The sequence below is a fragment of the Lemur catta genome, chromosome 15, assembly GCF_020740605.2.
Source record: "Lemur catta isolate mLemCat1 chromosome 15, mLemCat1.pri, whole genome shotgun sequence".
NCBI classification, from domain to species: Eukaryota; Metazoa; Chordata; class Mammalia; order Primates; family Lemuridae; genus Lemur; species Lemur catta.
Genome location: NC_059142.1, coordinates 13,946,961 through 14,075,738, shown reverse-complemented (window position 1 = coordinate 14,075,738; position 128,778 = coordinate 13,946,961). Strand labels below are relative to the sequence as shown.

Here is a 128,778-nt window from a genome sequence, read left to right as displayed (position 1 = left end):
GAAGGCTTTTGTTAAGCTTTACTTTCCATCTCTTGAAATAGAGTGTCAAGAAATAGAACTCTGAAAAATCGTAGTTGTTCTTATTTCCCAAATATGAAATACTGCTATGTTGAAACGTTTCAAACCACACAGCCTGCGGCAGCCCCAACAGAAGAGCACGGCTGGAGGACAGGCAGCCGCCTCCTTCAGGCTGTGGTTGATCAGGGAGCCCCCAGCCCCTTCCCTGCAGGAAACTGCAGGATACGCACGAGGGTCCTCACGCAGGGACGAGTACCAATCATGGGTGACTGAGAAGTGCATTGCCCGGGAACCCCTGAACAATAGGCAGCTGCACCTTCCTGAAGGTTTCTGGAACCCTTAACTTTGTCAGGGCGCTAGGGGTGAGCTTTGGGGGGATTCCTAGGTCCGCGTGATGACACAGCCCTCACAGTTTAAGTAATTTGAGATTCATGATGCAGCCCCTCATGGAAATTGACCCTTAAAGTGTATCATACTCTCAATGCCCTTAGAATATGGTCAAGCGGGTGTAGGACACCCCCTTCCACGACTGGATTCTTGGGTCTCCCTCTCCCACACCCGGATTACTGTTTATTTGGAACCGGTTCAGTGGTCGGGTGTCTACGGTGAAGACAGCAGCCTTTGGGCCTAAGTCTTTCTGCTGAAAGATGGCTATCGTGCCTTATGGCTCCTGTCTGCTTTCCAACCCCTCCTTGCAGCCTCCTTTGATTCTCTGAGACCCGGAGAGCTTGCCAGTAAAGAGCCTTTTTGCTTCAGAGAGCCTGAGCCTGTGTCTGTCCCTGACAAGGAGAAGCCTCCGTGTTGCACACACATCACCCAGACTTTGGTGACTCCTGCCAGTCTAAATGCAGCCTGTGCCCCGGCAACACATGGCTCTTCTCCTTGCAGTGAGGGGTGGAAGGGAAAGATTCGCTTGGTGACACACAGAGAGAGGAGAGACTCCTGGACACAAGCAGTGACAGCCCCCTACATCTCCCCAGGAGGGTCGGAGGAGGGAGCCCCGAGCTAGGAGCCTGGAGATCCTCTTTCAGCCCCAGCTGAGCCCCCAGCGCCCTGTCTTAACCACCTCCCCGCCCCCCATTACCTGGGGCTCTGGTTCCCCAGCCGCACAGCCGGGTGCTGGGGTGGGATCAGGCGGGCAGGGTTCCCAGGGCCTTCCGGCTCTGACAGGCTCTAAGTCCAAGATGACCATCTAGCCGTTCAACTTCCTCATCTGCATAAAGGAAGCCCCCACCCACTTGGGTCAGTCCCCAGGTGCTCCGAACCTGAGCTCAAAGACCAGTCGTGGCGCCCCTCCCCGTCCGCCCCATTCTCCGGCTCTCCGCCTCCCTCCCCCTCTCCCCCTTAAACGTTGCGTGACTGAAAGTCAAGGCTTTTCGCAGAATACTTCCTTCTAGCCTTTGCCTTCCTGCCTTTAGAAACGGATTTACATAAAATAACCAGAGGGCATTTCTAGAACTGCCTGTCTATTCACCAGCGGCCCTTCTGGGCCAAGATGTTTCCTTGATGGACTGCAGTCCTTCCGCTGGTAATTTAATTGGCTTGGTTTCACCTCCTTGGCGAAACGTCTCCCACCGTGGTTTACTGGGAACGGGCTTGGAAAGGGATGTTTCCATCTTCATGAAAGGCTGCGATGCCTGGAGTCCCTGGAGTGTCCTTTCGCTCAGCGTGTAATCTAGTATATCTTTAATAAGTGGAGTCAATTCACTTTCAAAACCCTTGTAAAATTCAGCCTTTTAGTCATTCTGACCAGAAGCATTCAGATTGCAATGCGCACAGATAGCTCCGGCAGCCCGGGGGGACCTGCCCCAGGAGGTCCTGCCCAGACAAAGGCTACCGCTCGCTCAGCTCATCCACCTGCCAGGAACTGGGAAAACCGCTGGGATCACTGCGGAGCTGCAAAGGCTCTGGGACACCCGCGTGGACAAGGAGGGGCTTGCCTTGGTGAATGGCTCGAGGTTGCACCAGGAGTTCCTGGCAGAGGCTGAGCCTCTTGGTTTCCTGTGTCTTGTTTTTTTTGTCCTATTTTTTCTTCCCTCTGGTGGTTAAGGCAGGAGCATGGACTTGGGTGTGAATACTTGCTCTACCACTTATGAGCTGTGTGACCTAAAGAAAGATACCTAGCCTCTCTGAGCCTCAGTTTCCTTATCTGTGAAATGGGACTGGTCATGATAACGCCTCCCTCATTATGTTGCTATAAGGATTAAAAGAGGCAACACGTGAAAAGCACTTAGAACGCTTCCAGGCATATAATAGTCACTCAGCTAATATCTGTTATTGTTGTTCTTGTTGTTGTTATTTTTATTAGCATGCTGTTGTTATAGTGAGAGAGAAACAGAGCAAACATGAGGAAGAGCTTCCCAGGGTAGCCTTAAAGAACTGGAATGGCCTCCTTAATAAGTGAAGAGATTTCTTCCCTACAAGCTCTAATAAGCCCAGGAGAGGTCTGAAGGTTTTTGCAGAGTTGAGCGGGGAGGGGGCAGAGAAGGAGAGATGAACAGAATGCCCCCTCTCTGAGGGGCTCCCTACCCACAATGACTCTGCCTCTGCTTTTACTCAGCAGCTGCCTGGGTCCCCAGCAGTGTGGGGTCCTCTCTGGGAGTCAAGACCAATGCATTTCAAGATCTGTATCAACAAGGACAGATTTTGCTTCTCCAGAGAGTGGCAGGCACCACCAAGCTTGTTTCTGTTGCTGCCAAGACACCTTTCTATGCTGACTTCATCTCAGACACCCAACCGTTCTCCTCGGCCTCCCGTGAAGGTGGGTACCACTGTGTCCGGACATGGAGGAGAGAGATGAAATTTCTATCACAGGGCAAGACGTTAAAACTCATGGGCTGTAAAACCAGAGCTCACCTCCCCTCTGTGGGCCTCAGTGTTACCATCTATCAAATGAAGGCGCTAGCAGATCAACCTCTCTAGAGGGTAATGTGGCAACGAGTTATTTAGGGAAATGGAATGTGCATGTTCCTTATGGCCCAACAATTCCAGTGCTGTGTATGAGCCCCAGAGAATCTGTCCCACGGAAACACAAGAAGTGCAAGGGGATGTTTGTCGCAGCGTCATTTGTAACAGCGAGGAGCTACGAGACCTAAGCGGCTGTTTAGAGGGGATTAGAAAAATAAAATCAGTATATCTCACACTAAAATAGTCTGCAGCAGTTAAAAGGAGCAAGGCAAATATCTACAGATACCCATGTGGATTGATCTCAAAAACAATATGAAGGGGGAAAGTAAGAAGCAGAACATGCTGTTCCCCACAGTGGCACTATGTAATCTTTTAAATGCAACGCACAGGTATGTAGTTTTTGTGCATACACATCTATGGGAAAAGGCTTTAGAAGGCAGATTGGAAAACTGCAAATTTGGAGTGGATCTCTGGAGGAGTGGGATGGTATGGGCTTCGGTGCCCAGACTGGTGGGAGATGCCATGGACCGAGGAGTAGCACTGTAGCACCAATCCTATTATATCCTATTATGTGCGTCTCAGGTTAAAACAAAATAATGAAAGACAGTTTGTAACCAGACGATCCTTCGGCATCTTCCGACACTGCCATTTCTGTGGAACCGGCCGGCACAGCCAGAGCTGAAAGCAACTGTGGGTTCCAGAGCGGGGACCCCGCGGAGCAGCGGAGCCTGGGAGGAAATCCGTAGCTGAGGCAAGGTGCACGAGAGCCGTAATGAGTGCAGATAGCACGGCAGATGCAGATAGAGCCACCGTCTATTACATAATCTGTTTACACAATCTGATTGTGATTTCCTGCCCTTGTCCCATCAGTAATCAGGCAATTTTTTCCCAGTAGATCTATTGCTTCTGTGGTGCCTTGTCATCTATGGCTGTGTTTGATTTTCTGAGTTCTGGCATCTGTCATAAAGAGACAACGTCGTGCGTGGGGCTGGGGCAGGGGAGCGGCGTGGCTGAGGTCAGAGCATCTGTATTTGCCTGTTCCTGTGCTCCGCCCCCCCCCACTGCCCGGTGCCCACGGGTGTGCAGACACAATGAGCAGACCTTGCGGTGAGCTTTAGATTTGCACCCTGTTTCTATTTTTATTTGGTCTAAGTGTAACTTGAAGACAACTGGGCTTGCTCGGGGCCAATCTCAACAGTTGTGACATGAAACAAATGTAAAACACAGATCCAGCTGCAAAAGCTGCATGAGTGAGATAAATCCTTGCTGACATTTCCACGGACAGGGAGGAGGGGGCCCCACTATATGTTGCCCGGCAGAACCTACTGGACAGCCTGGTTAAGCTCATTCCCCACAGTTCCTCTCCTTACAGCAGCTGCCACATCCCGCCCTGCCTCCACCCAACCACCCCTTTCCTTGAGAAACCTACCTCTCAGCCTCTCCAGACTCTCTCTCCAAAATCCCTCTGCCGGCACATTCCACCCTGTAAGGCAAAAGCAAGTGAAACAGCAACTGAAATCTGTACTTGAGGCTCAATTTGTCTCAGCATCTCAACTGAAGATCTGAGGAGGTCTAGTTCAACAGATTCTGCAAGATCTTTTGGAAACACCGCGGATACGTGCACATGCGTGTTGCCTAGATTTTGCAGCCCACCCTTTTGAGAATCCAGCAGGAATGTACTCTGATGTAAAGACAGAGCACTCGGCTTAGTCTACTGGGTGGGGGTCTGTCTTGGGTGGCGGTCCTTACACATGGGGGTCTAAAGTTCACCTACGTGGTCGTTTGTTGACCTTAGGGAATCATCTAGTCTCTGCAGCAGATCACAAATGACCCCCTTGGCGACCCAGTGCCCTCGTTAGAGCATCTGCCTTGAGGGTAGCAGGCTATGGTTGTCAACCCTGGAGGGGATGAAGACAGGCAGAGTCCTAAGCCGTCTCAGGGTGGAAAGTAGAAGCACGGACTAGATAAGCCGCAGCCACCAGTAAGAAGACGGTGACACGTTCCACCCGGTGTCCCGGATTCTGGGCAGCATTAGAGGCAGCCTGGGGCAGGAGGGAGATGGAGACAGCAAAGCAGCTACTCTCAGAGCTATTTTAGAAGGCTCCAAAGAAGGGCAACTGTGTCTGGGGCTGCTTTTGTGAGGACAGGTGGTCCCCATGGTAGTGGACAGCAGCCATGAGACTTTAAAGTACGGGGACCAGGAGGAAGAGGGTGCAGAAGGGTGTGGAGTCAGACACCTCAGGAAGGAAAGGTGCTTCCAGTGGCTTAGGTGGGACGTGAGATGTGCTACTGGCAGGGCAGCGGCACTCGGGGAGGAAGGGGCTCTGGAAATTTAGAAGTGGGAGTGAACACTGGGAGCTGGGATGTTGGGAGAGACTTCTGGAGAAAGGTGTTTGTGCCGGGCCTCGAAGGATGGATATGCTTGTTTGTCCACGTTCATCTCATGGCCCATGGTCCTAGCTTGCCACGGCCACCGTAAATGGCCATGCTTCTGGCCAGATGAGTCCCTGTCCAGTCTGCACGAGCTGCATCCTTTTCCTGCTGCCTGTTCTCTGTCGTGAGCACCTTTGCTGAAATGTTTGCCGTGGCCCAAGTCCTGCTGGAGTCTCCTTCTGCTGGAGGCCATCGGGAGTGAACGAGGATAAGTCGCTGGACCAGGCCACCGTCTCGCTCTTGACTGTCTCTGTTCACAAAGTTAGCGTCAGAGAGGTGGGCAGCAGCTGTGCCTGCACCCAGCCCCAGAAGGCTGTGCAGCCAGCTCCCACTCCCCACCTGCCTGGAGCTCTGCAGTCCGTCCACATCTGTGCACACGTCCTCCAGGGTCGTGGACAGGTCTGGCCCCTGCTCGTTTTCCCGAGTTCTCTGGGTTTTAATGTCTGCTTGGGCCTGGGAGGAGCTGGCCACGGTGGAGGCAGAAGCAGGATGAACTGTGGTCAGAGGAAAGGGCCTGGGGACCAGGCCTCAGAGAAAGGATTGGGTCTAGAGCCCTGACACAGTAACTCATGTCGCCGAGAGCTTGGAGGCCCCGCCGGCTGGCTCCTGCTCTTCTCTCTGGGCAGCCAAGGTCAGCATCTCTAAATTGCTAGTTATTCCTTTCTTCAATTAAGGACAATTCTTCTGACGCAGGAAGTTAACTCCCACCAGTTAATCTAATGGCCTTGAGTCCGGATGTGTTTGCTCTGTCTGAAGGCAGGGCCGGAACTTCCTTGGCAGCTGGTAACAGTCGGCGCCTTTGGGAGCTGCCCAGGGCCAGGGTCCCACACTCTGTGCTGGGCTCCAGATCCACCTAACAGTGCTGGTCTCCGGATGGGGCGGGGCCCTGGTGCAGGTGTAAAGAGGGAAAGCCATGGATCGAGCCCAGAAGTCTCTGTTCTCACAGGGCAGGGCTGGGCCACTGTCTTCCCACCTGAGAAATGGGCTGGGAGTGTGGTCCCGAGGGATGATTTCTGAAATTCCTATCAACATGACACCTCCCTGTAACTGCTCCGCCCACCCTATCCCAAGGTGACTAGTTTGGGGTTTGTGGTGATGGGACTGAGTTGGGGCAAAGGGGGTCTCGTTGCGCACCTGGGGAACACCTTCTGTCAGCAGGCGGGATGTTTGCCTGTGTCTATGTGTGTGTGAATATGCACACACACACACACACACACACACCCAGGCATGCATGCCTACACAGGCATGTATACACACACACAGGCATGCACACACACGCATGAGCACACACACACACACACACACACACACACACACACACACGGCCCTGGGGCCCTGACAATGGCCTGTGGTCCCTGTTCAGCTGTGAGCCAAGGGCTGGCCAGGTGCTCAGGCCCAGATGTGTCCCCTCTGGGGCAGGATTACTGCTTCTCCCGCAGTCAGTGGTCTATCTCCTCTGTCACCACTCACACACCCACAGAGGAGGTGGCCAAACCTGGACCTTATCCAGGTGGTCAGGCCTCTGACGCTCCCCCACTGCAGGGGAGGGTGAGGACGGGGGGCACAGTGGGCAGCACATAGGCTTGAAATCTACTCCTGCGTGACCCTGGGCACCGTCTTTCTCAGCCCCCCTTGCTGCCCCACCCCATTCCCTTACATTGAACTGGGGATGGTACAATATGCCTCGGGGAGTCCCCGGGGGTTAAATGACAGGAGGCACATTACAGAAAGCCCTGAGAATACTGATCGTCCAGTCCATATCCTCTGCTCTCCCATCCCCACCCCCTTCCCATTACTGGGGGAGGGCTGCGGGGGTCCGTTCCCACTCCCCCAGCTGGTGACAATGGCATGCACTGGGGAACAGCTCTGGATTTATGACCTTGGAGCTTCTGAAATTCCATGTCTACTGGAGTCAGTGCTGTTGCCTGGCTCTGGGGTCCAGAGCTCCGGGGACTGAGTAGTTTCCTGGGAGGTGAGACTTTCGGTGCTAAGACTAGACAGTCCCTGGTAAACCAGGATGGTTGATCTCCCTAGGGGAAGCCGCAGTAGGGAGTTTGGACAGAGGGCCCTGGGAAGCCTTGGTTTTGTTGGGCAAGGCATCGGAAGGCAGGGCAGGACGCATGGGTGGGTCGTAAGTGATGCAGATGTCAGCTCAAGTGAGGAAGAACATTCTCACGGCCAGCACTGTCCAGAGACGGAAGAACTCCCGCTGGAGGTGCTGAGCTCCCTGACCGTGGATGTGACCAGCCAGGAGCTGAGGGCTGCTTAGCAGGGACCTATGGATGGGGTCAAAGCCCCAGAGGGGATGCTGGCCTAAATGTCCGTTGAGGCATCCTCCAGCCCTGTGTGTGCCCCATATTCATAGAGGAGCATATGGGACCCTTGGAGTCAGGACCATCGTTAGCCCAGGGGCAGAATTCTCTGGTGGACCTTTTACCTGGCAGGTGGGTTGGGACAGGGCAGGTGGATGCCTGGCTCCAGATTGTACTGGGCTTTAGCCTTAGCAATTCCTGGGAGGGAAGCAGGGCATCTTCCCCATGGAGGGCTCAGCGGAGGTTGAAAAGTCAGCTGAGGAACAGCCACCCCCTACCCCTATCCAGTGGCAGGGAGCCAGGCAGCTGGTTTGAGGGCATGTTGGGAGCTGCAGAAGGCTGGTCAGACATGTAGGGGCCCACAGACCTGGCCCCACCTGAGTTTGGGAGAGGCCAGTGGTGCCCCGGGGCCTCCCACCAGGGTCCTTACCTCCCAGGCACCACCAAAAAACCCGACTATCTCCTGCCCTGTGTTGGAGCTGCACTGTGGATCCCCGGCTGCCACTAGGAAGAAGTCCTAACCCAAATCTCCCCAGCACCCCGAGGCCTGCTCATAGAATGTCTGCACCCCAGGCGTGGGAAGTGGAGGCATGTACTGCTCAGGGCCAGGCCATGGGCTCCGCAAACCCTGCTGCAGCCCGAATCTCAGGTGGGATTTGCATGTGATTTCCGTGTTCCTTTAAAGTCGCAGGAATCCCTTCTCTTCCGAGGCTGGGTCAGATCCTAGAAATGACCCAGATCCCTTGGAGTGGGGAGTGATGGGGGGTTCCTCTCCTGTCTCTGATCCCAGAGCGACTTCTCTCTAGGCTTCGCGGGAGCCTCCCTGTGTCCCTGTCTTTCTTCCTCTCCCCGCTTGCTCTGTCACTCTCTCCCGGGCCCCCGTCTCCGGGTCTCTAGTCTCCTCTGAATCTCAGAATTTGTCTCTCCCCGTTGGTGTTTCGGCTCTCGGAGTGTCTCTCTCTAGCGCCGCGTCTCTGCGCCCCTGTCTCCCCCTCCACGTCCCCATCTCTGGACCGCAGTGTCTCTGGCTCTGTCTCTGCTCCGCGTCTCGGCGCCGGTCCGGGTCTCTGTCGCCGTCGCCCCTCGGCTGCCGCCCCCCGCGCGCCGCGGTGGCCGCGCGGGCCGGAGCGGAGCGGGCTGGGGCGCGGCGGCCGCGGCCCCGGGCGGGGGTGCGGGCCCGCGGGGGCGGCGTTGGGCGCCTTCCTTCGTCAGTCCCTCCCCGGCGGCGCGGGGGGGCGGCGCGGCCGCCGCTCGGCGCCTTTAAGGGAGCGGGAGGGAGCGGCGAGGCGGCGGCGGCTGCGGTGGCGGCAGCCGAGGCGAGCGGGGCGGGGGCGCGGGGCGCGGCGCTCGGAGTCCGCTCGGGCCGGAGGCGCCGCAGCGGCCGGGGCCGGGCCCGGGAGCCGCGAGGAGCGCGGGCAGCGCAGCCGGAGCCCGCCGCCCGGGACATGGCCAAGGCGGGCCGTGCAGGTGAGGGCGGGCGCCGGGAGGGCAGGGCCGCTGGCCGAGGGGAGGGACCTGCGCGTCCCGAGGAGGGGCCGCCGGCCCAGGTGAGCCCCTCGCGCGGGCGGGCGGAGGTTCCGGGAGGCTGGGAGGGGGCGGTGGCGGGGCCGGCCCCCGGCGCCTGGAGAGGGGGCTTCGCGCGTCCCCGTCCTTCCTGCCAGCCCGGTCACCTCGTGGGACACCGCGTCCCCCTTCCTATGGCCCCGCTGGAGAGGGCTAGGTCTGCGGTGCCCCAGTCCTGTCCCGCTGTTGGGAGCTATTCCCACCCTCCGCAGGCCCCGGGCAGACCCGGGCTCGGGGACCGAAGGGGATGTCCCGCGGCCGCCGCTTCGTCCCACGCCCCCCAACGCAAACCAGGACGCGCCCCCTTGTCCTGCCACTCGCTCTATCCAGGACGCGACAACCGCGCCGCCCCCGCCCCCAGCTCAGTCAGGAGACCCAGATTCCTTCTGAGGAAGGAGGGTGCTCCGCGCTGCGCCCGCTACTGAGCCACCCGCCCCCACCCCCCACCTGACCCTGCGAGGCCGAGCCTCAGGTGCGGAGGTCTGGAGTTGGGGTCCGTGGGCCCTGCCCTCCCCCAGGCGCAGACGGTGTAGCCCGTGGATTGAGGGAGTGGGCATTAGTCATTCGTTCATTCATCCAGCCAGACGTTCATTCATCAGCATCTGCGCTGGGCCCGGCCCGCAGCTGGGCGCTGGGGTCAGGGGGACTCAGGCCCTGTTTGCCACAGGGCCGGTGGTGCCTGGGGAGGCCGGGTGGAAGAGCTGTCCCCACAGGGCTGGCGTACAGTAGGCGGCAGCAAGCCTGGTCTCAGCGGTGCCCCTTGTGAGGCTGGTTTGTGAGAATCCCAACCTGTGACGTTGGCAGGTGCCATGCCAGCCCCCCAGGACCAGGCATGACAGTGGTGGAATGAGCGTGAATTCACCCGCACACACCCTGGGCGTGAATACCACCCCCATGCCCGAAAGCTGCCTGGAACCCTGGGCCGGGTCCCAGTCTCCCAGTGCAGGCAGCGAGCGTGTGATTTAGGTGCCTGAGAAGGTACTCCCGCTCTGTCCCTGAGGAGTCCTGCCAGGGGGGTGCCGGCTGTGTGAGACACAGCAAGTATTCAACACATCTAAACACCCCCTGTCTCACTCCCCTCCCTTCTCCCCTCCTGAGGGAGGCACCAGGAGATGACACCTAGGAGGCTGGAAGAGGCTCCTTGCCTCCCTCCCCCATCCCTCCTGCTGGGGTCCTTACCCACCTCTACTCTGCACAACGGGCTCATAGCAGGGTGTGTGTCGTGTGCACATGCTGTGCTGTGTGTGTGTGCACCTGGACAGCGTGAACACAGGCCACCTCCAGGGCACTGTCATCACGACAGCAGTTAACAGTTAGCAATCGCTGCTCGTCTGGTACCATGTCCTAGGCAGTGTGCTAAGCACTCCACTGTGCAGTGATCCTGGAAGGAAGGAAATGTTACTTTCCCCGTTTTAAAACATCTGGAAACAGATACCCAGAGAAATAGTCCCCTCAAGGTGGCCAAGTGGTTCTTCTGAGCAAAGCCTGGACTCAGAGCCAGGTCTGCTGGACTCTAATGATTTTCTCCATTGCTGTCCTGGTAGGTCATCCCCCTCACCTAATGCAAGTGCCCGTCCCAGCCTGTGGGGCCTTCGATCCCTAGACTGAGAGTCTGCGGGAGCTTGTTCCAGTGACAGGTGGAAAAACGGCCCTGCTCGGAGCATCGATGCCTCGTGCTGTTCTAACATTTTGTTTCTCCTGCTGCAATTTCATGCTTGGCCCTTTCCCTCCAGGCAACACAGATTCCCCTCCTCGGCTGGTCTAACTGTCCAGGCTCCTCTCCCATAATCAGCTGCCACCCCAAGGAGTCTTTTGGGACTGACCCTGCAAGATCTGATTATGCCTCCCTTTCTCAGCTCCTCAGGCTCCTTCGCATTTTGTAAATGTCCTTTCTCTTCTTTAGGCTCCGGAACCTATTGAATTGAAAAGGGCCACACAGTAATGTGTACATGGGAATCACATTTCCCTCACTGGCAAAATCTGTGGGGAATAAATTGGTGAGCTTTAGAAAATAGGGAGCCCTTGGAGATCAGGAGCCCAAGTCTCTCTCTTTACAGCTGGGGAAACTGAGGCCCAAGGAGGGGATGTAACACAGAGGGGTGGCTATTCAGTGCCATCTACCCTGGATGGCAGCAGATGGGCAGGAGTGATCAGGCCTTCACTCTGCGGGCTGACACTGGAATGAAAAGAGGCCGAAGGCCAGGAGTGGAGGCTGTAGGAACCTGGCCTGTGAGTTAGAGGTCTGTTCTAACCCTCTGAGGTGTTCCCTCTAAAAACTGGCCAGTAGATCACCTACTAAGGGAAGAGTTAGAGGATTGGGCCCCAGGGCTGCCATGAAACTTGACTGCAGGTCATTACATTGTGATCTAGTGAATGGCTCCCCTGGAGTTGTGCAGTGTACAGCCTGAGCATGTAGCCATGGCTGTGCCAGCTGTGTCAGACAGGAGCTGAAAGGAGGCAGTGATAGGATTTTCATGCTGCCAGGAAAATCCAGGTATGAGAGAAAATGTAATTAGGTCCCAGAAAGCATGAGATAAATGTGCAGAGGGTGGATCCAAATGGGTTACTACCAGTTCCCAGTCACTGGGGAGATTTCATTCACACAGACAGGAACCATTATGGTCTCCCAATCTAGCCAGTGACAGGAAGGTGGGGACAAGTGGGACAAGGGGAGGATTTAGGAGCTCTACGTAGGAAGTGATAATTTACAGTGCAGAGCTACCCATGGGGCAGAGGAAGCCAGTGAGTGGCTTGAAATAGATGGGCCTTAGAGGCCAGCATAGGTCGAGTAGAAAGGTGGCACAGGGCAGGCTTCTAGGGGAGGGTAATGGCTTGAACAAAGGCGAGGAGGTTGGAAAGGAAGAGGTGTATGTGTAAATGTGGGGGTCTGCTAGGGGCGAGGGTGAGGGTGGGCAGCAGGTGCCCAGGGGTGAAGAAATCTGTTTGGCTGGGGTGGAGGTTCCTAGAGGAGAGCAAAGGGCTAAAAGGTGCTCTGGAGAGCACCGAAATGGGAGTGGCGTGGGGAGATTTGGGTGTTTCGACAGATCCCTCCGGTTGCAATGGTTGCAATGAGGGCTCCTGGGAAGCTGGAGAGAGGCCAGCCCGGCAGAGCTGCCTTTGTAGGGAAGGGTGTGTTCTTGTTCCTGCCAGCCACGCTGCCCCTCCCTTCCTTAGCACTTCCCTGCGGCCCTCCCTCTGCACCCCAGCAGGCGGGCTACCCTGGCACAGTGCAAGGGGGAGGCCCCGGGTCCCCAGGCAGGACAGGAGCAGAGCGGGCAGCCAGGGGGCCTTGGAGCCTCTGAGGCTGAGTTAGGAATGTTTGGTGAGACAGAGCTGAGGCCACAGGGCTGGGTCTTCCAGGCTGGAGGAACCAGTTTATTGCACTCCCAGGTGTTGGCGTCCGCTCAGGGAGCTGGCGTGTATCAAACCTAGTAATTTGAGTCAGTAAAATACTGATCCTACAGTGTCAGATTGGGAGGGGACGCTTCCAGATACTCACCTTCAAAACCCTCATTAACGAGGGGACACTGAGGCCCGAGGAGGGATAGGTATTTGCCCAGCATCACAGAAAAACGAGATGGCAGAGCCTGGGTTTCCAGAGCCCTGGTTTGGACCTTGCTCTGCTGAGTCGGCCTCCTTCTGGGGTCCTCCTGGAGGTGCACGTGTGCCCTCACAGCGTCCCAGAGGCAGCCCTGCTCCTGGACCCTTGCTCTGTGCCTCTCAGGGGCGGGGGCCAGTGGCTGGATCTCTCAGAGGAGGGAACATTTGGAAGCTTGGAAAAGGGACCAGAGCTGGGATTCTTAAGACTTTGGGGGGGTGCCAGGGGATTTGAGGCACGAGTCTGAGAAACTCACAGGCCCAGGGTACCAGGATTGCTTTGCTATCTATCTTGGGAAGGACATTGCATTCTGCAAGGAGATTGTAAACTCACCTTCTCTGGTCCCCAGCAGGAAGGCTAGGGGCAAATTAGACACCGGTGTCCAGACTCCAGGCTTCCTAAATGCTTTCCTGGACTTCTCTGCAGTCTCTGCCGTGCTGGAGCTTGGGCATGTCTCATGTTCCCATGCAAATACGCCAGCCCCTGTGGAATTACCTGTCACGGCAGCAGACCCAGTAGGCCCCAGCTTGAGACCCTTTGCTGCCTCATAGTTCTGGCTGTGGTGTCATTGCATGAGCCAAGGGTGGTGCAGCTCAGAGATCCTACCTCAAGGCATGTGACCTTGCCTGGAACCCCTTATTCCTCATTGGAGGCCCCTGTGACTTGGCCTGTGTTTGGGAGCCCAGTGGTGGGACACAGAATGTGAGGACATGGCTAGACCCTCCCCACCTTCCCTTGCCTGGGCCATGACTGCATCATGCTGGCCAGAAGGTGTGACATTTTCTCACCTGCATCTTACTGTGTTGTGATGTTTTGAGGCTGGAAGAGGCTTGGCGATTTTCCATTCCCACCTGTTCATAATGAAGGTTGGAAGACTGAGACCAGAAAGGCAAAGGGTCCTTCTCCAAGGTCTGGCATAGTTTCTCCTTCAAGGACAAAGACTGTGAACTTCTGGACTTTGGGGATTGAGGACTTCCTGGTAGGACCCAGCTGCCTTCCAGGAATTCTCTGAGATTCTAGGCTTGGTTGAGGGATGACAAGATCAGGGGTTAGGCTGGGCGTAGTGGCTCACACCTATAATTCTAGCACTCTGGGAGGCCGAGGTGGGAGGATCACTTGAGGTCAGGAGTTCAAGACCAGCCTGAGCAAGAGTGAGACCCCATCTCTACTAAAAATAGAAAAAATTAACCAGGTGTGGTGGCACGTGTCTGTAGTCCCAGCTACTCAGGAGGCTGAGGCAGGAGGATTGCTTAAGCCTAGGAGTTTGAGGTTAGGCTGATGGCTTTGCACTCTAGCCTGGCAACACAGAGAGACTCTGTCTCAAAAAGAAGAAGAAAAAAAAAAAAAAGATCAGGGGTTGGCATCCTGGGAACAATCTGGTTTTTCTTACAGCAGCCTTCAACGTGCTTTCCTATCCAATGGCTTGACAGCATCTCCTTGAGGTAGGGCCAATGTTATTCCCATTTTATAGATGAGAAAACTGAGGCACAGAAGGGTTACGTGGCTAGTTCTAGAATCACATGTAAAGTTAGAAGCAAAGCTGGAATTAGAAATTAGGTCTCTTCTGCTCTTGGAGTCAACATTCCTAGGAGTTAAACTGTCTAACAAAGCAGTGCCCTCGCTGTGGCACTGGTTGACTTTGCACTGCCCCCTCTGGGCCTCAATTTCCTCATCTGTAAAAGGGAAAGGGAGGAAGAGTCTGGGGGTCAGAACGAGCTTCAACTTCTTTCCAGCTACAACACTCTCTTTCTTCTTTCCTGGCCTCCCTCCCTGCAGGCTTTACTGTGCCCTCATGGGGCCTCGCCTGCTCCCAACTCTCACCTTGCACTGATCCTCCCAGATGGTGGCTGAGGACAGGGAAATATCTGGGGAGCTGAGGACTTGGATGTAGAGAGCATTTGTCTCCTTGGGGGTCCGGAGCCCCAGCCCATCAGCAGATCTGCAGGCAGGAGCCCCGTGGAAGGGGGGCGGCCGGGGTGGGAGGGGGAGGAGAGAACGCATAACAAACGAGTTTGGAAATCAAATGGGATCTGAGCTCCCCACCCACTCCCTTAAATCTCTCTGTCTTTTAAAATTCTTGTTTTCTAAAGAGAAAGAAAATGCTAAATTGCACCCCCTTTTGCAAACGGAATGGGAGCCTTAGTGAGTCACTCCGGAGGTAAATGCCACCTCCAGGGTCCCACGTGAGCCTGTGGAGGCCTGCACAGCTGTGTGGCCACCAGCCCCCACCGGGTACTTGTGTGGGGAGGGTGGACAGGGGGCGGGAGTCTCCTGCCTGTCCCAGGCTCAGCCTCCAGCCCGTCCCCGGGTTGCACCTGTGAGGCTCACACATACGTGGGGCCACTGCTCCGGCGGAGGCCAGGCTGGGGGCCTGTGTGGCTGAGGTCGGGGCTCAGTCTGAGGCTGGGGATGGGTGCAGGGTGTGGCACGTTGGGTCTCTGTCCGTGGCTGGAGTCAGCATAGTGTGGGTGAACTCCGAGCTCCAAGGGGGTGTATTCTGTGTGGCCGGGGCTGGCGGGGGCAGGTGGGGGTTGCCTCTGCCTCTGGAAACCAGAGTTCTCAGCTGCCAGGCCGCTCTCTCCAGGCGTGTTGGTGAGGCTCTTCTCCAGGGCTGGGAGTGGTGGGAGTCTCCGCTCTGTTTGGGAGGGTCGGCCTGTCTGTTATCAGACCCGGAGCACGAGAGGCCGGAGAGGAGGTGCCCCTCTTCCCAGATGACCCGTTATTCTGGAAGGAGGGGAAGTAGCCGTCTGTTAGCCGGGATGCCAAACAAGGGTTGGAGGCAAAAATAGAAACGCGCTGGGCTCTGTCTGGGAGGGGCCCTGAGTTCTGGTGGATCTGAGAGGCTTCTTCTGAGCCGTCTGCTGCTGACGCTGTGTTTGCTCGGCTCTGGGTATTTGCAGAGCACGTCACGTCCTGCACTCCTGCCCTCCTCGGGGAGAGACCTAGGTGTGCGGGATGCGGGACCGTGCGCTCGCAGGGCTGCCGCTGGAAGGCTTGTTCTAGGAGTCTCTTTCAGAAATTCTGAGTATCTGTGGCTGCTTGTCGCCCATGCACCTTTGACCTTTTCTGGATTGTTCTGGATTGGTGCAGATCACCACCCTCCTTGCTCAAAGCTGCCTTTGGCCCTGCTGTAGCCCCTGTGGCTTCCTCCTCTTCCCCTTTCTCCTACTCTTGCTCCTTGTCCCAGCTGAGCAACTCCGGAATCATCCCTTGTGGTAAAAAGAGCTATTTTCAGCCTCCCCATTACTGCCCAGCGTGTGGGGGGTGTTTATCCCCTGCCACCGGTTTTGTTTCCTTCTTGTATAGTAGAATCTGGAGCTGGAGTGAGAGCATTATCCAGCCCTGCCTCCGGGGCTCTGGCTGGAAATTCCTGGCACTGTGATTTGGCACCAAAGGGAGGGGCCTGGGGGCAGAGGCAGCCCCGGGCCACATCCTTGCTCAATAGCAATCCCGGAGTGGCAGGTGGTACAAATGCAATTGCCTGTGTGGGGTGACACTGGCCCTTGCTGGTGGGGGCTTTGGAGCTGCCCCCCTCCTACTGTTTGCTTTAGGATGATGGTAGCCTTTGATGCGCTTACCAAAAAGCTGTCCCTGTCCGTGAGGCAGTGGTCTTTGAAGAGCCCCCAGCATCCTCTGAGGAGTCTGTGATTCCAAACTGGCCTCACGGTCACCTGGTTTGGTGCCTAGATCTTGAGCTTCTGTTCTCAGCTCCCTGCAAGGGGGTCCTGGGAGGCTTGGAAGGAATGCCTTCCTCTGTCCCGTCATCTGGACTGTTCCCGTCCTTCCCCAGCCCTGCCGCCCTCCTGAGGAGCCTGCAGGTGGCAGAGCCTGTCAGTGGCACGGTGGCAGGTGCCATGGAAGCTCCTCTCAGAGGGAGGAGAGAGCCTCCTCCTTATGGAGCAAGAGTCTGGCGGGACATGGGGGGACATCTGGGCCTTCAGAGAATTGTTCCAAATAACTCCGAACTGTTGGGAGCCTAATTGGCAGAGCAAACGAAAGTACAATAGATAGCCAAAGCTATTAATCACTAATTATCTCCTAAATAAGGTAATTAATGGGTATTTAAATGGCATATTTATGACATACCAGCAGGTCTTCAAAAAGCACATCTTTTCCAAAGCAACTGGTTTGGCCAATTGTGCCCTGCTTGCAGACTGGGGCTCTAACCCCCACCCCCGCCCCTCCCCCAGAAACAGGCGGGGTGGCGGCAGGCAAGTCGTTCACTTCTCTGAGCTGCAGTTTTCCCATCTGTCAGCAGGGATCGGAAGCCTTTCCTTCCTAACCTCCCTGGACTGTCGTGAAGATGACAGGCAGGGAGGGCCATGGAAGTCCTAGGCGGCAGAATGCGACGCTGTACAGAATTTGGAGTGTTAGCTGTAAGAATATCCTTAAAGTTATTCGATATAGCCCCTTGCTTGTGCCGGGTACCATCTGTGGCCAGGATCGGGGGCCGGTCTGTGACAGACCGTGTTGCTTGGTCCGTGACTGGGTCAAAGCTCCGTTTGTAGCTGGCTCTGTGGTCAGATTCACGGTGTGGTTTGTGACTGGGGTTGTGGCCTGGTCTGTGGCCAGGGCTGTGACTCAATCTGCGGCCAAGCGTCAAGGGCTGTGGTTGAGGAGAAGGTCTGGGCCGTGGCTAGTCTCGGGACCTGAGTGGTCTCAGGATGGCCCTGTCGCCTGAAGTCTCAGCCGCGATCCTGGAGTGCGCGGCTCACGGGACTGACTGACCTGCCTGCAGGCGGGTTCCTTCCCGGGCCTTCCAGATGCTGTGTACCCCAGCACATAGGCCCTTCCAGGCTCCTGGTGTGTCCCCTGAAACAGCCCAGCACACAAGCTCATCAGTGGCACATATAGCAGTTTGGGAGATAGTTAGGACATGTTTCTATAGCAACCAACCCCCAACCAGCACCGGTTTCTTTCAATAATGCCTTTTTCTGGAAGCAGCTTCTCCTGGCCTTGCCCCTCCCTGGGTGGCTCCACAGCCCCTTCAAGGCTGGGTAGGGGCTGGCTGGCCCCGGACTGGTCTGGTCCCCAAACTCACCCTGACCCAGAGGAAGCCTAAGGACATGCCCTTTGAGAGGGTGCCTTCCTGAGATCTCCCCTGTGCTGGGCTGCACTAAGCACAGCAAGAGCCTTCTCTGTGCCCTGCCCTTTGCTGGGAGAGGCTACAGATCTGGGTTCCTACCAGGCATCTGCCCAGGGGAACCCACACCCCGGCAGGGCAGGCAGATGTCAGCCCAGCCTGCACAAGGGTGTTCTGATGGCCGCAGACACTGGATTTATGGGAGCACAGAGGAGGCATCCAGCCCAGCCTCGGGGGTCAAGGAAGGCTTCCAGCTGATTCTTCAGGAGTGAATGGGAATTGGGGGTGGGGCGGGGGGATGGAGGACAGTCCAGGTGTCAGGACCTGCAGGAGCAAAGGCCTGGAGAGGAAGAACGTGGTGTGGAAGGCTTCCCAGTGGACGAGCTGCTGGAGCCCACGCTGGTGGGAGGAGAGGCTAGAAGGAGAGCGGCCCTGGCCCGAGGGAGCTCAGGTGTGGAGGCAGATGAGGCACAGCTCAGGGAGCAGAGGAGAGAGGGGTCTGCCACTTGAGCGTGGGTGGGGCCAGGCACCTCCTGCCTTCAGGTGGAGGAGAAGGGCCTGCCCTTGGACGCTTCCACTTGTGAAAGAACTAAAGAAAAGTCCTTGGATAATCACGATTTATTATTTTATTTAGCCCTTTTATAGCACAGATGGAGTGCCAGTAACTGTGCTAAACCTTTTTCAAATATTCATTCATTTAATCCTCATTGCAACACTGTGTAAGTATGATTATTACCCCCATTTTACAGAGGAGGAAACTGAGGCACAGATGGTTTAGTACCATTTACTAAGATCACTGTTTGGTAAGTGGCAGGACTGGGATTGGAACCAGCCCAAATGGGAGTGGGACAGTGGTTCCCTCAAGGGAGGAGGAGGCAGGAGGAGGTGGCTTTCAGAGTCACCGCCTGTGTGTGAGAGACTCTCTGAAGTCTGCACTCCACACTCTGCATTAGGACCCCAGGGCCCCCAGGGCAGAGTGTGAGTCTAAGAGTGTGTGTGTGTGGCCACGTGAGCCATGTGTGTGCTCGGGCTTCACATGTCCCAGGGGGCTCTCACTGCCCACGGGAGGTCCCAGGGCTGATTCGTTCAGCCACGTTGATTGCCAGGAGTGAGACCCCAGGTGCTCATGGCTTGAGCCCGACGGGCATTGCCAGGCCGTGGTTTCAGACGCAGCCGTGGGCAGGGCTGGGCATGGACTCTGAGGCACAGACAGGGGCCAGCAGGCCAGGAGGTGCAGGGGCCGGCCCAGCGCTTTGCATCTACCACGGCCACACTCGGAGGCACTTGTTCCTCCCTGGAGGTCTAGAAATTGCATGTGTTATTCACACAGCCCCAGAGCCATGGCTGCCAGCAGATGCCCATATCCCCTCCTTTGCCCTGATGAGCCGGGCTCCTTACTCTTGAGGAGCAAGTTCTAGATCCAGCTTCTCCTGGAAATGGCTTGATTGTTTTGGCCTGCCTCTCTCCCTCCCTCCTGCCCTGTCTCAGCCTGGCCAACCCTGCCCACCCTCCCTTTAAGGCTCAGCTGGGGTCTCCCTGCCCCAGGAAGCCTCCGGGCCCCTCCAGCCTTCAGGGGTCTCTGCCTCTGGGAGGTGGGGTCTGCACTTGCCGGGGGCTGCCCATGGACACAGGTGAGGCGGTGCAGGCCTGTGCGATCCCAAGGGCGGGGGCTGTTCCGGTTCATCTCTGTCCCCCACTCCTTCCTCCTGGCCCAGGAAGAGTAGGCCAACGCCTTCATCCCTCACCTCGCTGCGCCAGGGCTTTCCTGGCCGTGGAACGTCTTTCTCTTCAGACAGGCTCCTGCGCGCAGGGCTGCGTCTCCCTTCAGGTGGGGATTTTGCCCTCAGGCTGGGGCTGCCCTGGGGGCCCCGGCATAGGGCAGGACACTCACAGAAGGCTCCTGTCTGTCTGCCTGTCTGCATGTCCCTGTGTCCCTGGGAGCCAGGGCTGAGATGGGGAACGTGGGGGGTGGAGCTGATGATCTGCACCCATGCTGGGGACACCCAGGCTGGTGACCAGGCCTAGAAGACCATGTGTACCCGAGGTGCGTAGACAGGCCCAGAGAGGGAGGGGTGGCTCCCAGCAGCCCTTCCCATGGCAGGGCCCAGCTTGGAGCTGTGCCGGCATTGCTGGGGCGAAGGGTCATTTGCTTCTCTCTGGATTGCTAGGGGAAGGTTTGGGACATCCTTCTCTTTAATCCTGATTTGGGGTTTTAAGTAAATATGGAGGACACAGAAGGACTTCCTTGGGGAGGGCTCCTGGCAGCTGTCTCGAAGCCCCCCAGGTGGGCTTTCCCTGCCTCAATCCTTGCTCCTGTAGCTGTCAAGGGTCACCTCTCCCAAGTGCCAGGCCATGGGCCGGACACTTTGGTGGCTGATATCATTTAAATCTCCTGACTGTGAGGGAAGGGTTATGATACCCATTTTACAGTTGAGAAAAGCGAGGCTCAGAGAAGTTAACTTGCCTCATGTCATAGGCTAGTTAGCGGTGGCCCTGAACCAAGGCTTGCGCTGCTCCAAGGCCCATGGTGCTCTAACCTGTCTGCTAAATTTGCACCCATGGCTGGAGCTAGTCTGCATTCACCTGTGAAGGAGGGAGGGAGAGAGAGGGAGTGAAAGAGAACGAGAGAGTGAGAGAATATCTGAGGTCACACTGCATGAATATGTCTTAGGAAGAGTCTTAGCCGGGGGAGTGGTGGGTTGGGAAGCTCACGCTGTCCAAGGAATGCAGACACACACGCACACGCACGGCCATGCAGACACAGCGACAGATGCCTGGCTAATACTAGACACCTCTATATAGGAATGTAGACACCCATTTAGATTTTCCCACAGACACGAGGGTACCCAGACACTGCTTTGTAGACCTGGTGGGCAGATGGTTCTAGAACTGGGACAGCTGAACCCCCACGGCTGAGGCCCCCGTGAGGAGTGGGGGGCAGGCCTCTGGCCCCTTGCCCAGCTAGCCAGCTGCATGTGGAAGGGTTGTTGTTGGCCAAGAGAGCAGGCGGTGGAGAGAGGGGAAGAGTGGGCCCCCGTCCCGAGCTCTTCTGCAGAGCAGCCCGGCCTGGTGGTCCTGAGCTCAAATGCTGCAGTTGGATCTGGTTCAAATCCTGCCTCCATCGCTTACCAACGTTATGCCCTGGAGCAAACGCTTTCACATCTCTGAGCCTCTGTTTCCTCAGCTGTAAGGGGGATTCATTACACCCACTCCGCTGGGAAGGCTTTAGATAAGACCTGGATATGTAGATGGTGTCTGGCAAGCAGCTAGCAGATTGTGTGGCACGTGTGCGCACTTAGCAGATCATTTGTATTCATTCACTTGTTTGTCACACACTTCCTGGCCCCTTTCCACGTACTGGACCCAGAAAATGCAGAGAAATGTAGCAGGGACCCGCCTCAAGGAGGCTGTGCTGCTGGGCCTTTGCCCTGAACATTCTGGGGTCATCATGCCCACCTGCTCTGACTCTCAGGCACCTGTGTGGCCTCGGCACACCTGACCCACAGCCCTCTCCCCCGGGAGACTTTCTGAGCCTCTTGGGCATCTGCACTCCTCTCTTCTTGAAGTTTGCAGGTGATAGACACTGGGTGGTGGGAGGAAACTTATAACCCACTTGTTGCAAGCTTCCCTCCATGACAGGTGTGGCTCCATTTCCTCTGTCACTTCCTCTCATTCCTGTCTCCTTCCGTCATTGGCTCCAGCCACGTAGGTTTCTTTCTGACCCTCGGATATACCAAGCTCATGTGCAGATTTGCCCATGCACTTCCTGCATCCAAGAAGGCTCTTACCCGCACATTCTGCCCTGTCCATAGCACATGTATGTGCATGAGCTCTCATGCATGTGTGCCAACACACACACACACACACACACACACACACACACACACACACACACACACACACACACACTTAGCACCGCTGGCTCTTTCTCATCATTCACACCTCAGCTCACCTGATACCTTTTCAGAAAAGTCTTCCCCTCTGACCCCTCCTGAGACACTCTGTCCATTGCTCAATTCCTTCTTTGAAATGTTGCTGTTTGCTAAAAAATCTGCATGCTGGGGGAGAGATGAAGGGAGCAACTCCCATCAGATGTCAGCTGATGGCTGCTGCTTAACATATTCATTTTATAGGTTCTTTTTAAAATACAGGTGTGTGTGACTGAGGTTTCTTCCACCCCAACACCTTTCCAGAAGTTGTTTTGGGCAGGCCCTGCCTGAAGGGAGGGAAGACCTTGTATCACCTTTAAACAAACTTAACAGTATACATTTAAAAACCAATGTAGGCTGGCACGGTGGTGCATGCCGGTAGTCCCTGCTACTCGGGAGGCTGAAGCAGGAGGATCGCTGGAGCCCAGGAGTTGGAGGCTACTGTGAGCTACAATGATGCCACTGTACCGTAGCCTGGGTGACAGAGTAAGACCTTGTCTCAAAAATAAAATAAAATAAAATATCCAATGCAGGTGTGCATTTTGAAAGCAAGGAGAATGCTAGCAAATAAGATAAAACGTACATTTGAAAAGAAATTCAAATATATATTCTGACCACAAAGGAAAGTCACAGTGATAAGATAAAGGATTCATCTGAAAGGAGCGTCACCTATGAATTTGAGGAGAAAGAGATGCCGAGTTGGTCCAGTATTTGCAGCTGGAATAGCTGACAAAGTTCTTTTGATAACTGAGGCTGGTTCCCTCCTCCTGCTCCCTCTGTGGACTTACGGATCCACATGCTCAAGCCGTCTGTTCTTTAGGCCGCAGTTACACTGTAAGAGACAGAGGAAGGAGGACGTGGTGGGGTAGGAGGGAAGAGGTTTTACGCTGCAATTGTCTTTGTTGTTTGCCTGATCTGGGTCGGCATTCCCTCTCCACCTGCACAATGAGAGCTTTGTGAGAGCCCCAGCACCCAGCACCTGGGGAACGGGAAGCCCCCTTTGATGCCCTCCAGTCCCCTCCTTTCCTGCCCAGCCCTGGCTGGGAGAACTTGCTTCCTCAGAGGGAGAGAACTGGCCTTCCTGCAGCCTTCCCCTCTGCCTGGTCCTGCCCCCGGACTCCCACACGTGAGTTACCAGAGGGACTGTCCCTGCCTGTGCACTTGGAATGTGTATGGTACATGCATGAGGCCACCACACACGGGGGCCTCTTGCTGAGCCCTTGCAAGAAGTTCAGGCTCAGGAACCAAATAGATCCAGATAAATCTTCAGACGACTCCATTGTTAGGCAAACTTGCTGCTGACTTACCAAAACTCAGGAGCCGAATAGATGAGGATGATATGACTTTCCTGACTAGTCAAATTCTAGCATCTTAGGAGTGGAGTAGATCTGGATAGCAAGGGATATTTGTATGTTAATATAGTATGTTAATATAGCCTAGGCTAACACAGTTTTTAGACCTTTAGTATCTGTTGATCGAGAAAAGATAGAAAGTTAATGTAATTCAGGAAGAATTTTAAGGAATTGTATGTTTTGAATCACAGAAAGCTCCACATACATTTGATTTATACCTCAGTATTCTTTTGTGCAATTGGAAACAGTATTGTTTTTGCATTTTGAAGTCTCAGTTGCTCACTGTTAGCATATGGGAATACAACTGACTTCTGCATGTTGACTCATGTCCTGCTATCTTACTATATTGAGTTATTAGTTCCAGTAGATTTTTAAAAATAGATTTTATAGAGTTTTTATTTTCTACATGGACAATCATGTCTTTGTCTGAGAATAAAGACAGTTTTATTTCTTCCTTTTCCATCTGTATATCTTTCATTTCTTTTTCTTATCTTATTGCGCTAGCTGGAACTTCCTCCACATGCATTTAGAAAATTGTCCCATATCCACGTTAGAAATACACAGCTATGAGGCCGGGCGCGGTGGCTCACGCCTGTAATCCTAGGACTCTGGGAGGCCAAGGCGGGAGGACCACTTGAGGTCAGGAGTTCAAGACCAGCCTGAGCAAGAGCGAGACCCCGTCTCTACTAAAAATAGAAAGAAATTATATGGACAACTAAAAATATATATACAAAAAATTAGCCAGGCATGGTGGTGCATGCCTGTAGTCCCAGCTACTTGGGAGGCTGAGGCAGGAGGATTACTTGAGCCCAGGAGTTTGAGGTTGCTGTGAGCTAGGCTGATGCCATGGCACTCTAGCCCGGGCAACAGAGTGAGACTCTGTCTCAAAAAAAGAAAAAAAAAAGAGAAATACACAGCTATGGTGTATCTGGGTTCTTGACCCTCTTGCAATAAATCAGGGCCCAAGAGTGGGACATTACTGAGCCAGCCTGTCATGCCGGTGGTGGGGGGACAGGGGATCAGCAGCTTAGAGGACCCCCATGGGGAGAGGGGGGCAGACCGAGCTTTGCACGTAGAGGTGACTATCGGGTTGGTGCTCCCTGCAGCCTCTGTCCTTTCTGAGTTTCAGAGCGTGCTTCTTGCTGAGTTCCAAGCTGTGGAGCACAAGCTGGGTGTTTCTTTGGGAGTGTGCGGTGGGTGAGGCCAGAGCCGGCAACAGGCAGGAGGGCTGCATCCCTGGGGACCTGGGCTGGCCTCTGCCTTCAGGAACGGTTTATGCTCTGGGACCTGGGCAAGGGACAGTGCCAGCATGCTGCAGGGTGGCAGGGTGTGGCAAACTGGGGCTGCCCCAGGTTCTCTAAGGATTGCATCCCCAGGTTTCCCTGGCGTAGCTGGGAGGATGTCCCCTTCTTGCTTATTGACAGGTACCGTGTGCCACGTGGGCTCCTCAAATAGCTGTCGAGTTGAAGAGTTTCAAGGGACAATCTCTGCCAGGTTTCTCATTCAACAGATGGAGAAACTGAGGCAGGGCCATTGCTGATACAAGAACCCAGGTCTCTCTGTGGACAGGACATGTGTGCCTGGTGGCCAGGGCCAGTGCAATGTGCCCAGAAGTGTGTCATTTCTGGGCAGAAGTGTTTAAGACTGGGTGTGATTTTCTGTGCTTTTCTCCCTCTGCTTGGGCAGACCTTGAAGTTTCATTTTGAGATGGTGACATCATAAGGTGGTGGTGCCTTTGTGTGACTGTGATGAACAGATCCCCCTTCCAAACTGTGTGTGAGCGAGAAATAAACCATTGCCATTTTAAGCAGCTGAGATCATTTGTTAACACAGCAAATCTTACACTGTGCTGACTGATGCACTGCTTGGCGGAGTCTCTTGGCAAAGCCACCTTGGCAAAGTCTCTTAGCTACATCCAACCTCAGTTTCAGTATGTGCACAATGGGCACACTCAAGCCTGCCCTGCTGAGCTTTCTCAGAGAGGTTTTTGGGGCTTAACCAAAGCTCAGGGGAGGGAGGGCTCTGTGAAGTCTGAGGCTTTGAAGGGAGAGGGCACACACGTGCAGGGTCTGGGGTCACCTCCCTCATACTGGAACGTCGTCTCAGGCTTGGCTAACGGATGTGTTCCCTTTGGCAGGTGGCCCTCCCCCGGGCGGCGGTGCCCCCTGGCACCTTCGAAATGTCCTCAGCGACTCAGTGGAGAGCTCAGATGATGAATTCTTTGATGCTAGAGGTGAGTCACATCCCTGGCTCGGCGCCCTTCCTAGAAGCCCCACTAGCATCCCTCCCTCTCTGTAGTCCTACACTCCACACATGCCCCTCCTGGGAGTGTCCTGAGAGCAGGGGCTCAGCACTCAGCGTTCACTCTTTGAAATAGTTGCTGCACCCCTAACACGTGCCAGGCACTACGCTAGACGCCGGGGGTGCGGCAGAGAGAGACAGACAGCAAACAGTGACCTGGGAAAATACAATTGCAAGTGGGGAATGGTGCCTTCAAGTAGAAAGTACCAGATGTTACAAGGAGAACGGTGAGGGGCACCTGATGTAGCGTGGGCAGGGATGTCGTTAGCATCCTCTCTGCAGAGCTGAGAGGTAGGAGCTGGAGGTGAAGAGAGACAGCAGGTGTGATGGCCCCGAAGCAAGAAAGACTGGGGGACATTCCAGGAATGTTCCAGGAAGGCCCACGTGTTAGAGGGGTGAGCTGGGGGGAGGGGAGTGAGAGATGAGGCTGCAGGGGCTGCACCTGTGACTCCGTACCTGACTTCAGATCAGCCTCACAGATGCAAGGAGTGTGGGAAAGCTGATTGCCGATGTCTGGGTGGGAGACTAGGGAGCGGAGGGAATCACCCCTGCATCGCGGCGTGGCTAGCCTGCGAGGCATAGCAAGGGGCGCCATTCAAGCTGGGATTGAAGAAAGGGGCAGCAAGTGGGGTGGGCATTCCAGGCGGAGAGATCAGCCCGAGCAAAGGCTCAGGGGCATGAGTACGCAGGCAGGTGTGGGGCACCGGAAGGGGGAGTCCATCTGCAGCCAGGGAGAGAAGATCCTTACCAGCCATGCTCAGCTGGGTGGGCGGGGTCGGGGAGAAGCACCGATGGCCCGTTCCCCAGCCCAGGAGGGTCCCCCGTGCCCACCCAGCCTGCTTGGCCCCACTCTGGGAAGTCACCACATTTAGGGTGTTAACTTACTCCTGAGACTGGGCTGGCTTTGAAATGCCTGGCACGTCACCACATTTAGGGTGTTAACTTACTCCTGAGACTGGGCTGGCTTTGAAATGCCTGGCACATGGGGTCTTCAAAGAGAAACAGACTATGTGCCGGGGAGACATCTGGCAGGACACTTGGGATGTGGTCTCAGCCACACCATTGACTTGTTCTGTGACCTTGGCAGGTCGTTCACTTTCTCTGGGCCTTAGTTTCTCCACCCCATCAGCCCTGTGCCTTCAAAAATGGAGATACCCAGTTCGGGTGACTTTCAGGGCTGGGAGCTGGGGAGCTGTCCTGGCTCTGGGTGGAGAACCCCCTTCCCGGTGCCAGCCCTGAACCAGCCCATGAGGGACCTGTCTCCCACTGGCGTCTGATTGGCGTGGCTGCCGGGGCCAAGTTTCTCCATGGCAACGAACTCACAGTGTGACAACAGCGGCTTGAGCATTTTGATGCTTAGACTTTTATTTAAAATGATTTTGCAGTTCATCAGGGCTCAGTGTTCTCACCTGATGATGGCAGCTTGCTTTGGGAGATGTCTGTGAGTGGCACGAGGGTCAGCTCTGTCCCTCGGGGCCCTGCTCACCGGCTTTTCCTGCAAGGAGCTGTGGATACTTCCCGCTCCCCTCCCTGCTGGCTGCTGCTCCCTCAGCCCCACTCAGCCGCCTCTGTCCTCTCCTCCCTGACCTCCCCTCTCTTTCTGCAGTAACTGGAGCCTCCCGCTCCCCCTCGTTGGTGGCCTTGCTTTGTCTTCCCTTCTTTTTTTTCCTCATCGCCGCCTTTTCTTCTCTCTGCTCTCCCAGGCTGTCCCCTTCTTCCCTGCCTTCCACCTCTCTGCACCCCAGAGGACCTCTTGTCTCCGCAGTCTCCCTCCATCCCACCTCTCCCAGAGCCTCTCTACCCCTAAGCACACGATCACCCCAGCAGCGGCCGTGGCCACTTTAGTTCTGGTTTGCCAACCCCTGACCTCTCCTCTACTCCACGTAGCCGCCCTGGACAAGGGGCCCTGCGTGTGTCCTTGGCTCGAGGCAGTAGGAAGCGAAGCCATCCTTTTTCTCTCTCTCAGGAACCGGCTCGACCCAGCCGGCACTCTGTGTCCGGGGCCAGGCCATGGGCGTCCGGGTTCTTGAGCATCCCTCGAAGGGCCACTTCCCTGCCCTCTGTTCTCTGGCCCAGGCTGAGCCCCAACCTGGCCTTGGGTGTGGTTTCCGTCCTCTGCTCAGGCAGGGCCCTGCCCGCTGTTGCTCCCACAGTTCCAACTCTAGTGTTGTGGAGCCAACGCCAACTCTGGCCCCACTGGGTTTCCCCGAGAGCCCCTCGGATAACTCCTTGGCTACCATGAACGTCCGGTCCAGTGGTTGCTCCGCGTGTGGTGTCCACAGGTGACCCTGTCTGCGTGTCCCTACAGAGACCAGCTGAGCGCTGGCAGCCCACTCTGGGCTTCATGCTGCCTGGGTGTGGCATAGCCTCGTGGCCGCCTGGGCGTCCTTCTGTCCCTGAGAGCTCCCGGGAATGTGCCTCCTCTTCTGCCTGTAACTCCCGTTATAACCCCCACACCCCTGCCCACCCAACCGATAGAGAAACGACCAGAGGAACAAGAAACCAATGGGCATTTAGCCTGGAAGGCTCCGCATTGCTGGGTGTCAGCACTGAACAGGCCCTGGGAACATTATGCCCTCCTCCTCCTCAATGCACTGATGGGGAAACTGAGGCCACAGCATGGAAAGGACCTCCCAAGATCACACATCAAGGTGGGAGTGGAGGGGCTGGAACCCAGGAGTTTAGTGTTCAGGTAGTTCCTTTTCCTTTGAATTGTCACTGACATTGGGGTCTTCCTGCCTCCCTTGTGGCCATCAGTGCCAGCCCATCGGCCCAGCACCAGGTGTATCTGGAGGGATGAGAGGTCCTCAGAGCTTATGGTCAGAGAACAAGAGGGGAGACTGTTAGGGTCTGGGGGCTCTGGTTGTATATGTAAGGCATGGGCAGAGCTAGGGAACAGTCCAGCAGGAGTATGGTGCTCTTGGGGTCTGTAACAACTCCTGGGCAGGACGCCAGCTCCCTGGGCAGAGGCAGCCGGCCTGTGCCCTGGGGCGCCTGGTGCCTCTGAATGGATGCTGCAGGGTGGGCTCTGGGGTCCAGGCTCCCAGATTCGAGAGAAGTGCTACTCCCTCTCCTGTCCATGGGGCCCCCTCCCAGCTCCGCTGAGGTTGGAAGCTGCAGAGTGAGGGAGAACCCCGGGTGGCCAAGAGGAGATGAGGCCTCAAACCCAGACCAAGCCAGAGCTGGAAGGGCCCTCAAAGACTTTGAGTCAAATACCCCTCGCCCATTTTACAAACTGGGAAACTGAGTCCAGGGAAACTTATTCAGGGCCACACAAAGAGGCAGAGCAGGAGTTAGAGTTCAGCCTCAGTGGTTCCCTCTTTCAACAAGTATTCATTGAGCGTCTGCCCATTAAGTGCCAGGCACTATTCCAGGTGTAGGGAGCCCAGAGGAGCAAGCAGGCTCTGTCTCAGCCTCACGGAGCTTCCAGCTTAGTGGCGGTGGGTGGGGAGTGGGAAGACGAGCAAATACAATCATGTGCAAACAAATAAATTATACTGAGAATTACTGTAAGCAAAATAACAAAATTACCATAAACAAAATAAAGGAACAGACACTTCACCTAGGAAGATATACGAATAGCAAATAAGCACATGAAAAGATGCCCTGCATCATTAGTCATTAGAGAAATGCAAATTAAAGCTGCAATAACATACCCCTACATACTATTAGCATGGCTAATTAGAATGGCCAGTTAAAACTACTGCCTAGGATGTGGAGAAATTGGGACTTTCAAACTCTGCTGCTGGGAACGTACACTGGTCCAACCATTTTGGAAAATAGGTTGCAGCTGCTTAGAAAGTTCATCCTGCTTGACACCATGTGACCCAGCCCTCCTGCTGCTGGACATCGCCCCGAGAAACAGAAAGCACATGTCTGTCTACAGATTTGCCCAGGAAGGTTCCTAATGGCTTTATTTATCATAGCCCCAATCTGAAAATAGCCTAGATGTCCATCGGTGGGCACACGTTCAGCGTCTCCATTGTGGTGATGGTGTTATGGGCATGTACGTGTGTCAGAACGTATCCAACTGTGCATTTTAAATATGTGTAGTTGATAAATGTCAATTATACCTCAGTAATGCTGTTTAAAAAATGGAGACTCCTTCCTATAACGTAAGGGGATGTGAGAAAGTACTCGGTGTCTGGAGGAGGGTCCCAGAGGGTGTGGCCCTGAGCTGAGAGCTGGATATTGACAAAGGAGCCACATGCTGGTCTGGGGGAAGAGCATTCTGGACAGTGGGAACAGCCACTGCAAAGCGTTTATGGGAGGCACGAGCTTGGCGTCTTTGAGCGACAGCAGGAAGACCCGCGTGGCCAGGGTGTGGCAGGGAGGTGCCGGCTCAGTGCTGCTGGTCCACGGCCCCCACAGGCAGAGGGAGGAGACTCGACCCAGTCGCCTGTGTAGTGGGAGGCAGTTGACGTCCTCTGCACCTGCTTTCCTGTCCAGGCTTGGTGTTGGCTACTCCTGCTCCTGTCCCAGAGGAGGCCAGAGACACAGATCTCAGGATCTCTAGTGTGGGATGGACCCTCAGAATGGAGCCATGCCTGGACCTGGAGTGACTGAGCCCCTTGTTGTGGAGGATGAAGATTGCTGGGTGACAGGTGGTCTGGCCAGTAGCTGTGGGTAACAAGGTCTTGGTGGGCCAAGGAGGGAAGGCTGACCTGTTAGGACAGCCCAGATTTCATGGCGTTCCTGGCCATGAAATGCTAAGTTCTAGAGGGAAATGAAAATGTCTTTTGGAGTCTCCATCCATGAAAGGATGCAAAGTTGGGGCAAGAGCGGCCCTTGTGGTCTCAGATGAGTTTATCTGGGGTGTCGTTGGATATGGCAAGCCTAGATCACTTTATGGTCTGTTTCTTTTCTTTTCTTTCTTTCATTCTTTTTTTTTTTTTTTTTTGAGACAGAGTTTGGCTCTGTCGCCCTGGGTAGAGTGCAATGGTATCATCACAGCTCACTGCAACCTCAAACTCCTGGGCTCAAGTGATCCTCCTGCCTCAGCCTCCCAAGTAGCTGGGACTACAGGTGCATGCTACCACGCCAGGCTAAGTTTTTCTATTTTTGGTAGAGACAGGTTCTCGATCTTGCTCAGGCTGGTCTTGAACTCCTGAGCTCAAGCAATCCTTGGCCTTGGCCTCCTGGAGTGCTGGGATTACAGGCCTGAGCCACTGTGCCCGGCTGATGGTCTGTTTCTATAGCAAATCTATGTTTTCATTGAGAAAATATCAGCTGCATCTTACCTTTAACATTCTACTTAGGTGCAAAGAACATCCAATTAGAGCAGTCTTGAAAGTCGCCGGACATCAAGGTGCAGACCAAGGTGCTTACAGGCACTGACCTGCGAGGAGGTGGTCTGATTGCAAGTGCCTTGGACTAGCAGGCAGGAGATCCGAATTCTTGGCCCAGCCTCCCCCTGAGGTTCTGCGTGACTGTGGCCAGGTGCACAGCTCTCTGTCTGTGAAATGAGGATGTGGGATTTCACTTTGAAGGCTCTTTTAGTGTCCAGGCCATTCCGTCACTTTGATGGGAAATACTTGATTTCTTTTGGTTTTCCTCCTGGCATCTAAATAGCAAGCCCCCTCCACGAATGCGCACAAGCAGGATAGGCCCTGGCAGCCGCAGGGAGGAAGATGTTGGCAGGGCCGGGGGTGGGGTGAGGGTGAGTGTGGGGGTGGTGGTGGAGCCAGGGTTTGCTTTCAGGGCACATCTGGCCCTGGGTAGCTTGACCGAGAGCAGAGCATGGGACTGTCTCCCTCAGCAGGGACAGGGGGCCCTCGGGGCTGGAGGGTGGAGGTGTGCACCTTTCTGCCTTTGCCCCTGTCTGCTGTGTCCTGGGTTTCTTGCCCTTCCAGTGCCCAGCCCGGCTGGTCCACCGTGGGAGGCTGGGGCCTGAGCAGCTGGGCTCTAACTCCCTGGTCTCCTGGAGCAACCAGGACAGGAAGGTAGTGCAGGGCCACATAACCCCGTTTTACGGACAAAGGCTCTGCTGGAGGGCCGGGTCTTGCAGAGAATGAGGGATGGGGGGACATGTGCCGGGTCTTTTCCTCTGTAGCTGGGCTTTTGCTGTGATCACGCAGCCTCCCTGGGCCTTTCCAGCCCTGAGGAGAGAGATGAGCAAATAGGAGAAAGCGATGTGAGTCCTCTGGGATCGGAGGACTCAGGTTTTCCTCAAGTTCATGCCACTGACTGGCTGCCGTCTGATCTCAGGCAAGTCTTGAGTCCCTGAACCTCCCGTTCCTCATCTGTAGCATGGTAGGGGGAGCATTGCTTGTCTCCTGGATGGAGTGGAGGATGTCACTATGGGGATGTGGGTGGTTATTCCTGGGCACAGGAGCCATCACAGAAGCAAACCACAGGGTGTCAGGGTCCCCCACCCCCCTCCTCTGTCTTTCCCCCATTGGGGGAGGGGAAGTGGAGAAGAGAATGCCGTGGAGCCAGCTCCAAAGGTTCTGGGGACAGGCTGAGTGGGGACTGCCACCTGTGGTGAAGAGAAGTGGCAGTGATGGCCGGGGGTGGGGCATGGGGGGCACGTGATAAGCAGAGCAAGGTGAGGATTAGCAATCTGAATCCCAGAGGCTCCAGCAATGCGCATCTAGGTCCTTGGCAAGAAGGACGTCACGGGACTGCCAATGGATGGTGTTGCAGGGGCCGTCTGGAGAGGGTGACCAAGCCCTGGGCTCCAGAGCTGGAGGCAAAGCCTTGCTGGCATGGGACAAGGAGACTCCCTGCTCCAGAGTCCTGTAGATCCAGCAGAAATAGAGGCCCCAGGGGAGGAAGACTTTCCTATGGCATCGGAGGTTGTGCTTAAAGGGAGTATCCAGGCTTTGGCCAAGGGCAGAGTCAGTCTGGGGTTGAGCCCAGGGTTGTGGTGACAGTGGGAGAGGCTCAGCCTGGCGCTTAGTCTGGGCTGCGTCAGGGCTCAGTGAGGGTGAAGTAGATGCTAGAACCGTGTCTGCACCGGAGGTCACCAGGGAGGAGAATTAGCATGCTGGGGACAGTCACCAGAAGATGAAAAGCAAAATCAATAACCAGGACATTTATCCAAACGAAGCCCTTTGTGGTCTCCGTGGGTCCCGTTGGGAGGACCACGTGCTGCGGGAGAGGACGCAGGGCAGAGACATGGAGCCGACATGCAGCGCCACTGTCTACCTGAATGACCCCAGATGGAGCTATTTCAGCTGCTGCTTCCGTGTGTGTGTGTGTGTGTGTGTGTGTGTGTGTGTGCATCTGCGTGTACGTGTGTGTGTGTGCATGCGTGTGTTTTCTCCCAGGGGGCAAGCCCATTGTTGCCAGAGTGCAGACGTGAAGGCTGAGTGTGGAGAGCAGGGGTGGGGGGAGGCCCCGAGAGGGAGAGAAATCGTGTCAGGGAGATGCGGGCAGAGCAGCCGCAGAGACAGGGAAGGTACGAGAAGGCAGAGAAGGAGAGGGGTCCACGCATGCACACACACGCACACACACACACACACACATGCACAGAGCAAGAGAGAGGGAGACGGTGGGAGAGACACGGTGACTCAGGGGAGGGAGGACACTAGGGGAGCAGGGAGGACCTGCCAGGGGCAGGGGGTGCATGTGGAGAGGTCATGAGGAGCCGAGAGCCAGTGGGGGGGGGGGGGAGGAAGAGAAGCCCACAGACAGTGAGAGAGGTTGAGAAAGAGGCACATCCAGCCAGAGAAAATGAGACACAGAGAGAGAGGAGAGAGCAAGAGATATCGGGATGAAGAGGGAGAGTGGGACAGATGGGGCAGAAAGAGGCAGAGACCCCTAGAAAGGGACCCGGAGACGGCAGATCCAGGCAGGACAGGGCCAGACGCAAAGTGTGAGAGGTGCACGGTGAGTCTGTGAAGGACATATTTGATAGAAAAACAGACAAAAGACCCAGAGCCAAAGATGGAGCAGGGTCAACCCATAATTGGGAGAAGAGGAAAGAGGCCGGGTGCACAGTGGTTAGGCAGGCGCGGCCCTGCAGAGCCCCGGGTTCAGATAGCCTCCCACACCCGTGGGAGAGGACCCACCCAGGGCAGAGAAAATGAGAGCTGGGATGTGCTCAGCACCCGCGCATACCTGGCACCGGACCAGAGCCCCAGCTCTCTCCTCTCACGTCAGAGTTATTCCTAGTGTGTTTTCCACAAAACCAGATTCCTGCAGGGAGGAGGTCACATCTTATACTGCACACAGTAGGTACTCAGGAATCCACTCACTGCAGAATCAATGTTAGAATGAACAAATGGATAACTGCACGCTTGGGTAACTCAGCCAGGAGCCAAAGAACTCAAGGTGGCTACAGGCTGATCCTGACCATCCTACTCTCTTCTCTTTTCTTTTCTTTTCTTTTCTTTTCTTTTCTTTTCTTTTCTTTTCTTTTCTTTTCTTTTCTTTTCTCTTCTCTTCTCTTCTCTTCTCTTCTCTTCTTTTCTTTTCTTTTCTTTCTTTTTTTAAGACAGAGTCTCCCTCTGCCACCTGAGGTAGAGTGCAGTGGCATCATCATAGCTCACTGCAACCTCCAACTCCTGGGCTCAAGCAATCCTCCTTCCTTAGCTTGGTGCATGCCACGATGCCCAGCTAATTTTTCTATTTTGTGTAGAGACGGGGTCTTGCTCTTGCTTGGGCTGGTCTCAAACTCCTGAGTTCAAATGATCCTCACGCCTCAGCCTCCCAGAGTGCTAGGATTACAGGCAGGAGCCACTGCGCCCAGCCATCCACCCTACTCTGGAGCTGAGTAGAATGTCATAGAGGCAAACAATGGCGCGACTGGACCGAGAGTGCGTATGAGGGCACAGCAAATGCCACCACCATTTGATAGTATCTCAGTCTGTGCTCTTACTGTGTGCCAGGCACTATTGTAGCCCGTGTCATCTTATTTAACCCTCACAGCAATCCTGTGACATAGGCACTGAGGTGATATCATTTCATAGAGGAGAAGACTGAAGCTCATAAAGATGAAGCTCCTTGTCCAAGGTCATAGGGCAGGTGGTGGGTTCAGGATCAAAAATAGTCAACCTAACATCAGAATTGAGCTCTTAACCTCTTTACGATTCAGCTTCCCCAAGAATAGTACCACCTATATTTGTCTATAGCATCTTGGCTTGTGTAGTTTTTAAAAAATTTACTGTGTATTTGTTCCCATAGCAGCTTGCTAGAAAAATCTATAGAGCCAGAGTTGTTACCAACATTTAAGAGATAAAAAAACAGGCACAGTGTTTGAGAGATGTGTCTAAAAGCACAAAGTTCACATGTAGCAGAATCTGCACTGGAACTTGGTCAGAGCCCTGTCCAATACATAATGCTGCTTATGGGTATAAACCTTTCCCCAGATGGAACATGCCGGGCTCAGGAAATTGTCTGGGTGTGTGTGGTGCCTGGCTGCAGTGTTGGGCAGCCAGCCAATACAGGATGTCCAGGGTAGGCTATCCGGGTGGCAGGATTTCAGGACTCTTGAAATCATATAACTGGGTTTGAATCCTGGCTTTAGTGAGTGACCTGGGGCAAGGATTATTCAGTTATTCTGTGACTCAGTTTCTCTGTTTATAAAATGGAGATAATAATAATTGTACCTTTTTAGTATTGTTATGAGAATTAAGTGAGTTAATATTTATAAAGCACTTATAACAATCTCAGTGTGTAGCAAGGATTTGATAAGTGTTATTAAATAAATCAAATAGATAAATAAAATAAGGCAGGAGAAGGTGTCCTAGCCAGAAATGGGGTCTGGATAACTGAGCACCAGAGTGAATCAGAACTCTGGACAGCTCCCAGAGCTTCAGAGCCGCCATATTGGTTCCACCTGCTAGGTAAGTTTCTTTGGTGGTAAAATAGGTCTTAACCCTTTATTCTTAATTATCATGAGGTTAGGGAGTCTCCTCCATACCCTCAGGTGTCTGTCCTGTGAGGAAGGGCACAAAGCTCATCACCAGGAGGGCCCATGTCTTTGGGGTGGGGTGTGGGGAAGAGACCAAGCATCCTTGTGGGTTTGTTCTTGAAGAAATGTCCCTTTGCAGGATGAAGGACTGTACCAGATGTACTGGATGTGTGGAGCCCAGGGGCTTGCGTTCAGTGTGGTTAGGGAGTGGGGCCCCACTGATTTCTCCCAGAGTAATCACTAAGCTTACACAGGGGAAGGGCAAAGATGGAGACAGGGTTGAGGGGAGGAGTAGGGGAGAATGGAGGCCTTGAGAACTTCATAAGGTTGAGATGTGGGCTGAGGGTTGCATATAGCTCAAGCTTGCTTAGAACTAGACAGCTTCTGCTCTCCCAGTTACTCCAGAGCTGCTTCCACCCCACTTAAATCCTGATCCACTCAAATCCTGATGGTGAGTTACTTCTCATGTGAAGAAATAATTATAACGGCTCTCACCTATGAGCCACTCCTATGCACCAAGACTTTTCACACATTGTCTCATTTAATCCTCACAACTCTGTGAGTTGGACATTGCCAGTCCTATTTTGCTGATGGGAAAACTGAGGCTCAGAGGAGTCAATAACTTACCCAAAGAAAAACTGCTAGCAAGTGACAAGGTTTTGCTCTTTCTACCCAAACACCCTGCCTCTCAAGAGATACTGCTGTCAGTGCTAGGAATGGAGCCTTCGGGGGGGGGGGGTTGCAGCCCCCTTGTTACTTTCTTTTGCTGTAATAAGTGGGGGCCCCATAGGGTACAACCAGTGTCTTTTTGCAATGGCAAATTGCTGATGCTCAAACCTGTCTATGATGGCAGACACCTTCAATAGCTAGAGTCTACCTCAACCCAGGAAGAAATAAGTACTCCCTCAGACACAGCTCCTGTCAGGGCTACCGACCCCAAGACCCACCTGCTCACGCCTGTCTCTGCTTCTTCCACAGAGGATGTGGCTGAAGGGAAGAATGCCATCCTCATTGGGATGAGCCAGTGGAACTCAAACGACCTGGTGGAGCAGATGGAGACCATGGGGAAGCTGGAGGAGCACCCAGGTGAGGTTCTGCTTCTGTCCTGGCCGGGGGGTGCATGGATGTGTGTGGCAGGGTGGGCTGTAGGGCTGGCAACTGGGGCTGGAGCTTAGGTCTTCTGTGAAGAGTCCCTCTGTCTGGGTACCTCCCTCACAGCATCCCTGAGTCCTGTGACCTCAGGAGCTCTCTTGGGGACTTCTGAGGGGTCTTGTGTGGCAGAACAACTCCAGGGTACTTCGGCAGATCTTCCCCTGTCTGTAGAGTGGCTACCCTTGTGGCATGGATGATTAATGGCAGGTAGCTGGGGCCAAGCTCCTTGGACTGTCAGGCCTGTGGGGTTGGGATCTGCTGGATACGAAGAGTGGCAGCTGGAAGAGCCTTTGAACAGGGGCAGGAGCTGATGTCTAAAGGGAGAAGGACAGCAGTGAGTGCCAGGACTTCCTTTGCCTGAGTTGTTGAAAAAGGAATATATGACGGAGACTAATCCAGGAGGCTTTTTATGGGGGCGGGGGGAGTCTAGACCAGGAGCTTGAACAGCAGACAAAGCAAGCTGAGCCTTTTTGGCACCCATCCGTCTAGATGTTTGACCATTTTTCATGACCAACAGGAAGTTTATGAGCACCTACTGTGTGTAAGTGCTTTGCAGGAGGGACCAGAGGTGATTCACGGAGGCCTCTGCCTTGTGATGGGTGAGACGGTATAAGTCAAGACACAGGGCATCAGGCTTAAGCTGAGGGTTGTCAGCCTGGAGGGGGGAGGTAGGACGTGTAGACGGAGGCAGGGGAGGGGGTGCAGGATGGGCTTCTGACAGTGAAGTGATGGGGCTGGGCTTTGAAAGGCAAGTGGATGATATAGTTGAGGAAGTCATAAAAGCTGAGCTGACATATAGGGAAAATGAGGCTCAGAGAGCCTCAGCTGAAGGCTGTGCCTGATTAATGTCACATTGGAGTCAGAAGCAGAGGCAGGGCTGGATCCCCATCCAGGATGCCGGGTGTTGACCTCTATGCCTGTCATCCTCAGGTCAGCTCCTTCCACCCCTCCTCCCCCACCCCGCATGCTACTCCTCCACTTCATTTCTTCCTCCTCTCCTCTCCTCTGTCCTCTCTCGGTCCTGTCATTCAGAGTCTTGATCTGGGCCAGAGTTGCTGAGTGCGCAAGGCCACCCTGTCAGGAGGTACTCAGTGAGATGGCCCTGGCCCAGGCCAAGAGGATGGCCACCTTGGTGGCAGCTCTCTGGGCGACAGCTGTCTTGACGTTGGTTGTCTTGCCCCGGCATCTGCTCCTCACATCCCCCACCCTTGCCTCCTTGGTTCAGAGCCCTCTCCCTGCCAAAGCACCTGTTCTGAGAAACAGACAAGCCTGGGATGGTTGTTCTATGTCACAAATGAAGAACCTGAGCTCAGAGAAGCAGCATCTTGCCCAAGGTCCTACAAGTTAGTGGTGGCATCAGTCAGACCCAGGTCCCTGGTCTCCTGATTCCCAGTCCAGGGCATCACCTCCCAGATTGGACTGGGGCTTGGCACCATTCTGGGCCCCCACAAAGTCAGGCCCAAGAAAGTCAGAGTCTTAAAGGAAAGGCACCCTGGGTCCCTGTCCCATCCACAAGAAGATCAGGCTCTGAGTCTGGTCCCCAAGGCTAGTCCAGGGGCAATTTCCCAGTCTTCACAGCTGTATTTGCAGAGGAGTCTTTGGTCTGCTTTTTCTTTCACCCCAAGAATCGCAGAAGGGGCTCAGAGGGGTCATGGATTCTAGGTCCTGCCCCACAACAGTGCATGTTACTGTGAAAAGATAAACCCGGATTTATACTCACCACCCATCTGGCCACCCCTTCCCACCCCCTATTCCCACTTGTCTGCCAAAGAATGTGTGACTCAGACACAGTGTGAGCTAAGGAGAGGGTGCGCAAGAGGCAGTGTGAGCTGGGAGGACAGAGGAGGGCAGGGAGAAGGAGCTGTGCATATGTGAGTCCATGCGAGAGGCAGAAACTCCAGCTCTGGAGTCAGAAAGGTCTTGGTTGGAACCTCAGCCCTGCCACTCCATGGCTTTGTGGCCAGGGGAAGTCACGTCCCTTTCTGAGCCTCACTTTCTTCATCTGCAGAGTGGGGGACTACTACAAAAGCTGTGAGGATTAAATGAGATAATACTTGCAAAGTGCATTCCATGGCAGGTAATTTTTATAATGATGGGAGAAGGGGAGAAGAGTGAAGGATCTCGCGCAACCGCAGCCCCAACACAAGCTTCCTGCTGCTCACACGCGATTGGATTAGGGGCAGCGCTTGCCTGAGTCTGAGAGTCGATGCTGTTTCCTCCCAGTGCAGAATGAGGGGCAAGAAGGCAAGAGAGAGAGAGAGAGAGAGAGAGAGAGAGAGAGAGAGAGAGTGGGAGAGGAAGAGGAAGCCAGCCAGATTTCCAGCAACTCCGAGTTCCATTCTCCTGCGCACTCACTGTGTAAATTCCCACAACGTGGCAGAACACACACATCCATTTCATTCATTTCAACAGTCATTTATGGAGCCACCACAGGGGTCCAACCCTGTGCTCGATGTGGGGGAAACAAAGAGCAGCGGGATGGCACTGTCACCCATAGGAGTGGGAGAGGCAGATCAGAGCTGCGGATCACTGTGCAGTAAGACAGGCTCAGGAAGGGGCTCTGAGAGGCCCTGGGAGTACCTTGGGGAGAGGAGGCTCTGAGCGCATTTCCTGGAAAAGGCTGCAGTCAGAATTGGCGGTGTAGATAGAGTGTATATCCCTGCCTCCTTCGAGTTCCCTGCCCTTAAACACAGAGCTCACTCCAGGGCCCCCTCTCGTGGTTGACACCCTGGCTCATCACACCTCCCCCAGGGGCGCTTCAGCCACCCTCGGTGACAACCGTCCGCAGCCAAGACCTTTCTCTTAGGCTCCAGATCCATGTTTCTGGCAGCCTCTTACTAACCGGTACCTAAATGTCCTGGAGACTCCTTATGCTCCACAAATTCCCCCTGGAGCTGACCTTCTTCCTCTTAAACCTGAATTCTGTTTTGTGTTCCATCTTTTCTCTCCTTAGCCTTTTACATCCTGTGTTGCACTGGTATTCTCAGGCTACTCTCCCATCTCCAGTTCTTGAGGTGATGCGTGTGTGTGTGTGTGCGCACATGCTAGCCATCCTTCATGGATTTCGTTTCTCCATTTTTTATTGTGAACTCATCTTGGTCCCATCACCACCCCGCCCACCCCGCTTTTCATTTCTGTGGGAGCCTTGCGTGCCCTGAGCTGTGAAACTGTCCTTATAGGGACTGGTTTTGTGTTCCTTTCTGCTGGGCCTGAGTGTTTCACTCATCCTGAATATTTTATATGCTAAATTTATAGTTCCGAGTTTCCTTTCTACATGGGTGGTGTAAATTTAGACCCTACACCCAAAAGTGGCACAGGCTTAGGGTTTTAATTACTCATGTGTGACTTTCCTTTCTCACTGCCTGTGAATGGTTTCTTTGCTGCTTCCCCAATGGGGTTTTTTTTTTTAAAGTTCCTTTATGGATAGAATAGCCCTTCGGGGATCCCCACTATAAACGGGGCTCCACTTTAGCCTTCACCGTCCACGGTGGAGGTCAGGTCGGTGGCGTTCACAGTGCGGAGCCCGTGTCCTGCTGATTTCATGGGATCCAAGTCTGCTGTGTCTCAGCTTCCGCTTCCGTCTCTGGATTGCAGTTCCCTCTTTATCTCTGGCACTTGTGTATTACACATGCTTTATTTTAAGTTTGGTTATACAGTTTCCTTTTTTGGTAATATATTGCCCGGCATATACGTATTTTAGTGGAAAAGAACCTTTCAGCATCAGCTCAGTGCACTATAATCATGATTATTGTCATTCATATTTTACAATCGTTTGTCTTATTTTTTTTATTTAACATTTTTCATTGTGGTAAAATATGCATAACATACAATTTTCCATTTTAAGCATTTTAAAATATACAGTTTAGTGACATTAAGTCCATTCACACTGCTTTGCAACTGTCACCAACATCTGTCTCTAGAACTTTGTCATCTTTCCCCAACTGAAACTCTGTACCCATTAAACACGAATTCCCCATCCTCCTCCCCCCAGCCCCTGGCAGCCGCCATGCTACTTTCTATTGACGTGACTTCTCTAGGTAGCTCATGTAAGAGGCATTATGTGGTAGTTGTCCTTTTGTGTCTGGCTTATTTCACTTAGCATAATGTCTGCAAGATTCATCCATGTTGTAGCATGAATCACTACTTCATTTCATTTTCTGGCTGAATAACTTTCCACGGTACATACGTACCACATTTTGTTTATCCATTCAACTGTTGATGGACATTCGGGTTGCTTCCACCTTTTAGCTATTGTGAGTAATGCCGCTGTGAATATTAGTGTGCAGATATCCACCTTATTTCTTGAATTAATTCTTGGAAGAAAACATCAACAATACAAATAAAACCAAAGTCTCCCTTAGTTATTCTTTCAATTGCAGGCCTCACTGCAGAGTTTGTCAATGCGCAAGGTATCTCTCTAGAGATAGATCATATTAGACATTAGTGCTGCAACTTATTCCCCCCCTCCCCCACTTGACAGTAGATCTTGCAGAGCTTTTCACATGAGTATATATAGATTTTACCTCATTCTTTCCACTTGTATTACTGAAGTCCCCACCTTTTTGGCACCTGGGACTGGTTTCATAGAAGACAATTTTTCCATGGACTGGGGGTGGCGGGATGATGTCAGGATGATTCAAGTGCATTACATTTATTGTGCACTTTATTTCCATTATTACTACCTTGTAATATATAATGAAATAACTATACAACTCACCATAACGCAGATCAGTGGGAGCCCTGAGCTTGTTTTCCTGCAACTAGACGGTTCCATCTGGAGGTGACGGGAGACAGTGACACCCGAAGTATGTTGCTTATGTTCGGTCTACTCTGTAATCTCGTTTGGGTTGCTATCACTGCAGAAAACCTTTCCTCACAAAGATAGGATGTTGAAAATGGAAGCAGGCCTTTCAGTGGCCATCTTAGGATATTCCATCTTGACTTTAATCCAGAATGTATGGAGATTTTAAGTTGTCTCAAACATACTTTTATTAAGGCCAACTGTCATTTACGATCTCAAGCAGATGATCCTCTTCTAGTATGGACAAAGTTGGTTCACCTGGCTAACTCACAAATGGATCGTGGATCCATACCTTCCCATTTTGGGGGTCTTTTGTGGTTGGGAAGTAATGCTGAAACTCTTTTGAACACTGAGATAGGTGATCGTGTACCAGCTGGGAGAAAGGCGGCCCTGGCTCAGTCTCTTTCAAAATCTCTGCCAATGTTTGAAACATGTCAAAAATCCTAATGTTCACTCTTCACCCCCATAATTCCAGTTTGGCTTTGAATGCAGCCACTTTATCTGCTGCCTGGAACACAGTTGTCATACTCCCCTGAAGTGACAGGTTGAGTTCATTGAGCAGGTTGACTACGTCACGCAAGTACACAAATTTTGCGACCCATTCTGTGTCACTGAAATGTGCTGCCAGTGGTGACTGCTTTTCTAAAAGAAATCTCTGGAGTGGTGAGTGGCTCTTATGACTCAGACACTCTGGCCAGTGACCTCCCTGTAGAAAGCCATCTCATTGCTGTGTATAAGAGAAGATGTACATGCTCTGTGTCCCTCTCCTCACAGAGCTGTGTGAACAGATGTGAGTTAAGGGCATGGACTTTAACGTGGTTGATAATTTTAGTCTCATCCTGCAAAACACTTAGTTCAGGTGACATTTTTCAGCTAGGTAGCATTTCTGTATAGATGACACAGTGACATAGATGACTCATATTCAAAAGTGACCTCCTTGGCCCGAGTAGTGAAACCAGAAAGCCATCCAGTCATGGCAGCCGCTCCATCCGTGTATATACTGATACACAACGACCAATTCAATTTTCCTGATATGTAGTCATTCAAAGACTTGAACAGTTCTGCAGCAGTGGTGTTGGTTGGCAACAAAAATGCACATAACATATCCTCACGCACATCCTCCTGAAAAATATAGTGCACAAAAACAAGCATTGTTGCCTTGTTGTCAATATCGGTAGATTCGTCAATGATACCACGGTGACTCATTAATCCTCTCTAACAATTGTTCCTCAATATCCTCTGCTATTTCATCAATTTTTCTATTTATGGTTCTAGCTGAAAGAGAATCATGTGATACCTTTTGAACTGCAGCCTCTCCTAAAAGTTCACGGCAAATGTCCTTAGCAGCAGGCAGGATCAACTCTTCACCAATAGCAAAGGGCTTCTCAGCTTTAGCAACGTGGTCAGCCACTAAGAATGATGCTCTCAGTGCAGACACATTTAACGAAGTGGTGGCCTTCAATAATTTCTTCTGGTTTTTGTGGTCACATTTTTTTCTTTTGGAAAAACTCCAAAGGCTTGTCTGTTAATGCAGGGTGCTTGGTCTGCATGTGGCGAAGCAGTTTTGAAGCCTTCATGGCTTCGTTGGATAGCCAGTTGCCACACTTTATACAAAGCGGGCTTGGAGAATGTGAATTACCTGTTGCGATGAACCTGTAATTTAAGTAGGACTCCTGGTATTTTCTTTTAAATGCAACTTTCATTTTTTTGGCAGTCTTAGAGTCTTCTGCTGTCTCATCATTGGGTCTTTCCCCCTTTTCAAAGAAGCTTTCCAGCGACATATGTTTTTTGACTCATTTTTGCTGGGGTCAGCTTGTGGGCTTACCAACACTGTGACTGAGACAAGTGCGCAATGTGGGGAAGAGGCGTGGACAGAAGTGGTAAATAAAATAATGGGCGGGCCACGTGCAGACTAAAATAAGTGTCAGATTCTGACTTAAAGCCTGCCACCAGATACAGCTTAATTGTCACTTGCCACTCACTGATAGGGTGTTGATACGAGTCCGCAAGTATTTGATTTATTATGGTCTCTGTGCAGTCAAACCTCTCTGCTAATGATAATCTGTATTTGCAGCCGCTCCCCAGTGCTAGCATCACAACCTCAGCTTCACCTCAGATCATCAGACATTAGGTTCTCATAAGGAGCTGCAAAGCAGATCCCTCGCATGCGCAGTTTACAGTAGGGTTCTCACTCCCATGAGAATCTAATGCCCCTGCTGATCTGACAGGGGGCGGAGCTCAGGCAGAGATGTGAGCAATGGGGAGAGACTGTAAATACAGATGAAGCCTCACTTGCTGGCCCAGGGGTTGGGGACCGCAGCTTGGGGACCACAGCTGTGCTATGGTGTTCTCTACAATAGATGTACCTTGATTTATGTAACCATTCTGCAGTAATAGACATTGGAATTTTTCATTTTTAACAGAATGTTACATGAGTTAAAAGTATAAGCATGAAAAATTTTAATAGATACTGCCAAATGATTTTCCAAAAAGACTGTGCAAATGTAAATTTGCACAGCAACCGTGGATTAGGTTAGCCATTTCTCCACAGTGTTACCAGACTTGATATTATCAAACTTTAAATTTTTACCTGAGGGATGGGGGAAAATATTTGCTCATTGTCTTGGTTTGTCTTGATCTGATTTCTAGTGAGATTAAGCATCTTTTCATAAATGTGTTGACCGATCCTATTTTCTTTTTTCTGAATCTCTTAAACATAATTTTTGCCCATCTTGCTATTGGATTATTTATCTTTTTAAACTGGTTTTTAGGAAGTCTTTATATATATATGTAAATTATTCATCTGCTATGTATTTGAAATATTGCCACTTTGCTGAAATTTCTTATTAGTTCTAATATAATGTTTGTCAGTTGATTCTCTTGGGTTTTCTAGTTAGAGTGTCATATCATTTACAAATCTTCACAGTTACACTCTTGCCAATATTTATACTACTTATTTTTCTTTTAAATTGCATTACATAGGATCTCCAGATCTGTGCCGAGTAGCAGGAGTGATACCAGGTTTTCCTGTTTGATCCTGACTGTAGCGCCGTCATGGAAATATGCTAATGTCTCACCAATAACCATAACCCTTGCCCTAGGAGTCCAGAAATATCCTTCATCAAGTTGAAAACAATGTTCTTTTTTCAGACATAACATTCTGTTATGTTTTCTTTCTCATTCTTCCCATTGTTTGTATCCATTCCCCGGTCCCTACATTTCTCTCTCTCTCTCATTCTTAATAAGCTTTGCCAAAGGTTTCCTTATTTTGATGGTCTTTTCAAAGAAATAGCTCTTACTTTTATTAACCAACTCTTCTTAAATTTTTCTATTTAATGTATATAAATTAATATTGCTGTTATTTTTTATTTCATTCATTCTTTCCTACTACTTTCTTTGGGTTTATGTTATTTATACCTTTCCAAATTCTAGAGAGAAAAGCTCTTTAATCTTGTTTTCTAGTTCACACATGCACGGGTCCTTCCCAAGGCCTTGGAGGGGCCTAAGCAAGGTGTTCACCTATTACCTTTTGGTGGTAAAATTTGTAAAAGTAAGATTTTTTGATAATCTTTTTCTTAAAGGGGACCCTAAAATTGTATAAGCTTCAGTCCCCACAAAACCTGGATCCAGCCTCTTTGGAAACATTCCACAGGATTTGAATAAGTAGCCCTTGTACTGTCTGTCGTTTCTAAGTTGTGCAAAACCTTCGTATTTCTCCTCTTTACCCAAAGAGTTATTTAGAACCATTTACAAGAATCCTGGCAAATAGATGGTTTTCTTGCTAACTTATAATTTTATTCCATTGTGCAGAATGTGATGTGCTATCTTTTTGAAATTCTTTCTTGTCTAAAACACTGTCTCTGTGTGTGCGTGTGTGTATGTGTGTGTATGCTCCTTATAAGTTAAAGTATCCGTATATTTTGGGTTCTAAGTTCTCTATTTATTAAATCAACTATATTATCAATACAGTTTTCTCCTGTATTTCTAAAAAGGTACATTTTTAACACACATGTAAACACTGGTATTTTCTATCGAGGTCTGGATTAAGTCATTATCTATATCCTAATACTGGATAGGAAAGGACCTGGAAACCCTTTTCTCTTCCTTCTCTTTCCAACTCCCCGAGCTCGCACATCCCCTGCCCACTTGGTTCCAGGTTGTTGTCAGTTCTTATTTCAACTCAATGGTAAGTTTTACTATTCTACTTTTGGGGAGGGTTTCTTTTTTTTTCTCATCATGGTGTCTGTATCAGTGATAACTCCTCCTCCTTCTCCTTCTCATTCCTCAGTTAAGTATATTGAAGTATATTTACATTCAGTAAAATTCACCCTTTATAGTCCTCACTGCTACCACTTCTTAAATTCCATGAATTCTTCTTGGATTTACTTTCTCTTTTCCCTAGAATATCTCCTCAAGTAATTCTTTCAGGTAGGGACTGTGGATTGTAACTTTCCAGTCTTTGTATTTCTAAACATGTCTCTATTTTGCCTTCTCATTTGAATGCAAGTTTACCTACGTCCACAGTCGTGTTCCCAACTATCTTTGAAGATATTCCGACGGGGCTTTCTTTCATTTAGTGTTGCTGGTGAGAAGACTGAGATACATTTGATTCTCATTCCTTTACGGCTAATCTGTTTTTTAAAATTCTTCTTGAAGCTTTAAGTTTTTAAATCATGATTCCTTGCATTCTGAAATCACAAACGTTTCTGGGTGAGATTTTTGTTGTTGTGCTTGCTTGTCATGCCTGCACCAGGTTGTGCCGTTTCATTACTGTGAAGTTTTATTTTCATTGTTTCTTCAAGTATTTCTTTCTCTGTTGTGTCCTTCCAAAGCTTCTATCAGACAGATGCTAGAACTTTTCTAACCATGTCTCAAGTTGTCCTTATTCTTATCTCTTGGTCCTTGGTGGGTTCTGCAAGTATTCCTGGGTTCTAACCAACAGCTCACCCATTCTCTCTTCATCAGCTGTTTTCCATTCTGCTGGTCAGCTCTTCCCTGGAGTTTTTTGTTTTTATTTTTCAAACAATCACCTTTTCATTTTCATGTTCTCTGATTGGTTCTTTTAACAGTCTGACATTGATTCACGGAAGCCGTGGGCTCATTCTATGTGTTTTAGAGTCTCCTTCTGCCTGTTCTATTAAGTCTCAGAGTTTTCCGGTAGGTTACAGATGAGAGGGAATGGCCGCACTTATGACTGATTCATCAGCCAAAGATCCTAAGTGAGATTACAACATGCAGCAGCAGTCATCTTGATTCTAATTAACTAAGGAAGCACGCAGCTGTCATTCACACTGTTCAAGCCAGCTAGGCTCTTGCCAGACTCATTTTTTAAAATTGAGATATAATTCACATACATAAAACCCACCCTTCTTAAAAGTGTACAATTCAGTGGTTTTAACATATTCATGAAGCCATGCAACCATCACCATTACCTAGTTCAAGAACATCTTCATTATCTCCAAAAGAAACCCTGCACCCATTAGCAGTCAGTCTCCACACTCCTTTCTCCGTCCCCTTTATTTCATATAAATGGAATCAAACAGTATGTGGCCTTTTGTGTCTGGCTTCTTCCCCTTAGCGTAATTTCTTTGAGAGTCATCCAGGTTGTGGCATGACTCTATACTTCATTCTATCTTATGGCTAAATATTATTTCATTGTATGGATATGTCACATTTTACCCATTTGTCATTGGAAGGGCATATGAGTTTTTTCTACTTTTTGGCTATTATGAATAATGCTGGTGTAAGTGTTCATATGCAAGTTTTTGTGTGGATATGTTTGCAATTATCTTGGGTATATATCTAGGAATAGAATTGTTGTATCATATGGTAATTCTGTTTAACTTTTTGAAGAACTGCCAAATTCTTTTCCAAAGTAGCTGCACAGTAATGTAAAAGTGTTCCAAATTCTCCATTTCCTTGCCAACACTTGTTATCATCTGTCTTTTTGGTTATAGCCATCCTAGTAGGTGTGAAGTAATATCTCATTGCAGTTTTGATTTTCATTTCCCTCATCACTAATGATGTTAAACATCTTTTCATGAGTTTATGGGTCATTTGTTTATCTTCTTTGGGGACATGTCTATTCAAACCCTTTGCCTATTTTTAATTTAGGTTATTTGTCTTACTGTTGTTGAGTTGTAGGAGTTCTTTATATATTTGGGACACTAGACCCTTATCAGATATATGATTTGCAAATGTTTCTCCCATTTTATAGGTTATCATATCACTTTCTTGATAACATCTTTTGAAGCACAAAATTTTTAAAAATTTTGATGAAGTCCAATGTATATATTTTTTCTTTTATTGTCTGTACTTTTGGTGCCATCTCTAAGAAACCATTGCCCAGTCCAAGGTCATGAAGATTTACTCCCATGTTTTCTTTGAAAGTTTTATAATTTTATTTCTTATATTTAGGTCTTTGATCCACTTTGAGTTAATTTTTGTGTATGGCATGAGGTAAGGGTTCTTTTGCACATGGGTAACCAGTTTTCCCAGCACCACTTATTGAAAAGACTAATCTTTCTTTCATTGAATTATTTTTGGCATCTTTATCAGAAATCAATCATAGACATATGGGTTTATTTCTGGACTCTCAATTCTATTCCACTCACATTTATGTGCCAGTATGCCACACATTGTTGATTACTGCACACCTGCAGGAAGTTTGAAATCAGAAAGTGGGAACCCACCAACTTTGTTCTTCTTTTGCAAGATTGTTTTGGCTATTCTGTGTCCATGCATTTCCATAGGAATTTTAGGGTCAGCTGGTCAATTTCTGCAGAAAAGCCAACGGGGATTTTGATAGGGATTGTGTTGAATCTCTAGATCAATTAGGGGATATTGCCATCATAACAATATTAGTTCCAATCTGTGAACATGAGATGTCTTTACATTTATTTAGGTCTTTAATTTCTTTCAGAGCTGTTTTGTAGTTTTCAGTGTACATGCCTTGCACTTGTTTTGTTAAATTTATTCCTAGATGTTTTATTCTTTTTGATCCTATTGTAACTGGAATTGTTTTTTTAATTTCATTTTTGGATTGTACATTGCAAGTGTATGGAAATACAATTGATTTTTGCATATTGATCTTGTGTCCTGCAACCTTGCCGAACTTATTTATTAGTTTTATTTTGGGGGATTTTCTATGCATCGATCATGTCATCTCCAAAGAGAGGTAGTTTAGCTTATTCCTTTCCAATCTGGGTGCATTTTATTTCCTTTTATTATCTATTTTCCCTGACTAGATTGTCCAGGATGATATTGAATAGAAATAGTGACAGCAGACATCTTGTCCTGTTCCTGATCTTAGGAAGAAAGTTTTCAGTCTTTCACTGTTGGATATGATGTTAACTGTGGATTTTTCTAGTTGTCCTTCATCACGTTGAGGAAGTTCCCTCCTATTCCTAGTTTGTTGAATGTTTTTGCCATGAAAGGGTGTTGGATTTTGCCAAATGCTTTTTCTTCATGTCTATTGCTATGCATATATTGTTTTTGTCTTTATTATGTCAATATATTGGTATTGACTGATTTTCATGTGTTGAATAACCTTGCGTTCCTGTGATAAATTTTACTTGGTCCTTGACAAATTTTGCCATGTCTCTGATCTTTTATGCTCAGGGTTTACGTATCTCTTCCAGAATAGTTTATACTAACAATCTATAAGCTGTCACTTAAGGAACTATTTGCAACCTGGGCTCTTCTTGTTCTTGAAACAACCTTCGTGTCAGCAAGGCCACATTCTCATTGATGGGAAGGAAGCAGTCACTGCCTCGGCATCCCTGATCAATTTCTCTGCCTCCAGCTTTCTAGAGAGCTGTATTTCCCTACCACTCACCCCCCAACTCTGGTTTATGCCCTTGTATCTAGGCATATGTTTCTCAAAGAGTGGCCCCTGGACCAACACCATTACCATCCCTCGGGGACTAGTTAGCAGGGTGAGTTTGGGGTGCTACCTAGACCTACTGAATTAGTCAAACTCTGGGAGCAGGGCTCAGAACCTGTGTTTTAACTAGTCCTGGGATTCTGATGCTAACATTTGAGAGCCACTAACGATTATGACACTCATTTGGCCCAAGCAATCCTTGGTCCATTTCCCTGTAGTTTCTTTCAGTCATTGACTTTGATCTTTCTTCCACATCGCTGGCTTTCGTCTAATATTATATTTAGTAATATTTGTCTGTATTCTACTTCATATCTGCAGTTCCCTGTTAGCCTAACTGTGAGGGATATGATATATCCATTGGCTGAAACCTGTTGTCCTGTGATTATTGAGGAGGGTAGAACATGCTGCTGGGTGAGTTGAGCCAGTAGCTTCTTTTTTTTTTTTTTTTGAGACAGAGTCTCACTCTGTTGCCCGGGCTAGAGTGCCGTGGCATCAGCCTAGCTCACAGCAACCTCCAACTCCTGGGCTCAAGTGATCCTCCTGCCTTAGCCTCCTGAGTAGCTGGGACTACAGGCATGCGCCACCATGCCCGGGTAATTTTTTCTATATAGATTTTTAGTTGTCCATATAATTTCTTTCTATTTTTAGTAGAAACAGGGTCTCGCTCTTGCTCAGGCTGGTCTCGAACTCCTGAGCTCAAGCCATCCTCCCACCTCGGCCTCCCAGAGTGCTAGGATTACAGGCATGAGCCACCATGCCCGGCCTGAGCCAGTAGCTTGTGATTTATAACTCTTGGGTATTTTAAGCCTCCCAGGGTGTCCTGTCCCTCAAGCATTCATCCTTTCTCACACTTGGGGTCTGACGCCTTTGCTTGGCATGAGTAGGGGTCAGCAAAGGACCAGAGCCCCTGGCTCCTTTACTGTGGAAGAGCCAGACAATTGCAAAAGCTCTCTTTGCTCATGTGTTTTCCACCCGTGCATCCGCTGTTCCGTCTGAGCTGCCTCCCCATTGGCTACAGACCTTCCTTTGCAGGATTGAGGTCATAATTTTCTCTCCCCTGGGCTGGCTTTATGGGCAATTGTCCTTTGCAGTCACACCAGGCTCTGTACTTAGGAAGATAACATACTTGATTTTTTGCTCTGCTGTTGCCACCTTGAAGCTCTTAATTCTTTTGCACAAAGGGCTCCACATTTTCATTTTATTAATATATTGGGCTCTGAAAATTATGTAGCCAGGCCAGCCTCCCTCCATCACATCTCTCTTCCTTTTACCTTTTGGGGGTGCCTCACAGTTTCTGGTCTAAGCACACCCCCTCTTATTTTATAGTTCTACTAAATATTGATTCATGTAAAAATAATTGACATCATTTTTTAGGGATTTGGGGCAGGAGAAAAAGACAAGATCATGTAGTCAGTTTACCGTCTTTATCCCGTTATACTATGATGCTTCTAAAATATAAATCCAGTAATATTCTATGGATTGGCAACTAGGTTTTCATTGCCTGCAGAATGAAGTATTAATACAAATCCCCCAGCCTGGCATACAAGGCCATCCACAATTTGATTCTGGCCTTTCTTCTAACAATTATAGATTTCCAGGGTTAGTAAGTTTCCTGTCACTCCAGGAATCAAATAGCCCCAGAATAGCTACTGCATGGAACATTATAAAGGGGCTGTCAAATCACTGGCAAACCCTATGATCCCAAGGTTATCTCTGACTCTGATAGTCTTGACTTCTGGGCCTGCCCTCCCCTCCTCTTCCTTTCACTCCATGTTCTTGTCAAGTGGAGAGGGGGCTGCTTGCGGATCCTGAGCCCACTGTAGGTTTTCCACCTCCTGACTCCGCCCCTGCTCCTCCCCTGATTTCATCTCCAGTTCTCATAGTCCTGTGCACCTCCTCCAGGAAGCCACCCTGATGCCCCAGCCCCTCCTAGACCACCGCCCTCGTGCCCAGCACAGCTCAGCGGGCCCCTCACCTGCAGCCCTTACGATGCGCCTTTCCAGGCTGTGCCTTACCTCCCCATCTGAGCCCAGTGTGGCCAGGGGCTCACGTATACACTCGGTGCACACAGACCGTACTTACTCTGTGTCAGACCCCGTGCTGGTCAGTGCTGGGGACACATGGACGACTCAGATGTGGACTCAGAATTGACCAGACTGGGGGTGGGGGGGTGGCAGTTCAGTGGGCGAATTGCCCGAGCGAGAGTGGGAACACAGTGCAGAGGGATCCCAGAGTCAGAGGGGCTGAGGGGGCTTTGCCCGGGTCAGGGAAGAGCAGTGAGGGTGCAACAGGCCGAGGGAATGGCAGGGGCGAAGGTGTGGAGGGAGGTGAGAGACATCAGGGGACTTGGGGAACCGCAGAGCTTGTCTTGATTGAGGCTGGGCATTGGGCTGGAGGTGGGAGGTCGTGGAGAAGAGGCAGGGGCAGAAAACCTGGAGACGAAGGCCTTGAATGCCAGGCTGAGGAGTTGGGGCCTTTAGAAAGATTATTCTGGAATCAGTGTGGAGGATAACAGAAGGGGCCGGGGAATGAGTGTAGGGGTCACAATGGGTCAGGTGGGAGGTAAGGAGTCTGAACCTTGACCTGCAGCTCAGCAGAGAATCGGGTGCTGGGGCACAGCCCGGGCAGGCAGAGAGTGTGCGGGTCTTTCCTTCTGGGCCACGCTTCAGGGGCCAACCCACCTGGCTGGCCCAGGGCCCAGCAAAGGCAGAGCGCAGTGCAAGTCCTGGCTTCAGCTGCTCCTGCCCTGCTCCGGGGGGTCTGCCCAGACACTTCCTGGCATATGGGGAGGAGGAGTCCCAGTTTTCCTTCCCCAAGGCCCCGTCTGTCTGAATTGCTCCCCCAGCAGCACCCGGCTCCCCCCTCCAATGCAGGAAGACTGTCCTGTTTCAGAGGTGTGTTGGACGTGCTTCTGTTCTTGGCTACACCTCTGGTCTGGCTTCTCTTGCTCTCGGGGAGCTCGCAGTTTGTTGGAAGGGGATCGGGAAGAGGAGTTACCGAACCACTCAGGAAGCCATCAGTGGGCCGTGGAAGCATCTTCTTGGAGGAGGTGGTGTGGCTCAGACTGCCGGGGCTGTGAGATTGGGACAGGCTGGGTCAGTGGGGCCCCAGCGCTGTCTGTGCAGCCGTCCTGTCTGCAGGCGTCTCTGGCAGCTCCTGCTCTCACGCCGGCTCCAGCAGAGGCGAGGCTGTCGGGCCCAGGGGCCCTGGGACGCTCCAGGCTAAGTGGGGTCTCATTTAGGCGGCCGCTGCACCAGCTGCAGAGTTGGTTAATTTCCTGCATCCTGGGAGCCCGTTAATCAGGAAGCCGGTTCACACCGACTCCTCCTTGCTTCCAGGGAAGAGGGAGCTGGCCCGGGCTTCCAGCTGGGCGGGCCCCACACTTACCTTGTCAAACAGCAGGCTCGTTCCTGCCCAGGCTGGTGGCCTGGCCAGCCCCAGGACCCCTGGGTGCCTGGCCCAGGCCTCACTGCAGAGGAGATGACCCCGAGGAAACCTGTGGTCAGACCCGGAGCATCCGGATGCATCTCCTCAGCACCCCGCAAACACCCCCTTCTCCGCTCCCATCTCCCCGTTCCTTATCCCCTCTTGTCACATTTTCCTGGTGCCTCCCCACCCGGAAGTGCTGCTCAGGCGGGAGCCGTCCCAGGAAGCCCCTGATCCAGCAAGTCCCCTACGAACTGGGGGCTGGGGAGGTAGTGGGAAGAGCCCTCACCAGAGTTGGAGTGTCCCAGGGACCAGATCTATACACTGGGTTAGCGACTACATCCTGCTGAGCCTCAGTTTCCTTATCTGCTAAGGAGGCCTTCTGCACACAGCTGTGAAATCTCAGTGATTTCAGGTGTGGGAAAGCACCTGCCTGCCCAGGTACAGGCCTCACAGTTCACACAACTGAGGCCGCACTCCTGCTTGGCTTTGCGGCGTCCCCAGCGCTTGGCTGTGACCTCCTCCCCTGACGTTCCCCTTCTGCTTACCCATGTGGATCCTACACGCGTGTTTCAAGGACGCTCACCTCCTGGCCTCTTCCCACCTCTGCACTCCGCGTCCCTGGCAACCCCAGCTCTTGTGGCTGCGCCCACTTGCCTACCATGCATTCTTGCCTCTGGAAAGCCTGCCCAGGCTCGAGTCATGTTTACTTTCTGGGAATGAAGGTATTGAATGGCACCGATACCTCCTGAACGGTCTCAGGGAGTAGCTCCCATGGGGCTGGCGGGAGAACATGGAGGGGGTGACTCCCCCCTGCCCCACCAAGGCCTGGCACATAGCAGGTGCCAAGACATGCCAGAGGTGTTTGCATCGTAGTCAGGGTTTGTGGCCAGTGCTCCAAAGGGCCCGGGGGGTGGGGTTTACTATTCTGAACTCTGAATAATGTCTTGAAGTTTGTGTTTTGTAAACGAACTCTGATGGGACAGTGGACAGTGTTGGGGCTTGGAGCTTGCTTATGGGTGGTCCTGGCCCCGCCCAGCTTCCCCGTCCCTGCCCTGCCCTTGGGCAGCTGTTGTCCTCCGTCCCAGCAGGGGCCTGGGTATGGGCAGGGTTGGGATCAGGTGTTCATATCCCACCCTGGGCTGGCAGCGCCACAGCACATTCCAGGGGTGACTCAGAGGGAACAAGCCTCTCACCCACCTGGTACATTTTGACGTGGAGGTGGCAGTACTCTTGTCTGCCCTGGATTGGGGCAGTAGGCCTGTGGGAGGGGCAGATCCATGGCTCCACTTTCCGGCTCCTGGTCATAGCATGATGTGTGGGTCCAGGGGCTGGCAGGAGGGGGGCCTGGGCACCGGTGAGCCCCATGTACATGAGCACCAAGCTGAGGAGTAGGGACCCTGGGGCCTGTGAGGGTCTCCCTGTGCATGAGGGACCACAGTATTAAGTAGCAAAGAGAAAACACCATGACAGGTTGAGAGAGTACTCAGGATAAAGGAAAAACTTTATATTTTATTAATAGTACCTTTAACAGCATTTTTTTCTTGCTTTTTGAATAAGAGCCCCTACATTTTCCTTTTGCACTGGGCCCTGCTAATTATCTAGCTTTGGGTTTGGGGTTTAGTAGAAAAAGCAGGAGATTTGGATTCCGAAGAGTTTGGAAGTCCCTTTGCCTCCTTAAGCCTCAGTTTTCTCAACTATAAAGGGGCTTCCTGCTCAGAGCTGTACCCTCTCACAGCTCTGCTTTTCCCTGTACTTGTCATTGTGTGGACATGGTCTAGCTGTCTGCCCCCCTCTCCTGCCAAAGTTCAAACCTCCGCTCTGCCGAGGACTTCCCCAGGCATCCTCAGTAGGAATGAATCTCTCCCTCCTCTCTCCTCACCCCTCCGCCTCTCACTGCAGTTGGCCCCGTGCCCTCTGCCCAGAGGTGTTGTTACCCCTTACTCACCGTGACTTACCCATCTCTGCATCCCGCATGGGCCCTAGCACCAGTGCTTGGCAGATGCAAGGAGTGTTTTGAATGTGTCTCAGTTTCTCTGCTAGGCCCCCATTCTGCTGGGCAGTGGAAGCTGACTGTCTCCAGGTGCACCTAAGTTCCACCGGCCTCAGCTGTGCCCAGACACGATGCCAGTCTTCCCTGCCCTATGCTTCGGAAGCTGGGTCATTCCTTGTTCCCGTCCACACCTGGGAGGCAGTCTGCAGCCACCTCATCATGCTGGGCAGAGGCTGCTCTCTGAGGGTGCCCCGGCCTCTGTTCTCACTCTGGGCCCCTCTTGGGCACAGGCTCTGTCACGACCCCTGGGCCTGGGGACGACTGTGAGCTGACACACAGCATTAGCCATTGGTTCTCTCCACCTGACTCCACCTGGGGTCATGATGCAGACAAAAGAGACAAGGTCTTGAGCCGGTTGTTAGAAGTGAATAAGTAAATAAAACAATAAGAGAAATCCGAATGTATTGAATGCTTGTCACATGCCTGGCTGTGTTCTAAGGGCTTTACATATATTAACCATTTAATACTCACAGTAACCCTCTGAGGTAGATACTAGTACTGTCCCCATTTTATGGATTAGAAGACCAAGGCATATAAAGGTTACATACACAGTCAGTAAGTGAAGGGACTGACACTTGAAGCCAGGTATCTAACCAAAGGCTTTCAGTACCTGGAGGTTGAGCATTGGATCCACTCTGTTTGGTGGGCTTGAGGCCCAGAGAGGGAGAGTGATGAGCCTCAGGTCACACAGCAGGTCAGAGGGAACCTGGAGTGGAATCTCAGCCTTCAGACTGCAGCTGTAAACTCTTCCCACTACTTCCTCCTGCCTGCCTTTGGGGGAGCCCAGGGGCTGTTCCTAAGGAGGAGAAGGACAGACTAGGATTTAGGTGACATGAGTGTTGAAGGCAGCCCCGGCAGGCAGAGGGTGGCGGGGCCAGGGTGATGGATTCCGATGGCCGCGAGGAAGGTGTCTGTGGGAGGCAGGCACCTGGGTAGGCAGGGGTCGTCTGGCCCCTGGACCAATGTCTACAGGACGGAGAGTTCCCTAGCCCGGAGCTGCCCTTGAGTCCTGCAGGGGAGGAGAGGAGGCAGCTTCCCATGGGGAGGGGCTGCAGGGCCCCCAGGGGCTTCTCTGGAGGCGGCTGCTCTCCACGCCTTGGGGCCCTTCCTCAGAGAGCTGGGGTCTTTGGGGAAGCTGTACACACATTTCCTGGGGAGACTCAGGCTTTGGGGGGGGAGTGGACAGCTTTGGTCACGGTGAGGGTGAGGCACCTGGGGAGCCTCCAAAGGAGTTGTCTTGGAGGCAGCGGGACAGGCCAGCAAGACCTCAGGAGAGGGGGCGGCACTGGAGATGGAGAGTTGGCCGTGGTCACGTGGACCTGGTGGTCACGTGGACGTGGTGGTCACCGCTGACCCTCAGAGGAGAGAGCGGGTGTGCAGAGACCGGCTCCTCCTGCGAGCAGCTGCTGCACAGAGGTGGGAGGAGGACAGGAGCCAGAGAAGAAGGCGGAGGTGAAAGGTCAGGGGTAGCAGAGGCGCCAGGCATGGCATAAAGGGCTGAAGGTGGCACCTGTGTTGGGGTGGGGCAGGGCATGAGGCGAACTCTGGGGAGGGGGTGGGGGTGGGCTGGAGGGGAGGGGCAGAGGCAGCCACAGGGGCCCCCCCGGGAAGTGCAGGGGAAGTGGGACAAGCTTCCCTGTCCCTGCCCACTTCCCTGGGCAGCAGTGACAGGCTCTGCTCACGATTCTTTCCTTTGTCTGCAGGAGAAGGCGCCGCGCCGTGCACATCCAGCATCCTCCAGGAGAAGCAGCGTGAGTTAAGCCTGACCCCAGAGGAGCCTCTTCCTCCCCTTAGATGGGTCCAGGCTCCTTGGGGATGGGTCCCCTCTGGTTCACCCAGAGCCCAGAAGGGTGTAGAATCCTCATCATCTTGCCCACAGGCAGGACCAGAGGCTGGGGGTCACTCATCCTGAGTTTGAGGCACTCTGTGCCCCGTGAACCAGCCCCTGGGGTTCCTGAGCTCCCCCATGCTGGGCAGCTTGGGTGTCAGGGCCAGAATGAGGTGCAGGGGCTGGTGGGCCGGGGGGTGAGCCCAGAAGAGCAGATGGGACCATGGAAAACCCACAGGGTGTGTGTCTCTGGCATGGGGACAGACAGGAGGGTGGGAACAGGGAGCCAGCCCCCTGATGCCTCTGTGACCAGCATCGCCTGTGGGTGACACACCTTCCAGGATGGAGTCCTGGTGCCTGAGGCCAGAGGCACCCCATTCCAAGCTGTCCTAGGGGCCATGAACCTTAAAATCCCACCATGAAGAGCGAAGAGGCCGTCTCTACAGAGCCTCGGCTCTGTGGTTGGGTTCTGGGGTCTCCCAAGTCCTTGTCACCTGCTGTGTCATACAGGTGTCTCCAGTTCCTTCTGCCTGTGTGTTCTCAGAGACGAGTCTAGGATTGGATCCAGGAGAGACTTGGTAAAGATGTGGCAGTTTGCTGACGTGGTCACTTGGGGACATATTCCCTGGATGTTCTGAGTGCTGGGCGGAGTCTGGGCAGGTTCTTTGCCGTTGGCAGTGCTGAGTTTCCCACGAGGCTGGGGGCGGGGAGAGGAGTCTGGGTGCGGGTTTAGGGGTGAGAGTGTGCTCAGAACTTTCCTTACTTCTCTCTGCTGCTCTTTTGATCTGTGGTCGTGGCTTTGGGGGGCCCAGTCCCCTCTGCCCACCCTGTCCCCAGGCCCTGAGGCCTCCCTGCAAGCTCGCCCCTGCCTCAGTTGCTGTGCGCTGGTGGACGGTGCCTATAGCGCCAGCCTTCCCACGGCCTGGGGCCAGGCCCAGGGGGTGCACAGGCCTCCTGAGAAGAGAAACTCTCTCTGTTTCTAGCTAACGTTCCGTAGCAATTCATAGGCACAGCCCTTCAGCGGCTGGTAGACACGAATGTCTCTGTCAGGGACACCTCAAAGCTCAGGCTATAAGGCAGCAGGCCAGGGGAAGGGCAGAGAGACGGGGGCAGGTCTCTTTCCTGAGTGCACCTGCAGGGTTTTAACTTGTGGTGGTGACTGAGCGACCACGTGGAGAGGCCAATGCTGTTGGAAGATTTTCAGTACAATTTCTGAAAGAAAGAGAACACTACACAGGGCCACGGGGGACACGAGGTTTGGACGGGAGGCAGAGGAGTGAGGATCAAGCCAGGCCCAGAGCCTTTGCCTGGGTTTCCTCAGGAAAGTGGGTGGAGATGGGGGAACAGCTTAGGATGGGCTAGTTTGAACGTTGAGGGCTCTGGGCTATAGGGGTGGCCTCTCCTTATCCGGAACCTGGCCCTGGGTTGATTTAGGGCAGGGGAAGTATTGCTTTGGTGAGTGAGGGTTGGATAGAGGAGGTGGCTGGTTTGCATTGAAAGGTGCACTCACAGGGGAGTTGTTCATTATCTCTAGGAATTAGCCAGGCCTGGGAGGGACAGTCTCTCCCTGGCCAGCAAGGCCCCCAAGAAGTCAAAACATCATAAAATAGAAAGCATGATTAATACCGCGATGCCACCACATTCCCCAGGAATGCAGGAGAGGAGAAGAGCCCGGAGCATCCCTCCTGGGCCTCTAGGAAGAAGAAGCCACAGCGACAGCCCTGAAGTGGAAAACAGCAGCCACCTGCCGTGGGGTTTGCCACCACGATGCCAAACCACGGCTCTGTTTTCCGCAGACACAACCCAATTGGCGGGACGTGTAGTGTCTTCTGGACCTGGCTAGAAAAAATGTGTGTTTAATAAGAGGCAAAGGTTTTCTCTCTCCCCATGGCTGTAGATTTTAGTCGGAATTATATTGCCGAAGGCTGTCATCAAATTCTGCTCCTGAGGAACAGTCTGATTTCGTAAGGAGTGACAGTAGACTCACAGAAGACGTCTGTACCTGAAATGGCACCTTGGAGGTCGTCTAGGCCGGTGGTTCCTAAGTATAAACCCAACATTTTCAGCAGTGGGAAAACAATACCACTAATGTGTTTTTGCCTAATGTCGGGTGTATTCAACTGAGGGAACTGCTTTTCACATAATTCTACCATTATGTCCTGCCTACAATGTTTGGCATTAAAATGTTTTCTTTTATGAACTCTCGGTGATGATCGATGGTAATGTGTTTGTTTATTCTTAATCCAAAATTGGCAAAAGAAAAATCTGTGACCTGAGTAGAAAAAAAGAATAGACAATGCCTTACATCTATAATAGTGCTTTCCCACTCAAAGTATACCTCTATGCATATTACCTTACGTAATAAATTCTACTGGGTTTTGAAAACTCACTAAATACAAGTGGTGTGGTGGTACCAATAGCCCTGGGCCAAGAGTCAGAGATTCCTGGGGCTGGTGCTATAGTGTCTGGGACTGAAATGTGATAAGGCCTGGGTTTGACGCTTAGCACGTCTATTTAGCAACTGTGGCATTCTCTGTCACCCAGGCTGGAGTGCAGTGGCACAGTCATGGCTCACTGCACCCTTGAACTCTTGGGCTCAAGTGATCTTCCTGCCTCAGCCTCTCGAGTAGCTGGGACTATAGGTGCATGCCACCACACCTGGCTAATTTTTAAAAAATTTATTGTAGAGGTGGAGACTTGCTATGTTGCACGGGCTGATCTTGAACTCCTGGCCTCAAGTGATCCTCCTGCTTTGGCATCCCAAAGTTCTGGGATTATAGGTGTGAGCCGTGATACCTGGTCTGCTGTGACATTTTGGGCAGGTTGCTTAATGTCTCTGAGCCTCAGTTTACTCAGTTGTGGAAACGTGGCCCTGTGGTCTACGTCCTAGAGTTGCAGAGGGCATGAGAGATAATACATGAGAGATGGCAAGCTCTGCACCTGGCATTCAGGAAGCATCTTATGGTTCTTAGTTCTTATTGGCTTTTGCATGAGCCTTGTTACCTGGAACACCTGGTGCACATGTGAGGGATGAATCTTATCCCGTGGAGCTCAGGCTTTCTGGTGCTCTGTTGGTCCTGTGGCTGCCTCAGTTGCCATGTCACAGTGGTGTTTCCCCATGCCACCTAGTCCCCAGAGATTCCTCCTGAGCTGGCCAGAGAGCACTGGGCCCCTTGGGTTGGGAGTGTGGGGAAGAAGGCCAGCATGGGCCTCTCAGCTTGTGCGCAGGCGTGAGGTTGCAAGGCCTTATCTGCAGTGGCCTGGAATCTTTCCTCCTTCGTGGCTGCCAGACACCCCCAGCCTTCATCCTGCAGTTGGACAGATGGCCTGGCAGCCTGCCACCACTGGCGTGTGCTGGTCATTTGAAACCAGACTGGAGGAAGCCCAGGGAGCCATTGTGTTTGGGGGCCAGGTGGGGGGCAGAAGATAGAGAGGGCTTTGCACTGGGGGCCGGAGACCTGGGTCGCCTCCCACCCACCTGCTATGCCGTCTCAGCTCCTGCCTGTGGCCAGTCTGCTACCCCGTCTGTACGTGGAGTCCCTCCTGGATCTGACGTTCAGGGGTCTTTGGTCTTCTGTTGCTGCCTCTCTGTCTCCCGGCTTCCCTTGTCCACATCTCTTTCTGTTTCTGCCTTGTTCACCCTGTTCCCTTAGCACAGCGACCATTGACCCCGTGCTTCCAACACGGCTGCCGTGGTGCTGGGTGCGGGGACTCGGGGAACTCATATCTTCCCATCGAACCTCACCCCTGTCCTTCCACCTAAAGTGAGTGGCACCATTCACTTTGGGATCCGAGTGGATCCAAGCCAGAAACCCCGGGGTCCGTCTGGACTTTTCCTTCTCTGTCCGGAGTCAAATCAGCCCCCTCCTGGCACCATTCCACCTCCCGCAGAGCTCTCAGCCTCACCCACTCCTCTCTGTCCCCGCCCTTCCCTCGTCAGGGCCCTGTTGTCTCTCTCCTGGACCGTCACATCCTCCGCATGCTGGCCTTGCTGCCTCGTCTCGCCCCCGCCTGCCCTCCCGAGTGTCAGGGAGACCTTTGCGGGAGGCAAGCCTGGTGCTCAAAGCCACTGCGTCCCTCCCCACGGCGCCACTCCACCGGAGGGTGAACCTCGCCTCCGGACAACCCATCTGCCCACCTCCCCTCTTCCGTCATCGCGCCCCCTTCCCTTCCACACCGACTCTGGGAGGAGCATGCACACGCTCAGCGCAGTTCTCTCATGGGCTCGCTGGGAAGCCCGAGCCTTCCATCCATCCCCGGTGGAGGGGACAGAGGCAGCTCCTCGGCAGCAGACAGCGGGAAGGACTGGGGTCCCTAGGGACTGGACACCCTTGGCCTCTGCCCCTTGCCCCAGTCGTGGCTGCCTGGATCGCACATGCTGAATCCAGTGAGCCGGGCCCGCCCTCCCTGCTGTGATCTGCCATCTCTGTCGAAGCGGCTGAACATACAGCTGTTGGCACAGTGGGGCAGTAACTCCCCTCCCTCTGCCCATGCCTGCCCAGGTGTGGCTGGTGGGACAAGGTGTGGCCTCTCCCAGGAGACCCACGGCTGCCTCACTTCTCCCTCCCTCTCCCTTTTGGTCCCAGCAGCTGCACAGGGTGCAGGACAGGAATGTGAGAGATGGAGAGGAGGCTTCCTCTACCTCACCCCCACGCAGACTCCATGACAGGACCTACCTATTATGGCCCTTGGAATTGGACCCAACCCATGTGGAGTGCAACAGAGGCCTGACATGTGTGACCCAAACCCATGCCACTGTCAATGGCTTTCCCAGACCAGTGCCTGGCCTCAGCTGCAGGGCCAGGGAAAGCAGGCGGCTGTCCCAGGTGTGGGGAAGGTCTGCTCATTAGAGCAGGGTGCCGAGTGGGACTCTGAACTTCCGCTCACCTCCAGACCAAGACCTGACAACCCTCGTTCCGGACTGACCTGTTGTCCTCATACCCTACTGAGCCTCTGTCGTAGCCACCAACTGAGCCCCGACTTATCCCTGCCTGGGTCCTGACTCCATCCCCTGATCCCAGACTGAGCTTGCCTTCCTTGGCTTAGACAGAGAGAGATGTGGGTGGCTCAGCTTGACTGCTCCCCATTGTGGGGATGTGGTTTGATGGACTCTGTTGCCTTGGGTCAGTGACCAAAAGAGCGTTTCTGAAAGCCCAGACTGGCCACCAGGGGGATTCGCCTCCTGCATACCCCCAGCCCATGGCCTCCCCAGGAGGACCCCCCCTACAGGCATGACGCATGAAGCCCCTTGCCCACGGCTGGCCTCCCCACCCCTCTGCCTGGTAACTGGTGTCTTTTCCTGGCCTGTGTGGGCAGCTTGCTGAGCACAGCTGCAGACGGGCTATATTTAGCTGGCTTTAATGAGCTCAGGGTGGCAGACGTCCGCCTTGGGAGCACTTTTCTTGCATGTGCGCCTATGCTTGGCATGATTCCTTCTCGTGTATGTGTGTGTGCACACACGTGTGCGTGTGCCCTTGCATTTGTGTGTGTGCATTAGCATGTAGCCAGTGCACTGGTGCATTCATTTACATGCGAATGAGTGTGTCTGCACACGTCAGCAAGCCCCTCTATGCGGCATCTGTGCTTTGCAGGGGACATGTGCAGCTTCTGACACTTACAGGGGTGCAAAATGGGAACACATCATTAGTTCATTCCCCCGTTTGTTTACCAAATATTTGATAAGCACCTTTATATGCCAGCACCGTGATAGTCTTTGGGGATAAAATGGAGCAAAAACAAACTCAGTCCCAGCTCTAAAGGATTTTATAGTCTAGGAGATGGAGGAGGGAAGACAGTAACCAAATAGCCATAAGATTGAAAGTACGAGTATCAGTCCCAAGAAAGAGAGGCTCCTGGTGCTATTGGGGGAGGGCATAAGAGCTGAAGGCCCCAGGGAGGAAGGAATACTGACGTTTCTGTAGGAAACCCCTGGGCACAGGGGCAATGTGAGGAAGGGTCCAGGCACAGGGAACAGAATGTGTAATGGCTCTGTGGTGAGAGGGGAAAAAGGCATGTTTGAAAACTGCCAAAAAGGCCGATGAGACTGAGTTCAGAGAGGGAGAGGAGGCAGAAGGTGGGGGCTTGGTCAGATGCGGGAGGAGGGGTGGCGAGGGAGGAGGTGGCGATATTTGCCTGGAGCACTTGGAATCCACTGTGATTCAGTCGGGTTCCAGCAGGAAGTGGAAGCTCACACAAACAGCCAGGTGGGAGGAGGCTTAGTAAAGGGGCTGGATTCACAGGTGAATGAGGCTTCCCAGAAACAAAGTGGGCACAGGGCACTACCCTGGGGCTATTCCCACCCCTGCAGGTAGCTGTGCCTGCAGCAGGGAAGCCACCCTAGGTGACCCTGCACAGAGGGAGCCTCCTGCTCCCCGGTTCTCCCACGGGTGCCTTCCACTGGCCAAAGCCCCCAGAGGCAAGGGAGCCTCAGCCTCCGAGTGGGGCAGAGAGTGGGGAGTGTGGTCTGGAGGGGCAGAAGGAGACCACATAGCACAGTGCACTGACTTCCACGTGGAAGACCCACCCTTTATTTTTCTATGAGCCACTTGATTTTGACTCTGCATATCCATCCAGCTGTGCTGGAGAAAGATTCTCCTTCTGTGATTCCTCTTGCTCTTGCCATTGTCCCAAAGCCCCCAGTTGTCTCCCCAGCTCTGGGGGGATAGTGTGTATATGTGTGTGTGTGTGTGTGTGTCCCCGTGCACGCATGCACACGTGCAGGGAGCTCCACACTGGTTGAGCTCGGGGGCCCTGGGACCCAGCCTGGTGGTCCCTTTTGTCCTGGTCTGCAGTTCCTGGCCGAGGGTCCAGGCTCCCTGGGGAACACAACGGCCAGGCCTTCCCGTGTCATCCTCCATCCCCCTGGAGTAGCCAGGCCACCAGAAGAGGTCTCTCTAATCCCCTCTGCCTGGGCCAGGGGGTGGGGATCTCTTTTTAGCCTGAGGGAATCTCTGTCTCCTGAAATCCTTTCCTTCTGGGAACAAAAGCCAGCAAGCTCAGCCACAAACCTTCCCAAAGGCAAAGGAACCAGAGCAGAGAGAAGCAAATACAAATTAGTACCTAAAAAAAAAAAAATCACCCTGCTGCATGTGGTTTTAAAAAATGCTTATTTTTAATCTGTCTTTTGAGTAGGTAGCGCACGTACATGGTATAAAATGCCTCCTTCTCCTGTCCTCCGGTGCACCCCGCCCTTCTCCCCAGAAGCAAAGATTATAACTAGTTTCTTATATTCCATTTCGGAGATATTCTCTGCGTACACAAACATATCCATAAACATTCATTTATATATGTATTTTTATATACCCCCGCAGAGATGGGAGCACACAGTGCATTCCATCCTGCACCTTGCTTTTCTCGGATGCTGATACCGTACCCTGAGTATCTTGTTAGCTCAGTACATTTACGAGCGAGTCATTCTTTGCAATGGGTGTGCCCTAGTTCACTGTGACACAACTTATTTAACTCATTCCCTATTGGTGGATATATAGGTAGCTTCCTGTCTTTGCTGTTACAAACAGCGTGGCAAAGGTTAGCATTGCACGTATGTCATTCTGCACATGGGCTTGGAATTGCTGGGTCAAGGGCATTTTGTATTTTGAATGGTGTTGCCAAATGGCCCTCCGCAGAGGTGGTACTGGTTTCCATTCTCACCAGCGATGACTGAAGAAGGACTGTTTTCCCATGCTCTGGCGCACAAGGCCATCAGAGGATAAGTTCGATTAGCTGTCCTGTAGTTTAGGGTTCTAAGGTTGAGCACATTTTCATATGTGTAGAGCCATTCCCAGTGCCTTTGCTGGAAGCCACATACCCTTGCAGGGGTTACTGTGCAGGCGTGTGCGGGGTGGAGTACGCTGTCGCATTCCTTTGTGTGTGTGCCAGCTTCTAGGCAGAGCCTGGGCAGACACCACCGGGGATCCTTAAAGAGCAGGGCAGTCTCTCTCCGGACTTTTCTCTCTCTGCTAGGAGTCATGGCTGTGCTGTGAAGGCATTAGAAAGAGCAAAGAGACCCCTCCTTTCTTATTCCTGTCCTTCAGAAATAAGAGCCTTGGACTGATGACCCGGGTTCAAATCCCCACCCCTTCACCTATATCCCGAGAGAAGTCACTTAACCTTTGCAAGCCTCAGTTTTCTCACCTGTAAAATGGGGAGAGCACCCCTACCCTCACAGGAGGAATGTGAAGATTGCCTGAGACACTGGATGAGGACAAGAAACTCAAGACCAATCTTAGGAGGGCTGTGTTTATTACAGATGACTCCGCAGGGGATGCCAGGGCTGGGGAAGCCAAGGCCCTGTAGCATCACTGGGTAGCAGCGGCAGGTTTTTCTTGTGGTTGTGATTCTGGGAACTTCTCTGGGCCTGATTCAAGATGGTGACACTCCTGATCTGTGCTGGGTTCCCTCCAGGGGAGTTGCTCCTCAGAACTAACCCCTGCCCACTTGGGGTGCCTGGCAGCATGTTCTCCAGAGGCAGTGGCTGGGGTACAGACCCCAGCAAGGGTCAGGCCTTGGTCTGGGCCAGTGTCCCTGTGAAAGCCTCATTGACCCATCAAAGCTTCAAACAACTTTGGCCTCATCGGCCAGATGAGTCCGGGCAGATGTGATTGGGCAGATGTGATTGGGCAGATGTGAGCTTGAAAGGGTTAAGGAGTCACAAGAGGGACCTCAGCCTCCAGATCCACCCCTAGCCCTGAGTGGAAATTCCCTCCCAGCATCCCTGCTAAGTGGCCACTTACATAACTTGCTTGTATAAGCTCAGTGAGGGAGAACACCCCGTCTCCGGGCCAGCACGGGACACTCTTGAACTATTGTAAATATCCCCTAAGTTGTGCTAAAACTTGGAACAATCTCCAGAAACCACCCCAGCCCTATTCATCCAGGCTCTGCCCTCTGCTCCGGTGACGCAAATGTGGCTCAGCATGGATTTGCAGGCAGCCACCATGTCCCCTTGACCTCCCAGGCCACTTTCTACACCTTTCCTGCCTGGTTATTGGGCTCCAGATGTGCCCTCAAACTGGTCTGAGCTCCAGGGGCAGGGCAGGGATGTGCCCTCCTTATTTGAAACTGTGATCTGTGGTTTGTGTGGCCTCAGAAGTTGAAAAGTAGCTTTGACAGTCCCATTACCCTGACTCAGGCTGTTTGTAGCCTTTGGTCATGTGATTGGGATTGCTCACATGACCGAGGTCTTTGTCATGTGACTCAGCCTTGATCATGTGATCTGGTCTTGGTCATGTGATCCTGCAGTCTTGAGAGATGCTTGAGGGCAGGTTCTGTATCCGATCCATCTTGGTGTTTTCAGCCCTGACACAAGTCTGGGCAAGAACCAATACGGTAGGAATCAGTAGGTGATGTCACGTTACTAATAGTTTTTTAATCCAAATGCTGAATCTTAATTCACTCATCATGTTTCACATTTATTCTTTCCTTCCATAAGCATTTCTTTTCCTTTCACATTCCCTCGTTAGCCTGTCAGCTCCCAGAGGACAGGGCATTTTGCTTTGTTTTGTGTGTGGTGTTTGCATTTACTGGTAGGGGATTGTGGCTGCTTTAAAGATAATCTTATTGTCAACATGACACATGCTTGTATTGTCTATCCAATAGATCTATTCATAAATAGTTTTAAACTAAAAGAAATACGGGCTCACTAGAGAAAAATTAGAAAACAGAGGAAAGTAGAAAGTAAAACAAAATAAAACAACCAGACAAACAAATAAAAACCCATCCCTTATCCCAGCACCCGGGGAAAATCACTGTAAACATTTTGGTGCGTTTCCTTCTAATAAAAGGTCCCAAGCTCCCCGCTACCTCCCAGCCTAGATTGTGTTTTTCACAGAGCTGGGGGCTGGGGACATGCAGAGGAGGGTGGCCTCCAGTGTGGCTGGTGAACAAGGTCAGTGGCTTCTAAGTTGTGCTCTGTGGAGCTCTCAGGGACTGCCGAGGGTCAGAGGTGGGCTGGAGTAAGGAAGTGGGGCTCTGCTCCCCTCAAATGGCTTTAGCCGGAGCTGGTCCACTTTTATTTTGCAAATTGGGCTCCTGAGGAAGATTTCATTGGATGAAAAATTTCCCTGTTTTAAAAAAGTTTTGAACCCTTCAGAACAGGGTCCACTGTCTCCGCTGCTTCATGCTGGTGGGCATTGGTCCCCACTTCTGGCTTTGGGCCAGCCAGAAATCTGTGAACTGTACCTTCTGTGTGGTCACCTAAGGGCCAGGGCAGGGCCCCGTTCACGAGCCCACGTGCCTTCAGCTGCTGCGGTGAGAGCTGTGGGTTCCCGAAATAGTTTGTCATTCTGCCTGTGTGTCCCCCTCCCCAGGTGCCCTAAGCCCTTGGCGTTCCCTCGAGTTCCTGGGCCAGTGACCCTACTCCACGTGCAGTGAGTGGGGTTGGCAAGGTACGTCCGAGCAAGCCCGTCAGAGCTCTGGGGGCCACCGCTCCGCTTTCTGAGGGCCCCGAAAACACTTGTTCATTCATTTGCACCAGGACTTGCCTAGAAATTACTACCAAGCTCCCTAGTTGGAATCAACCACTTTGAAAATCCAGGTGACGTCTGCCACCTGCAGTTTCCTGGTTCCTCTTCCTCAGAGTGGTTGTGCCTGTGGGTCCCTTCAGGGTCCTAGGGTCTAACTCTGCCGGGTGTGGAGGCTGGCAGTCACGGAGGGCGCTCATGCGCGCACTCAGGATCTCGGACTGCCCGAGTCTTCCGAGGGCATCTAGGCAAACCCTTTCGTTTGGTGGTGGTCTGGAGAGAGGGTGTCCATGTCTCATCCTAGGACCCTTTCCGTGGCCTGTCTCCTCCTGCCTGTGTGTGTCATGCGCGTTTACCTGGGGGATTGGGGCTGTGGTCTAAGACCCCCGCATGGTACCGAATGAGGCTCAAATTCTTCTTAGGTAACTTCCAGGTGTATCTCCTGAATCCCACATCAGAGCAAAACAGCGAAGCCATTGGGTTTACACAAAATATTTTTATGTTCCTGCCCATACGTATGCTTCCAAGAGTTCACAGAGCATTGGATACTTTTGTAGATACTTCTCAGGACACGCCACATGGTCTCAAGCTGGGCCCAGCTCTGCTCCGTTGACCCCAGGGGTGACTCATGGGGGTGGGAGTGACTGCCAAGGATAGAGGGGGATACTGAGTGGTCAGCTTTAGCCAGGGACCCCCCAGAATCCACCCCTTGTGGACCCAGCAGCTGGGGGCAAGGGAGATGCAGACAGCTGGACTCTCCAGCCAAGCTGGGGTGATGCTTTGCTTAGGGTGCCAAGCACATGGGTGACGACCTTGGTTTTTGTATCAAGAGCAGTGTGGTGCATCGGTAATTAGAAGGGATGATCACAATTTGTGCCTTTCCGAGGCTGTGATTAAGCAAAAAATAGGCTCCATTCTTTCACCGGCAGGAGGAGCCCTGGTGAGCGGGGTGGGCTCAGTGCTGGGCTGGCGGTGTGCTGGGAGCAGGCACTGCGGTAGCTGGCCTGCCTCGAAGCCTGCACAAAACATTGTCACAAAACAGCTGTGGGTTCACCCACCCCAAATCTGGGCATGGCAGGGACCCAGCCTGAATAAGGCCATGCAAGCAGAGATTAGCAGGAAGTGGGAGGAAGCAGCAGCCTGATGACGAGGTCCTGGGGTCCCTTGTGGGTGGCTCCCCGCCACCCAGGGTCCCCTGCCAGCTGCTCTTGTCACCAGAGGCTCTGGGCAGGCCTCTAGAGGCGGAATTACAAAGCCCAGGCCAGACTGTTCTAGAATCCCCAGAGGTCCCCTCATGCCAGTTTCCCTGGGTACTTTCAAGAAATGTGCTTCTCGGTGGGTGATGCTTCCCTGAACCTAATTTCTCTGGGGGTTTAACAGCACAGAGATGTCTCCCCAGCTGCGTGCATCCGGGGTTCTTCACTTCTAAAATGTTTTCATGAAAATGCCACGCTAGGCCTCTCAGGGGTCCCCAAGTCTGACGAGGAAATAGACAAGTCGCCTCACAGCAATAAGCCAGGCCCAGCTCAGTATGCTGTGGGATAAACATCTTTGCCTAGGTAGATCTGAGAAGGCTTTCTAGAGGTGGTGTCAGTTGAGCAGGGTTTTGTAGGACAAGTAGGAGTTTGCTGGTCTGCAAAGGGAAGAAAGGCTTACCAGGCAAAAGGCTCTGCCTGAGCAAAGGCAAGGAAGAGTGAAAGAGTTATGTCTTGTGGGTGAGTCAAAGCCAGTGGCCTCAGTTATTGTGGTGGGAATGTTTAGCTCTTGGAAGAAGCAGAGCCCCATGGGCAAGGTGCAGGCAAGGTGACCTCAGGCTGCCTTTCTGCTTGTCCACAGAGGCCTCTGCCAAAACTGGAGATGCACCTTCCTGTGGAGTAACTCTGGTCCTGTTAGTTAACTCTGAAAGGGCCAGACTCTAGGTCTGGCAGGCTAGGTCTCCTCTCCTTCATCCCCTAGAGCAAAGCATTTCTGGCTTTTATGCATTGAAAGGAAGCAAGGTTCTGTCCCAGTGTAGGAAGCAAGACCCTTCCTTCTTGCTAGGAGGCGTGAGGGATGCAGAGAACAAGCCTGTCCACCCTCTGGCCTGTGGCTTCCCTCCCCACTGAGCCAGGAACAGCCCCAGCGTCATTTGTGGCTGGGACGCAGCACTTGTCCACCAATTTGATGCCCAGAGCATCGCGTGGGGCCCCAGGGAACAGACTCCAGGCAGATCAAGGATGCGGGTGCTCCTCGGTCTTGCAATCAGTGAGGGTGCAGGATCCAGTCCCTGCCGAACAGAGGGCATGGTGCCCAGGAGACAGCAGGACCCTCATGGCTTCCCTGCAACTTATTTATAGCCTTGCCATGGTAATTTGTGGCAATCACAGCATTTAATCCTGTAATCACACTGCAAGCAGGCATCCAGCCCAGCGAGGCCGGGGAGCATGCCAAGGCTCAGGGAGGGACTTGGCGGCAGGGCAGGCAAGTGTGGAGGTGGCAATGTCCCCATCAGCCCCATTTTGTCAGCTGTGGCCCTGGCTCTGTGCCCCTGAGGCACCCTGGGTAATAATAATAACAATATCAGCTAACGTGTATGACCCTTCCTATGTTCCACGCCCTAGTCTAAGCCCCTCGTGTATATGGACTTACACCCTGTTCTAAGCCCTTTATATATATGGACTCATTTTTCCGCATCACCACCCTATGAGGCAGCCACCGATATCATCCCCATATTCCAGATGAGGAAACTGAGACACAGGTCACACAGCTCGTAAGAGCCAAGATTTGAACTCAGGCATTCTGGCTCCAAAGTCCATGTGTTTAACCACACCCCACCCAGCCCTAGAGGACAGGGGCCCCCCAGGCTCCACAGCCACAACCTCGGCCCTGCCCAAGCTCCGGGTTCCTCCGGCTCACCTGTCCCAGAGCCGTGCACAAGGCTGCCTTCACCGTGAAGTGTGGATGCTTTGTCTGGGGGAAGCTGCATCCGCCCTCCCTCTCAGACCCTTTCCTTCCCTCCTGGTGCTATTTCATGTCCTGGAAAGAGGTCTGGTGCCTGGGGCAATTGATACAGGTTGTTGTAGCCTCGGTTTGCTCATCTGTAAAATGGGGCTAATAACAAGCTCATCCAAACTCAGAGAGTAATTGTGGGGACTGGGCGACACAGGTAAAGCACACAGTGCCTGGGACATAATAAGTATTTAATACAACTGACCCACTACTGTTGTCTTGTATTGTCCCCCTGTGCTGAGGGCAGGGCCCCGGTCCCCTCTAGCAAGACCCGGGGCAAGCCTACACCACTGGAAGGAGCATTAGTAAGCCCCGGGCAGAGTCAGGCCTCAGGACAAGTTTTTCCTCCTCCTCCCCAAAGTCAACCCCTCCATCATTTCGGGAACGATTTCCTGTCTGTGTGGGCAGCAGCTCAGGCTCATAAAGCAGTCACCCTTCGACCAGGGCTGTGTCTGTGAGGACAGAATATTTCAGACATGTACTTCCCTGCTGACAAAGCTTCTCATTTGGAATTCTTTGCAGATGTGCCCTCTCCTGGGGCTGGTCGTGGCTGCCTCAGACACAGGGTGGCTGGGGCTGCCCTGAAAGCCCCAGGAAGGAGGGACCCTCTCCGGATGTGACTCCCAGTGGGGAGCAGCGGGCTATGGTGGGGGTGGGGTGGGGTGTGACGATGGAAAGGGCTGTCCTCATCTAGAACGGGCTGCGACTTTAAGAGATAAGCGAGTTTCTCATCATTGAGGGCCACCAGCTGGCTCAATCTAGCTGTGGGTTTTGGCTACACACAGAAAAGGGTATCCAGTTCGTGGAGGAGAAAGGCTGGAAGCCGAGGTCAGCTTGATGGAAGGACGGATTCTTCAGGGTGGCAGGCAGCATTTGGGGGGGGCGGGCAGCTGTTGGATGTCTTTGATGTCTCTCCACCTGCAAGTCCAATGTCATGACATTCAGGAGTGTAAGTCTTAGATCAGGGGTTGGCAAACTTTCCTGTAAAGGGCCAGAGACGATATTTTTAGCTTCGTGGGCTGTAAGGTCTCTCTGTTGCAACTACCCTGCTGCTGTGGCACAAAAGCAGCCATCAACAGTTTGTAAAGAGTGAGCCTGGCTGTGTTCCAATAAAACTTTATTTACAAAAGCAGGTGGGGGGCCAGATTCAGCCCATGGCTGTGGATTACTGCCCCCCGTGTTAGAGCGGTGAGAGCCGAGGCAGGGCTGGGAGCCTGACTTCGTGGAGGAGCAGGTGTTCAGCCCGGGCAGCTGAGACGAGCAGCAGCCGGCTTCGTCACAAAGCTTGTGATGTGCTACTGAGTGTCGCTCCAAACGCTGGCCTTGCCTCTCTGCGGGTCTGGACCACGGTGCCATAATTCAGGGCCTTGTGATCTCTCTGATAGCTTCAAGCAGATATTAAAGAAAAATATTCATGCAGCTGTGTTAGTCAGGGCTCTCCAGAGAAAGAGAACCAATAGGTTATATATATTAACAGATGCGTAAAAAGAGATTCATTATGGGGCACGGGCTCACACGATGATGCAGGCTGAGAAGTCAAGTCCCAGGATCTGCTGTCTGGCACCAGGAGCCCAGGAACCTGGCGGTGTGGTTCCAGTTCCAGCCCAAAGGCCTGAGGCCCAGGGGACACAATGATGGCATGAATCCCAGTTCTAGTCTGAAGGCCTGAGAACCACCAACGCTGATGTCTGAGGGCAGGAGATGGATGGCTGACCTTACAAAGCAAGAGTGACCTCTCCCTCCCTCCTCCTTCGTGTTCTGTGCAGGCCCTCAGCAGATCCTATCCTGCCCACCTCCCTCGGTGAGGGCGGGTCCTCTCTGCAGTCTGCGGATTCAAGTGCTCTTTGGGAAACACCGCACAGATACACCGGGAACTGGTGTTTTACCAGCAAGCCGGGCGTCCTTTACCCCAGTCAAGCTGACACATAAAATTAATCATCATGCCACCTCTTCTAGTTGTCCTCAGAGGGAAGCTTGGCCCAAATTACCGTCCATCTCTGGAGTGGAAGTGTCAGGCAGGGCTCACGCCAGGCTGTTGCCGTTGGTAAAGAAAAGCAGGACGTTCCCTTCCTAAGATGCCTCTCCTTGTGTCCCCTCCTTGTGACATAATGTGACATTATGTCACATTAGGGACAGCATCGGTGGTGGCCTCACTCTGCTGGTCTTCCTGTCCTGAGAAGGAGAAGGAGTTTCATGTCGTGTTGGTTTCAGAGGCAGGGCTGGACAGGTGGCTCCCCCTAGCTCCAGACTATAATTCCAACTCACCTGTAAGCTGAGGCCTCACCTTTGGGGCCCGTACCTGGTGTCGTGTCGCCGTGGCGGAAGCCTGGACATGCTGAGTTCCCCTTCTGTTCCCTCTGCAGGAGAACTGTACCGGGTCTCCTTGAGAAGACAGAGGTTCCCAGCCCAGGGAAGCATCGAGATCCACGAAGACAGCGAGGTGGGCTGGGATTCTGAGGGTGTCCGGGCCCGCCTCTGTGGTCAGGATTTTAGGAAGGGCTGTTGGATGGTAGTCAGGCTGCCCAGTTTCTTCCAGCTCTTCATTTGACTTGCTGTGTGACCCTGGGCAGGTCTCTGTCCTTCTCTGGGCTTTGGGCTCCCTTAGGAACAAGAAAGCTCTCTTAGGACCTTTCCTGTCCTCACATACATCAAGGGTCTTGCCCTCTTGGCAGTCTGTGCCCCTCACTCTGACAGCTCCAAAGGTTATGTCACATGGGGGGGCTGTAGGACTCCTTGACTTAGAGCTGCGAGACAGGCTGGGCAGGTCCCTGCGTCCCCAGCCACGGTCTCCGTGTGTGCATGTCCTTGTGTGCCGCCCTCCCGTCCCCTGCTGTCTGTCTCTCTATCCCGGCCGATGTCCCTCTCAGGAAGGCTGCCCACAGCGCTCCTGCAAGACGCATGTCCTTCTGCTGGTGCTGCATGGAGGGAACATCCTGGACACGGGCTCAGGGGACCCGTCCTGCAAGGCAGCCGACATCCACACCTTCAGCTCCGTGCTGGAGAAGGTCACGCGAGCCCACTTCCCTGCCGCCCTGGGCCACATCCTCATCAAGTTCGTCCCCTGTCCTGCCATCTGCTCTGAGGCTTTCTCACTCGTCTCTCAGTGAGTCTGTTTCTGCGTGTTGGGGCTGGTTGGGGTTGTTGTTGGGGGGGGACACCAAGTGGAGGGGTTGCCCTGCCTCGTGGTTACCTCCCGGGCAGTGGGTACCTGCCAAAGCTTCTCTGGGATGTCGGATCCTGATTGAACACAAGCATCACTGGTGCACAGTGGTTGGGAAGAGTCCTCTGCCCAGGGCTGGGTGGGGCCAGGGGGCCCATGATAGCTCGGATCCACTTCCTGTACTCAATAGGCCTGATCTAGTTGGCCCAGATAAGGAAACTGAGGCGTTGGGAGGTTAAGCAATTTCCCCCAGGGTTGCGCAGCCAATGGAGCCTGGGGTCAGGCTGGACCACAGTGATGGCCCAGCAGGGGTGTGTGCGTGCGGGGAAAAAACACGAACTGTGTTCCCCTCTGCTCTCATGCCACAACGACCGACACAGAGGATTTGTGTGACCAAACATGTGGCAGTCAGGTCGGCAGCAGACACCAGCTGGGTGTCCTGCAATTCAGTTCCGACACTGTCTACCGGGAGATGGCGTCAGATCCCTTGGGCTGAGGGCTCAGTCCCACAACACTGCCCCCACTTCTGCCACCTGTCACGAGCCTCACGTTGCCTTGCCAGTGCTTCTGTCTGACCGGCTGTGAACCAGGCATCCCACACCCCCGCCTTGGGTTCCATTAATTTGCTAGAATGGCTGACGGAACCCAGGGACACCGTTCATTCCATTTACTGGTCTATTATGCAAAGGATGCAGGTGAAGAGATGCGTAGGGCGAGGTGTGGGGGAAGGGGTGCGAGCGTCCGTGCCCTCCCCGGGCGCGCCACCTCCAGGAACCTCCACGTGTTCAGCTGTCTGGAAGCTCCCGGAACCCTGTCCTCTTGAGCTGTTTACGGAGACTTTATAAAATGTCTCAGCGGATAGGCGTGATTGACAGCTGAGTGGAAATGTGATTGGACAGAAAGGGTGTGATCTGATACTGACAGACCGAGTGGGGAAATCTCAGCAAGGCCTGTCCATAGCTTCTCCTCGGCCTCTCTGTGCAGCTTTCCTTCCTCCAGGGTGTGGGGTGTGAAATGGGGGTTTATGGCCCCCAATAGGACAAGGCAGGTCGGAGACTTTCTTTATGGCCAGCTCCAAGACAGAAAGGCAGGGGAAATTAGGCTTGGGGGGAAAAAGGAGCAAGTGAAAGGAGGGCAGGGGGTCAGAGAGCGAGCGAGCTTGTTCTCTGCAGTGCCCGAGTGCGATAACTAGGGCTGTGGGAGTTATGAGCCCGGAGTCGTGGATGAAAACCAGCCACTCTCTGTGTGTCCTAATGTCACAGTGTGGGCATGGAGGAGACACAGGGCGCTGCGGGCTCTCTGGGAGAGGGCCAGAGAAGACTTGCTGGAGAGGTGGCTTTTGGGTGTGCCTACCATGGTTAAGTGTGTGGCCTCTCGGGTCAGCTGGATTTGGACCCTGGCTGTGTGACCTGGGGGAAGTCCTTTAACCTCTGTAAAATGGGGGTGACCACAGACATAAGCTTCTAGGGTTGTGCGGATTCTGCGTGCTAGTGTAGGTGAAGCCCTTAACACAGCGCCCGGCACCTGGAAAGTACTCGGGGATGCTGGCTGTGACTCCCGGCATCGTCCCCCTGGCTGGTGGGTGCAGGGGGGCTGGGAAGGGAGACTTCCGGTTCCCAGCAGGGAATGCGGCTGGTGGGGAGCAAGGAGGGAAAGGGTGGCACGCACAGAGGGCTGGCTGAGCACTGCACAGCTGGCCCACCGCTGACGTTGGCACGTCCCTGCCCCATGTGGGCCCTGGCCCCTGTGGGGGACAAACCAAGCCACCAAGGGCCCTCTGGGGTCAGGGGCCTGTGGGAGGTCCCACCCGCTGCTCCAGGACCCCCAGGTGCCTGTCCTGTTGAACTAGCAGAAGGAGGGGGCCTGGGCTCAGGTGGGTACCGTGGGTTCTCATTAGTCATGTGTGCAAAAAAGGACCCGAGCACCTGCGGGGCCCACGTCCTGTAGAGCATCTGGCCAATTGCTGGGACTGGCAGCTGGAAGCCGGGAACCTTCTGCAGTTAGGGGTGAGAGGGAGGCTGTTGGCACCTCCATCCTGCCCCTCCCCGCTCACGGGACTCTGCCAGGGGCTTTGAAGCGGCTGCAGAGACCATCCCTCAGGCAGAGCCCTCACCGCCTGGGGCTTGGGGCGGGTGGGAAGAGCCCTCCAGTAGGGCGCTGGGTTTGCGGGGGGGCTCCCTACTCCCAGGGGAAGGGGAGTTGGTGCTTTCAGTCAAGTGTGGCTATGAGGAGGGGCTCCGTGCCTGGAGCTTCCAGACGGTCAGGGGAGAGCACAGGCAAGCCCTTCCCTTCCCTGGGCCTCACTTCTCCCCGCTGGGATGGGAAGCAGAGACTGGATTTCTCTGCATTCCACAGATGCCAACAGGGCTGACTACAATCAGAGTTGGAAGAGAGGAAGGAGATTAGAGCAGAAGTTCCCCTACCTGGCTAATCTTGCCCACGTCCCTGATGTGATTTTTATTAAACCGCAAGATGTCCAGGCTTCACCCCTGGAGTGGGGGATTCGGGAGGAGACAGGCCCTGGAATCTGCATCTTTAACAGCTGCCCGCTGCTTCCTGCTCAGCTTGGGGAACTGCTAAGCTGGTGGCGCGGCTTGTTCCCTTCATACTCTAACAGCCAGGGACTTAATTGTGCTAGTTCATAATCTATCTCAGGACTCCCCCCACATTCCCCCAGGATGCCTGACCTCCAGAGCTGGGTCACCCCTATCTCCAGGAAGACGGATGACCGGGCAATTTGAAGGGACAGCAGGAGGGAGCTTACCTCTCCCCCAGGCAGCTCCTTGCCAGGGCCATTAATCACCCCGTAATCACTGCTGGGAGGGAGCTTTCTCAGCTAATTAAAATCTCTCCAGCTGCAATCGAGGCCTGTTTCCTCTAATTTGTGTTCTTTGGAGATGAGGAATGGATGATGGGACTGGCCTTGTACCCCACGAGGACTCTGCCACCTGCCAAGGGTGCTTGAGCCCTGTCACCTGCCCGAGATTCTATTGAGTCCCCAGTGGGATCAGCACTGGGCTCTCGGGCAGCCTGAGCGTGGACTATGGGAAAGGGCAGGCTCTGGGCAGCGGGTGGAGAGTTCCAGGCCGCCCTCCGTGGTCCCTCCTGCCCAGCCAGGCCCAACAGTGCCTCTGGGTCAGATGTCCCAGGGAACAGAGGCAAGATAGGCAGGGGCTGGGCCAGGGGCAGGCCGGTCTCAGGTGAGCCTGAGCTGCCCAGAGAAGGAGGAACTTCTTAGTGGGGACGTAGGGAGGTGGCTGCCAGTGCAAAGTCTGGACCGTCCGCTGGTGGTGGGCATGCTGTGGGACAGGCCCTCTTAGCCCTCTGTGGGTCACAGAGCTTTCTACAAAGCTGATGAAAGATCTGGATCCTCTCCCCACTGCACCATGGACAAAACGTCATGCATGCAGCTGTGCCCTCCCGTAAGCTATGGCCAGCACCTGATCCCCACAGCTGGCATGCCCTCTCTCCTCCTTTCTCAGCTTCTCCAAAGCCTTCCCGAGGCCTAGTTCAAACCCCACCTCCTTCAGGAAGTCTGCCATGATGACATGTCCCCACCCTGATACGTACTAGCTGGCTTTGGCTCCCAGCTGACTTCTTCCTCTACAATTAGGGTGTCCTTTGGGGCCATGCAGAAGTGGGCCAGAGAGCACCCTGTCACGGGAGCCTCTGGGCCCACACCATGCATAGCCTTGAGCCCCCTGCCACCACTGCTCTTGCTTTATCTCACCCGGTTCCTGCCTGGGTCCTCCTGAAGGGTCCCTGGTGCTGAGGGCCCAGTCCTGGCCAGTGTGTCCTCTCTTCCGCCTGGTCCTCAGCCCCAAACCCGCCCACCTGCCTGATCCCAGCTGGGCTTACCTTGGGCCCCCTGTCTGCAGCCTGAACCCCTACAGCCACGACGAGGGCGGCCTCAGCAACAGTCAGGACCACGTCCCTCTGGCCGCCCTGCCCCTGTTGGCCATCTCCTCCCCACAGTACCAGGACGCAGTGGCCACCATCATCGAGAGAGCCAACCAGGTCTATGGAGAGTTCCTCAAGTCCTCTGACGGGATCGGCTTCAGTGGGCAGGTAGGACAGCTCCCGCCCCGCCCCTGGCCTGGCCCCCGCCTGGAGAGAGGCTGGGATCTGCTGGAAGGATGGAGACCAGGCTGTTCTAGAGTCAAAGCATCTGACATCAAAGGCGGCTTTTGGGATCTTTGGGTTTGCCTTCGTCGTACAGATAGGAGGCCAATAGTCCCAGTTCGGAGTTTGAGCCCAAGTCTGACGCTGGGCCTGGGCTAAGCCCTGGTCCCGGGCAGCACCGCTCCCCACTGGGCTCCCTCAGGGCCTCCCTGGGGCCGGCTCTGGCTGGGTGTGGGGGCGGGTCTGGGGGCTGCCGCAGGTGAGCCTGCAGGCCAGCTGTGCCTCTGCAGGTGTGTCTCATTGGGGACTGCGTGGGCGGCCTCCTGGCCTTCGATGCCATCTGCTACAGTGCGGGGCCCTCGGGGGACAGCCCTGGCAGCAGCAGCCGGAAGGGGAGCATCAGCAGCACCCAGGTGCGGCCAGGTGGCGGGACAGGGGAGCAGGGGTCCCCTGGGGGAGGTAGCTCTGTCCTTCACGTTGGCACCATCATGTCCAGGTTACAGAGGATTGTATCATAATCCTGCAAGAGTAGCAAGAGATAAGTATCCCAGGAGGGGAAACTGAGGCCCAGAGAGGGCTGATCTGAATTTGGCTTCCTAGACATCTGTCCCGGCTGGATTGCCAGTCCCTGTGGATGCAGGAGACAGCCTGTGCCCCAAATCCTACCACTATTGTGTTGTGGCTTCCACATGCCTTTTGGAAGAAGCATAGCCCCTCACATCCTAGGAGGAAGGGGTTGATTTGTGCCTGGGGGAGGACGCAGGGCCCCAGAGTCTCCTGTGACAATAGTACTCTCCTGTCTTCTGCTTGGCCCCAAAGGACACGCCGATTGTGGTGGAGGAAGACTGCAGTCTGGCCAGCAGTAAGCGTCTGAGCAAAAGCAACATTGACCTCTCTAGTGGGTTGGAGGATGAGGAGCCCAAGAGGCCGTTGCCACGGAAACAGAGCGACTCCTCCACCTATGACTGTGAGGCCATCACCCAGCATCATGCCTTCCTCTCAAGGTAACACCCTTGCCTGTCCCTGCCTTCTTTCCATCAGAGCACCCAGGAGGCAGAGGACCTTGGCTTGGAGTCGTCTGGGAGGGCTGTGACCGGTCATATGTCCCAGGCCTTTCCATGCATTGAAGTGCCAGGACCCAGGCCACTTGCCATGGGCCCTGCACTGAGACCCAGGAAGCTGCTCCCTCTCCCTGCCCCACCATGGCTTGCAGAGAGCTCGAGAGCCCCAGTTTCATCTTCTGCAAAAGTGTAACGCTGCCCAGCCCACTTCACGGGGTGGTTTTAAGAACCTAGTGAGATAACAGATGCAGACATGTTTGGGGAGCGACCTCGGCTCTGTGTTCCTATCATTTCTCAGATGGGGAAACAGGAACAAGTAGGACTCTAACTTTCCGGGAGTCACACAACCCTTTACGGGAGAGCTGAGATCCGCGGTCTGGGTTCCTTATCCCGGTTCAGTGCTTTCTGACAAAACACACTTTTGTCTGTAGGCCAGGCAGGCCCCTCTACGGGACTGTTCACCCTCTAACTTTCCAGAAGAGACATGTTAATCAACACGGGCTAAATGAATTGTCTGCATGTTAACTCAGGGTACAAATGGCTGTTAGACATAGACCCAAGTTGGAATGAATGTCTCTTTCTTCTTTCTTTTCTCCTCAATTCTCTCCTTCCTCTTTCCTTCTTTCTTATCCAAGTGTTAAGTATCATGAGGTCATTACAACATTTGGAAAATATGTCATCTCACCACCCAGGGGGAACCACTGTTAGCATTGAGCCTGTATCCTTTCTGTATTTTTTTTTTCGCATGCTTTGCATATAGTTTTACTTAAAAAAAAGCGGTTACATTGTGATCTTGTCCCTATATAATTAAAAATACTTGGTAAATATCCTTAATGGCAATATAATGTTTTATTGAGTAAATACACAACAGTTTACTTAATCCCAGTACTTAGACACTTTGGCTTTTTCCAATTCTTTGCCATTATAAATAGAACTATAGTGAACCATCTTCGTGCGTAAACATCAACGTATGTATTAGGGTTATTTCATTCAGATGGATTCCTGGAGAGGAGTTACAAGGTCAAAGGCTCTGCCTATTTAAATTTCTGAATATTTAAAGCCCTTTGTACAGATTATCCTGTAGAAAAGCAGCTACGTGAGGGCTGCAACGTGAACATCTCAACATTTCTGGTTCATCCTTGAAACATCCTTTAGGAAAGCCCCAAATTTGGAGAATGAAAAGAAGTTGGAGGTTTTCAGTAGCTGGTCCGATGCAGCCAGATTTTCCCTCTGGTGTAGGGACAGATGGCAGTTTCTTTGGCAATTAAGTAGTTGGCGTGTGTTTAGGGACCACGCTGTACATGAAATATGTATTGTTAAACACCAGAGTCATCGTCCTCACGGGGAGATGCTCACACTGCGAGAGGCAGGAGGGAGTGAGGTTTCAGCTTTGCAGACTCACTCGCTCCAGAGGCTGGGGCATTTGCCCACATCATTTCAATTGTTATCTCTGCAACGTTTTCACCTCCACATTGAGTATTCTATTCGCATTTGCATTCGGTTAATAGATTGATACACTGCATGATCCCACAATCACGTTTGCAGCTTGCACTGTCTCTAATGCTGCCTGGCAAGTCAGGGTGATCCTGGGGTTTCCTCCTGATCATCGGAGCCTGCTCGGAGTCTGTGGCTGAACACTGAACACTGTTGCAGTCCCCTTGGGACAGTGTGTACCTGGGATGGGAATGGTTGGAATTCTGTGTGTTTGTGTCTTTCTCTTCAAGCACTGTTTCCTCTGCGGGCTGGGGAAGTGGGGGGAGCCCAAGCTGTTTGCCTCTGTGTCTGTGGGCTGCCTGGCACATGAGTGACGATGAAAGCCCTAATCCTGGCAAAACTGACATTATCCAGCTGGTCTGTGTACTGGCGGTCTGGGCTTCTCTGGTCTAAGTGCGTGAATTCTCAGCGTGGCCATCACAAAATCAGCACGATAACACAGGGCTGTCGTTGGATGCTTAGGTGCCCTTGGTGCTCAGCCTGTTTTTGTAAGTAAAGTCTTATTAGATCATAGCCACACATACTTGTTTAAGTATTGTCTGTGGCTGCTTTCATGTCACAATGACAGCGTTAAGTAGATGCAATGGAGATCACATGACTTATAAAAAGTCTAAAATATTTACCACCTGGCCCTTTGCAGGAAAAGTTTGCTGCCTCCTGCTCTAGCCAGACATTGGCCAGGCCTTGGTGGCCAATGCTGAGACTGTCGCCAGCTCACGTTGGTGGTATCTGGCAAGTGGGCTCTGCCCTGAGCCCTGTCCCAGAAGGCTGGGCACGCCACACCCAGACTCCAGGCTCTGCTGCTACGTGAACACTCCCACCTTCTCGGTCCCTCTCTAACCTGCCCTGTCCCGTGTCTTCCTCCCGTCTCAGCATCCACTCCAGTGTGCTAAAGGATGAGGGTGAGCTCCCCCCGGCCGCGGCGCCGCAGCTCCCCGAGGTCAGCCTGGGACGCTTTGACTTTGACGTGTCTGACTTCTTCCTGTTTGGCTCACCCCTGGGCCTGGTCCTGGCCATGCGGAGGACAGTGCTGCCTGGGCTGGACGGTGGGTACGGCATGGGCGGGGCCTGAGGTGTCAGGGCCTCAACGTGGGGGGAGCAGGGGGTGGGGACGGGGGCAGAGAGGGTCACGGAGTCGGAGTAGGAGGAAAGAGGTGAGAGGAGGGAGAGGGAAGCTGTTTCCCCAGATGGTGCAAAGGTGAGACAGCTTCTCATGGATTTCACTGTCCCTGTCACATGCCCCTGGCCAAAGTGTGTCCCCATTGTCCAGTGGTGATGCCATAAATACTCACCCTCTTGCATCCTACTTCTCCCTCCCTGTCCCCGGCAGACCCGCCACAGCCAGATTGGTCTAACCTACCCCCAACCCAATGCACCCAAGCCCACCTCAGTGCCTTTGCTCACGCAGGCCCTGCAGCCTCCAGTGCCTGTTCCTGTTCCTCTAAAATACCCATGCGAGGCGCTTTGCACCAGTGGGGGCAGGTTGTGACTTTGAGGACAGGGACGCAGACCGTCAGAGGCCGGAGGGCACCTTGGGTATCGACAGATGGATGCTTTCCACCAAAGTGTACCGACAACCCACAATATGGAACAGAGAGGGAGGGCTCAGGCTGAAGTGGGGGAGAGGAGGCAGCACCCCGTGGCTGCCCTGGGTGTCGCTGAGGCGCCCTAGGGCTCCCTGGATCTGGGCGGTCTGGTCTCCTGACCTAGAGGGACCGCCCTGCCTCAGTGGAGACGCCTGCTGGTCAGTGAGAGAAGTGTTCGGCCGGCTCTGGCCAACCGGGAGCGCCGTCTAGCGCCAGGCCTGGGAGCCCAGCGTTGCATGATGGTGCTGTCGGGGCCCCAGGTCGGGGCAGCTGTCCTGACTGAAAGAACCTGGGTCGGCTTCATAGATCAGGTAGCGACTGAGCGAAAGCTGGGAGAACTGAAAGGAGTCTGAGCAGTGGAAATAGTGGAGAGGGGACAGTTTGGGCACAGGTGCAGAGAAGGGAAGGCAGTAAGCCTGGCTGGGGAATTGCAGGTGCTCACTACAGCTGCAGTGCTGGGTGCTTATAGTGCACTCTCAGGTGGGGCAGGTTGGCAAGGCCTTGAATGCCAAACTGAACTTAATGGCTTTGCTCCTGTTGGTAGTAGGGAGCCACGGGAAGTTCTTGAGCAGAGGAGTAGGCTACTTGAAGCTGCACTCCAGGGAGCCTTCTAGGGCCAAGGGAGCGGGCACTAAAATGGGGCTTCCCCATGTGTCTTTCTCGCTCATGCAGGTTTCCAGGTGCGTCCTGCCTGCAGCCAGGTCTACAGCTTTTTCCACTGCGCAGACCCCTCTGCCTCGAGGCTTGAGCCGCTGTTGGAGCCCAAGTTCCACCTGGTGCCCCCTGTCAGTGTGCCCCGCTACCAGAGGTTCCCACTGGGCGACGGACAGTCCCTCCTCCTCGGTAGGTTCGCAGGGGTGTGAGCTACTGTGCTGAGTTGGAGGCTGGGCCCCAGCCAGGTGGCACACCTGTGCTGCCCTCTCTGGTCCAGCCTCTCTGTCAGCGAATGGGGTCACTCATCTGGGAAGGGTCTCTGGAGGACAGGAAGATAGCCAGCCCCTCTGTGTTCAGAGGGGCCCACCTGTGCCACACACTGCTCTGTGTAAATTATCTTGGGCCTCAGAGACCAGGCTCTGCCCCCTAACAGGCTCCTGGCCAAGCTCCTGTGGCCAGGTCCAGCGTAACACTCCAACCGTCAGAGCTGATGGCATGTCCGGGATCCATGCTCAGTGCTGTTCCTGAGTGCCCAGCCTGGACTCTGGAGGGGCAGGGTGGGGAGTGTGCCATCCTAGTGGGCTTCATGGAAGAGGTGGCCTTTTCTCAGAGCCTGGACAGTCAGGTGCATTTGGACAGGTGAAGAAGAGCTGGGGGCTGGGGCTGGAGATCTTCTAGGTGGAGGAATAGCAGGAGCCAGGGGCAGGTATGTTGGTGAAGGGCCCGTGGCCTCCAGGGTCAGGTAGGGTGAGCCAGGCCTGAACTGGGGTGTCGCCAAGGGGAGGCCTATAATGGACCCCCAGGGCCTTGGAAACCGGAGTCTTGGCTGCATACCCCACTTGGGGAGGTTTGGCCTAAGCCTGCTCAGAGCACGTGGCTTGTTCAGGATTAACAAGCACCCGCTCTCCACCCCTATTCAGTGGAGACTGTGTTTCCAAAGCCTTGCTTGTCAGGAGCTTCTACAGGCAGGTGAGGCTCTAAAACCTCCCCACCCTAACATGTGTCCCTCTTTGGTCAGGGGGTCCCCTTTCCCCAGAGGCCACCCTAGCTCCCAGGCTGGAGTTCCCATTCCCTTCCAGACTCAGGCACAATCCTTTGTGGCTCAGGGGAGGCGTTTGATAAGAAAGGACATGGCTATGTGTCACTCTGTGACCTCAGCTGGTGCTTCGGGGCAATCTCCCCGAGGCTCCCTCTGCAGCTTTATTGGGGTGTGGGTGATGAATGGATCCCCAGCTTCTGTCTGCTTAACTCACAGCTGGGAGGAGGTGAATGTGACAATGTGCTAGGGCAAAGGGGGGTCCTGAGCGGGTGGCGAGGGTGCAGGTGCCCACTGGGCAGGTGACTGAGCAAGGCTGGGGCTGGCTCCTCTGGTGCCCAGCCTCCCACCCACCATGGGGCTGGCACCAAGTGGGTAGCTCTGTTGGAGACACACTCCTCGGCCTGACCTTGACACTCCCCCTCCAGCCGATGCCCTGCACGCCCACAGCTCCCTCTTCCTGGAGGGCAGCTCCCGGGGCAGCCCACCCCTCCTGGACGCCCCTGCCTCACCCCCTCAGGCCCCGAGGGTACAACGCCCGGGACGGAGGATGAGTGAGGGCAGCTCCCACAGCGACAGCTCGGAGTCCTCGGACAGCCTGGCACCCGTGGGTGCCTCCCGCAGTGAGTGAGGTCCTTTTGGGGCCCTGTCTGGATGCTAGGGGAGGGCCCTTCCCCTGGGTGGTTGCTGGCCCACTGCCAGGGCTGCAGAGGGAGCCCCTGGGTAGGGAGGAGGGGTAGAGGGGGTGGCATTTCTGCCTTCAGGGAGCCGTCAGTCTGTGGGTGGAGACCTGGCTTCAGTCTGAATCCTCACCCTGGCCCCAGACTGAGCTCTGACCTTGGGGAGGACCTTGACCTCTGACTCCGGACAGAGCCCACTGGGAATTACTATTACTGCTGAGCGCTGCCCTGGGGTGAGACTGCAGTCCCTGTGGGTCTGGCCCTCATTCCTGGGGCCCAGGCGGGAGCACACAGCTTAGAGAGGGGCCGGTGGGGATGGGGGGGGAGGAGCAGCTCGTGTCCCAGAGCTCATTCAGAGCAGGGTGCTCCCGCCCCAAACTCGTGCCCCGCGTGGCACGTCCCCCACTGGGCCTGTGGGATGGGAGTCCCCCGCTGCCCCGTGGGTCAAGGCCCCAGGCAGGCCACTCGTCCTCACCTCCCCGTCTGACCTGCAGTCACGGCCAAGTGGTGGGGTGCGAAGCGGATCGACTACGCCCTGTACTGCCCCGATGTCCTCACAGCCTTCCCCACTGTGGCCCTGCCCCACCTGTTCCACGCCAGCTACTGGGAGTCCACGGACGTGGTGGCCTTCATCCTGAGACAGGTACTGCTGGTGCCCCCCCACCGGACCCTGCGGGCACTTGGGGGGGGCGACCTTCCCTGTCTGGAGAGCAACCTTCTCTCAGAGCATGCTGAGCATTTGGGCTTTATCCTAAGGCTCTGGGAAGGCATTGGAGCACTTAAACAAGTGGGTGGGGACACGGTCAGAGAATGGCTTTCATAAAGAACATTGGCTTTGGTGTGGCTGATGGCCTGGTACCTTCTAGAAAATTAAATAGCAGCTACACAGGAGAATGTACCGATATTTCAGCTTGGAGGCTGGAGTTGTAAATCCCCACTCCCCTCTGCATCTCAACGTCCCCGTCTGCAGAACCGAAGGTGCAGCAGAAAGGCCAGTGCCCGAGGGAGAGCCCGGTGGGGGAGGAGAGTGGGGGGTGGGCGGGGTCAGTTCCCAGACAGCCTCTGCTGCCAAGGTCAGGGCGTGGTTTTATACTAGGTTCAGTGAGCAGCCTAAGGAAGAAATATCAGAAAACCCTGGGGCTGCTGTTTAGGGGGCAGGAGAGGAACAATGAGATCACTGGTGAGACAATGTAGGAGCCCAACATGGAGGTGACAGCTTGGACCAGGATGCTGCTGTGGACGTACTGGGGTTCGATGGGATGCCCTTGGGTGTCTGGGCTGCGAGGGAAAGAGGGGAGCCCAGTTTGAGCACCTATGGTGGTGCCATTCCCTGGGACTTAGGAAGAGCAGGGCTGGGCATTTGGACATGTGCAGTGTGAGGTGCCTGGTAGGCGCCAGGCAGGAAGGTGAGTAGATGAGTCTGAAGCTTAGGGAAGACGTCAGGATTAAAGATAAAAATGTGGGAGTCCTCAGAGCTTAGATGGCATTTAGAACTGGTGATGGGTGCCACACCAAGGGAGTTCCTAGGGACAGACAAGTTCAGGGAGGAGTCCTGCGGCTCCCCCGGGGGCACGAGGAGGAGCCACAGAAGGAGACAGAAGAGGACATCTGTCGAGGTTGGAGGAGAACCCAGGGAGGGACGACAGGAGCGGACCTCTGACACAGGCAGGCTGGAAGTCACCGGGGCCTCAGCAAGAATGGCTTCAGGGGAGCGACGGGGACAGAGCCCGACTGGAGTGGGTAGAACAGAGGCACAGGGGTCCTAGAGGGAGTATTTTTAAAAGACGGGCAACATTCCAGCACATTTGGATGCTAAGGAGGATGCTGCCACAGGAAGTCTCATCAGTGATGCAGGATGGAGAGCGGAACCTCGCTGGGGTCACATCCTCGAGAAGGGGGCAGGGCTGGGATCAGGACTCCAGCTGGCCATAACAAGAGGGAGGGCAAAGAACATGTACAGGTGCAGGAAGCCACTAGATTTGGGCATGGAGGACAGAGGCTGCTCCCAGGAACAGAGCCATTAGGGAGGGAGTACTCTGGTCCCAGCTGTCAGGACAGGCGGGCAGGGACACAGGTCCTGGGTGCTGAGCTTCCTGAAGGTCCCAGGCTGGGAGGCGGAGGGGAGCCTGGCTGGCCACAGCTGGCAGGCCCTGACAGCTGGGAGGGAGGGAGAGAGGCCCAGAGGGCCTGACCAGGAGGCCTCTGGGCTGTTGGTCAGGTGATGCGCTACGAGAACGTGAGCGTCAAGGAGAGCGCCAGCTTGGATCCTGCAGCACTGAGCCCAGCAAACCCCCGTGAGAAGTGGCTTCGTAAGCGGACCCAGGTCAAGCTGCGGGTATGTGCATGGTGGGACCAAGTGGTTGGGACTGTGGCCTCAGGGAGCTGGGGCAGCCCTGGAGGTGGGAGCATCCACAGGGCAGTGAGGGCTTTGATTTGCCCCACCCCTGCCCCAGGCGCTGTAGCGAGGAGGGTGTGTGAGTTGGTTCTCCATGGCCTGGCTTCTCAGGGACCCCGAGGATGGGGGTCCAGGACACTGGGGAAGGTGAGGAGATGCCAGTTATGGAGCAACTGCTACGTGCTGGATTTCTGTAGACACGGACTTGAATCAGAGAGTCTGCTTGCGGCCACAGGGTTCTCAGTTTGACTTACCATTGAGTATGGGCTGGTGTGATATTTGCCATGACAGAGGGAGGCACAGATTAGCACAAAGATGGAAAGAAGTTTCGTCAGGGCAGGTCACTTGGGGCTTCCCTGGAGAAGAGGCTCCTCTTTAGGGTATTGAAGGATGAATAGGAGTTTGAGATGCATACATGTATTTACTCACTCTGCAAACCATCATCAGTGCCTATTCTGTCTCAATCCCTCTGCTAGAGAAAGGGGCATAGGGATGTACAGACACAGCCATTGCCAGGTGCCACTGGGCACCTCCAGTCCAGTGAGAAGATCAGACTAGGACCCCAAGAGCAATCTGAAAGAGTAGAGGGTGATCAATGCTTCATGAATCAACCTTTTTTCATAAACATACTTATTGAAATATAATTCACACACTATATATTTCATCCATTTAAAGTATACAGTTCAGTGGATTTTAGTGTATTCTCAGATGTGTACAAACATTACCATGGTCAATTTTAGAACATTTTTATCATCTTGAAAAAGAAACTCCATACCCTTTAGCTGTCATCCACCCCCACTTCCCCCACTGCTCTAAGTGATCAGTAATCTACTTTCTGTCTGCAGATTTGCCTATTCTGGACATTTCATTTCACTAAGATCATATAACATGTGATCTTTTAAATCTGACTTCTTTCACGTCGCTGCATGTTTTCAAGGCTCATCCGTGTTGTAGCAGTGTCAGACTTTCATTCCTGAGTAACGTTCCATTCTGTGGATACACTGCACTTTGTCCATTCCTCCATGGATGGGTTGTTTCCACATTTTAGCTGTTATGACTAATGCTGCTGTAAACATTTGCATATATGCTTTTGTGTAGACGTATGTTTTCATTTCTCTTGGGCATATACCTAGAAGTGGAATTGCTGGATCAAATGGTACCTCTGATTAATCATTTGAGGAGGTGCCAGGCTGTTTTCTGTGGCAGCTGCACCATTTCCTGTCCCCGACCAGCAGCCTGCGAGGGTTCTGATTCCTCCACATCTCCAACAACACCTGTTCTTATCTGTCTCTTTGATTCCAGTCATCCCAGTGGGTGGGATGGGGTATCGCATGGTGGTTTTGATTTGCATTTCCCTGGAGACTAATGACGTCCAGCGTCTGTTCAGGTGCTTATTGCCACGAACTGGGTCCTGCCCCTCCAGTGCTTCTGAGAGGGAACCTGTGTCCCCACTTGGCTGCGGGGCTCCAGGGTAGGGCCTATGACTGGTTCCTTTCAGAGACCGGTGCACATGAGGTGTCTGCAGATGTTTGTTAGATGGAATTAAAATGTGTGGGAATTGAGAGGAAGTCGAAACCACATCTTCGGGTGTCCAAGAAGTGCTTCTTGGAGGGGATGCAGTTGAGTGTGGTCACAGCGGATGGGCTGGAATGTGGGGGCAGAGGGCCAGGAATGGTACGGGCGGGGGGGGGTACCAGTGTGAGTGAAGGCCTGGAGGCTGCTGCTGTAGAGCCTGGTGGAAAGGACCAGAAGGTGTGGACGGGGAGCAGCAGGAGGCAAGACTGAAGAGGTTGCTCAGGCAAAGCTCAGAACGCTGAGCTCAGGATTTGGGCTTTACCCAGAGGGCTCTCAAGGGGCCTGGAGGGCTGTTCACAGATCGGTGCTTTATGAAGGCGGAGGATCCGTGTGCAGGGGCTGCTTTTGAGTGAGGAGCTCCATTAGGAAGCTATTGGCAGAGTCCCAGCAAGGGTCATGTGATTGTGGGAGAGAGGAACACGCGGCCAATATGAATAAAGGAAGGGTCAGCAGACTGAGAGACTCGGGTCTCAAAGGCCAGGTTGGGAGGGGAGTGTGGTCGGGGCCAGCATGGGCCTTGGGGCTACAGAATGAACTGGAACCAGAAGTGAGGAAGAATGGGAATGTTGAGATAGTTGCAGATAAAATGAGGCGATGTCCCAGATTGCTCAAGAATAATCCGGGTGGGGCTGGGGCTGCGCTGGGGACTGGGCAGGGAAGCAGGAAATGGGAACGGCCCGGTGTTAGGTGCTAAGTGTTGGAGCTGGTGCCGGGCCACGAGGCTTTGCTGTGCTGTGCTGTTCTGTCTACTCTTGAAATTAGAAATTTTCATCTCAGAAAAAGACAGATGGTACATGGCTGTTGGATGCCAGCCGTGATGTGGAAGAAAGAACCAGAAGTGACCGGGCAGTTTCCAGCCTAGGAATCTGGAAGAGGAGGACAGCGGAGGCCGGCTGCCAGCTCAGGGCCGTGCGGGAAGGTTGGAAGCAGAGACTGCACATCTGCAGGAAGCCCAGTGCGAGGCCTGCAAGATGATGTTAGGGACTCCCGGTCTGTTTTTCTCGTGGGTTCCATGGGAACACATCTTCTGAAACTCTAACAGAAGTTCATAGGAAGACGTGACTCAGTAGGCCCACATCTCTCCAGCCAATCCTAAGAACGCTTTAAATCTCCCTTGCAAAGGCTGAGCCAGCTTTCTTCTGCCTTTCTAGAATGTCACTGCTAATCACCGGGCCAACGATGTGATTGCAGCTGAAGATGGCCCCCAGGTCCTGGTGGGGCGGTTCATGTATGGCCCTCTTGACATGGTGGCTCTGACTGGAGAGAAGGTACCCGGGGCTGCCATGCCCGCCTCAGCTGGTCCACTAGGTGCCTTGTGAGACCACATGGCACGTGGGGTGAGGGCTCCAGGGGGGCCGGGCTGCCTGGAGTGGGAGCACAGTGCAGGGAGCCACACGCCCTGCCCGGCAGGCCGGGGAGGAGGAGCATGGAGTGTAGGACCGGCATGAGAGGGAGGGAGGGAGGGTGGAGGGGGCCAGGGAATGTCAGGCAGGAACTGCAGCCCCAGAGCTCCCCAGCCCAGCCCCTCTGCCAAGCCTGTAGTCCCTCAGCCTTCAAGGAGTCCCCTGTCCCCCTTCCCTGCCTGCAGGTGGACATCCTGGTGATGGCAGAGCCATCCTCCGGCCGCTGGGTACACCTGGACACGGAGATCACCAACAGCAGTGGTCGAATCACATACAATGTGCCACGGCCCCGGCGCCTGGGGGTCGGCGTCTACCCAGTGAAAATGGTCGTCAGGTAGGACCCAGGGGAACATTCTCATGGCAGTTTCTCCTGTTTCCACCACTCTTCCAGCCAGGCCTGTCCAGAGGTTGGGGTGCTTGGGGCTTTCTTTGGGCCCCACTCTGTCTCCGTGGACAGAGGAAAACGGGGAAGGTCTCCTGATGCCACCCAGATGCTCCCTGCCCCTGGCCCCAGACTGGGCTCTAACTCCATCTACAGGCTGACCTCAGGCTAACCTGACCCTCCGTGCACGGCTGACCACAGGCAGGTTCCTTGCAGGGGCGACCAGACCTGTGCCATGAGCTACCTCACGGTGCTGCCCCGGGGCATGGAGTGCGTCGTGTTCAGCATCGATGGGTCCTTCGCGGCCAGCGTATCCATCATGGGAAGCGACCCCAAGGTCCGGCCAGGTGCAGTGGATGTTGTCCGGTGAGTGCTGCCTCCCATGAGGGAGCCTGCAGCGCTGGGGGAAACTCGTGGTTTTTCTAGGAATTCTATTGGTCTCTGGGGCCCAGAGCTGAGCAGTCCTGGCTTTACTGCCAATAGCAATTTCTTGAGGGTCCTTGGGAATATCTCTCCCCTTTTCTAGATCTCAGCTCTTTTGTTCCTTGTTTCCTTCCTTTCTTCCTTCCTCCCTCCTTCCTTCCTTCCCTGCCTCCCTCCCTCCACCCGTGCACCCATCCACCCTTTTCTGAGGCCAACTGTGGCCAGCTCTGCGCCAGCCACTGATGCAGAGAGCTCCTGGTCAGAGGAGCTCCGAATCCAGTGGGAAAAGCAGGTCATGGGCACGAGAAACTGTGACCCAGGACGCCAGGGATGAGACCCCAAGCGTGAGGCAGATACCAGGCACTGGGTGTTCTTGGGGTTGGGGCTGGGCACTGTCCTGCCTCATCCCAGTAATCATGACGGCTTTGAGGAGACAAGACTGGCCTGGTCCCCCCGGGCTCCTGGGAGACTGCTGCCCTCAGAGTGCCCAGCAGCTCTGTGGGAACAGGCTGGACAGGCTCCAGCCCATCTCAGGGGCCAGCCTCTCCCCTGCAGGTCTGGGCGGTTTGTTCCCATGACAGCAACCCCTTCCAGAGTCAGCATCCCCCTCCTGTGGAGGGAAGGGGGTGCTGTGGTCCTCTTCTCTGGGGATTCACGGTGGTCTCACCTCCTTCCTGCGGGGGAAACGGCTTTACATCAACTTGAGAACTGACCAGAATCCCTGGGGGAGATGCCTGCACCTGTGTGGTTTTCCAGACCCTCCCCAAATCTCTCAGATCACCCTCCAGGTTTAGAACTCCCCAGTCTATGTTCTGGTGGCTAGTGCCACAGAGGCGCCCACAGAGGTCTGGGCTCACCTGACACCTTGCAGCCAGGATTCTGTGTAAGGTTAGTGGAGAGACTGTCCCACTGCTCTGTGAGAGCACAGAGGAAAGAGGGCAGTTCTGCTTGGGAAGCAGGGGAGACTTCCTGGAGGAGGGGGCCTTGAAAGAAGGGGGATGTGAATCTAAGCAGACAGACAGAGCCTGGAGGGCTGTCTAGGGGAGGAGTCTGCCGCGGGAGAGCACTGGGCTTGTCCAGGGGCTGTGCAGCAGCTCCTGTGGCTGGGGAGGTCCCACGGGCAAGGACAGAGCAGGGGTCACGGCCACAGGTACAGACAGCAGCATGGAGACTTTACCTCGGGGCACTGGGGACCTGGAAATGCCTTTAGGCAAAGGAGTACTGGGGTTAGATCTGTGATTTAGGGAAGTCACCATGGAAACAGTACCGAGGATAACAATAAAGCCAACTGTATGGAGCACACCATGCCCTGCGTGTTTGGGATTAATTCCTGTCATCCTTAGGAGATACTGTTATTACCCTCATTTTGCAGATGGGGAAATTGAAACCCTGTGGGGACTGGGGGCGGGGGGGGGGCGGTGTTAAGGAACCTGCCCAAGGTTGCACGGCCCAGGTTAGAGTGGGGGCAGGAGGTGGGGGGAACACCCAGGAGACTTTTGCACTGGCCAGGAGGGAGATGGCGCTCGTGCTCAGGATGAGAAGTGCGGTTAACATGAGAAGGCTGCAGGCAGGGTCCTGGCCCGGTGCAGTGGCAAGGCTGGCCCACTGGCGGAGCGGGTGGGGGGCACAGGGAGCCGCAGGAACCAAAGAGGGCTCGTTTCTGGCTCTAAAGAGGACGTGAGCAGCGGGCGAGTGGGGAGTGGCTGCCTGCAGCGCGTCCACAGGAGACATCCAGGACTCCCAGGACGCCGCCTGGAGTGTGGAATTTGGGGACCCCCTTGTTTTCCCGGGCACTCCTCAGAACAGCCCCTCTGGCTTCTCAGGAGGGCGCCTGTGGGCGGGGCAGGCTTCCCGGCAGTGGGTGGCCTGCACGGGGCAGGGGTGGACCCTCCGATGCCGTCTCGCCAGGCACTGGCAGGACCTGGGCTACATGATCCTTTACATCACGGGGCGGCCGGACATGCAGAAGCAGCGGGTGGTGTCGTGGCTGTCCCAGCACAACTTCCCACAGGGCATGATCTTCTTCTCGGACGGGCTGGTGCACGACCCGCTGCGGCAGAAGGCCATCTTCCTCCGCAACCTCATGCAGGAGGTGAGTGACCAGCCGGGCCGGGGGCGGGGCTTCCTCAGCAGGCCTGGGGTAGGGGGGCGGTGGGACCATGACCCTCCTCCTCACCCCTCCTCTCCACCCTCAAGCCGGTTGGGGCCTCAAGAGATGCATAGTTTGCAAAGCCCATTCCCATGGATCTCATTGGTCCTTTTAACAGCCTTGTAAGGCAGGTATTATCTTCACTGACAAAAGGCCGGGCTCGGATGACTTGCCCCAGATGGGAGCCAGGCTTCCATTCTTTCCTTATTTTATTTTTTTGAGACAGAATCTCATTCTGTCACCCTGGCTAGAGTGCAGTGACGTCATCACAGCTCACCACAGCCTCAAACTCCTAGGCTCAAGCAATCCTCCTGCCTCAGCCTCCCAAGTAGCTGGGACTACAGGCGTGCACTCTCACGCCCGGTTAATTTTTTCTATTTTTAGTAGAGATGGGTCTCGCTCTTGCTCAGGCTGGTCTCCAACACCAGACCTCAAGCGATCCTCCCACCTGGCCTCCCAAAAAGCTAGGATTACAGGCATAAGCCACTGCCCGCCCCGCCTAGACTTCCATCCTTTATCTCCTGACTCTTGTCTCTACATCGGGTTATTCATTCAACAGACATTTAAGTGCCCACCCTATTCCTTACCCCGTGCTTGGTGTTGGGCTGCACAGAGACAAAAAGAACAGGGGACACGCTCTCCAGAGCTCGCCAACTAGAGCTGTGGTTCTCACAGTGCGCCTGGGACCTGCACCTTAGCATCTCTTTAGAAATGCAAATTCTCTGGCTCCATCTTGGAACTTCTCAAGCTGACAGTCTTGAGAAGGGGCTGAAGCCCTCCAGGGGATTCTGATGCACAGAAAATATTTGAGAATTGCTGATCTAGAGCAGGGGTTGACAAATGATGGCTAAATCCAGCCCACGGCCTGTTTTTATAGGACCTGTGAGTTAAGAATGGTTTTTACACTTTCAAATGGTTGGGAGAAAAATCAAAAGAAGAATGATATTTCATGACATGTGAAGATTATATGAAATTTAAATTTCAGCATCTATAAATAGTTTTATTGGAACATAGCCAAGCTCATTTGTTTATGCATTGTTTATGGTTGCTTTGGCGCTACAATGGAAGAATTATGACAGAGTGCAAAGCCTAAAATATTTACTATCTGGCCTTTTACAGAAAAAGCCTGCGAATCTCTGATCTAGAGGAAGGAGGACATGTAAATTGACAATTACTGGTGTGTGGCTGAAAATGGCCCTATTAGCAAACAGGGGAGAAAGGACTTAAGTTTGCCTGGGAGGTCAGGGAAGACAGCTGCAAGGTGGTAACTTTTGAGCTGAGTCTTGAAGCAGGAGTGTGAGTTTGTCAGGCAGACAATGAACGGTCATGTGCAAAGGCACAGGGGCAGGAAACAGCCTGGGATGCTCTCAGAGCTGTAGGCATCCAGGAAGGGGGACTGTGCAGGCAGGGGCAGACTCAGGACACTTGGGAGCTGAGCCCTCAGAGGTCATCAGGGGCCCAAGCTTGGCAGGCCTTGAAAGCCTTGGAAACCAGGCCAAGACTGTGAACTTTTTGCTGAGATCAATGGGCAACCATGGAAGAGTTTAAAGCAGGCAATGGCAGTGTCTAATAGGAGTTTTAGAAAGATCCTCCTGGCAGCTGTGTGGGGAGCAGATTGGCAGGAGAAATGAGAGGCAGGGAGGCCAATGATGAGGATGTGGCCCAAGCAAAGGACAGGAAGACCAGGATCCATCTAGGATGGAGAGAAGGCATGGACAGTCACAGAATCAGGACGTGGAATTGTCAGGACTCAGTGATGGTTGGAGGTAGGGAGCGAGGAGCTCTCAGATGTCCATGATGGGTGACCGGGCGGGATCCAGGGGCTACTCACCTGCCTGTGTTCTCCATGGAGGCAGAGTCTGTGTCTGTTCTGCTCACCAACATATCTCTGGGATTTGGGGCAAGGATGTGGCACAGTAGGCACTTAATAAATGTTAGTGGAATGAATAAATGAGTGAAATGAGAGGGCACACAGGAGGAGGACCACGCTGGGGGTGGGGATGAGCCCAGTTTTATTGGAACACAGCCAAGCTCATTTGTTTATGCATTGTCTATGGTTGCTTTTGCACTACAATGGAAGAATTATGACCGAGTGCAAAGCACTCTGTGGACACGTTGAGGCTGCCGTGGCTGTAGGATGCCATATGGCTTGGGGAGAGGTCTGGGCTGCAAGTGGAAGCTGGGAGCCTGGAGCGGGAGGCAGGTCAGTGAAGCCATGGAAGGAGGCATTTCCTGGACAAAAGCAAGAGCGAGAAGAGGCTGCGCTGGGCCCTGAGAGCTGGGAGAGGACCTGGCTGAGGAAGCAGGAGGAGGGTCAGAGGGGGAGGGGCCAGGAGAGAGACGCTGCAGGTGTTGGAGAGAAGAGGGCTTGAAGGAGACAGTGCCCTTCCGGTGAAGACGTGGTTTGGCGAGAACTGCCCACTAGAGGAAGACTGGCCATGGGATGACCTTGGTGAGGAAGGGACACCTCAGAGGGACAGGCAGGCAGAAGCAGTAGAGGATGGAGCAGAGAAGGTGGGTCTCCACTTGAAGGGTTGTGAGCGTGGGTGGCAGGGTCACTGGAGCTGGGGGAGCAGAGTTACAGGAGTGAGCTCAGGCAAATGGAGGGGATGGGACAAAAAGGGACTGTGTCTTCCTCTGAGCCACAGGCCAGCTGGGAATGAGCCAGCAACTGAGGAAGCCTTCTCTTTGGTTCAACATCAAAAGCAAAGTCACCTACAGGACTGGGTAGGGGCTCAAGGAGGGACAGAAAGAATATGTTGGATGAGAGCTCTGTGGTTTTAGGAGTTTCTCTAGCAGTTCTCAGTAGCCAGTGTAGAGGAAGTGGGTGGTCGAAAAATCCTAGGGCTGAGGTCTGACCGGGCGTGAGTAGCAGAAGGGAAGAGAATCCCGGGTGGAGTCAGGGGATGCAGGGATGCCACGGGGTGCCCAGCCAGGATGAGGAAGGGCGTGAGACAGGAGGGTGGGTGCAGAAAACGCTGGTGTCAGTGAGGCTGAGAGCAGCTGGGTTGGGGGCCAGGAGAGACTCGGGGGCAGAAGCGCTGGTCAGAGCAGGGACATGCAAGTTCAGAGTTCAGAGGGAGGTTCTGGGCTCAGACCTAGAAGTGATGGCCACTGACGCAAAAGAAGGCGAGAGGCCTCTGGGCTGAGGGGTGGTAGGTGATGCACAAGGACAGAAATCATCCCAGCAATGGTGGGGCGTAGGAGGAAGGAAGCTGTGACCCAGGACCAAAGCCGCCAGTGAACTTGGGCGGAGCAAGGGTGAGAGGAAAGAAGATGGCATTGAGGGGGAGGTTCACAGTGAGCACCCCAAAGCAGGAGGTAGTTTCATCCAGCGAGGTGGGACGGGAGAGTAGGGTGATGATCTGGAGGGGCCCTTGGAGCAGGGAGGATCTCGGACAGTTTGTGGAACAGGATTGGGGTGGAGGACATCAGACCAGCTAGCAAGAGGCAGCGGGCAAATGGCAAGCCACAGTCTGGTGTGGTACGGACAGCACTGGGTCCGAAGCCAGACCTGGCTCCCGTCTGGCCCTGTGATGCATAACCTGCAACTCAGTTTCCTTATCTGCGAAGGAATGCTTTGCCTCGTTACATAACCTGGTATAGTGCTGTCCGAGGTGGGGTCAGTACATGGTATGGTCATGACTGTTCACTGGGCAGAGCACTGTCCCTGTATCAGGCCTGGGGTGCAGGGAGGGACAGCCACTCTGGGGGTTTATTCCTGGCACAGGGTGGACCCATGGCTTGGAGTCTAACAGCGCAGATAAAGGGTCTCCAAGCAGGGGCTCCCCAGCATTGGTCTAGGAAGCCTTCCAGGGAGGTCAGCTGGGCCTCTCCCTCCCTCATGAGCTGCCTGTGTTTCAGTGTTTTATCAGAATCAGTGCTGCCTATGGCTCCACCAAGGACATCTCCGTCTACAGCGTGCTGGGCCTGCCAGCCTCGCAGATCTTCATTGTGGGCCGGCCCACCAAGAAGTACCAAACCCAGTGCCAGGTGGGTGGAGGCTGGGCCAGGGCAGGGGTGGTCAGGGAAGGCGGTTGGCAGGGGAGTAGGCAGTTCATTTGTTTGTTCATTCCTTCATTTGCTCATTCATTCATTCAACAAACACTATTGAGTGCAGGGCACAGTCCCCAGTGGAGTCAGATATAATGTCATCCAGTCTACCGGGGAGATGGAAACATCCGCAGTCCATGATGGGATAGTGTGGCAGGGCCATGATGTACAGCAGGGAGCAGAGAAGCAGCTGACTCAGACTCCAGGGCGAGCTTGGCTTTCGGGAATTTGAAGGAATAGCCCAGGAAGGGCCTGAGATTGGGAGGAGCATTTGTGGCAGGGGCAGCAGCCAAGGTCAGGAGGTGACAGAGGACAGTATATTCTGGGAACTGCCAGTGACTGAGCTTGGCTGCGTGTGATGTGGGCAGGGAGGGGAGAGGGGAGCTGGGGTGGTAACTGCATCTGAGGTGGGCTGTGCGCCTTGCTCAGTTGGGACTCTGTCCTCAGAGTTGTCGTCCTTGGAGTGTGTGATTCAGAAAGATCCTTCAGTCTGCAGGCAGAAGGTGGGTCAGAGGAGTGGAAGGGAAGCAGGGAGGGAGTTGGAGAGAACGTGGAGGGTCTGAGCGGGCTTTCTGAGGCAGGGCATGGGAGGGATTTGGCACGCACAGGTCAGATGTACGGGGTGAAAGAAAGTCCAAGCCGAGGACCACGCCCTGGTTTCTGGCTTGGGTAACCAGGTAGGAGGTGCCATTGTTGGGATTGAGAAGCAGGTTGGAGGAGGAGCAGGTGGAAGGCAAGGAGATGGCCTCCCTTTGGGAGTGTGAGGTGTCTGAGAGTGACCAGCAGGGGGAGGGTCAGAAGACCTTGGCACCTCAGAGTGGGGAACTCTGGAGCCTTGCTCTTCAAATTCAGAAGCACAGCGGCATCACCTGGGGATCAGAATCCGAGGCCTGGGGTGGGGCCTGAGAATCTGCCCAGCAACGGTCCAGGTCCAAGCCAGCTGTTGCTGCTGGCCTAGGACCACGCTTTCTGGGGACACAGAGACTGGCAGGATGGGCAGCTGTGGGGTCAGAAAAGAGAGTTAGGTGGGTAGAGGCTGGATGACGGGAGGCACTTGTGTTTTGGGGATTTAGTGAGAGTGGCAAGGATGGGCCCTTCACCCTCATCAAGAATCCGGAGAACTCAAGTGACCCATGAGTGCAGAGAGAGGTGCAGAGTGGAATGGGGACCCTGGAGTGGGGTTCCTCAGAGAAGCTGGAGCCACCCTGGTCGTGTGTTCCCGGGAAGTAGCGATGCTGTGGGGACAGGGCCCGCTGGCCTGACGCCTGTCCCCTCCGCAGTTCCTGAGCGAGGGCTACGCGGCTCACCTGGCCGCGCTGGAGGCCAGCCACCGCTCGCGCCCCAAGAAGAACAACTCGCGCATGATCCTGCGCAAGGGCAGCTTCGGGCTGCACGCACAGCCCGAGTTCCTGCGGAAGCGCAACCACCTGCGCAGGACCATGTCGGTGCAGCAGCCCGACCCGCCCGCCAACCCCAAGCCCCGAGCGGGCCCAGAGCCAGCCCGAGTCCGACAAGGACCACGAGCGGCCGCTGCCCGCGCTCAGCTGGGCGCGTGGGCCCCCCAGGTTCGAGTCGGTGCCCTGAGGGGCGGGCTGTGCTCAGAGCAGGGGGGGCCCAACCAGGCCGTCGCGGGGGGCGGCCTGCGCGGACGGGAGGGGGCTGCCCTCTCCCCGACACAGGCGTTTTCCTGCTTTTTCCCTCCCGTGTCTGTCCAGCATTGTCCGACCAGAGCAGGGAGGGACCCTGTCCGGTCTTGGGGGGTTCCCTGAGCTGCCACGGGGTGAGGTTCGGGGTTCTCAGTGCGGCTGCGGCTGCCTTCCCCATGCCTGTGACCGCGAGCCCGAGTCAGGGTTAAATGTTCGTGTAATCCTGGGGGCCAGGCCTGCCCGGAGCTGAAGTGTTTGGGCAAAGTCGACCATCCTGAGTCCCCGAGGCGTCACAGCCACGCCGGGCAGGCCCTACCGAGAGCAGCCCTGCCCCGGGACCAGCTGCTGCTGGCCCGCACGGCTTCTTGGCTGCCTTGCGGAGGGGTGAGTGGCATTTGTGCCAGCCCTCCCTGTGACATCCTGGCTCACCGTTTGGGAGTTGGCTCTCTTATGGCAAACTGGCCACTTTCTGGGAGTAAGAGGAGGTCCCCTGGGCTTGTCCTCGTGTATGCTGACTCTGTCCACAGCCCTCGGGTCGGGGCCTGGTGCTGACGGTCTGTCCTCCTGCAGCTGTCCGTTGTGCCCCTTCTTGTCCCCAGTATCCTCCCCATTTTCCTGCGGCCCTTGGGGACAGGTGTTCCTCTTCCCGTAGCCCTGCCTTGTGCCCTCCGTGAGGCTGCAGCCTTGGGCTCTGGCCCAGCTGGGCTGGCTGTGAGCCCTTGCGCCTGTTGCTTGCGCTCTCTGGGCCCTGCCCGCCTTCTGTGATCGGAGGGGGCCCCCAGCTGAGACTGGTGTGAGCTTTTGACTCCTGGGTTGTCCTGCACTTCACCCCCCTGGGGCTTTTCAGGCCTAAGGCCCCTCAGAGTGTCCAGTGATCCACACCTTCCACACAGCCTGGGAGAGGGGTTGGGAGTGCCAGCAGGGAGGAGCTCCTGTCCCGCGGCCTCAAAGAAGGGCTGGGAAGGGATCCCCCCCATGGAGAGCTGCTGCCGGTTTGCCTTGCACTGATGGTCAAACCGGGTGTCCCAGGGATGGAAACATCCCCGACTCCTGCCAACGGGTACTGACCTGGGTCCTCCTCCTCCTGCTTTGCTCAGACTGATGTCTCCCTTTTGGCTCCTGGAAGGCGTGGAGCTGAGATTCCAGGGTTCTGGGGGGTTCATGGAATTTTGGCTCCAACTGTTGTAGTCTCTTCCCTTCCCCCTGCCACTCAGTTTGAGCCCATAACTTTCTCCCAGGTAGTCCCCTGAGGTTGGCAGGGTGTGGCTCTCCTAGGGCTCCCCGAAGCCTGCCCAGGCCCTCCTGCTGCTGCCCGGCACCGGTCTCCTGCACCGCCCCCTGCTCCCTGGCCCAGGCTCACACCCGCTGTGTGTGGCTGCCGGGGTTGCCCCCGAGTCTGTGGGCTGCCGCTGAGACCAGTCCCAGCTCTTTCAGCCAGGCCGCCCCCAGGGCCCAGATGTCCGTGTGCACAGCAGGCACCCGTGTCGGTTCGGTGTTGCTTCTGCTCAATGTCTACCTCTCGCAGCTCCCATGCAGCTGACGGCAGCTGCCGGTGGGGGCAGCTGGCACCGCCGTTGTGAATTGCCTGGCAAACTGGGCACCCTCCTGGGGCTGGAGGGGTCTGGGCTCCCAGCTCCCAGCCCTCAGCCCTGCTCTCTCCACTGGAAACGTGTCTTCTCCAGCCTGCCGGCTCTTCTGCTCCTTTCAGCACTGCATCCTGCATCCAAGCCCAGCGCTGCTGCCGGCGAGTCTGTTGGGGAGGGGTACAGATCAGCCCCAGCTTCCTCTCTGGTCCTGCCGCCAGGCGGGTCACACATGCCCATCCCCCCCTCACATTTCATGTTCTTGGGTCTCCATAGGCATAGCCACCTCAACCCTAATCCCTCCCACCTCTGCCCCCAAATACCCTGATTTAAACTTGGGCAGACTTAGTCTGATTTTCTGAAATTCCACCATCTTCTTTTTGCAGAAGCCACTGATATATTATTCTCAAATGATAAAATAATTAGCGTGAGATACTTTGCTTCCAGTGAGATTTCCTCTTCCCTTTCTGAGGACCGCAGGCTAGAAGAGAGAGAGCGAGAGAGAGCACACTGGGATCCCCAGGGAATTGAGTCAGAGTGACCAGGGTTCTGTGGCTCTGGGGGTCGGAGCTGGGACACAGGACCCAGCAGGAGGGCCACCAACTCTTCCTTTCTGGAGCCCCGGATTGGGGCTTTGACGACACACACGAGATGCTGACGGTGTACAGTGAGATATTGTGAACACAACACCCTTGGAGCTGTAGTTGGTGTGTGTGAATGTGTGTACCTGTGGTTCTGTTTAGTGATGAGACAACTTATGTTTCAGTACTGCTTTCACGGCAACTATGTAATCCACATGCACTTTCTATACTAGTAGTTCGTTCAATTTTGTCCGTCTAGTTAAGTTGGAGAAACAAAAAAGAACCAAGTCATGTTGTTTTCTGGAGGGAGTGCTGCTGCCTCTCCTTGAGTCATTCTGTGACCCCCAATCCAGCTGTTTTCTAGAGAATTCTTCTAGCTCCTGGTATGCCTGCTTCCCAGCAGCTGGAAAACAGATCTTCCCCGCCTGACCAAAGCTCCTTGTTTCTTGCGTGGCATGTTTGTTCTTCCCGATCTAGTGGCTGTCTGGGCTGAGGGCCTGCCTGCCACACCTTCCTCTGCCACTTGCCCTGTTGGGGGTTCAGGGTGCATTTTTAGCCGGGGCCTGCTCTTTCCACATCATGAGTTTTTCCTAAAGATCTCAACTTCTCCCTTAGGCTCCTCAAAAAAATTTTTTTTTTTAAAGTAGACCCTTTTCATGCATTTGGATGGACAGCCCTCCTGTCTGGGTGCTGGGCCCCAGCAGACAAATATGTTTGAACCCCAGTATTCCAGAGATGACTGGCTGGTGGGCTCTCTGGAAGAGGGGAGGCTGGATCTCATGGTTTTTAAACTGTATTTTTACCACTTTGGAGTGCATACCTGTGCCCTGGAGGCGTCCTGCAGACAAAACATGGCATCAGTCTTTAAGGAAAGCTGGACCCTGAGCGAGGCAGGTGGATGGGTCCAGAGGTAGCACTGGGTTCGCAGGATACACTTCCACCCAGCTAGGTGCAGCCCCGCCCGGGAGGGGCACCCTGGCCTCGAGGAGCCTCGCAGCTGACCCCGCCTTAAACAACCAACTTTCCCACCAAATCCCTGGGGGATTTGGGTGCAAAGTGCTCTGGAAACCTATTCTCTTTGGCTCAGCCAAAAGAAACATCTGCTCCTTCCTTTCCTTCAGGGCTTGGGGGAACTTTCTTAAAAATCATTGTTAGGGTTAAGTCCAAGCACTGAGGCCTGGCCTGGGCTCTGCTCCTTGTTGGGAAACCAACAGGGCAGCGGGGAGGAAAATCCGAGTTTGACTCCACCCTCTTTGGGACAAAGGAGAGGCAGATGACACCAAGGAGGGGCAGGCCAGAGGAGGTGGCTCGTGCACAGGGACCCCCACCCTCGGACCCCGCTGTCCTTTTCTATTTGTTTACTTGGTGGTGGCAGCCAGTCTGACCTTGTCTGTGGTCTGACTGTCCCTAAGTGTGTCACTTTCAGTATTATCTGTGATGGATGGTTCTGTGGTGAAAAAGGTTTATTATATTCCTTACGGCTGCCTTGTACAAAATCCGTTAGAAAAGAAAATGTAAAATATCAGATTTCTAACAAGACAAAAACAGCATTATGGAGTTAAAAGATTTTTACAACTGGTCTTGATTTTGATGTGAGCTGGTTTTTAACTCTCAAATGTTGTCACTTAAATAAAAACCTTATTTGCCTTTAAAATGCGCTTTGTTCCGAACTGCGTTGAGAAATCTCTCCCTTTAGTCATGTACTCCCTGAGCTGGGGTGGGGGCAGGCTGGCCGGGGGTGGAGGTGGAGGTGGGAGCAAAGCTGGACCCTAAACCGCAAACCCATTGCCCAGAGTGGCACGGCACGGGGGTGGGGTTGGCAGTGAAAGGAAACAGATGTCAGATGCAGAAAGAGTGTTTATTATGAAAAAGCAATGTTATCTAGGAAAGTCACACACTGGTTTCTTTCTAATAAAATGACAAAGCAGATGTCTTAAATAATTTACAAAGGGCAGAAATTGCTCTTGAATAGCGCTACTCCTCCCTCCCGGCACACGCACGGTGCCCTGTGCTGAGCATATGAATAGGTACCCCGGGGAGCCCAGGATCTTAAGCCAGGAAAGGTCTCCTGGGCTTTCCTCCAGGCCCTGATCAGGGAAGCAGAGATGAGAGCTGGGTCCCCAAGAGCCTTGGCCCTGGAGACACAGAGGGTGAGTCTGGCGGGCTCCCCAAAGACCCTGCTCCTGGGGACCCGGCTCAGAGCTCCCAAACACCTTCTGGTGCCTGCGCCTCACATTGCAGATGAGGCAACCACAAGACTGAATGAAGTGTGGATGAATTTCTAAGCCTGAGAGTCCCCTGGGGAGTAGAAACAATTCCCCCATCTCTCCAAGATCTCCCCAAGTCACTCTCAGGCTGTGGCAGGCGGTCAGTGATGGGTCCAGATGTGGCCGGAGCAGGAGCGCTCTGGGCCCCTTGTCAGTCAGGTCCTTGTTAGCAGTGGCCCAGGGGTACTGACGACTCCTGGGGGCTTCCTCCAGGGCAGTCACGGAGCAGCACAGACATCCTGGGTGTGAGGGCTCGGTGGTCAGACAGGGCTTGCCTCCTGCAAGACAGAGCTCCCTGGGTGCCCCTCACTGTTGGCAAGGGAGGGGGAGGGGGGACACCATAGCTTTCGCCACTAAATGGGGGACTGGAAGGGGCCACTGGCATGCTCAGTTAATGATGGGGTCAGTGAGGTTAGCGGCTCTGGCTCTGCACACGTAAGAAGACTTGTACACTTCCTACTCTGCTGTGCCCATCAGCTCTGTGGGTGTTTCTAGGAAAGACTCATTTCTTGAACATGCTTACACATACATATGTGCTCATGCATGAGGAGGAGGAAGAGGAGGAGGAGGGCATTACCTGCAGGGCACTGTCCTCAGTCATGAATAAGAAAGTCAGTCATGTCGCTGCTAGAGAAAAGGGGGAGGGGTTGATGCCACTGAGAGCCTCGGGCTCTGAGGGGACCCTCCCAGTCTGGACCAGGAGAGACCAGACCTGGAAATGTGGTGGGAACTTGGCCACTCGACACATAGCCAGAGCTGTCGGGGCCCTGCCTAAGAATCCATCAGGGCCATTATATAAAGGGGGCAATGGCCCCAAGTTAGGGCATATCCAGAACCAACGCCCTGCCCCCAGGATGGGGTGCTGAGCAGACAGAGCAGGAACTCCACAGCAGCCATGCTGCTCTTCCCAGTTCCATGGGCAGGCAGGGCACAGGGGAGCCATGGAGAGGACTGGAGGGAGGGCAGGGTTTTCAGGAACCAGGCACCCGGCCACATGTGAGGCTCCAGGTGATGGACAAATGTGGGTGCCCAAGGCCCAGAGGGCCAAATACATCCAGGGTGCATCCTTTACCATCACCCCAATCCAGGTCTTTCATCCCTTCTCACGTTTGAGATGAGGGAGATTGAGGCCCAGAGAGGGACAGGGACCGGACAGGGTCACACAGCAGGTCAGGGCCAGAACCAGTGGCTGCCTACAACGCTGGCTCAAGGGAGCTGTTCCACCCTTGAGCATGGGTTGCCCACTCACCTCTCTTCAGCCATGATGGCTTCATCTAGCTCTTGGGACAGCCTCTGGAGATGCTTAATTCCTGCCCCCACAGGCTCTAGGTCACTGTCAGACTCGCTGAACAAAAGGAAAAGCCACACCAGTGACCAGTGGGAAACCTGTGGCAGGAGCCCCTCCCAGCCCAGCTCTGGGGCCCAGCTGACCCTGATGGGCTGGAAATGCCTCACCCCAGGCCCTCACTGCAGGAGGTGACCTCAGAGTGAACTGGAGCACCTGGCAGAGAACTGCAAGATCAAGATCTCCCTGCTGAGCCTTCTCCTCGACTCCCGGGCAAGTGATTTTGCAGACAGGGGAGCCCTGCTGTCTCCCCCTTGGAAACTGAGGCTCAGCCAACCAGATGGCTTCGAAACTTGCTCTTGGGCTCACCAGGAGGCTTGAGTGACTGTATAGTCACAGCTAAGCTCACCTCTTCCTCTTACAGATAGGGAAACTAAGGCCCTGAAGGATTTTCTCAAGCCCTCCACTAGCTCTGGGGGCAGATCTGGGTCAGAACACAGATGTGACTCAGCTCAGGGTGGCTCTGCTCCAGGTAGCCACATGAGGTGCTCAAAAGCCCCTGGGGATCAGTTTGTGTTTGGGGAGGGGGTCAGGTAAGGAGAATTGTGCCTGGGCTAAAAGGCCACCAGCTCTGGGGAAGGGCACTGTCCCACTTGCCTGGGAGAGCAGAGGGGCTCTGCTGAGGAGTAGGGGCTCCGGAAGGCAGCCTCCCTCCTTGACCGCCGTAGTCGGGGGGTACGCAGGCCCATCTGGACAGAGAGGCGGTGATGCTCCCTCTCCCGGGGGTCCATGGCTGAGTGGGCAGGGGGGGCTCCACACAGTCGGGTGCTCTTCTGGCTCAGGCTGTGAGCTGGGGGGCTGCCGTCCTTCTGTGCCCCTCTCTTTCTCCTCCTGGCTTTCACCTGGGTTTCCACCAGCCACTTGGTGCCACTCTGGCAGGACTCCTGGATTCTCTGTGACAGGTACATGGAAAGGTTAGCACAGACAAAGCCATGGGTGTGATACCCCAGTCTCCAGGCCACACCTCCCACCCCTAGGCCCAGCAGCTGTTCCACACATACAGGCTGCTCTTAGAATCAAGGGCGAGGCATGTAAATGACTCCATGTGGAATGGGTCCATGGCAGAGACCCAGTTCAGAGCCCCCCTGGATATGACTGCAGTGGTCAGTGGCAGGAGGACCACCCTGGCTCATAGAGCCTCCATTTATCTAAGACCAAACCCTCTTTCTGGGCACAGATTGACCCAGATACCCAAGGAGAAGGCCCAGAGGAGAGCAGGCCACCCCTCTGGGTATCAGCACAGTATTTATCTTCCTGCCTCTGGTCTCACTCACTCTATCCATCCTCCACATTGGTCCTTAGAGACCCTTCCAAAGGACAATTCTGTTCATGACACTCAACTGCTCAAAACCCTCCTATGGCTCCTTGTTGTCCATAGGACCAAGCCCTAACTCTTGAGCCTTTCACACCAGCTGGGTGATGGTTATGAAACCTCTTCCTCATTGGCTGGACTGTTTTGCCTTGGCAAACCAGAGTCCAGGGGGTGGAGCAAGGCCCACGTTAAATCTGACAAGTTATGTGACCTTGGACAAGATGTCTCTTCTCATTTCTCTGAACCCTGAGGGTGGTGAAAACAAACAAAAGGTGCTTGCAAATAAGGACTAACGTTTGGCTCAAAGATCTCTCTGTCCAGGAAGAGCTACCCTCTTTCCTTGCCCTCAGAATTCCCAATGAGACACTGAGGAGACTCCCCTTCCTCCTAATTCTCTCCTTGGAGGTATTTTCACTCTCCTCTCATGGCTTCCGTCCTTTCTAGGTGACACCTCTACATCCCCAGCTCCAGGTTTGGAGACAAATCCCTTGGAGGGCCCATGGGCACCTCACATCCAACAGAATGACATCTTCCTACTGGCACATCTCATCTGACACCACATCCACTCTCACCTACCTTCTGAGCAGCCCTTGAAGTTTACACCCCTGCAAGTCCAGGCCCCGAGGCTCCCTCAGGAGCATATCTGCTTCCAACCCCTGTTCCATTAGGTAGCTGAAGAACATGTTCTGAGATGCTAATCTGGCCAGATTTCCCACTCTGCTTGGAATCCTTCCCACTCCCAGTCACTCCTGGAGTGTCCAAGCACCTCCAGCACCCGCATGTCCTTTCTCCCTGCTCCAGCTCACTCTGTCCTCTGGCCATGCCCAGACTAAACTCTGCCAGCTCTCTGCAGCACCTTGCTTTCCCTCAGCTCTGGGCCTGGAGTCACACTATTCCCCCTGCCTCACACACCCCTGTGCCTCCCCTTCCCAGGCTGATTTCATGCAGTCACCTCCTCTGGGAAGCCTCTGCCAGCTAGGCCTGTTCTGTGGACTCTCACTATTAGCCACTTGCTTGCAATTTCCTATCACAATACAGGTGTCACCTTGTATCATGAACATCCCTTTCCTCCACGACACACTTGCATGACTCATTCAACTATTTGTTCGGTGCCTACTGTGTGCTGGGAACTATTTGGGATGCTAGGAAAACAGCAATGAACTAACCAAAGTCCCTGTCTGCAAGGAGTCTCATTCTTGGGGTGGGAGGTGGGGGTCCTTGAGGGTAGGAACTGTGTCCAGCACCAAGGAAATCGTCCATAAATAGATGGTTAGCATTGTCATTGTTACCTGGGACACCGCACCCAGGGCGCTCTTGGCTGATCGAGCTGCAGCCTGGAGGCCCTGCTGCCCCTGCTCTGGGGTTTCCAGGCGCTTCCAGGAGGGGCCTGCCCTGAGGTTGAGGTTGACGGCTCTCAGGGGCAGCCTCCGTTGGAACTGTCTGCACAGGGAGCCCAGGGTAGAGGTCTCGTGATGACCGACCACAGGCTGCAGCACCTTGCTGTCCTCCAGCTGCTCCCGGTTCCGGAGAGATCTCCGGCGCACAGAGGCGCTCATGCCCTGCCACCGAGAAGCCATCCGCCTGGCCGAGAGTCTTCTCTGCCCACTAGACCCTGGGGAGGAGGTCAAAAGGCAGGTCAGAAAGGCATCCCCCCTCCCCAGGTTCCCGAGACCCTGGGCACAGGGGAAGAGGGACGGGGTGAGGGACGGGTGAGTGGGGGAAGGAGCATGTTCCTGCAAGAGGGGTCGCAAAGAGCAGCATGCCTGCAGTCCTGCCCTTCGGGTGTCCGCTCTCTGCCGCAGGCGGGGAGGGAGGCAGAGTGAGGACCAACCCTCGCAGGGCTCAGCCCCCCAGGGCACTGTCCCCGGCAACGTCGCAAGCTCGTCCCGAGCAAACGCGCCCGCCCGCCCCTCGCCGCCGGACCCGACGCCCCGATTTCCGATCCGGCGCTTGCATTCCCAGACGCCCCCCATGCCGATCCTAACCAGACCCCCTCCGCTCTGAAGAGAAGCCCCGCCACGTCCCGCCCGCACTCACCCGACGCCCCGGAGCCGCCCCGGCGCCGAGCACAGCTGCTGCTCGGGGGACCCGGCCGATTTGAAACTCCGCGCGGCTGTGCCCCGGCCTCGTCCTCACAGCGGATTGGCTCCGACCCCGCGCCCGACGCCGCTCCGGGGATCCGATTGGCTCCCTTCTCTCGCGGCTGCGAATCCTGCTCTCGGATTGGCCGGGCCGTCCCCATTCATCGCCCGGGACCCTCGCACCGCACCCCGCCTCTCCGGCTCTGCCTTTGTACCCGCAAGTCCCACCCGCGCCGCGGCCGGGACCCGCAGCGCAGCCCGCGCGGGAGCCCGCTCCCTCCACCTGTGTTCAGGCTGGTCTGACCCATCGGGACGCAGGCGGGGGGCCCGGGCACGGAGAAGACCCAGGGGCCGGGGGCCTCGGCTCCAGGCCGCTCAGCGGGCAGCAGCCCTGGTCTCCTGGGGACCCCTCCCCTCCTGTCACGAGGTCTGGCTTTCCGTGCTTGCTCAGCCCTTTTGTCCGAAGGCGCCAGCTGTCCCTGCCCGGGAGAGACCGCGCGGCTGCAGAGCCCTGGGTGCCCAAGGAGGTTTTGTTTCAAATTTCCCTCAAGACCCTCCCTTCCTGACACAAGGCACTGCCCGCTCTGTGTTCCCCAAACTCGCCATCCACACTCTGCCCCCAAGAAAACACATCCCAGAGAGGGCATAGGCCAGAGTATGCCTGCCCTCCTCCCGCCCACACCGACCCCCACCCCGTCTCGCCCCACCCGTTCCCTCCAGCGGAATGAAACGTCCCTCTGTCCCCCTTGGCACCCAAACAAGCTCAAAAGTCAGCCATCTATGAAGCCCTTCCTTTCCTCCTTTAGGGGAACTCAGATTCCTCTTTTAGGAGACCTCAGAGCAGCACTGCCCACTCTCCCATTCTCCTTGTCCCCTCCCCAGGCCTGAGGCGACGGGCTCCCAGAGGCTCTGTCCTCAGCCCCCTTCATCTATGGTGGTCTCACGCCTCCTTCAGCCTCCGTGATTCCCCGCCTCCCGTGGTGATAATGATTAACGAGTATGTGGCACTTACTACGCACCAGTTTCTGGTGGTCCACGCACTTGCTATTTATTAACTCACTTGACCATCTGCTATGGTTCAAATGTGTCTCAGATTTGACATGTTGGAAACATAATCCTCAAATTCGTATGTTGATGGCATTTGTTTGTTTGTTTGTTTTAATATGTATAAATTGTTTATTCAAATTATGGAATATTATACAGCAGGAAAAATTAGTGAACTATAACCAGAGGGAATGATTTAGATGAATCACAGAAATATAATGTGGGATAATAAAAAGCAAATTACAGACAAACAAAATTGGACACTATATAAGTTCAAAAGCAAAAAACTAAACAATATGGTTTAGGAGTGTGCACACATTTGAGGACAAAGCTGTTATGGAAAGCAAGGGAATTGTACACACAAAAGTAAAATAGGTTGTTATTTTTGGAAGGGGTGGCAGGGAAGCGGATGTGATCAGGAAGGGACTCAAAGGGCTTCAAAAGTAATGTTCCTTTTCTTAACTTGGGTGATGGCTACATGGGTGTTTATTATTCTTTAAACCATATATGTATATAATTTTATATATGTTATTTATATCTATGTGTATACACATATTATGCATATATTCTTTTGTAAGTATGATTTAATGATTTTTCTTAAATTTTTTTTTAATTGCCACATAATACTTGTGCATATTTATGGGTGCATAGTGATGTGATACCATGCAGAGTGATCAGATAAGAGTAATTAGCATATTCATAATCTCAAACATTTATCATTTCTTTGTGTTGGGAACATTGAATATCCTCATTCTAGCTACTTGGAACTATATCATATATCATTAGCTATAATCATCCTATAGAACACTAGAACCTGTTCCTCTTGTCTAGCTCTAATTTTGTATCCTTTAACAAATCTCTCCCTATTCCGCCTCCCCCTACCCTTCCCAGCCTCTAGAATGTTGATAGCATTTGGAGGTGGGGCCTTTGGGAGGTAATTAAGACTAGATAAGGTCATTAGGGTGGGGCCCCATGATTTCCTTCTTTCAAAGACGGAAAAGAGACCTGAGTAGGCCCACATGCTCTTGCCCTCTTGCCATGTGCTGCCCTCGGCCATGCTATGATGCAGCAAGAAGGGCCTCACCAGATGCTGACCAGATGCCAGCACCATGCTCTTGAACTTCCTAGCCTCCAGGCTGTGAGCTAAATAAATCTCTGTTCTTTATAAATGACGCAGTTTGTGGTATTCAGTTATAGCAACAGAAAACGGATTAAGGCCTTCCTTAGTCCATGGACTAAGACACCTTCACTGCAGCCTACAACTTGATGAAGAAACTGAGGCATAGAGAATGAAGTTGGGCCCAAATTTCACTCAGTCTACATCAGGGCTAAGGATTCAAACTTCCTAACCACCCACACTGCCCCTCCTCGGCCCCTCACACCTGCACCTCCAGCCTGGACCTCTCACCTGACATGCAGCCAGCTACTCCTGGGTCTCATTTCCTCCTGGGTGCTGCAGGCACCTTAAACCAGAACACCCTAGCTGAGGTCACTTTGGTATCCCTGTCCCTCCTCCTCCTCCTCTTCCCCCATGTTTCCTTGCTCATGTCTTTCCAAATCAGATCACCTGGGTGCCTGTGACTGCTGAAGCATTGTGATAAAAACGTGCCACTAAGGTCAACAAAATGCATGCGTCCCTTACCCTCATGGAGCTCAAATCTAGTGTGTGGGAAGAGACAGACACTAATGCATCAAATAACCAATAATCAATTAATCAAAGAACCAGACAAAAATTATGTTATTTAAAGCTGAAACCCAGAGAATGAATTAAGCAGGCAAAGAATGTGTTTCTGTTTGTGTCCTTTTGTGTGTATGTGGTCTTGGAACAGGGAACATTGTGTTCAAGGGGACCAGTATTTCTTGTAAGAAACCCAGCACACACAAACACACGTACACACAGGCACACACACACACGTGAACCGAAACAAAAGTTTCATGAAACTTGACTACGCAAGTTTCTGAGATTTAATTTTCCATTTCATTAAAAAAAAACTGATGATTGCAATGCACTACATTTATCTCACAATGGTCACTAATGGGGTGTGAGTTGCAGTTTGAAAATGTTTGTTCCCAAACCTGTTTACATAGTTGCATTTATTATTGTAATTAAGTAATTTAATTCTTGTCATTGACCAATGAAAGATGAGGAGGGAAAAGAAAGAGTTGTTGTTTCTACGAAAACTAAGTTGAAAATGTGCAAAGGACTCAGTGAAGGTGAAACATTTAGAAAGAAAATTTATCAAATTGGAGTGCCTTGTCACAGTCACCTCTCCAGCGCCTAGCACATCAGACACATCCAAAATAATAGCTTATATATTTCAAGCCCTTACCATGTGTTAGACATTCTGCTAAGTGCATTTACTGTCTTTATTCTTCCCTAATCCTCACAGCAACTACGAAGTAGGTACTATTTTTATTTCCGTTACAGATGACAAAGCTGAGATCCAGACAGGTGACACATCTTTGTCTAAGACTGTACGGAATGTCAGACCTGGAATTTAAATCCTGGGTGGCTGACTCCAAAACCTGAATTCTTAACCTTAGATTACACAGCCTTGTTAAGCATCTAGAATGAATGAACTCAAGCATGCGTGCATGAAGACGCCCTCCCTGCCTGGAGCTTCCCACCCTCTTCCCTCACTCAGAATGATAACTGGCAGGCCAGGTTAATGAAGAACAGTCTCCATGGCAACAAGAAAAGAAGGCAGAAACATTTTCTTCTGAATGAGATGTCTTTCCTGTTTGCCTTGCATGAAGTGATGGCTTGAGGGTGGGAAGTGGGCTCCTCGTGGCGCGGCAGGTGCAGGGGCTCCTGTTCTTGTCAAGGAGTAAAAGCCAGTCAGCTGTTCTAAGTAGAGACTTTTCTGGGGTGGGGAGGGGTTCCAGCTGCACCTTGCCTGTGATGGGGAGGGGTATGGAAGAGGAGCTCCCACCTTGGTCTGCAGGGGCTCTCTGTTCAACAGCAAAGCTTCCACCAGTTTCCTTGACTTCCTGGAACTGTCAGTCTGAAGGAAGAAGCAGACATTGAACACATCATTGTAAACAATTAATGCCATGAATGGGAAGTGCTGGGGGGAGTCAGAGGGCATGGAGGGGGGGGGAAACTGACTTGAGCTGGAGGTCAGGGCAGACTTTCCTTAGCTGACGAGTTAGGGGGCCAGTGTTGGGAGTTTGGAGCACTGCCAAGTTCTAGGATTGGAGAAAACCTAAGCAAAACAGACAGGGAAGGGCTGAGATCAGGGACCAAGGTCAGGGTCTGAGGATGGCAAGAAGCAAGGACTGTAGGCCAGGGAAGGAATTCAGAATTTATCGCGAAGGCAGTGGGAAGTCTTTGCTGAATTTTAAGAGGGGAGTGAGTTTTTAGAGTTGCATTTTAATAAAGTCCATGAGAAGACTGATTTGGGGGCTGCTAGGGTTTGAATGTGTCCCCCACATTTCATGTGTTGGAAACTTAATCCCCAAATTCATATGTTGGAGGTGGGGCCTTTGGGAGGTAATTAGGATTAGATAAGGACATCAGAGTGGGGCTCCCATGATGCGACTGGTGGCTTTAAAAGGAGAGGAAGAGAGACCTGAGCTGGCACAGTCTGGCCCTCTCACCATGCGATGCCCTGTGCCATGTTCTGACACAGCAAGGAGGCCCTCCCCAGGTGTCTGCGCCATGCTCTTGGACTTCCCCACTTCCAGACCTATGACCTGAATAAACTCCTTTTCTTCATAAATTACCTAGTCTGCGGTACTCAGCTATAGCAACAGAAAGTGCACTAAGATAGGGGCCAAGCTGGTGCCAGGGGATCAGTCTGGAGGCTGTGGCTGGAGTCCAGGCATGGCCCAGGCAGTGGACCTTCATTCTTCTCAGCAGTGGAACCAACCCCCCTGGCGTCAGCATCAATGACCCCTTCCCTGTGTGCCCCCCACCTTCCTCAGCCAACCATGGGCAAAATCTCTCAGTGTTACCCCTTAAATATCTCTTCAATCCTGTGTGCCTTTGATCCTCTACAAAGGGAAGCAATGGGCACAGTGGGAGAGTTTTAAGAAGTGTGAGAAGAGCTGTGATTAGATCTTTTTCTCTCATTGTGAATTATATCACTGGTAGGAAAATGACTAAAACGTAACATCCAGTATAATGAATACAGTAAGTCTTCGCTTAATGCTGTTGACAGGTTCTTGGAAACTGTGACTTTAAGTGAAACGATGTATAAGGAAACCAATTTTTTTCTCATCAACCTTATTTGAGGACCTGCTGTACATCCTTTTGTTTCAAATCATGGTTTCCAAGAATCTACCAATTACATTAAGTGAGGACTTACTGTGCTTATAAAGCAAATACCTGTGTACCCCTCACCCGGGTCAAGGGTGAGCATTTCTGGGATCCCAGAAGCAGCCACTTGCCCCCTGCTGTGTGATCTCCCTCCCTCCCTAACTTTCATAGCAATGGCTTTTATTTCCCTTTGAAGTTTTACTAAGTATCCGTTTTAGCTCCTGCATGCAGACCCCTCTAGGTCGCTGTGCTGCTGGGCAAAGGGTGGAAGAGAGGAGGGGAAGGATCTCTCCAGCCTTCACCCCTCTCCCCCCAGACACAGGTGGAGACTGGGCCCTCAGGGACTGGGCACTCAGGTGGGGTTTCCTGGAGGGGCAGTCTGGGTTCCTTGGCCCCGACCAGTGACCCAGGCTTTGTCTCCTCTATGCCAAGGGCTCCGGGTGGGAGTCAAGACTTTCAGGAGTGCTGGATTTGGGGCTCCCACTCACTGCTCCAGGCCTCTCAACTTCCCCGGAGAGGGAGGCAGGAGAGGTTGATTTTCCCATTTCATTTGGGAAAACGGACTTAGGAAAGATCGGAGACATCTACGGCCACAGAGTCAGTAAATAAGAGGGGGATTAGCCCTTTGAACTCAGCTCTGTGTGGCTCCTAGACCAGTGTTCTTGTCCCTACCTGTGGCAGGGTCCTGTGTCCCTTCTCTGTCACAAGCCAGCGCGGCATGGGAAGAGAACGGTTAGGAGCCGCTCTGAGCCCACGGCCCTCAGGGCGGGAGAGCGCCGGCACGGGAACCCGAGATGGCCACAAGGTGGCGCCAAACACCACGTCTTCACGTTTCTTTTTCTCAGCCCAGAAAGGGGTCCCTGACGCCCCGAATAGGCTCTGCCTGGTCCCCAGAGCACAGGGCTAAGGCCTTGCAAAGGCAGGGAGGGAGCCCCACTGCCCCAACCAGGCCTCGCAGGGGAGGCAGGGGAGCAGCTGGGAAGGGCGACACATACCCCCTTTGGTCCCCTGTCTTACTTCCCTCTGAAGCCAGAAACCTGCCCCCTCTTCCCTGGCCGGATCTCACAGCCTCCTGAGGGCGATCTTGGGGAGTGGGAGGAGGAAACAGGGAAGGAGGGGAGGTGGCTGGACGGCAGATGCAGCAGAGGCCCGGCCTGGGGTGCAAGGGGAGTCGGAGTCTGGACAGGGCAGCACCCCCGGGGCCAGGCTGGGCAAAGTGGCTTCAGGCCTCCCCTCCTTTCCCCTTGGGTGGCCTCCAGGCCTCTCTGCTGCTTTCCCCTCTCCCTTGTCTTCTTTAAGAAAGCTCAGCTGACTTCCTCCTTCTTGGGGTGGAACAAAAGCCGCTGAATACCACCAGGCATGACAATGGTGGTGGCAGGCAGGGGCCTCACATCCCCGTGGGCAGAGGTGGACGGGGCAGGAGGCCAGGCTGCCCAGAGTGGCCACAATGGCCCTGAAGAGCGGCCCGGGCCAGCTTGGGGCACCTCCCCCACCGTCCTGCTTCATCCACTCCCCTGGGGGAGGGCAAATCCCCACACGTCTGTCTCAGCCGCCTAAGCGACCTCCTGCAGGTGTGATTATCTCAGCCCAGGCCGAGGTCTCCCTCCACCCACAGCCATGGACGCGGCTCTGCTGCTGAACGTGGAAGGGGTCAAGAAGACCATTCTGCACGGGGGCACCGGGGAGCTCCCCAGCTTCATCACCGGATCCCGAGTAAGTGGGCCCCCATGGTGGGATACAGACCCCTGTGGCAGCCTCCCAGCTGTGCCCCAGGGCGCTGCAAACCGCCTTCAACTTTGCCAACAAACAGCCAGGTAGGCCTTTCCTGGAGTTGTCAACTCAGGCACCTGGGAAGCTCTGGGTGGGTACCATTCGCGGGGCATTTTTTGTACTTTGCAGATTAAATTTTAATGTGGCCTGAGGGAAGGGGCTTTTCGGAATTTTCTGGAGCCTTAAATGTTGGGTGAGAAGAAAGGGCCCTCAGGGGTCTGTGGCTACTAAAGTTGGGCTTGTTTAAGGAAGGACCTCCTGACACATGGAGCTTGGAGAGTGGGAATGGGGTCCTTGGGGAGGGCGGGTTCCTCCTCTCTGGGGGAGCATGGCGGGGTGGGGGTACCCTGAGGCCTGAGGCATCTCATCAGGTTTGTGAGAGCTGACCCCTGAGGACAGCCCTGGGGGTCCATGACAGTGGTGGTGGCATCTGCTGGATATTGGGAGGTGTGTCTAGACCAGAGCCCACTCTCTCGGTGACCAGGTGACCTTCCATTTCCGCACCATGAAATGTGACGATGAGCGGACGGTCATAGACGACAGCAAGCAGGTGGGCCACCCCATGCACATTATCATTGGGAACATGTTCAAGCTCGAGGTCTGGGAGATCCTGCTGACGTCCATGCGGGTCGGCGAGGTGGCCGAGTTCTGGTGTGACATCATCGTAAGTAGGCCCTGCTGGCCCATTGCCCGGGTCTGTCTTCTAGGGGGCTCACCCACCCACTTCGCAGGGCTGCTGCGTTCCTGGAAAGCTCGGGGAAAACAAACTCCATACAGCAAATCCTGCATCCTCCTCGCTGCCCCTGTAAATAGAATGATGGCCCAACCGAAAGAACGAGGCCCTAAAGTGACAATGTGTGCTGTGGCTGGCGGAGGGATGAGGGAGCCTGCCCACTTCACACTCCTCACTTCTTACACAGCGTGATTAGATCCTGGGGACTTCTGGCCATTGGTTACTTTTCTGCCCTCCTCGCCACATAGCAAAAATATTTTTCCTCTATTTATGGCAGTCCTATAAATTACCTTTATAAGTTAGATTCCCTGTTCTGTGGCCCGGGTAGAAATGGCAAAACTCACTGACCTTTAAGGCAAAAATTTCTTATGGAAACTTTCAAATATATACGTAAGTGGACAGAAAGTCTAATGAACTTCCAAACACCCATCACCCAGTGCCAGCCCCACCCACCCATGGCCAGTCCTGTCTCACCCACTGCCCCACCCACTTCCCTTCCTTGTCCCATGAGACTAAAGCACATTCCAAACAACATATCATTTCATCTGTGAACACCAAACTTCCTATCTCTAAAATATAAGGATATTTAACCACAATATCATTAGGAAATATTTTTAAAACCCCAATAATTCCTTAAATCAGTCTAATATCCAGTCACTATTAAAATTTCTCTGGTTGTCTCTTCATTTATTCTTTATAAATGAATGAGGTTGGTCTGTTCAAGTCAGGATTCAGACGAAGTCCATGCATAGCACTCTGTTGCTATGTTTCTCAAGTCTCTTCTTATCTGTGGGTTCTCCTCCGTCTTTTTGTCCTTGGCATGGATTTGTCCTGTAGAAGTTCCACATTCTGAGTTTATGGTTGCTTTGCCATGGAATTGTCCAATGTGTTCCTCTATTCCCCATATATTTGATATACTAAAAGTTTGGTCTAGAGGGCTTGATAAGATTCAGGTTCTTCCTTTTTTTTTTTGCAACAGTCTGTCATGGGTGGTACTGTGCACTTCCCGCAGGCCCACTATGCCTGCTGCCTCTTTTATTGTGATGTGAAGACTGAGTTGTGGGTTCAGGTGTTGACAGCCCAATCCATCCATTCCAAAGCTCACCCTAGACTTTCACCTTTGAGGGTGAACACCTAGACTCATTATTTCAGCAGGAGCCAATAACCTTTTGAAAGAGCAATTTGGGAACAGTTTGAACTCTGTTCTTTTATTAGTTTGTGACCTGGGGACGCCCTTTCTTCTTTCTGCCACTTATTCTCTCAACTATAAATAAACCCTAAGAGAATGGGTTGTTTCAAAGGTTACACAATATGATGTATATGAAGATTAATCATAGTACAGGGCAATTGAAAAGTGGGGGCCATTATTTTGAGCCAGAAGAAATTTTGAGATTAACTTTCTCATTTTACTAATGAGAAAAATTAAGCCTCAGAAAGAGAAAGTAACTTATTCCGGGTCAAATAAGTTAAGGGACAGGATTTGGGTGGGACACGTGGGACATGAGTCCTGTCTGGCTCATGTTTCTCACAATGTCTAATAGAGCCAGGCTGCAATGCCATCGTTTGCCAGTAGGGGATCCCCTTCAACACATGCTCTTCATTTCTTCACTCACTTAGCAAAAGCTATTTGAGCATCTTTTTTTTGTACCAGTCCCTGGGTTGTTCTTCATCCTGATGTTTTTAACTTTTAAAATCTGTTTTATTTTTATCAAGTCTTTAGAAAACTGACTTTGTGATTTCAGTTAGTTTAAAATTATATTTATTGACTTTGCTTACAATGAGGAGCCTCTGTACTTTTTAGACTGGTTGTGTCTCTAATTCAGGCCATATGTTAGGCAAGGCTTGGTTGCCAACAATAGCTCCCTCCGCATAGGGTGCATATTTGCTAGCGCAGGAGAGCTGAGTGCATAGAAAGCTGTCAATAAATTCTTGATTGGTTGATTGATTTGTTGTTTGCAAAAGCGCAAGCTGCTGTGACTCCTGTAATGTGGCCATGGCTCTTTGTTTCTTGCGGTGTCTGTGTTCTTTTGGCCACATCAATAGTCACATGAGTGCACTGCCCATTCCACAGGCTGGTAATTTTTGTATCATAGTGACTATGGGTTTTCCCAAAATCCCTCCCACATCTCCGCCCATGGCTGGCATGATTGCACATAAGCACACACACACACACAAATACCCCTTCTAGAGTTATTTATCCATCTTCACATCCACCTCTTATCCTTCCATCCATCTACCTGCCCATGCATCAGTTTATCCATCCTTCCCTCCAACCAATGTTCATTCATAATCTAGTCTTCCATCACTACACACCCATCCATCCTCTCCTGTATCTATCTATCTGTCTATCTATCTATCTATCTATCTATCCATCCATCCATCTAGAAAACAGTCACTGGCCACCAGATTTGGCCTGTTCTTGGTATTAGAAATGAAACAGGCAAAGTCCCCAGTCCTCAAGGAACTTGAATTCTGGAGGAGGAGCAGTCACCTAAGCAATTGTCATGCAGGCCAACTAGTGACACAGCATAAATAAGAGAGGGTAGAGTGCTGTGGGGCCACAAAACAGGGTCAACTAACTGCTTTAGGGTCTTGGGGGGCCTTCCTCAAGCAGCTAATATGGAGCTGGGTCTTGAAGGATGAATAGGAGTTCATGAGGCCTAGAAGTGGGGAGAGGGCCAGGGAGTGTGAGCAAGCGTGGCATGTTACATTTAGTTAGCCCCTTCTCTTCTATGGGACATCTCTCCAGCTAAGAACCTGGAAAAACTAAGCGATCAGTGAGACAATCCTCTCTATTCGGCAAAGGCCTCAGGAGGGCCTGGCTTTCCCCACCAGTCGCTGCCTGGCATTCCCCGCAGAACCCTCTGCCTGGACAGTCCTTACTAGATGACCTTGGAGTTTAGGTCTCTGCAGGGCAGGGGGCTTCCTCCCACTTCCCCCTTCCCCTGAACCTGAGGGGCAGGATCAGTCAGGGGCTCTGGGAGCATCTGCTCCGAGATACACTCCTTCCTGTCCCTCCAGGGAGGACCCCGGTCTGCATGTGGGATTTTTTGCTGGTGCCTAGTCTTGCAAAGCCAGGGGCTGCAAACTCCAGGCCCACGGAGGGCCAGGAGCCCTGGCAGGCTGCAGATCACCAGCTCCAGCCCAAGGGGGCGGCTGCTGCCCAGCTTCAGCTGGACGGTTGCCATGTGAGAGGGGAAGCGCCCGGTGTGGCTGGGGCTTCTGAGCTTTTGAGACAAAGCCAGAAATTTGCATTAACATGTGAACTCACCCAGTGTTGAAATGCTGGCAACAAATTAAAAACAGGCAAACAAAACCCTCCACACTGTGAAGGGCTAGAACAAAGCCAATCTGCAAGTTGGATATGGCCTCTCACACTCCAGTTTGCAACCTTCGGAATAGATAGAGTTCCTCAGACAGAAGGCTCTGGCCTTGAAGCCCCAGAGAGAGGCAGTGATCCTGGGCTCCCCCTGCCCCAGTTGCAGCCCCACGGGCATGAGCACGTCCTAGGGGCGGGAGTCCAGCTCCACAGAGACCTGTGTGTGACCATGGCTGACCCTGCCAGCCTACAGCCCCGCAAGCTGAGCTGCAAGGATGGGCTCAGAGCTGAGATGTACATCCTCCTTCCTCCCTCCCAGGCAGCAGTTGTCCTTCCTGGTGGTGGCCCTGGTAGTGCCAGGGTGGCAGGTGTCTGGGTGGATAAGGCCATTGTCTGAGAGTATGCCCTAACAGCAGCTGGCCCTGGGGTCCGCAGCTCACACTCACCTTGCTGGGAGGTGGGGGCTGCTGAGCTGGGGCTGCCAGGTCAGGGCAAGGAGTCCCCCTCCCTGCAGCAGGCTGATCCTGGGCCTCTCCCTCCCCTGGTCCAGCCTTAATCCTAAAAGGCTCAGCTGCCATCTGGTCGTGTCTCTCGCAAAGTGGCAAAGGGCATTCTGGGCTAATCCTGGCTGGTAAGGGCAGGGAGGGGTGACCTTTATCTCCATGCTGGTGACCTGGAGACAGAGCTGGACTCTTCTGCCCCTTCACTTTCCCAGCAGTGTGTCTTTACCGGGCTAGTTCAGAACTTGGTCCTAGGAGACGGGTTCTCAGAGACCACAGTTGGGGAAACTGAGGCCCGGCATGCAGCAGGCCACGCTGATGTTCCCAGCCCTCCTCCATCATGAGGGTGGCAAGCCCAGCTCCCAGTGCCGGGTGAGGCTGCCATGGGCCAGGCCTGCGTCTCTACTGTCTCATTCAATCCCTATAGCAGCCTTGATGGCAGACAGGTGCCACCGAGGGAACTGGGCTCCAGACAAGTGCCATGACCTGGGCTCACTGCTCACCCGCAGCACTGCCAGGACACCCAACTGGCCCTCTCCGACCCCAGAGCCCTGCTCCTTCCACTGCACCACACTGCCCTCCCTGAGAGTCCCAGACTTGGTGGAGCTCTGAGTCCCCTTGGGGAGAGAGGTGTTACAGTTGACCACAAGGACCAGAGGTGGCAGCATGAGGCTACAAGCATGGCCTCTGGAGCCAGAATTGAATCCTGGCTCTGTCATCTCCTTCCTGTGTGACCTGGAGCAAGTTGCTTAACTTCTCTAGGCTCTAATTTCCTCAGCTGTAAAATGAGGCTAACAGTCGTGCCTTCCTTGTTGGATTGAAGGAGCCGGGCACACCGTTTAGCACAGTCATTAGTGGGTATAGTGGGGTAGCAGGATTCCTGCTGTTAAGGGCTCAGATTGAAGGGGTCTTTGTGGCCCAGACGCCATCCACCTGTCTCTCCCCACAGCACACAGGGGTGTACCCCATCCTGTCCCGGAGCCTGCGGCAGATGGTTGAGGGCAAGGACCCCACGGAGTGGCACGTGCACACGTGTGGGCTGGCCAACATGTTCGCCTACCACACGCTGGGCTACGAGGATCTGGACGAGCTGCAGAAGGAGCCGCAGCCTCTGATCTTTGTGATCGAGCTGCTGCAGGTGCGACTCTGGGGTCTGTGGGGTGGAGGGCTGTCCCAGCATCTGAGAGGGACCAGGGACAGCGGGTACTCTTGGGACCCCCAACTCCACCGGCCCCTGGACAGTGCCCTGTTTCTCTTCAGAGAAGAGGAAAGGGTTTGTAAACAACAGGAGAATAGAAATTTGAAAAAAAAATCCTCTGGTTTTTCTACAGAAAAAGTCCATTTGGAACCAATTTTTAAAAATGTGATACATTTTCATTTTGGAGGCATTTTACTTCTACTGGTTATCTACTTCCATTTTTATTTGCAAAAGTTTAGGATACTAACCTCATCCTTGGTCCCTGTGGTTTGTGAGTTCAGACTTGGTTCTTGAGTAGTGGGAGAGGCTGCATGGAGGTGTCCAGTCCACATCCTCTCACCCAGAACCCCAGTTGACAGCCTATGTTTGGGAGTTGGTGGGAGAGGCTCAGGGCCAGGGTCAAGTTCAGGTCAGGACTCAGCTTTTGGCCAAGGGTAAGGCCATAAGAACTCTGTCAACCAAGGGCCTTGACAGGCCTGCTGGAACAGTTGTGTGGTCTGTGCACTGCACAAAGGCATCTCTTCCAAGGTGCTCATTAGAGACCTTGTATATTTGTATTTTTATAATGACAATTTTCCAGCAGATGGCAATGAAGTGTCTTGTTCTAACAAAATGAGTATTCATGACAATTTTCTGAATATTGGAAATAAATTGTCTTGACAAAGGGGTCCCTTTTTCTGATTCACACAGAGGCACTGATTTAGGGCAGGGCCTTGGGCCTTGTTGCTCCGTTCCCTGGTTTATATGTATCTGCAAGCCTGATTTTTTGGCCGAACCCTACTGTGGAAAACGCAGAGCTGCCTTCAGGGAGACGTGCTGGGGTCCACTCTCTCTGGTCCCTGTGGGGGTGCAGGCCCCTGGGGTCCCTGCCCCACTGACCTGCAGCTCTTGGCCAGGTTGAGGCCCCGAGTGAGTACCGGAGGGAGACCTGGAACCTGAGCAACGACGAGAAGATGAAGGCGGTGCCCGTCCTCCATGGGGAAGGAAACCGGCTCTTCAAGCTGGGCCGCTACGAGGAGGCCTCTAGCAAGTACCAGGAAGCCATCGTCTGCCTGAGGAACCTGCAGACCAAGGTGGGAGTGGGGCCGACCTTGGGGGAGCAGCCTGGCGTTGGCCGTGGCCTGGGTGGCGCCTGAGCTCACTGCAGACCTCGTGATCCGGCAGGAGAAGCCCTGGGAGGTGCAGTGGCTGAAGCTGGAAAAGATGATCAACACCCTGATCCTCAACTACTGCCAGTGCCTGCTGAAGAAGGAGGAGTACTACGAGGTGCTGGAGCACACCAGCGACATCCTGCGCCACCACCCAGGTGCGCCGCGGGGCGGGGCGGGGCAGGGCGGGGCGAGGGGGCATCCGGCCCGGGCCACAGGGTCACCTGCAAAAACCTTCCGGGAATTCTCTGCCGACTCTGTCAAGGCAGCAAACCTGGTCTGCACCCAGCAGGTTTCGCCAAGCCTGATGGGTGGGCAGTGCTTACTGTAGGGGGTCTTTTCTTTTAATGCATTTGGACGAATAGACAAGTAGCTCGCCGAACTTGTGATTTTGTGGAGCAGTAAACAGGTTTTTAAAAACAGGGCAATTGATAGGGAAAAATAATGAGTCAAGACTAGTATCCAGGGTGCACATACACGGCAGTGTCTGTGAAGATGGTATTCGAATGTCGGTGACAGTAGCAATGTCAGCACTTAGCGTGCTCCAGGCGCCAAGTATGGGGTAGGTGCAGGCAGAGGGCCTGAAGGCTACACAATTTCGGGGGCGTCTGTGAGGTAAAGAATACAAAGTTAGGAATATCAACTTAGTTCCAGGGCTGGGAAGGGTAGAGGTCCGCGGGAAGGGATGGGAGGAAGAACTGCTGGCATCATAATCGTCACCATTTTACTGTCGAGTAAACTGAGGCACGAGAGGTACAGGGAGGTTAAGGATCACGGGCAGGATTAAGGGTCTTGTAGGCGGGTGGGTCCCAGCCCGGTGGGGGCTGCCCCGTCCTCCCGCAGGCATCGTGAAGGCCTACTACGTGCGCGCGCGGGCCCACGCCGAGGTGTGGAACGAGGCGGAGGCCAAGGCGGACCTGGAGAAGGTGCTGGAGCTGGAGCCCGCCATGCAGAAGGCGGTGCGCAGGGAGCTGCGGCTGCTGGAGAACCGCATGGCCGAGAAGCAGGAGGAGGAGCGGCTGCGCTGCCGGAGCATGCTGGGCCGCCGCGCCGCGGGGCAGCCCGGAGCCGAGCAGCCCGCGGAGCCCCCGCAACCGCCCCTGTCCCCCTCGGGCCCCCCGCAACCGCCCCTGGCCCCCGCGGGGCCCCCGCAGCCGCCCCTGTCCCCCTCGGAGTCCCCGCAACCGCCCCTGCCCCCCGCGGGGCCCCCGCAACCGCCCCTGCCCCCCGCGGGGCCCCCGCAGCCGCCCCTGTCCCCCTCGGGCCCCCCGCAACCGCTCCTGCCCCCCGCGGGGCCCCCGCAACCACCCCTGTCCCCCGCGGGGCCCCCGCAGCCGCCCCTGTCCCCCTCGGAGCCCCCGCAACCGCCCGTGTCCCCCGCGGGGCCCCCGCAACCGCTCCTGCCCCCCGCTGGGCTCCCGCAACCGCCCGTGTCCCCCTCGGGGCCCCCGCAACCGCACTGAGCCCTCTGCCACCGGCACCCAGGCGGGGAGCTCATAGCCCGGGCATTTCTGGTTCAGTTGACCACGATTTTGATGTCACTTTTTGAAATTTAAAATTAATCTTTGAAATCAAAATCATGCATGCCCATGGTTAAAAACAATTGAAAGAACACAGAAGAGCTTATGAATAAAGTGCAGTTTCCTCCCCTGCTCCTCCCATTCCTTAGCCCAGAGCTTTTAAAATTGCCCGTTTTTTATTCCTCTGGTAGCTCTATCTCCAGGTAGCACGTTTCAGTCACGGTTCCTCCGTGTGTCATTTTTACCCCACGGCAATGAAAAATGAGGATTGGGTGCTGTGACCCTGTTTCCGCCCCTGCCATCCCTCTCTTTCTCCCCATTTTGGGTGGCTATATTTAGCGGTCATCTCTTAGTTATTTTTGTAAGTTTATACACTACACCTAGAACTCTCTAGAACCCCATTGACTTTAGTGGAACCGGTGACTCCCTTCTGTGTAGGATGAGGCTGGCAGAGCTGGGACCCTCCCCTCACCCTCGTCTCCTCCTCCGTTCCCAACTCTCACCTTCCTCCTCCCTAAAGGTCTGATGTACCTGACTTTTCCATCATCCTGGTTGTTAACATCTCTCTTCTGCTCTGTAACCAACATTAAGTCTTCTGTGCTTTGTCCATAGGTTGAGTCTCAAATTTGAAAATCAATAAATAGTGTTTACATGATGATGGTCATGTGAGTGTGTTTTCCTGAAGGGCCTGCTCCATGCTTTCATCACATTTCTTTTTCTGTGGTTCCGGTTTCATGACCCCCAGGCCACCAGAATGAGGATATTCCTGGCATCTGGAGTTGCAGTGTATATTTTAACATGGCAATGTTTTATTTTTTTCTTTTCTTCTTCCCTCTTTTTTTTTTTTTTTCAGTGCTAGAAAGTTTGAAGTTTAAGCCCTCCCCTGCCTTGGAGAAAAGGGGGATTCACTTGTGGTGGATTCAGGCTCAGTGTCCAGTGGGCCATCCAGGTACAGTGTGGAGGACCCAGGTGGGGAAGGGGTTTCAGAGGAGGTCGGAGGAAGGACACATTATGACCTGCAGAGGCAGCAAGGCAGGAGTGTCCTTCCCGAGTCTGGAGGGAGTCCTGGGAGCTGGAGAAGATAGAACAGGGACGGAGGCTGGGGGCAGAGAGATGAGGGACCTTCACCTGCTTCTCCTGGCAGCACTGCTTGGGGAGAGAGGCCTCCATGGTGTCTGGGCGACCAGAGATGCAGCACTGTCTCAGAGCAGATACAGAGCCCGGCAAGGGCCATTATTTGAGGGCCAGGGACTATGACCTGCAGACTGCCTGGCCTCCCTTGTCCTGCCCATTTTCTGTATGCAGCAGTCCCACTGGCCACCCTTTCTTTTGGGGACAGCAAGGATCCCATCTCATTGCAGTGAGTATGCAGTGTGCAGACCCCTCAGGAGGACTGGTGCCCAAATGCATCCCAGGGCCCTGCTTGGTCCTGTCCGACTCATCCTGTGTGGACATCTCCCCTTCTGATGCCCCAGGACGGTTGCAAGCCCAAGAAAAAAGGAGTAAGGACCGGGACAGTCATAGACAATGGTGGGAAATACCCTGGAGAGAGAGTGCATGGGGACCCCTTGTCCCAGTGTTACTATCCCACAAAGGCAGAGGGGGCCAAGAGAGCCACTTTTCAGAAACTGTGGCATCTCGTACCCATCTTACCAGGGCAGAGGGGGTGGGAAGCAGACGTGGGGAGAGACGCAGGCAGCCTCCCCATCCAGGGCTCTGGTCGCTGCATGGGCTTCCTTCTGTGCCCTGAAAACTAGCCTCAAGGGAAGGCCAGGCTGGCCAGGACTGGGCGGGGGCATGCAGGTTGCAGGGGTCTTGTCTGGAGGGCTCCTTTCCCAGGAATCTAGCAGGAGGGCTTTGGTTTCAAGTGGCCAGCAGGGGGCAGCAGAGAACAAGCCGAGTGTGGTTCGGGGCCAGGAGATGGGCTCTGCCTGTCCTCCCAAAGAACAAGCTCTGGGCTCCAGACTTGCCGGTTCTCCCCAGCCCTGACCACGCCCTGACCCTTACTGGGTTGCTAGGTCAGGCAAGCTGGCGACAGGGAAGGAGGCGCTTAGAACCATGGAATCAGACTGCCAGCAGACTAGGGCCTCAGAGACAACTGTCACTAGTACAGACAGGGAAACTGAGGCTCAGAGAGGGGCAGTAACTTGCTAAATCTCATTTCAAAGCTGGGGTGGATCCAGGATTAGCATCAGGTTTCAGACTTCTGGGCTGGGGTTTTTGTAGGACACCATGCTGCCTCTTTCACCAGGTAGTCCATACGTGGATATGATGTGTCAAAAAACAAATAATGAAAAAAGGAAAGGAGAGAAATATGACACTCATATTAGGGAGCAGCCTGGGGCACGCCAGTCACCTTTGTTTGGGAGCAGTGAGAGGGGCCAACATGAGAGGTGCTTGTGTGGGCTTCCCAGGCCACTCTGGCCTGGCACCTCCCTCCGAGAATCAGCCCCGGTTAGCCAAGGCGTTTGCTCCAGGTATGAGCCACCAGTGTGACTTCTGTCCTAAATGGGGTTGACAGGGACCCTGAGACCAGCGAGCCATTTGGGAGGGTAGTAAGGGGGCTGGAGGCCTGAGGGAGCCCCCTGGGTACTGTGCAGGTATATTAGCTTCCTGTGGCCGCTGTAGGAAATCACCACACACTTAATGGCTTGCAACAACACAAAGGTATTTATTCTCTTACAGTTCCGGAGGTCGGGAATCCTCAAGCGGCTGGCAGGGCTGGGTTCTTTCTGGACGCTCTAGGGGAGAATCCGTTTTCTTGCCTTTTCCAGCTCCCAGAAGCGCCTGCAGGCCTTGGCTTGTGGCCCCCTCCTCCATCTTCAAAGCCAGCAGCGTAGCATCTTCTAATTTCTCAGTGTTCTTCTACGTCCATCATCACAGCGCCTCTGTGTGTCGCTGACCCTCCTGCCTCCCATTGTAAGGCCTCTTGTGGTTACATTGGGCCCCAGGATAATCCGGGATAACCCCCACCTCAACACCCTTAACTTAATCACCTTTGCAAAGTCCCTTTGCTGTTTAAGGTAACATATCCACAGGTTATCGGTATTGGGATGTGGGCATGTTGCAGGGGCATTATACAGCCTGCCACAGCTGGCTATTCTCCATCGGTCCCCGGTCTGTCCCCTGCCCTGCTCTGTGCCCTGCAGGCTCAGCATGCAGATGGATCCCGGCTCTCTCGCCCTCTGCCCTCAGTTGGGTTTGGCCAACAGGAGACACCAGCAGGAGACCTAGTAGTGGGAGGAGGACCTTTGGGATTTTGTTTCTCGGATTCCCTCCTTGCTGGGCTGTGGTTTGGCAGCAGCTGTGCTCTTTGACCTGTGGTCACAACGGGTGTCCTGGACCATAGCTCTCACTGGCCTCTGAGCAGCACTGCCCGCCCCACCCCCCAAGCCCTGCAGGCCAAGCCTGGCGATGGTTTCCCACTCCCGCCAGTGCCCTGCACTCCCCATTCCTTGTTGGTTTCCTCAACTCCTCCTACGCCTTCATTCTGCCTCCGTGGCTACCCCTTTGAGGAGGCCACCTGTCTTCTGCCAAGACCCTGCCCGATCAGGTGTCAAGTCTCCTCCAGGCTGCGGGGAGGAAAGGCCAGTGTGGCCAGTGTGGCCAGCTCCCCAGGGGCAGGCCCAGAATTTGAATTCAGGCCCAGATGCCACAAATGGGCACCAGAGCCAGCTTTTTCCTGCCCCCCAGGGCACAGCCCCCTGTCATGCTCTCAGCTGAAGCCCTCCCCTGCAGAACCACCTGCTGTGAGAAGGGCTCAGCCCAAAGTGATGTCTAAGGTCTTGGTGTGCATCTGGAGATTGGAAACAAGGCAGAGGGGTATAGCACATGCTCAGTTATTGCTGGTCACAAGGCTAAGGCACCTCCCTGTTGGTGAGAAATGGCCAGGCAACCTCAGTCACACTTAATGTAGCAAACAGTTCAACTTTCAACAGCACAGGCTCTGCAGGAGGCTTGGCGTTGAGCCCTGGGGACTGACAACAGCACCCCTTTTTGAGAGCCCCCCCCCTCAAGGCGGTGCAGAGGAGCCTCAGCTCAGCGAGGGCCCTGGCTTGCCCGGGTCACGCAGCTGTAAGTGGCTGAGCCTGGAATAGACACATGTGGGTTGGATCTGACGCTTGGGGTCCTAGCCCCGTAAGTCTAACGCCCAATAAGTGGCAGAGGCGAAGGAAGATGACTAGATGGGAGCGTGGCCTTTCTTTTTAATTGCCTGTGAGGCCATTGTTTCTAAGGGGACGGGGAGCTTGAGAGTGAGGGGCCACCTGGGTGTCACCTGAGCCCTGATTTCCTCACCACAGAAAGGGAGGCAGCCCCAGCCTCACCATGTCACCTGTCTGTGATGACGCTGCAGCAGTCCTGGTTTGGTTTCTCTGACAGCCGACATCCGGATGCCTGGTTTTGTCCCTGGAGACTCCGTCTAGAATTTCACCCTGATCGCATGGTCCATGAGTAGGGGGCATCGTGACCACCTCCGAGTGCCCGCTATGTGGGAGGGGGCTGTTCCCTGCTCGGCCTCTCCCCCTCCCTCCCCTCTCGAGGTGCTAACGAGAAGGTTAGGTAAACTCGCATCCTTATTTACGGTGGTTTTGCGTCTGCAGAGTTCCTGGCCTAATTACATTTGCCCCATTACTTCAGGTGTCCTCATTAGTGCGAGCATCTGATGAACAAAGAATCTCGCCTTTCCTCCTGCCGCCAATAAAAATATCACTTGAAGATGTAGCGGGGCATTTGTCTTTCCTCAGCAGTCTTGGGGCTGGCAGCTCTCACTGAGTGTGATGATCTCTGGAGGGCACAGGATTTCATCTGTTTTGTTCCCTGCTGTAGCCTCCGTATCCTCAGCTGCTGGAACGAAGCCTGGCCCGTACCGGGGCTGCAGAAATCCAGGTTGAACGAGTCAATTTCTTTCTGAAAAACACATCTCAATTCTTACACATGCAAGGACCTTCAGAAACTGGTCCAATATCTTGTTGTGCAGATGGGGAAACTGAGGCCCAGAGTACAGAAAGGACATACCTAAGGTCACGACAGTGAGTCACTGGCAGAACCAGAGCTGGGGTGAAATTTGTTGACTTCTAGACCAGTGTTTTCTCCACCAACCCACTCACAATTCGTGGCTCTGATGTCATCACAGCGTGTTCTGTCTGCCTCGCCATTTTTGTTTCTCTCCTTTTTGGGGGCGTTGGGATTCCTCATCTTCTCCCACGTTTCTTACGAGGCCTCAGGTTTGCTTCCTTGTTGATAGGCTGAGAGCGCCCCTGCCCCCCAGCCTGCCTTAGGAAGGAAGGACGGACAGAAGAGACCGCACCTGGCTTGGCCTCTCAGCACCAGATGGGCCAGGGCCCTCAAAGGCCTGCTGCTTCCTCCCCGTGGGGTCGGGAGAGGACCGGGAAGCAGAGGCAGAGCTCCCTGTCCCCCCAGGGGCAGCGTGTCAGCAGGCTAAGCTGACATGTGGCCTGAGAGATGGGGAAAGCCAGCGACAAATGGGAGAGGAAAGAAGGAGATGTGTAGAGAGGAGTAGCCGAGAGACAGAGAGAGAGAGGGGAGGAGGGGGAGGGAGGCAGCCAGGTAGAGACAGAGGTAGATACCTGGGGTGGGTCCTGGATCCTGAGGTGTGGTGACCTGCTGCCACAGCCATTGGACACACTTGGCTGTCCATTCAATTTCTGTAGAGCAAATCCAACTCTTCACTGACTTCCCTTATTCAGACAGAGATATGTGTTCCTTAGACAAAAAATGCCATTTATTTAAAACAGCTTTGTACCACTTTTGGAGGGACGTAGGTGAACCCAAGAGACAGGGCAAGTGTTTTGCTAGGAGAGCCCTACTCTGCGTTAAGCTGGGCTTTGCTGGGTGACTTCTCACGGGGCGTGGTGGGGGCAGTGCCCCAAGGCAGGAGGCCAGGACTTAGTCACGCCTCCTGTCTGACTAACGTGGGTGAGTGTCCTCTCTTCCCAGCCTTCGTTCTGCCCCCTGGAAAGGAAGGGGTCCCGTCTGGGTGACGTCCAGGGTCCTTCCTGTGGTGAGTGCTGCTGTGAACTGAATTGGGCATTAGTGAGGGTCCCCCAGAGAAACGGAACCAGTAGGAGATTTATGCATGTGTGACAAGGACTTGGCCCATGTGATCGTGGAGGCTGAGAAGTCCCAAGATCTGTGGTCGGCAGGCTGGAGCCCGGGAGAGCCGATGGTGTGGTTCTGGCCCGAGGATGGAAAAGACCATGTCCCAGCCCAGGGCAGGCAGCAGGAGCTCCTTTCTACTGAGGCAGGGCCAGCCTGTCTTTCAGGCCGTCAGCTGATTGGACGAGGCCCACCCACATCGGGGAGGGCAGTCTGCTTTACTCAGTCTGTA

At 53.8% G+C, this 128,778-nt stretch overlaps 3 protein-coding genes across 7 annotated transcripts; 2 read left to right on the top strand and 1 right to left on the bottom strand.

Annotated features, from left to right (window-relative positions):
• Positions 1 to 8,127: 8,127 nt before the first annotated feature.
• On the top strand, positions 8,128 to 99,609 carry PITPNM3 (PITPNM family member 3). The gene is given in 21 exon segments (XM_045526011.1): positions 8,128 to 8,319; positions 25,333 to 25,428; positions 36,334 to 36,441; positions 56,376 to 56,423; positions 72,312 to 72,388; positions 72,816 to 73,051; positions 76,987 to 77,176; positions 77,521 to 77,643; positions 78,050 to 78,234; positions 80,659 to 80,831; positions 82,044 to 82,214; positions 83,490 to 83,684; positions 84,236 to 84,384; positions 85,960 to 86,076; positions 88,863 to 88,979; positions 89,300 to 89,448; positions 89,713 to 89,862; positions 91,828 to 92,011; positions 95,933 to 96,061; positions 97,402 to 97,599; positions 97,601 to 99,609. Coding segments are annotated over 21 exon segments (2,991 nt in total). The 5' UTR covers positions 8,128 to 8,228; the 3' UTR covers positions 97,706 to 99,609.
• A 2,161-nt stretch (positions 99,610 to 101,770) lies between these two features.
• Positions 101,771 to 106,934, bottom strand: PIMREG (PICALM interacting mitotic regulator). Of its 5 annotated transcripts, XM_045526010.1 has the most exons (6): positions 106,893 to 106,934; positions 106,145 to 106,467; positions 104,141 to 104,436; positions 103,448 to 103,543; positions 102,776 to 102,825; positions 102,406 to 102,476 (listed from the first exon to the last, which is right to left on the bottom strand). In XM_045526010.1, the coding sequence occupies exons 2-5, from the start codon at positions 106,430 to 106,432 to the stop codon at positions 102,792 to 102,794; spliced, it is 714 nt and encodes a 237-aa protein (XP_045381966.1). In that variant the 5' UTR covers positions 106,433 to 106,467; positions 106,893 to 106,934; the 3' UTR covers positions 102,406 to 102,476; positions 102,776 to 102,791. The 5 variants fall into 5 exon arrangements, with proteins under 5 accessions (XP_045381965.1, XP_045381961.1, XP_045381964.1 ...); XM_045526009.1 differs by having other exon boundaries at positions 101,771 to 102,825; XM_045526005.1 differs by lacking the exon at positions 102,776 to 102,825 and having other exon boundaries at positions 101,771 to 102,476.
• A 6,882-nt stretch (positions 106,935 to 113,816) lies between these two features.
• On the top strand, positions 113,817 to 122,372 carry AIPL1 (aryl hydrocarbon receptor interacting protein like 1). Its single transcript, XM_045526983.1, has 6 exons — positions 113,817 to 113,954; positions 114,496 to 114,675; positions 119,513 to 119,701; positions 120,658 to 120,834; positions 120,926 to 121,067; positions 121,753 to 122,372. The coding sequence occupies exons 1-6, from the start codon at positions 113,859 to 113,861 to the stop codon at positions 122,370 to 122,372; spliced, it is 1,404 nt and encodes a 467-aa protein (XP_045382939.1). The 5' UTR covers positions 113,817 to 113,858.
• The last annotated feature ends 6,406 nt before the right edge of the window (positions 122,373 to 128,778 follow it).

Coding starts and splice junctions, on each gene's coding strand:
- AIPL1 (XM_045526983.1), top strand. CDS start 113,859: ATGGACGCGGCTCTGCTGCTGAACGTGGAAGGGGTCAAGAAGACCATT. Junction 114,676..119,512: donor AGTTCTGGTGTGACATCATC/GTAAGTAGGCCC, acceptor CTCTCCCCACAG/CACACAGGGGTGTACCCCAT. Junction 121,068..121,752: donor CATCCTGCGCCACCACCCAG/GTGCGCCGCGGG, acceptor GTCCTCCCGCAG/GCATCGTGAAGGCCTACTAC.
- PIMREG (XM_045526005.1), bottom strand. CDS start 106,432: ATGGCTTCTCGGTGGCAGGGCATGAGCGCCTCTGTGCGCCGGAGATCT. Junction 103,544..104,140: donor GAGCCCCTCTGCTCTCCCAG/GCAAGTGGGACA, acceptor CCTTTTGTTCAG/CGAGTCTGACAGTGACCTAG. Junction 102,477..103,447: donor GCCATCATGGCTGAAGAGAG/GTGAGTGGGCAA, acceptor TCTGTCTTGCAG/GAGGCAAGCCCTGTCTGACC.